Source organism: Crotalus tigris, unplaced genomic scaffold (genome assembly GCF_016545835.1).
Source record: "Crotalus tigris isolate CLP2741 ecotype Arizona unplaced genomic scaffold, ASM1654583v1 scf7180000019050.494769, whole genome shotgun sequence".
Lineage (NCBI taxonomy): Eukaryota > Metazoa > Chordata > Lepidosauria > Squamata > Viperidae > Crotalus > Crotalus tigris.
The window spans coordinates 45,569-167,464 of NW_024097344.1; the positions used below are offsets into that span (position 1 = coordinate 45,569).

At 42.3% G+C, this 121,896-nt stretch overlaps 1 protein-coding gene across 2 annotated transcripts; it reads right to left on the reverse strand.

Annotated features, from left to right (window-relative positions):
• Window positions 1-7,615: 7,615 nt before the first annotated feature.
• WIF1 (WNT inhibitory factor 1) lies at window positions 7,616-115,089 on the reverse strand. Of its 2 annotated transcripts, XM_039358648.1 has the most exons (10): window positions 114,917-115,089; window positions 112,774-112,913; window positions 27,542-27,650; window positions 16,006-16,146; window positions 13,289-13,384; window positions 12,224-12,319; window positions 10,637-10,732; window positions 9,771-9,866; window positions 9,018-9,113; window positions 7,616-8,336 (listed from the first exon to the last, which is right to left on the reverse strand). In XM_039358648.1, exons 1-10 carry the CDS (start codon window positions 115,065-115,067, stop codon window positions 8,215-8,217), a joined length of 1,143 nt encoding a protein of 380 aa, XP_039214582.1. In that variant the 5' UTR covers window positions 115,068-115,089; the 3' UTR covers window positions 7,616-8,214. The 2 variants fall into 2 exon arrangements, with proteins under 2 accessions (XP_039214582.1, XP_039214583.1); XM_039358649.1 differs by lacking the exon at window positions 9,018-9,113.
• Window positions 115,090-121,896: the final 6,807 nt, after the last annotated feature.

Here is a 121,896-nt window from a genome sequence, read left to right on the forward strand (position 1 = left end):
ATGGATAAATTTTAAATAATATAAGTATGACATTAGAAAATGTTCAGAGTATTTTATAATGTGTCTAATGATTGTAATTATATTTTTTTTTGCTTTTTATATATTGGTCTTAAAGTATTTTATAATTTGTTTAATTATTGTAATTAATTGTTTATGGTATACAGTGTTTAAAAAATTTCTTCTTTTAAGTTGTAACTAAGCCTGTATTCAGCTCTGGGAAGGTTGGGGGAGGGTTGGGGTGGGTTGGGAGGGTTTGGGGAGGGGAATCTCTTTTTTTAGTAAAATTTTAAAAAAAATTCAATAAAAAAAAGCCATGTTGGCAGTGTATCAGTTACAAAAAGTGTTAGAGAATTTTAATTTCTCTAATTCAGTGGTTCTCAACCTTTTTATACGGTGACCCCGGTCATAAGGACGCGGCGTGCATGTGCGGCGGTGCCCCCATACGCGGCGGTGCCCCCATGCGCGGTGCGCATGAGCGGTGCCGCCCCCTGAGGGAAAAAATGGCGGATCGCGTTGTTGGCGACCCCCGTAAAATGGTCGTTCGACCCCAAATGGGGTCGCGACCCAAAGGTTGAGAACCGATGCTCTAATTGGTGAAAAATAAATCAGAAGCTCTTACAGTTGACTGCATTTAGCTGATTCAAATAACTTTATATTTATATAAAATATTTACAATACCATTCTTCTTTACAGCAACATAGCTTAATTGAAGACTTCTTACAGAGACAGACCAGATACAGACATGAAACTGGAAAACCAGCTCCTAACTCAATACTCTTTTGCACAGACTCAGTAGCACTTTCTTCCCATTGGCTGACTGAGTTACCACATGACTCTTCCTGTTCATGAATATTCCAACACTCCTCCTTTCATGACAGGAAGAGACATCAGACCTATTGACTTTACACATTTTCCATAGTGAACATTACCCAGTGGTTTAGTCATCACGTCTGCCAAATTATCCTCAGAAGAACAATGATGTAAACTAATCAATTTTCCTTTTACAGCTTCCCTGACATTACAATACTTAATGTCTACATATTTACTTCTCTTCTTCACCCTGTCACCAGTTGCCATTTTTATACAGGCAGCATTGTCTTCAAATACCTTTACAGATTCTTTTACATTAATATTTAAATCTTGCAATAACTGTACATACCATGTAACTTCAGAACACAATTCAGATAAAGCAATAAACTCTGCTTCCGCTGTTGAAATAGCAACAGTTGTTTGTTTTCTGGGCTTCCATCCAATCAGAGTCCCTCCAAACAATATTATAATTCCAGAATTTGATTTCCTTGTGTTTATGTCATTTGCATAGTCACTATCGACATAACACTTTAATTTCAATTCCTCAGTAATCTGTATTTGAAGACCCAAATTTATAGTTCCCTTTAAATATCTGAGAACCCTTTTTACACCCATCCAATGTAAATTTGTAGGTGCAGCAGTAAAACGACTCAAAATGCTTACTGCGCAAGCTATGTCTGGTCTGGACCACTGTGATAGATATAACAAACTCCCTATTGCTGAGTGATATATCTCTTGATCACAGGTTTCACCTTTGTCTGCACTTAAACTATTATAAAAATCCGCACTCATGGATGTGTGAGCAGTATTGCAATCCTTCATATTATATTTCTCCAATAACTGCTCAATTTTTCTCCTTTGACTGAGAATATAACCACCTTTTTCATTTTTCTGTATCTCTACACCAAGATAACTTTTTATTTCTCCCAAATTCTTTAATTCAAATTTCTTTCCTAATTTATCAGCAAATTCTTTGACTTGTGATGCATCCTTTGCGATGAAGCAAAGATCATCCACAAATGATAACAGTAGACAATTCCCTCCTTGTAACTGTCCAGTATATATACAATTATCAGCTTTGCAACTTTTAAATCCAAGATCCTTTAAAGCAGTATCTAAACAGATATTCCAGTTTCTGGCTGACTGTTTCAGCCCATAAATAGCCTTGTTTAATTTATATACATGTTAGGTTTTGCAATTTCATATCCTGGTGCTTGGATCATATAAATTTCTTCCTCTAACTCAGCATTGAGGAATGCAGTTGTGATATCAAAGTGCCAGATTTTATGCTTATATGCCGCTGCCAACGCCAGTGCTAATCTTATACTCTCACTTTTCACAGTTGGCGCAAATACTTCATCATAGTGCACATTCTTTAATTGTGAAAAACCTTGTGCCACTAACCTGGCCTTATACTGTATATCATTATTTGGCAATACCTTTTTCTTATATACTCACTTACAACCCACAATTCCCTGTGGCAAAGTCACTGATTTAAATACTTCATGGTCTCCCATGGATTTCATCTCTTTATCCATGGCCTCCTTCCATTTTTCTTGTTCAGCTTTTGGTAATGCCAACACCGCTTTATAACTTCTTGGCTCATACCACACATTGCAAACCTTTACCTTGCTGGCAGAATACCTGTCAGGCGGAATTCCTTTATTACATCGCTCTGACCTACGTGGTATTAACTGCTTCTGTGTCTCAATTCTTTCTGGCTTCATGTCTTGTTCAGCCTCTCCTCCCTGAACATGGACATCTTCAATCATCATTTTTTTATCATTAGATGCGTTATTGTCACTAAACAGATCACTGTCGTTAAGTGAGACATACCCAGAATTTGCATTAATTCTGTCCCAATTTTGTTCTGCAAAATTAGCAGACCTTGAAATTATAATTCTTTTACTTCCATCGGTAAAATGATATCCTTTTGACCCTGGTTCATAGCCCACAAACCTGAGCTTTCTTGCCTTTTGCTGTCCCTTTCTTCTGATTGCTTTTGGAATATGTACCCATACAGTACTTCCCAAAATTCTCAAATGTGCCAGTGATGGCTTTCTCCCATATAGAATGGCATATGGAGTATTATTAATGAAGAAACTCCACAGCCTGTTAACTATATAATTAGCAGTCAATATGGCTTCTCCCCAATATGACCTGCTCAAACCAGAATCCTCCAATAATGAATCTTTCATTGTTTGCAAAACACCATTCCTTCTTTCAGCTACACCATTCTCTGCTGCTGTGTAAGGATTTGTATGTCTGTGTCTTATCCCCAACTGCCCCAACTGTTGTTGGAATTTAGTTGACATAAATTCAGTACCTCTGTCAGTTTGCAACTGACACACTTGTTGTTTGTACCTTCTCTCTACAAAACTTACCCACTGTTTGAATTGTTGTAGCACCTCTGTCTTTGCTCTAAGCAAATAGCAAAATGAATACCTGCTAAAATCATCAACAATTACCAGTGCATATTTTGCTCCTTCCAAACTGGCTTGCATAGGTCCCACCAGATCTGCATGGACCAGCTCTAGAGCTCTTTTTGTTTGTCTTGTGCTACATTTACTAACTGGGAATGCCTTTGACTTCGATGCTTTGTATACTGCACAGTCCAAATATGTTTTGCATCCCTTCAAATTTAGCCCTTCTGCAAAATCTTGTATTTGCTGCAAAACTTTAAAGCTTGCATGGCCAAGTCTTCTATGCAGAAGATGAACACATGAATCATGCTCTGCAACATTCTTAAATATATGGGAACACTGAGCCTTTTGTCCCTGCAATACATATAGATTATGCCTTCTGCACAAATATTCCCATTCATTTTGATGAGACATTTCCCATTTACAAAAATGACCTCAAAACCTTGTTTGTCTAAATTAGACACACTTAACAAATTATGTTCCATCTCAGGTACACAAAGCACATTGGTAAACTTTGATTCCAAATATGGATTTTTTACATCGCCTCTTCCAATGACTTTTGCTTTCTGGCCATTTGCCAAAGCCACAGCTTCTTGTGCTACTGGAACAAACCTGCAAACTAATTCAGAGTCATTAACAATTGTTTGACTTGCTCCACTATCAATTAGCCACTTGTCTCTGTTGTTGCTATTGCAAACTTTTGCAACACCAAAATGTTCCTCTTGCAAAGCAGTCCTTTTTACATGCACAAATGTCCTTTGCTGCAAATTGTTCCTTTGCAAACAGTTCCTTTTCAAATGTGTGCTGGCTCCACAAATGTAGCAATTCTTTACTGGTAAAGCTCTCTTGCAAAATCTCTCCTTTGTTGCAATTTGGTCCAGGTCCCATCTGCTTGTTTCTTCTTCTCTGGAGACTTGCAGTCTGGACCACCTCCTCAGGAATTTCTCCTCCTGGTGGCTGCATCTAAAATGGCATTTTTTTCTTCATTAAGCAAACATGCCTTTAAAGCCTCAAACTTTAAGTCTTGTTCTTCTTTGCATTCAAATATTTCAGAAACTGTGTCCCAGGTTTTATCTAAACTGTTCAACACCAATAAAACCTTCTGGGACTCAGGGAATTTAATCCCACATTGTTCTAAGTCCAAAAATAAACTTTGCATTTTATTTAAATGCTGTTCCACAGATTCACCTGGTTGCAAACAGGCCCTGTAAAGTTTTCTTGACAATTGCACTATGTTGCAAGCAGAAACATTCACGTGCACAGCTCTCAATTTCAACCATATCTCCTTTGCAGTCTTTAAATTTGCAACATTTAAAAATTGATCATCATCTAAATTCAAGATAAGATAAGCTAGGGCTCTATCATGGCTTTTCTGATCTGCAGCTGCAAACACTTGTGGTGGATTTTCAACAATATACCACAGCTCTTTTGCTTTCAGCAAACATTCCATTTTTGCAGCCCACACAATGTAATTCTTCTGGCCCAAACGGGGCACACAGCTTTCCTTAAATTCCATTGCAGCCATTCTGCTAATTCTGCCTTGTTCTTATACTTTCTAAACACAGGCAATTTCTTCCAGCTTTAAATTACAATGCAGTCCTTAGTAAGCTCTGGGTCCATAACCTGTTAGAGAATTTTAATTTCTCTAATTGGTGAAAAATAAATCAGAAGCTCTTACAGTTGACTGCATTTAGCTGATTTAAATAACTTTATATTTATATAAAATATTTACAATACCATTCTTCTTTACAGCAACATAGCTTAATTGAAGACTTCTTACAGAGACAGACCAGATACATACATGAGACTGGAAAACCAGCTCCTAACTCAATACTCTTTTGCACAGACTCAGTAGCACTTTCTTCCCATTGGCTGACTGAGTTACCACATGACTCTTCCTGTTCATGAATATTCCAACAAAAAGGAACAAAACACAAAATAAATGTCACTGACAACCCTGATTCAGAGCATAATAAAGCACAAAATATAAAGCACTGGCATAGGAATTAAGATTTTTCTCTAAGATGTCTCAGCCAATTCTATGGGAATAGAGCAATATTCATACTTGATTTCATTAGTGTTAAATATTAAACTATTAATAAAGCCTCCTATGTTACATGATGTATTAAATGCATACAATTAATTTTGGCAAAATTATAATATACCACTGAAACTCAGTTCAAATATGCATAGTCGGAGCTTGAAGGAATACTATTTAGTAGAATGACCAGATCTGGGTTGTTAAAATATAGGTAACCACTAGATAGGAGCAAAGAGTTACAACTTTCTATACCTCCTGTCTAATAGGCATCTGAATTCTTGCAACCAGATCTAATAGCTCTATATCTAATTACCTTCTCCTGCATAAAAAGTCATAAGCATCTTGGCGGACATTAAGCTATTTTTAAAAATTTCTGACAATACTCCTATCACAACATTGTTTCAGTGAATCATGGGAACTTCAATTAGTGTCTCTCAGGCGAAAAAGTATTAAAAGAGGAGACATTTGTTATAATCCTTCCCAATGCACTGGGCCCCAAAATAGCTGTGTATTGAATCTATTTTTTTCTGGCATGCCTGTTATATTGAGAATGCTTTTCATTTGTTTCTAATTTAAATACAAACTTGTTTGTCTATACAAAATGCATGCAATAGTACTTCTAAACAAATGAACTGTAATATAATTCTATATTCAATCTTTTTATTTCTAACATATTTTTGAGCAATTGACATATAGTAGACTGCATTAACAAAAACACATGTGCAGGAAGATGATAATAAATTAATAGCTTTTAAATTGAAAATGGGCTATATTGAAGGTTATGATTCATTTGTATTTAAACTGGCTACCAAAGATAAAATAGGATAGAAATTGATATCCTTACTATTACTCTAACATTTCAATATTACAGTAAGTGCTTTATCGCTTTACTTGGATAGATTCAAAGCAAGTTAGTTACATAGTGACCTAATTCATATTTTGTGCTCTCAATTTAGCTGTGATTTATTGAATAAACTTTATATAGTTCAAAGAAAAAAAGACAGTATGGTGGCAGGGCACTCAATATGTTAACCAAATCCAGGTGAACTACATTATTGTGATCCAATGAAAAAACTAAACCTTAGATCCCTTTGAAAGCTTTGACTATTAGCTAAAGTTCTAAGCAGCAGACATTTAAATACTCGTAATGCACTCCAAGGACAGCTGTGGAGACAATCTGAAATTGCAGTTGTCTAGAAAGCAGCAGCTAGGCTGTTCAAAGGTCAACTGTGCCACTGTGGAGCAATATTACTGAGTTCAATAACCCTTACTACTAAATAAGTACACAGAGGATTGCTGCCTTATTATGCAAATAATTTCTCTCTCAAGGACAGCCCTCTATCTTTTCCCAAAGAAAGTACAATAGATTTAAAACATATACTAGCTCTTTAGAGAGTCAGGCCCTTACGTAGGCCTTTACATTCTTGCAGACTATCTCAATAAAGTTTCTATTGATGTTTTTGGTTCCCAAACAATTCAAGAGATAGATGATAGGAAGAAAGGATAACAATAATATTGTGATAACATAAAAGGGGCCATTGGATCATTGCCTTGGAGTTGTCTCAGTCATAGCGCAGTTAAGTAAAGCTTTAGGAAAACAGAGGGGGTCTTGAATTCTAGGGTGGTCAATCTGTAGACCATTGAGAATCTTTTTGCATCACTCCACCAAGATTTAATGATTTAATTAATGTTCAGGATGTCTTATGAAGTCATAACAGTTAAGGTGTGGGTTCTGATTATACATAATGTCTCTCTAGTACAAACATGTCAAACACAAGGCCTGGGGCCGATGTGGCCCGTAAAGCCATCCTGGAAATAGTGAGGGAACGGCCCCCTCTGCCTGGGCCCTGGCCCTGGCCCAGGCCAGCCGGGAGCCAATGTACAATTTTGTGGTGGCCATCTATGCTGAAACGTATTCATTCTTAGCTCCATAAGCCCCCCCCCCCCACATGGCCTGAGAGGAATAGTGAGGCTCCTCCAGTGGCCCATGCCTTGGCACTTGCCTTGGTCCCACCCCCTTCTGCCAGAGACCCTCAGATCTATCCCACTCCTGCCCAGGCCCCCACAGGCACCCTTGACGCGAACAATGTAGAGCTGGCCACACCCACCCAGTAGGCTGCACCCACCCTGGCCACACCCACCCGGCTTCCTGAGGGCAACCGCAATGCTGATGTGGCCCTCAATGAAATTGAGTTTGACACCCCTGCTCTAGTAGTAAATTGTTTTCTTAGTTTTATGTGACTTCTAAAAAATATTTGTTATAAAGTTCTGCTCCTTTTCAAAATATACTGTAGGAAATGTCTGCCCAGAGTTTTATGAATTATTACAGCTCAACATAGACAAAATAAAGCAGCATCTTTATTTAATATATAACCATAAGTACAAACATGTTTATTATTTAAGACCTATTTTGTTTATGATATATATTATATAGTTTCAATACCACAGCCCTGTTGCATTTCATATAGAGCACACTATATGAAACAGAAACTGATTTTAAGTTAAAAAATATTAAACAAAGTACAAGAAGCCCTTCAATCTGAAATAGAAATCAAACTTACGTTTCTATTTCTTCTACTTGCTTAAGCTAGGTTGATTAAAGAAAAACTACATTCCAGACTGCCATTTTAAAACTCACCCTTATGAATTCTGAGGAGTTTCTGAGCATGTGTATGCGCACCCCCCCTCCATTATTTCAATAAAGTACTGAAATATAATACAAAAAGAAAACAAAGCACTGAAAACAAGCCTATATAAATGTGTTAGAGAAACAAAAGTTTCAAAGAATAATAAGTATTAGCTCTGGGATTTATAATGAAGCTAATAAAATTCAGACCAATAATCTTAAAACATAACGAACAGCATTTTTAATATTGAACACATGAGAGGTTAATGAAGGCCAGAACGTTGTGTAATGTAAAGCATTTCAGACGTTGCAGTTCACCAGACGTAATTGGATTCAGGGCCTCCTTGGCTCTTTTCAGCCTGTTTAGGTGAAGGGGTCTGCTGCCTGTGCTTGATGCCTGTTGGCCTCATGGCATTAAGAAGATTGGCCCCATACCCTAAAAAAACAAGCCAGTTCAAAACTGAAGAACTACCAAAGGAGACCTGTGGTTGTCACTCTTAGCATTTTACATGCAAAAGTATTCTACATTTGAAAGAGAGAGAGAGAGAGAGGGAGGGAGGGAGGGAGGGAGGGAGGGAGAGGAAATGTACTAGTTCAACAGTTAGAGAGCAAATTTAGGTAGCTGTGTGGTAATGGATAAGGCAGGAACCCAGAAGCATGTGAGTTCTAGTCCCGCCTTGGGCACAAAGCCAGTTGGGTGACCTTGTTCAGGTCACTTTTTCTCAGCCTTAAGAAGGGAATTGCAAACTATTCTGGGGGGGAAAAATCATGCCACAAAAACTAAAGGGACTTGTCCAGACAGCCTCCAAGAATCAGATATGATGGAATGGAAAAAAAAAACGTATGCTGTAAAGCAACAGTCATTATTTTAAAATGTGGCACTGTGACATTACTAAAAACTGTTGCTTGGAACCCAGTTGTTTAGAAAACAGTAACTGATAACTTATCACCATCAGTTATTCTAGACTCACATATTTAATGGTCAATAGTTGTATGCTAGGATTTCAGCTGAAGATTACATCCTTCAGATAAGATTACATTGTCACTATATCACCCAAAATCATTATAACACTCTTACATACAGACATATCTAAAACTTAAATTTCTTGGGACTTACTTTTATTGCAATTCCTTCCATGCCATCCATCTTGACATTGACATACATTTGGCTCAATACAGATTCCATATAATCCACAGCTAGGTTCACAGACAGCTATAATGGTTTATATGAATATCAAACTCAATGTCTTTCTACAGATGAACCTTATATTATACAATTCTTATTAGTATGATGTGAAGACAATGACCCTCTGAATCTGCCACCCTCTCCTTTTCTTTCAGCTATCAAGATATCTAAACCAAGTAACAATTCCCAAAGCAAATAAAACTGAAGTAAGATCATAAGTATAGTCATGGTTTCATTTCATAACTTCTTCACTTAATGACCAAGTTGCTGATTCCAATTGTAGTTGCTAAACAAAGACTACCTGTATTCCATTCAAAGGCTTTGCCATTATGTTGAAGGAGTTAATGAAATACTAATTTATGTTTTAGTATATTGCCCTGGTTACAAATATGCCCTATTACTGGTAATGTCTCCCCAGTTGGTCACTTTTCCAGATCACCTGGATTCATTATAGTTATGATTGCCCAATCAGTATAATTTGATTTCTATGAATGTAACTACTTTTTGTTTTACTGTTTACTGTTTACTGTAAGATATATTGTACTTGGATCACATTAATTTTATAATTATTTAGTTTTATTATTATTTTTATTTGCTGACTCAGAATTTGTTGTCTTATGTTTTTATTGATTGACTGATTAACTAAATCTTCTATTAATCTTCTTAAAAAGGCATCCTACTTACGTTTTGAACAAAGGTCTCCCTGGTAACCTTTGGAGCACTTACATTTATTTTTACCAGTACATTTACCTCCATTTCGACATGGCTGATGGCATTTGCCTAGGAATACAAAATGTGACACTAGTGCCTTGTTTTATTGAAATCAAAGCTAATCTAACACCACCAGTTGTCATGTCTTCGGTCAGTTGAGACTTTCACATAACACTTTTTGTAATGTAATCTAGGTTGCTCTGGATACATATGAAAATAGGAATTCAGAGATTGCTCCTAAAGGTAGTCCTTGACTTATGATCACAATTGGAACTGGAATCTCAGTGGTAGAATGAAGCAGTGATTAAGCAAGATGCCCATGTTATCAGTCATAAATATGAGTCAGTTGCCATGCATCTGAATTTGTTCACATGACAGTGGGGATGATGCAATGGTCATGTGAAAAACGATCATAAGCCACTTTTTTCAGTGCCATTGTAACTTGGAACAGTCATTCAATGAACTGTTTAAGTTAAGGACTACCCATACATCCATTGTAGGCTGGCTGGGGAATTCTGGGAATTGAAGTCCAAATCTTAAAGTTGCCAAGTTTGGAGACCTAGAATATTAATAACTTATTATAATCATTCCTTATTATAATCAGGAATGCTTATGTATCTGGGATTTTTCATATTGAGTAATAACATAAATATAGTATCTAATTGTCATTTATTGTATTCTTAGTATATAAAGGACAAAAAGAATCAGCCCCACAGAAGGACTGCACTATGATAGATAAATTACACTTGGACTCTGTTGTATGTACCATCATGTGATATTTTGGAAATTTCAAGCAAAATATTTCAAATTTAATTAAAAGAAATAAAAACAAGACTCACTAATTTCACACTGATTCCCCTCCAATCCTGCAGGACAAATACATTTTTCTGGATAAAAGCATATTCCTCCATTGAAACAGATGTTTGTACAGTTTGCTGTGGGATATAGTATTAGACTATTACATATAATATAACAGATAATTTACATAAAGTTTTAGTGAAGTTCAATAAAATTTTCAGTCTTTTTAAAAGCCAAAGAGCTCAACAAAACTTAACATCCTGATCTATTGTACCATGTTTATATATGCAGAATAACCAACATACTTTCCCTAAAGGAGGCATCTTAGTATCCTCTAAATCAGTGATTCTCAACCTTTCTAATGCCGCGACCCCATAATACAGTTCCCCATGTTGTGGTGACCCCCAACCACTTATATATCACCGGGTGCCAGGGGCATGGCCAAAGAAAAGGGGGAGAAATGGCAGACAGCCTTGTTTGGCGACCCCTGTGAAATGGTCATTCAACCCCAAATGGGGTCCCGACCCACAGGTTGAGAACCAATGCTCTAAATGTTGTGGACTACAACCTCTGTAAGGTTTTAATATTGACCATGCTGGCTGATTCTGATTGAAACTGAAATTAAAAACATCTGAAGTAATACAGTTTGTGTTCATCAGACCTGCAAGTTAGAAAGTACAGTAGTGGCCAAAATTGTGGAAAATTTTTGGGAAAAGTGTACAGTAGAAATGCCATCTTTGGTTAAGTTTCCACCAACTTTTCTTCTAATTTCTCTATAACTGTAGCCTTGTTCACTTAATAATACTATCTTACATCGCTTTCTGGGCAACCAGTCAACTCTTTGCACCATTGTTTTAATTTTATTACGTTTTACAAGCTCACTAAATGATAGAACACAAAAAACCCCAACCACCTTGATAGCAATCACATAACACACTGACAAATGTCCTCCTCTCAGCTTCAATACAGGACATCAATAACTGAATCCTACTGTGATCTGATTGGCTCATGGCCAAAACAAGATGACACCTGATTGGCTCTGTAAACACTCATGCTCATTGGCTACAATCAGATGAAGGAAAGCTACTTGAGATCAACCTAAGCAAGTTGTGGTTCCTTTTTCTGGTTATTTGGCTATACCTTTTCATAGAATACAGTACAGATAATTGAGCAAATGTTGTTGCATTACATTCTTGATTAAATTATCTTTCCATTGATATATAATTTTATGGTACTACTCCAAAAAAGTGGTGTTATTAGCCATCAAACCTCAAAAATACACTTTCCCCAAAAGTTTTCCACAATTTTGGCCACTACTGTTATGATGCTTGGGACCGATTTATCTATTTGTATAATGAATGATATTAAGCTTCTATCATCCTAAAAAAAATCCTAATTCAATGAAAATGAAATTGTTCAAGAATTCTCCAGCTCATCCCACACTTAATTTTCTGAGAGTCAGCTAGGTCATGCTTTTTTTATTTGATGTTTGTGATCAAAAGGAAAGTGCATCCAAGAATAAACACAGAGAATGCAGGAATATAATCTTGTGCAAACTTTAAGTCAACCACATGCTAATAGATGGCAATATATGTTTCTTTCTAGGTATCTATTTCTATCCGCCATACCTTTGTTACAGTTGATGCCATAGAAACCAGGTGGGCAGATACATAAATCCGGAATGATGCAGAGTCCGCCGTTCATGCAATGTGGTGTACACAGAGCTGATTTAAAGAGTTAAGAAACAGTATTAAACTGAACAATTATCATTAACATATTGAGAGGATAGACCTTAAAATATAAAGCATTTTTATCTCACAACAAAAATAACTTTCTCCCCTGAAAGGAAAAGTGTTGATTCACTGGTAGATATTCTAATGATACAAATAAGACTCGAGCTTGATTTTCAAGTAAGATTTTTCTATAACTAGCTTGTATGAATACCAAACTGCAGCTAGTGGAAGTAAATTGAAATTTTACTTAACAACATTTTTGATGGGCTGTACATATATATTTCTTGCGTGCATGAAATACAAATAGATTATGCTTATTGGACTTGCTATAGGCCACAGTCAGTGCCAGTCCGTGTTCCTAATCCCAGGGAGCCAGGAAAGAATGATTTCATCTTTCAGTTCCTATAATTAACTGCATCCAAATGAAGGGCAGGAAAATGACACAGCTGAAGTCAATGTATCTAGAAGATACCAGTTCCAAAAGACTGTGCAAGTGTGCACAAGTTAGGAACATTTTAGAAAGAGATTCCATAATATACCCTTCTCTCTTCTAAGGTAAAGAGGAACTTTAGTCCTGACAAATAGGGCCCAACTAAAAGTATTATTGGAGGTCTGTCTTTTTGGACATTCTCTTGAGAAATGATAGAATAAAACAATATATTTTCAAATTAATGTTCATTCTACTTAATGTTTTGCCAAAGTTCTCATTAAATTGTTGGCCTGTTCTTTTTTGCCTTTCAGATCTTTTAGTGGAAACTTCTTTATCTTTTCTATAAACAAACAATGCTTTCTTAAGAGCTGCAATTCATTAAATACTTTTCTTATTAGATTAGATTAAATTTTAGAAAGCCTCCTAGCCATATCCAAAACAATATTTTGGAAAGAAGTGACTGCTTAGCTTCTTTTTTTTTTTTGTATAAACAAAGTACAGAATAGAACTGAAGAACTCTTTTTGATTACCTTTTTCACAGTGAGGACCATAAAATCCATCTGGACATTCACAGACATGCCTTTCATTACAAAATCCCCCATTTCTGCATCCTCCAGGACATTCAGCTTCAAAAAAGATGATGTAGACATAGATTAAATTAATTTACTTATTTTTTGCTTAAGTACACCAGCTTCTATTGATGATGTAATAGGGATTCCCAAAAGAATATCTCTCTGTCAGAATCTCTGATATTTTTGTAGCACACACAGACCAAGATGTGTAAGAAAACTATAATCAAAGGCATGCATGTCAAAATATAATTTAAAGGAATATTAAGAGAAAGATGTAATGAAGGAAAATTTACAATTTTATTGTCCCACTTGCAAGTCAAAGAAAGTTCTATAAATAGTTTTTGGAAGGAATAGCCCAATTTAAAACTGTAGGATTTAACTGTGAAACCTCAATTTAATGGAGGACAAACTGGCAACTGGGTCTTCTCTCACTGGTAAACCTTTGATCTTCCTTCATCTTTGACCTCCAACAGACGCATCTGCATTTAGTAAAAACAGTTTCCATAGTATTTCTTCCTCTTAAGGTTTTTCTTTGGATTTCTTTAGCAATGTTCTCCAGGTTTGCCCTGAGCTACCAAGCCTTCAGCAGTGTAAATATGGTCCAGACTAACTGAGATTTGCCTGACTGCACAGATCTTCAATCACCAGAGCTATCTAGGTCCATCTTAATTGCCAGCTATTACCTCCATTTCAGTTCTCTGGTCATTTAAGACAGTTTCTACTGCTTCATAGTCCCCTTTGTCCTCTTATACAAAAAGTTTTATGAGAAACAATACTATGCTATAATCCCAGCTTCTCCCTATCAGCAAAAGTGCCAAGTGTTGTTTGGGCTTTTGCATGGGTATGCAACTACAGGTAGTCCTCGAGTTACAAATGTAATGGAGCTTACTCATTCCATTTGTAGGAGTGAATCTTGTACTTTGAACGTGATTCACTCCCAGCTTTAGCCCATGCATTCGTTAATTTAATGCGTGGGCAAATGCGCTGCTTGTTAAGTGAACATGAGATATCTTAGGGTTGGGGGGCCTAGTGATGGAATAGGCCATCTGCTTCAGATCACCCAAGCCCCCTGCCACTGAGATGCCTCAATTAGTCCCCAGCCCAATCATGCCTTGCCGGGTCACTTACCTTGTGAAGATCTATCTCCTATCCAGCTTGTTTCTTTCTCAGCTCCTGGCAAGAGAGCAGAGGCTTCTGGAGGCTTCCGAGGCCCAGAACGGACCTCCGGATGCACACAAAAGCCTCTCCTGGCCTCCATTCTGGGCCTCAGAGGTCTGAAAGAGATCTCTGAGGTCCAGAACGGATTCCAGAGGCCTTTCTGGATGGCAGAGGCCTGGAAAAGGCCTTCAACGGCTGGATCGGGCTTCATAGATGTTTGCGGAAGCCTCCCCCGGCCTCCTTTCTGGGCAGCAACAGCCCGGAAAAGGCCTCCGACACCCAGATTTGGCCTCTGGAGGTCCGCAGAAGCATCCCCCGGCCTCCTTTCCTGGCGGTAGCAGCCCAGAAAAGGCCTCTGACACCTGGATTGGGTCTCCGAAGGCACATGGAAGCCTCCCCCGGCTTCAGTTCTGTTCTCTGTTGCAAAGAACAGAGGCCTAAAGTCCAGTGAGATCATGCGAGATCAGTAGCGTGAAATTTTGCACCACTGATCTTGCATGATCTTGCGTTACTTTAGGCCTCCATTCTCTGTGAATGCATCGAAGCCCTAGAGCAGCCAAGAAAGTGAAGGATTTCAATCTTCACAAGATGAGTATCCAAGACTTACTGCCTAAGCTAGGGAGACCAGGGAGGGGGAGAAGGGAGGGAATAGCCAGGGTGAAGGTTGCAGCGTCACTGTGGTCGTTCGTAAGGGTGAATGACTGCTGTGGTGCGGCAACATTCATAATTTTGAGACTTTTTCATAAACACTAGGGGGCGCTTACCGCATAACTTTGAACATTCGCTAAGAGAACGCTCATAACTTGGGGATACCTTTAGCCAGCAGGAACATGTAGCTGAATGATAAGCTACCTATTTTCTTCATTATTTATCTTATGTTAATTATCTGCTTTTTCTGAAATCTGCCTGCCTCCCTGCTTTTTCTGAAATCAGCCTTTCTTTCTTTCTTTCTTTCTTTCTTTCTTTCTTTCTTTCTTTCTTTCTTTCTTTCTTTCTTTCTTTCTTTCTTTCCTTCCTTCCTTCCTTCCTTCCTTCCTTCCTTCCTTTCCTTCCTTCCTTCCTTTCTTTTTTTCTTTCTTTTCTTTCCTCTCTCTCTCTCTCTCTTTCTTTATTTGTATCCTGCCTTTATTATTTTTACAAATAACTCAGGGTGGCAAACATACCCAACACAGCTTCCTGCTCCTATTTTTCCCATAACAACAACCCTGTGAGGTGGGTTGGGCTGAAAGAGTGACTAGCCCAATGTCACCCAGTTAGCTTTCACAGCTAAGGTGGGACTTGAATTCATAGTCTCCTGCTTTCTAGACTGGTGCCTTAACCTCTAGATCAGGAATGGGTGAGGAATTCTGTGTACTACACTACTAATAATGTTTGGATTATTAGGATCTTTTATTACTATGCCAGATATTTCCCACTCTCTTGATTCAGGATTAGGAAATAGGATCAAATGTTGATATTCCCCAAATAATGAAAATTCTGAAAACAGACAAATCTTTATTCAGCCCACTTCCAGTTACCTTGCTGACATGTTTTAAAGAAGATGGCATTCTGTGGTGTTTGCAGTATGATAGTGCCTTCTGAATTCATTACAATTACTGTAACTTCAAATGCTGCCACTCCATCTTGTTTTCCAAGACAAGGAAATCCAACTTGAACAACTAAAAACAAAAGGGAAAAAGGTACACATTTTTAGTGGCATGTTAATTTCATTAAGAACAATATTTTATTATATGAGAAATCTGGATTTGAAAAATAGACATGATATATGGTTTTCTTCCTAATAGCATTTAGATAAGAAGTGAAACCGAACTCTTTCACATATCTTATACGTTATTTGGATAGTGGATGATGGAGGAGGGTTGACAAATATTTTTTTTATATGCTTGTATTATTGATATTATATTGAGATATATAACTCCATATTTATCTCTGGTAGTGGTGGTGCAGTGATTAGAATGCAGTATTGCAGGGTAATTATGCTGAGTGCCCACTGCTAGCAGTTCAGCAGTTCAGTTCTCACCGGCTCAAAATTGACTCAGCCTTCCTGTAAGGAACCACTTCAATCCACATCTTAAGAAAGCAGAACTTTTGGAAACGGTCTCTTCCAACAGGAACTTTTATTAAGAGAAATTGATAGCAGGCATAATAGACAGGATCTGAGGGATTTCCTTACCAATCGATGTTTTAAAGTGTCCCTAAGCAACCCCCACCCTGCAGTTCTTCCAGGCGATTCAGACCGGCAGATTTCTAGGTGTTAAATCCAGGAAAGATAACATTAATCCGGCTGTTGGGCACGATCATTCAACAGCTCCTCACACCTTATTTTGATGACGGATAAATAAACCAGATCCCAGAGGCTACATCTTTTCATTCCCCTCCCCTTTTCCTAACTGGCCGGTAAGGAGAAGTTCAGAGGAGCATAGGATGAAAGGCAAATGGTTACATTGTGATGGTTAGCTGACCCGAAAGCAAATAAACAAAAGGTTATTTTGTAGTGAATAGAGGAAGTGAAAGTAATAAAACCCGCATGCATACCCCCCTCCTCCTTAGGAGTATGGCAGGATCCAGGAGAGGGTAAGAATTGGTTTTATATCAGAGAAGATAGAAAAGAAATATAACTGGATTCTGACATCCTGCCCCCGTTAAAATAAGAGAGATCCACCTGTAGAGAAAACAAAACAGGTATAAAAGTTAGTTTGGCTTGTTAGGATACTCTGTATGAAACTTCTTTAACAGCTTCGGGGCTCTGACATGACGTTTATGGACCCACTCATTTTGTGAGGAGGGGAGTGTTTCCATGCTACTAGGTATTGAGTTGTCCCATGATATCTCCTAGAGTCTAGGATTTCCTTTATCTCAAAGTGTTGTTCTCCTTCCAATATGACTGGAGGTGGTGGTGGGGGGAATTTTTGGCCATAAGGTTTACTGTTGTCCCTTTTTAGCAAACTGCAGTGAAAAATTGGGTGTATTTACCTGAGATTTTGGGGTAATTCTAATTCTACTGTTACTGGGTTTATGATTCTTTTAATTGGAAAAGGTCCTATATATTTTGGTCCAAGTTTTTTACAGGGTTGTAGGGATTTTAGGTATTTTGTAGACAAGTATACCATTTCTCCTACAATGAATGGTGTGGGTTCAACTCTTTTTTATTTGTTTGTGCTTTGTATGCTTGCCTAGCTTCATCTAAGGCTTTTCTAACTATTGGCCAGGTGTTTTGTAATTGTTCTATCCATTCTTTCAGTGATGGGATTGCCGGTTCATTTGGGATTAGTTCTGGTATGGGGTTGAAACTTTGACTGGTGGCTATTTGAAAAGGAGTGTAGCCTGTGCTGGAGTGGACTGCATTATTGTAGGCAACTTCTGCGAAAGGAAGTAGGTCCATCCAATTTGTTTGCTGGAAATTAATAAAGCATCTTAAGTATTGCTCACGTACTGAGTTCAAGCATTCTGATTGGCTGTTCCCTTGAGGATGATGACTAGATAACAGTCTCTGGATGGTTCCTAAGAGGGATAAAAATTCCTTCCAAAATGCTGACATAAATTGCACTCCCCTATCAGATATGATGTGTTGGGGTGCCCCATGCAATCTGTAAATGTGCTGCATGAAAAGTTTTGTCAAGGCTTTTGTGGTGGGGATCAATTGGCAAGGGATAAAGTGTTTGGAAAACAAGTTCGTAACCATCCAGATGACAGTGTTTCCATTGCTTTCTGGTAGTTCCACTATAAAATCCATGGCTATTTTCCTCCAGGAGGCTGAGGGATTTGCCACGGGTTGTAACAGTCCAGGAGATTTCCCTTGCAACCTCTTGGCAGTTGCACACGTTGGGCAGCTGGCCACGTAACTTTCTATGTCCTTTTTCATGGATGGCCAGCAAAATTGCCCTTTAATTAAGTGTAATATTTTTACAAATCCAAAATACCCTGCTGATTTTGTATCATGTGACCCTGGGTGGTTGGTATACATAACTTTTCCCCCACCCAAGGCAGCCCGTCCTTGATTGTGCACACGTGTTTATTTTTCTGGAACCATTCATCTGTTTCCAAAGTTTTCCGGAGTTCAATTCCGGTTTGGCTACCCAGCTGCGGTTTTAATTTAGCTTGAGCTCTGGTAGTTATTGGCGTTGCCAGTTATGGTTCCGCCATAAGTGGTTTAAAATCATTGGCTCATGTGCTGTTATATTGGGGCATGCGAGATAGTGCATCTGTCAAGAGGTTCTTCCCCCCCCCCCCAGCAAGTGCTTGAGCGTAAAGTGGAATTGGTGAAAATGCTGGGACCAGCGGGCTTGCTTGTGGTTGAGCTTCCTGGGTGTTTTCAATGCTTCCAGGTTTTTGTGGTCTGTCCACACCTGAAAAGGGATTTTATTCCCTTCAAGGAACTGATGCCACGTGAGGAATGACCAACGTATCCTGTATGCCTCTTTCTCCCACATAGGCCAGTGCTGTTCCATTTTGGTGAGTTTCTTGAACTTATACATGGTAGCAATACCCCTTCATCATTTTTTTGTAATAGTACAGCCCCCACTCCCACTGCATCTGCCTGTATTATGAAGGGCTTATCCATGTCTGGATGCCTCAATATGGGTTCGGCAGAAAAGAGTCTCTTTAATCTCTCAAACGCCGCTTGGCATTCCATTGTCCATTTTAGTGGCTGGCTAGGTTTCACTGAGGATTCTCCCTTTGTTTTTTGTTGGAATATTCATGAGCAGGAAGAGTCATGTGGTAACTCAGTCAGCCAATGAGAAGAAAGTGCTACTGAGTCTGTGCAAAAAGGTATTGAGTTAGGAGCTGGATTTCCAGTCTCAGGTCTGTCTCTGTATCTCTCTGTAAGAAGTCTTCATTTGTGCTATGTTGCTGTAAAGAAGAATGTATGGTATTGTAAATATTTTTATATAAATATAAAGAAGTTATATTTTGAATCAGCTAAATGCAGTCAACTGTGAGAGCTTCTGATTTATTTTTTCACCAATAGAGAAATTAAAATTCTCTAACATTTTTAGTAAGTTCGTGGGGGGCAGAGCTATCTGGGCAAATGAGGGAATGAACTTGTGGTAAAAGTTTGCAAACCCCAGGAAACTTTGCAGCTGCTTCCTTATGCGAGGTGGTGCCCCTTCTAATACTGCTCTGACCTTTTCTGGGTCCATTTCAATGCCCTGTGGGGATATTTGATTACCCAGGTAGTCTATTCTTTCCTGGTGGAATTCTCATTTCAATAATTTGGCATATAGGTGGGCGGCTCACAATTTCTTTAAAACCGCTCTGACTAGGTTGACATGTTCTTCTTTGGATTCGGTGAGGATAAGGATGTCGTCTAAATAAACCAGGACCCCCTTAAATAGGTGCTCCCTTAGTACCTCGTTGATTAATTGCATAAATACTGTGGGGCCCCCTTGTAGTCCAAATGGCAAAACTTTGAACTGGTAGCACCCCATTGGGCAATTAAAAGCGGTTTTCTATTCATCCCCTTCCTTAATTGTAATGCGGTAATATGCTTCCCTTAGATCTAGTTTAGTGAAAATTCTTCCTTTCGAGAGGTGGGATAACATGTCCTTCATGAGGGGTACAGGGTATAGGTTGCTTTCACTGATTGCGTTCAATAGGCGGTAGTCCACGGACAAGCGTAAAGTGCTGTCCTTCTTCTCTCTAAAGAGGACCGGGGTGGCTACTTTAGGCTTGGCAAGTTTGATGAACTCCCTTTCTAGGTTTTTATTTATGAATCTTTCCATTTCCTCCTTCTCCTTTGGGCTCATGGAGTATAGTCTGGGCTTCGGGAGTTTTGCCCCGAGCTTGAATTCTATGGCACAATCCGTGGGTTGGTGAGGGGGGAGCTCATCCGCCCTCTCCTCACTGAAAACTTCAGCAAGGTCTCGTTATTCCTCTGGTATTTCAGGTAGCCCCTTTTCTTCTCCCATGGATGCTTTTTCCGTTCTTAATTTTGGTAGGACTCCTTGGGGGTTTAAGTCTGTAGGGTCCCCCTTCGGGAAATTGATTTTTGGAAATTGATTTCTGCTGTCCTCCAATTTACTCAGGGAGTTCCATTTCTTTAACCATTCCAGCCCTAGGATCACTGGGCATTCCATGCCTGGGGTCACTACAAACATTATGTCTTCCTCGTGGTTTCCCAGGGATAGGTGGACTGGTAAAGTGGCTAGGGTAGCTGGCACTCCCCCGCTATGGACCCATCTAACTGGCCAAATGAGATTGGTTGTTTTAGCCTAATCACCTGAATGCCCAAATTCCCTACTAGCATTGGGTTAATGAGGCAGTAGGTGCAGCCAGAGTCTATCAATGCTTTCACTTTGACAGCTTCGGGCACGGAGGGAGCTAATATAGTCACTGTCTTGAGGAGGGGTAGTTCCACTTACCAGGGGTTCGCCCTCTGAGCTGCCCTCTGAGCTGTCCACCGGCCCTGCAGTGTAGGTTGGAGTTCCCTTCCCATGTTGGGCAGAGTTTAGGGGATCCACAGCCTCTATCGCCCTCATGGCGGGTTCTTTTGGCTTGGCTGGGGACTTCCCGGATTTCCTGGTCGGTGATCGGTCTGGGTTGTGCTGAGGGGCTTTTGAGTGGCATTCTATGGCCTGGTGCCCCTCTCTCCCGCATTTGAAGCAACCTGTTGGCTTCTTGGCCATAACCGGTGGCTTCGCTGGCTCGCGCATTGGCTCAGGAGTGAGCGGCCCCATTGTTTTCCTTGATGGTCCTCTTTGGTAGGTCGATCTCTGCTTCCTCAGCCAGGACGTACCATTCATAGAGTTGGTGTGGGTCCCCCCAGGGCAGGCAAGCGTCATACAGGTCATAATTTAGGCCGTCTTTGAAATGGCTAAGGAGGATGTCTTTTGGCCAGTTCAACTTGCTGGCTATGGTCCGGAATTCTTGCATATATTCAGCTACCGGGCGTCTGCCTTGTCTCACTGTTTTGATTCTTTCGCAGGCTTTGCAATCGCCTTCTCAGAGAGGACATGAAACGGTTGAAGTCGTTGAGCTCTGGGGCATCGGAAGCGTGCAAGTTTACCACCCAATCTGTGGCTGGTCCATCCAGAGCGGATTGCATGATACGGTTACGGACTTTGTCACTAGGGATGTGCTGTCCATATTCTTCCATGTAGCTGAGGACTTGGGTTAGGAAAAACCCCAAGCGTGTCGGCTCCCCCTTGAATTTCGCGTCCAGCGGCAGGAGTCTTTGAATGGATCGATGCCTTCACCGTCGGTGGTATTGTCTTCCATCCTGATCGCCATTTGCGAGTCGGCGGGGAGTAGAGGCTGCTGAAGTGGTCACTACTGGATCAGCAGACATCCCCGGGCTACAGGTTCCAATTCCGCCTCAGTGTCTCTCTAGTTGCAGCTCCAGGTGCTGGTGCGGCCGTGGGGCTCAGAATTCTCCTTCCCTAGAGAGCTGAGGGTTCTTTTCATCATGTCAATAGCTTTCTCTAGGAACCAGTTCAAGTGTTGTGCCCAACTTCCTTCCTCTTCGCTAACGTGCAGGGATTTCTCCATCTCCTGCTTCCATTCTGATTGGTGGGCCCCCTGTCTCAGGGTCACCTTTCTTGATCTCTTTTCCCACTCACCTTTCTTTCCAACGCCCATTGACCACCGAGGTTTGTGGTTACGTGTCACCACCACCTCTTCTCCTGAAGAGTATGACATTTCAGATCCTGACAGCTGGCAGGTTTTCGGTCGGGGGGAAGGCTCCCTCTTCATGGGGTTTTCTCCCTTCCCTGCCTCGTCGTCTGACATTGTATTTTCTGCAAAGTCCCCCAGCAAGGTTCTTCCTTCCAGGTTGACTATTACTGCAGATCCTGTCTAATGTAAGGAACCACATCACACACATCACATTATTAAGAGAAATTGATAGCAGGCATGATAGACAGGATCTGAGGGATTTCCTTACCAATCAATGTTTTAAAGTGTCCCTAAGCAACCCCCATCCTGCAGTTCTTCCAGGCGATTCAGACTGGCAGATTTCTAGGTGTTAAATCCAGGAAAGATAACATTAATCCGGCTGTTGGGCACAATCATTCAACAACTCCTCACACCTTATTTTCATGATGGATAAATAAACCAGATCCGGAGGCTGCATCTTTTCACTCCCCCTTTTCTTAGCCTGCCGGTAAGGAGAAGTTCAGAGGTGCATAGGATGAAAGGCAAATAGTTACATTGTGATGGTTAGCAGACCCGAAAGCAAATAAACAAAAGATTACTTTGTAGTGAATCAAGGAAGTGAAAGTAACAAAATCCGCATGCATACCCCCCTCCCCCTTAGGAGTATGGCAGGATCTAGGAGAGGGTAAGAATTGGTTTTATATCAGAGAAGATAGATAGAAAGGAAATATAACTGGATTCTGACACTTTCATCCTTCCGAGGTTGGTAAAATGAAGACACAGATTGTTGGGAGCAATACGCTGACTCTGTAAACTGCTTAGAGAGGGCTGTGAAGCGGTATATAAGTTTAAGTGCTAGTGCTATATACTGTGAGCTACTGAGGTATTTGCAGAATCAGCAATATAATAAATATTGTAATAAATGTTAAAATAAGTAGTTGATTAGTGTATCTATTGGGAATTAGATTAAATCTATTTAATCTATTAGATTAAAATATACAGTACAAATAAGTTATAGGAGAAAATGCTACATACATTCTTGTAGAAAAAGTCATATCTAATTAAAAATCAATTATAAGATCATCCTCTTGAATGTGTGCTCCCCAGATGTGTTGGGACTCAGCTTTCTTAATTTTCAGCCAATACCCATGATAGGTCAATATTTTGGGAGCACATCATGAGAAAGGCAGGGCTAGATGAATCAAAAGTTGGAATTAAGATTGCCGGGAGAAATATCAACAACCTAAAATATGCAGATGATACCACTCTAATGGCAGAAAGTGAAGAGGAACTAAAGAGCCTCTTGATGCGGGTGAAGAAGGAGAGTGCAAAAGTTGGCTTGAAACTCAACATTAAGAAAACCAAAATCATGGCATCCGGCCCTCTCAATTCCTGGCAAATAGATGGGGAAGAAATGGAGGTAGTGACAGATTTTATTTTTCTGGGCTCCAAGATCACCTCAGATGGGGACTGCAGCCAAGAAATTAAAAGACGCTTGCTCCTGGGGAGGAAAGCTATGGCAAATCTAAACAGCATTCTAAAAAGCAGAGACATCACCCTGCCAACAAAAGTGCGTATAGTCCAGGCCGTGGTTTTCCCAGTTGCAATGTATGGCTGTGAAAGTTGGACCATAAGAAAGGCTGAGCACAAAAGAATTGAGGCATTTGAATTATGGTGCTGGAGAAGACTCCTGCGAGTCCCTTGGACTGCAAGGCGTTCAAACCGGTCAGTCCTAGAAGAGATCAACCCTGACTGCTCTTTAGAAGGCCAGATCCTGAAGTTGAAACTCAAGTACTTTGGCCACCTAATGAGAAGGAAGGATTCACTGGAGAAGAGCCTAATGCTGGGAAAGATTGAGGGCAATAGAAGAAGGGGACGACAGAGAATGAGATGGCTGGATGGAGTCACTGAAGCAGTAGGTGTGAATTTAAATGGACTCCAGAAGATGGTAGAGGACAGGAAGACTTGGAGGAACATTGTCCATGGGGTCGCGACGGGTCGGACATGACTTCGCAATTAACAACAACAAGCTTTTCTCATAATTCTGGGAGGGATCAGGGTGGAAAGGTTCCTTTAGGTTGGTATGAATAACCTCTGCTGTCATCCCAAATCCAAGGCAAATATACCTGTTCTAAGAAGCATAGCCTAGACACTAGCACAATAACTCTTGACAGCAGGGGCTGCATGCATCCAATTCAGTTCCTTAATGAAAATATATTAATGTATTTGCTCTTCAGCACTGCAATGGCACCACTGCAAATCATCTTTTAATCCAACCTATTCCATGAAGTTACCGTCCAACCAGAGAGTTGATCATCATCTGAAAAAACACTCCTATTTCATGTTCTTTACTTCAACCTCTGAAACAACAGCAATGTCCTGTATCCATCTCTGTTCCCTCTAGCCCAGAGGTCACCAACCATTGTCAGTTGGCAGACCAGAGGAATAGGGAGGGAGACGCATTTTACATGTGTGCGTGCACATGTGCATGCAGGGCCGCAAGCATGTGCGTGCTGCAAATGGGGCAGGGCTAGTGTCCATGTGATACTCACTAGCCTTGCCCCATTCTTGCATGGCACAGTGCCTTGTTTCTGCACCTTGCAGTGCAGCAATGGGCATTTTTGCACCCCACAGCACAGCGGTGGCCTGTTTCTGCGCCCTGTGGCATGGCAGCGTCCATTTTTGTGCTCTAAGGCACGATGGCAGCATCCCATTTTTGCACCCCAGGGCACGGCGGTGGTATTCCATTTTTGTACCTTGCAGTGCAGCAGCCCATTTTTGCAGCACGGTGGCAACCTGTTTTTGCACAAGGCGCGGCCTACAAGCTGGGGACCCCTGCTCTAGCCAACCAAAAGCTTTTATGCTGTTCAAAAATGCCAAAGGTGATTTGACCCACCACCAGTGCAGCTACATGTATAAAGGGTGCCTCCAATATCTGTATTGCATTTGATCAAGGCCATTATTTCTACGCTAGTGCCTTAAAGGATTGTTTTAATTTAATTGCAAACCTTGCCTTTGTGTCCAGAATGAAAGGAAGAGAGAGGTCTTCACTATTCTCATTTTTGCCTGGCTAGTCATTTAACCTCTGCAGCCAAGAACTGAGCTCCAGATTGATGCATGTGCATCTTTTGGACACCAGGGACCAGTTCTGTGGAGAGAGGTTTTTCCACGGCCCGGAAGGTGCGTGGTTTTGTGTACTGCCTGCATCCTGTGGATGGGGCTTTGCTTGTTTGTGCGGACTAGTTGCTGGCATTCCACAGCCCGGTATTGGTCCATGGACCAGGGGCTGGGGACCCCTGTTTTATATTATTTGGATTCCTTTTTCATCCTTGGCTACTCTTACATTTTCATTCACAACAAAATAAAATCTTACTTACTTAGCTACTTAGTTCTACTAAGTTAAAGTTTATATGTTCATTTTGATGTACAGAGATGGTTTTCCAACTACCGTGCTGAATGTAGTTGCTTTGTATATGATTTTGAAAAAGATATAAGATATTACTACTCCAGAAGCCATCTGGACTGCTAGCTGCATATTATTGCAACATTGACAAGGCAACAGTCAGTATCCTCCTTTTCATCTGAGGATAGCAGGCTAGGTTAGAAGTGAAGACACAATTTTGCCTTTTAGCATCAAAAGGCCACTTATAGACCCTCAGCATCTATAGACTGAGGCCACAATTGCCTCTGCCAAATGGAAGGGCTGATTTTGTTGGTATCAAAACTGGATGTTTCTGTATCTTTTGCTTGACTAATATGAGCACATTTTCATTGTGCAAGAATTTTAGTGATGCAGACCCAATATTTGGCATTCCTCCTCTCAGTCTTTTCAGAGTGGAACATAAGATGCATAGATAATAAAAGTTCCAAAGACTTTCATTGTTACCAAATTATTAATTTGATTCAGAGAAGTTATAATAATAATAATAGTAGTAAAGTTGGAAGGGACGTTGGAGGTCATCTAGTCAAACCCCCTGCTCAGGCAGGAAACCCTACACCATTTCGGACAAATGGCTGTCCAGTCTCTTCTTAAAAACTTCCAGTGTTGGAGCATTTACTGCTTCTGGAGGCAGGCTGTTCCACTGATTAATTGTTCTCACTGTCAGGAAGTTTCTCCTTAGTTCTAGGTTGCTTCTCTCCTTGATTAGTTTCCACCCGTTGCTTCTTGTCCTGCCTTCAGGTGCTTTGGAAAATAGCTTAATTCCCTCTTCTTTATGGCAGCCCCTGAGATATTGGAATACTGCTATCATGTCCCCCCTTGTCCTTCTCTTCGTTAAACTAGACATACCCAATTCTAGCAACCGTTCCTTATATGTTTTAGCCTCCAGTCCCCTAATCATCTTTGTTGCTCTTCTCTGTACTCTTTCTAGAGTCTCAACATCTTTTTTACATCGTGGTGACCAAAACTGGATGCAGTATTCCAAGTGTGGCCTTACCAAGACATTGTAGAGTGGTATTAATACTTCACGTGATCTTGATTCTATCCCTCTGTTAATGCAGCCTAGCATTGTGTTGGCCTTTTTTGCAGCTGCAGCACACTGCTGGCTCATATTTAGGTGATTGTCTACTAGGACTCCGTGGTCCCTCTCACAGTTACTACTATTGAGCATGGTGCCACCTATGCTGTACTTGTGCATTTGGTTTTTCTTGCCTAAATGTAGAACCTTGCTTTTTTCACCATTGAATTTCATTTTGTTAGTTAGTGCCCAGTGTTCAAGTCTGTCCAGATCCTTCTGTATCTTAAGCCTGTCTTAAGATTGCAGATACATTTAATAACATTTGCAAACAGATTCTATTCTATTCTATTCTATTCTATTCTATTCTATTCTATTCTATTCTATTCTATTCTATTCTATTCTATTCTATTCTATTCATTATTGTATTACTCTACTTTTTATCCTACTTTATTTTATATAAGCAAAGGAATAAACTGTAGGAGATGATCAGGCTCAGCCTGAGAGAGTAGTCAAACACATCATCAGTCATGAGTCCCTTAGCACCCACAAGAGATCTAAGTCCAGCCCACCTTGAATTCCTGTGACTCTTTTCTACCACCAGCTTGCTTGGGCTGATACCCAGTTCAGATTTTTGTAGAAAGCTTAAGCTTGCAATAAATCTTTATACCCATTTGAACTGCCTGGATCTCCTGATTTCCATGGTGCTTGACATAAATCTACCTACTACTCCTGCCTGCTATATTCCCCATAATACCACCTGGTGAGATGGGTTGTGTTGCAAGAGAATGACTGGCTTAAAGTCATCAACAAATCAGTATTTTTTAAAATCCTCACAGTTAACGTAGCATTTTTTATCTTTAATGGCACACACACACACACACACACACACACACACACACGCACACACACACACACCCCAACAACATGTGGGTTCAATACTTTGCTTCACTCTTCCTTTACTTGAACAACACTGGATGCATAAATAAAGATGGACGCTACAGACCTGAGACTTGGTGAGGTATCATTCCAAGTAGAGGGATGTTTACCGTTGGGTCAGCCATTATGCCTTTATCCAGAGAGTGCAAAGAGAGGAATTCATAAAAAAATTCAGCCTGCATGAAAATAAAATGTATAAAAATATATAATAAATATGTTTATTCTAATAATGTTTCTCTATTTTTTTACTTCAGAGTCTTATTTTGATGAGAAAAATACAACTAGAAGTTCAGTTCTGTGTACTTAACATTGTGTCATTTACTTCTGAACAAATAGAGAGAAGGTAGAAAAATCATGTCCACTTTGTCCATATTTTACATGATTTTATATACTTTGATAATGTGTTCCTTCAGTTGCCTTTCTTCTAGACAACTTGTAGAGAGAAATTAAAAATAATGGCAAGCCCCAAAGAAATGGTTGGTGTCCCAATCAGCTGTTTGATGGTTAATGGTGAGACTGCAGTGATGGACTGGCAGTGTCAGTGGAGCCTGGAGGCATTGGAGATACTCCATTGGTGATTGGCAGGGTATCTTAGGATGGCAACATGGCAGATCCTTCCTGATGATGGAAGCATTTGATGGCAGTGGATTTATTTTTTGAGTTGAGCAGGCCCATATGTTGTACAGACTTATTCTAGACTAAAGAATTCCAAACATTTGAGCTGTTTCTTGAGAAGGAAATGTTTAAGGCCCCTAATCATTTCATTTCCTCTCTTCCACATTTTTTCTATTATATACTTTTTAAAATATGGCTAACAAATTGTATCTATATCCCACAAATTGACCTACCAGAGATTTGCATAAGACTATTACAGTGTTGATGGTTTTATTATCAATCCTTTTTTTAATGTACCCTAACATGGAATTTGTCTCTTTATTCACCCTATGTGTCTTTATACATCACAACATATATTTCTTTTATTGTGCAATAACAAATAGATGAGGAATTGCACCAATGTATATATGAGAAGCAGGAGATTGTTGCCCCAATGGGTATCATTGATACTTACTTAAAATTGAATCTCGTGTATTATTTGGTTGACTATCCAGTTCAAAAGGGGCCCTATGAAATTCTCTTTAATTAATTTGATTTTTATCATTCTGAATAGTTTAGGGTCAGCTGCAAATTTGACCCTCAGTATTTAACACCTAGATCAGGGGTCCCCAACCCCCGGTCCGTGGACCAGTACTGGGCTGTGGCATGCCAGCAACTGGTCCGCACAAACAAGCAAAGCCCCATCTGTGGAATGCAAGCAGCACACAAAATCATGTACCCTCCGGTCTGTGGAAAAACCTCTCTCCACAGAACCGATCCCTGGTGCCCAAAAGATTGGGGACCTCTGCCTTAGATTAAGATAATTTATAAAAAAAAGCATTGGTTCCAACATGGTAATCTATTATTTTTTAAAGAACATTATTGATTCCTTTTATTTTTTAACAAGTTGTAGTCTGTAAAATAATAACTTATCCCATAAATACTAAGTTTATTAATGAGTCCTCAATGAGTAGTTTCATCAAAAGCTTTTTGAAAATCCAAATATACAATGTCAACAGAGTGACCCTCATCCACATGCCTGTTAGCTATCTCAAAAAACTCCCCAAAATTGTGAAAATTATTAATTGTTACTTTTTAATGATGTCTTGCTCCAAGAGAGAAAGAAAACATGACATTTTTCATCCTGTAAGTATAATTAACGAGAATGCTGGATGTTGGAGAAAGAAAAAAAAAACAATCTTTGAAATCATTTGTAACACATTTTTTCAAATACCATCACTGTTAATTAAAGATTACACTCAAACATTTTACTGTGTCAATAATAAGGCTTTCCTGATGTGATGAGAGAAGAGTTCACAACCTATGGTTAAAATAACTGACCTCTTTGAATTTTAGAAAACATCTATAGAATCTACAAGCAGTTTTTGGCTATATTTGAAAAGTAATGAGACGTTCTCTTTATAGCTTAGAAAATGGCCTTGAAATTTGGGACATAATTCCTCTAGCACATCATTACCAAGAACTATCTTTTGATTATGACTTATGAAAGTATAAATATTTTTTTTAATTTACACTGTGATGAGAAATAAAGATTTTGGTTTTAGACCATTAACTATTTTTCACTTTCTTTACTTGCTGGCTTCAGTTTGCACAGAATATATAATATTCAATTCAATTCAGCCTTTATTACAGTTACAGGCCAGCACAAATATATAATATAGCATTTTCCAAAAAATAAGCTTTCTGTAAAAGAAATATGAAATTTCAGGAACTACTGTAAATAGCAAATACATTTAGCCATAAAGGGTTTTTTTCTATATAATGAGTCTTTGAGTTATGATGGCACTTGGAACCAGAATTTCCACTGTTAAGTAATACAGTCATAAAACATGACATCATGTGATCTCATTGCTTAGCAATGGCAATTCCTGCAGCCTGATTGCCAATGTTAAGTGAGGATTGTGGGTCTTTAAACAAGCACCTCTTTGCAACTTCCTGCTGGTTTCCAATAAGCAAAATCAGGGGAGAAGTGAACAGAAAATTATCCCAGATGGCTTGCAAGAAGACTGGCAGGCAGAAGACTGGCTGCTACGGGGTGGGGGAGGCAGTGAGGGGCTGCGCAAATGGCCAACATAATGTGGTGCAAGCCCAGTGGGGCTTGGGATAGTGACTGCTGAGTGGAAAAGGGTGTGTGAGGCAGCAAAAATGGCAGAAAGGCATGGTGTGAGCATGATGGGGCTTGGGATGGCTACTGCCAGGTGACAGAAGCAAATAAGGGAGGGCTTAGGGTGATTGCTTTTGCTGAGGGAAGGTGCCCAAAGGTCTGTGAGTGGCCAGAGATGGTGGGTGAGTGGCTAGGGATGTGTAGTGTGAGTGCCAGCATGGCTCTGAGAGGGTGTGTGAGTGGGGAAGACATACTGGCACAACTTGTGACCTTCCCTGCCAGCAGGGAAGGCAGCAATCACAATCATGTGACTACAGGATGCTGCATATTGGTTACCAAGTAGCCAGATCATAATCATGAGGGAGCTGGGATGGCCAATAAATTATTCATTCACCAGTCACTCAGTGCTGAAACTTCAAAATAGGAGAATCATCTGTACTTTTTAACAATGAAATGTATACAATGAATTTTAATTTGTTGTTAGAATTGTCATTTTGACAATTGATTAAAATCCTTAGAAAAGGAACAATGAGAGAAACACAACAAAAATCTGTTTGATATTACATTCTGTGAATTTTATGCTGCTATCTGACATTTGGAATATTGGGAAACGTAATTGCACATACTTAAAAAGACAAATAGCAAAACATTTTTATTAAATGATCAAGCAATACTGCCTGAAGAGAAATACGTTTTTGCTCCATTGGATACAATTTCTATCTGTTCAGTTTATCTCACATTTCTCCCACTTAATCAAATTACTGAGAATTATTGAGAAAAGAGATATTATTTGTTGTGTATTGACCCAATTTCTAAGGGCAGTTACAAGCTGTTAGCTGAATATGTTTAAATCAAGTCTCTAACTGTTTGTATGTTAGCTACAAGCCTTCACTTTGGGCGGCATATGGTGCTTTAAATTCATTGGCTGCCGCTTAGTGGCAGTCCGGTATAAATAGAAGCCGAGTGGCTGTTCGACTTACTTCTGTGTTCATTCAATAAAGAGCTGTTGCTTTCCTCTGATCACTGCCTCATCGAACACAGTATTTAACAGTGCCGACGAAGGTGGGATGCTGTTAAGGAAAGAGAGAGCTGAAGCACTTGAACCAGAAGTCACTTGGGTGTGAGACCAGGCATAAGAGCCCTGGTAGGGACCACGTCCCCACCCTGCCTGCCAGTAAGCCACACTGGAGGCACAGTTATCCTGAGGGATCTGTCCCCAGGATTCACACAGCAGCTCCTTAGCAGTATAAGGCATTCAATCAAGACCTTGTGATTGTCAGCTATGACCAAAGTGGGCAAGCTGAACAAATTTGATGTTTCTCACCCTGAACAATGGAGCTCCTACGTCTCCAGGGTGGAGAATTACCTGCGGGTCAACCAGGTGAGAGAAGATGGACTGAAGGCTGCTACCCTGCTATGCATGTGCGGGCAGGTGACCTTCGAGATCGCGGGGAACCTGATAGCCCCAGCCAGCTTAGAATCAGTCACCTACGCTGATTTGAAGAAGAGGCTAAAAGAACATTTTGAACCCCGGCTGTCTGTCATTGCTTAGCTGCATGCATTCGAACAAAGAGAACAACAGCCTGGGGAGCCAGCAGCTGAATTCATGGCTGCCCTAAGGCAGGCGTCTATGCTCTGTGAATTCCCAGATTTAGAGGATCGGCTCAGGGACCGACTCGTATGTGGCCCGAGAAACAGAGACTTACAGCAGATGCTGTTTGCAAAGGAAGCCTTGATGTTCCAGGATGCATTAAAAGAGGTCATGCCAGAAGAGGCCACTGATGGAGCAATAAAGGCTTTACGACCTCCAAAGACTCCCCCCAGCCAGACAGCTGTTCACCACGAAGACAGAACAGACAACCCGGATGAAGATGATGAGATTGACTGGGTGCAGAAGTTACCAAGAAGAAGACAGTGGCCATCTGACAAGGCAGTCTTCTTCCCTAGCTGTGCTGGCTGCGGAGAACGGCACCAGTGATTGGAGTGCAGGTTCCGCACGGCAGTGTGTCGAGCCTGTAGCAAACAGGGGCACATTGCCATCATCTGTAAATGTCGCCAGAGGGAAGCTCAACCCGAGGACATTCCCAGAAGAGGGAAATGGGCCCCGGGGCAAAACAGGGTCAGATACTGCTCTGGGAGAAGGAACATTTTTAGAACAGGAGCCCATTGCCCTCTCAAAGAAAAGCTAAGACTCAGGGTCAGGCTACAAGGGGTTCCGTGTTCGATGGAACTGGACAATGGGTCAGCCCTGTCCATAATCTCCTACAAAACTTTTAATTACATCCACAGACAAGGTGGGAAACGAGTCAAACTTAAGCCATCAAACCTGGTGCTGACAGACTTTCAAAATTCCTGCATAGCAGTTAAAGGCGAAACTACAATGAAAGTCAGCTTCAAAGAGTTTGAGGGTTCCCTCAACATCATGGTAGTCGAAGGCCAGTGCACCAGTTTAAATGGGCTGGACTAGTTTGATGCCCTGGGCATCCATGTGACTGGCATCAACAGCACTCAAACAGCTGACCTGGCAGCTGTGTGCCAGGAATTTGCTGACTTATTCAGCCCCAGCTTAGGCAAATACAAAGGAGCACCAATCACCCTCCACCTTGATCCAGCAGTAACGCCAATCAGGATCAAGCCTCGCAGAGTGCCTTTTGCCTTAAAACCAAACACAGATGCAGGGTTAAATAAGCTAGTGCAGCAGAGATGTTGCAACCTGTAGATAGCAGTGTGTTGGAAATCCTCATAATCACACCAGTTAAACCAAATGGAGATGTGCGCATCTGCACTGATTATAAGTGCACCATTAATAAGGCACTTCAGCAGCATGCGTAGCTAGTCCCCGTAGTTAGCCACATCCTGGCATCACTACAGGGATGTCGCTTATTCACTAAGCTGGACCTTGCACAGGCATATCAGCAACTGTCTGTGGATGATGCCACTGCAGAGGCACAAACTATAGTTACGCACAGAGGGGCATTCAGGATTCGCCGCCTGCAGTTTGTGGTGTCGCCCCAGGACTGTTTCAGAGTGTAATGGAACGTACACTCAAGAATATTCCAGGGGTGTGCCCTTACTTTGATGACATTCTAATCGCTGGAGAGTCAGCAGAAATGTTAGCAGAACGTCTCAGAGCAGTTCTTCAAAGCTTCCGTGAAGCAGGGTTGAAGCTTAAAAGAGATAAATGCCAGATAGGAGTGAACTCTACTGAGTTCCTGGGATTCCGGATAGATGCTGCTGGAATCCACACCGCTGACTCAAAGCTCAAAGCTATACAGCAGACTCCCAGACCTAAATCAAAGGGGGAGCTGCAGGCATTTTTAGGGTTACTTAACTTCTACCATGCATTCCTTCCTCATAAGGTAGCATTGGCAGAGCCTCTGCATAGGCTTCTGGATAAAAGGGCACCATGGCTGTGGACTATCATCTACGAAAAAAATTTCAAAGCAGTTAAATCACTGCTGTCATCAGACTCAGTGTTAACGCACTTCAACAAGAAACTGACCGTCAGAATCCAATTATATTTCATCTCTATCAACTATAGAAAATACCATTTTTGCCTTCTCTGGATTCTGTCATACGATGAAAGGAAGGGGGTGAACAAAGGGGCTTTATGGCCCTCACTTCCTTGGGTACACTTCAAAGAAACTGGACGTGTATATCACCAAAAGGACTAACCATAACAATGGGGCTATTACCTTCATGTAGTTCTCTCTGAAGTCTCCATCCAGCCGGCAGTAAGGAAAAGGGGGTGAGAGTGTAATGCCTGAGACTGTCGCTGGAAGAAGGGGGTGATTGGGTGGAGCTACTGGGGAACCCATTAAAACCTTGAATGGGAGAGCTTGGACTCCAAGTCCTGTCTAGAATGCCTGCAACCATTTTCTCTTAATAAAGGATGCCTGTTGGAAGAATTATTCCAAGAGTTCTGTCTTCTTAAGATGCAAAGTGGGGTGGGTCCTTGCATGTGATGCTTCATCGTATATAACATAGGAGAAGTTTTGAGTCGTTTAATGGCTGATGGGCGGCAAGCGCCCATAGTGTATTATTCAAGAACACTTTCCCCTGCAGAATGAAATTACGCACAGATTGACAAGGAGGCATTAGCAAGAGTAGCTGGAATAAAGAAATTCCACAATTTCCTTTATGGTTGCAGATTCACCGTTTTCACGGATCATAAGCCTCTTCTAGGTCTGTTTACTGCAGACAAGCAAACCCCTCAGATCCTTTCCCCAAGGATGCTGAGATGGTCAATCTTCATGGCAGCCTACAATTATAGGCTAGTACATAAGCCAGGAAAGGAAATGGGCCACGCTGACGCGCTCAGTAGACTGTTCCTGCCTCAAACAGATCACGACCCTGCACCTGCTGCACGTATCCTGGCAATCCAGGATCTTCCTGAGTTTCCTCTTTATGCAGGGGATGTGGCTGCTGAAACAGCCACTAATAAAACACTCAGTCGTGTCCTGAGCTGGGTGTTGAGGGGGTGGCCTGAAATCAGTCCAGGCCCAGAATTTCACAGTTTTATCAGATCACAGTATGAGCTGTCAGCTCACAAGGGCTGCATATTATGGGGAAGTTGGGTTATACTCCCACACACATTGAGAGCAAGGGTCTTAGAATCTCTGCACGAGGGACATTCTGGAATAGTCAGGATGAAGGCACTCGCGAGAAGCTATCTGTGGAGACCAGGGTTAGATAAGGACATAGAGCAAGGGTAGGCAACCCAAAACACTCAAAGAGCCACTTGGACACATTTCCCACCGAAAACAAAACACTGGGAGCCGCAAAACCCTTTTGATATCTAAAATGAAGATAACGCTGCATATATCCTTTTTTACCTTTAATGTGTGTGTTTGTTTGTGCATGTGTGTGTGTGTGTTTGTGTGTGTATATATAAAATAAAGGTAAAAAAAGGATATATGCAGTGTTATCTTCATTTTAGATTCAAAAGGGTCTTTCTCTGTCACTTTCCTCTCTTTCCTTTCTTTCCTCTTTCTCTCTTTCCTCTAACTTTCTCTCTCTCTTTCTCTATCTCTCTTTCCTCTTTCTCTTCTTTTTCTCTCTTTTCTCAATCTTTTTCTCTTTCCTCTCCTCATTTCTTTCTTCTTTCTCTCTTTCCTCTCCCTCTTTCTCTCTCCCTTTCCTCTTTCTTTCTTTCCTCTCTCTTTCTCTCTCTCTTTCCTCTCTCTCTTCTCTTTTTCTCTTTTCTCTTTCCTCTCTTTTTCCTCTTTCCTCTAAATTTCTCTCTCTTTCCTCTCTTTCTCTTCTCTTTCTCTGTCCTCTTTTTTCCTCTCTCTTTCTTTCCTTTCTCTTATTTCTCTTTCTCTTTTTCTCTTTCTTCTAACTTTCTCTCTTTCCTCTCTCTTTCCTCTTTCTCTTTTCTCAATCCTTTTTCTCTTTCTTCTTTTTCACTTTCCTCTCCCCCTCTCTTTTTCTTTCTCTCTTTCCTCTCCCTTTCTCTCTCTCCCTCTTTCCTCTTTCTCTCTTTCCTCTTTCTCTCTTTCCCCTTTCTCTCTCTTTCCTCTCTCTCTTCTCTCTCTTTCTCTTTTCTCTTTCTCTTTCCTCTCTTTCTCTTTCCTCTAACTTTCTCTCTCTCTTTCCTCTCTTTCTCTTCTCTTTCTCTTTCCTCTCTTTTTTCCTCTCTCTTTCTCTTTCCTCTTTCTCTTTCCTGTCTCTTATTTCTCTTTCTCTCTTTCTTCTTTCTCTTTCCTCTTTCTCTTTTCTCAATCTTTTTTCTTTCCTCTTTTTTTTCCTCTCCCCCTCTTTCTTTCTCTCTTTCCTCTCCCTCTTTCTCTCTCTCTCCCTCTTTCCTCTTTCTCTTTCTCTCTCTCTTTCCTCTCTTTTTCTCTCTCTCCTTCCCCTTTCTCTCTTTCCTCTCTCTCTTCTCTCTCTTTCTCTTTTCTCTCTTTCCTCTTTCTCTTCTTTTTCTTTCCTCTTTTTTCCCTCTCTTTCTTTCCTCTTTCCTTTCTCTTATTTCTTTCTCTTTCTCTTTCTTCTAACTTTCTCTCTTTCTTCTCTCTTTCTCTTTTCTCAATCTTTTTTCTCTTTCCTCTCCCCCTCTTTCTTTCTCTCTTTCCTCTTCCTCTTTCTCTCTCTCTCTCCCTCTTTCCTCTTTTTCTCTTTCCTCTCCCCCCTCTCTTTCCTCTCTCTTTTTCTCTTTCTCTCTCCTCTTTCTCTTTCCTCTCTCTCTCTCTTTCTTTCTTTCTTTCCTCTTTCTCTTTCCTTTCTCTTTCCCCTCTCTCTCTCTTTCCTCTCTTTCTCTTTCCTCTTTCTTTCCTCTAACTTTCTCTCTCTTTCTCTTCTCTTCTTTTCCTCTGTCTCTATTTTCTCTCTCTCTCTCTCTCTCTCTCCTTCTCCCTCCAGGCAAAGAGAGAGAGAGCAAAAGGCAGACGGCGCCAAACAGACGGGGAGGAGGAGCAGGACAGGAGGCAGCAGCTCCCAGCTGCCCCCCCTGCTGCATCCTCAGCCAAACGGGTGGGGAGGGGGAGCAGGATGGGAGGCAGCAGCTCCCAGCCACCACCCCCCGCATCCTCAGCCAAATGGGCAGGGAGGGGGAGGATGGGAGGCAGCAGCTCCCAGACCCCCCTGCATCCTCAGCTGAACAGGCGGGGAGGGGGAGCAGGACGGGAGGCAGCGGCTCCCAGCGCCCCCCCCCCACGTCCTCAGCTGAACAGGTGGGGAGGACGGGAAGCAGCAGCTATAGTGGCAGTGGTGGCGGCAGCTCCGGCAGTGGCCACGGCAGCATGGTCGGAGTCCCCGCCACCCCCGGCCCGGCCCCCGCCGCATCCTCAGCCACTTCGCTGTTGCAAGAGGACACCAAGGCCGGGTGCACCATGGGCAGCTGCGCCAGCAGTGGGGAGTGCAGCCGCAGGGATGGGGGGGGTCCCGATTGCCGCCGGCACCGCTGGCCTCACAGCCCAAGTTCTCCTCCTGCAGCACTGAGGGCTGCGATGGCGGCAGCTCCCCGAAAACGGCCAAGGAAGGCGTCACCAATGGGGCCGAGGTGGGGCCGGGAGGTGGAGAACCCTGCAGGAGCCAGGCGAGCTTCATGCCTGACTGCTGTCCGGCCTGGCCTGGGGAGACATGTGGCCGGCTCGGCTTCATGGGGAGTGATGCCCGCGCCGGCCGCTGCCCCAGCAATGACTGCTGCCCAGCCCAGGGAGACATGTGGCCAGCTTGGCTTCCCAGGGAGCAATGCCTGCATCAGCTGCCGGGGAGTGATGCTCGCGTTGCCTGCTGCCCCAGCAATGACTGCCACCGGGCCTGGGGAGACATGTGGCCGGCTCGGCTTCCCGGGGAGCGATGCCCGCGTCGGCCGCTACCCCAGCAATGACTGCCGCCTGGCCCGGGGAGACATGTGGCTGGCTTGGCTTCCCAGGGAGTGATGCCCGCACTGGCCGCTGCCCCAGCAATGACTGCCGCCCGGCCTGGGGCAACATGTGGCTGGCTCGGCTGCCCAGGGAACGGCCCAGGGATGGCCCAGGAAGTGATGCCCCAGCTGAGACTGCTGCCTGGAACAAGTAAGCCGGGGGGGGTGCCACCTGCCCTGCGGCCGCTTCGCAGCAGTGCTCCATGGACTCAGAGCCCTTCTCCCTCCCCCCACCACTGACCGTCTATCTCTGGCTCTGCTGCTGCTTGGCCAATGGTCGCGCTGGCTGGGCATCGGAGGGGCTGCTCTCCCTGGGGCTGCGGTTTGTGGAAGGGCTGGCTCGCTCAGCGGAGGCTCGGGCGGGCCGCTCCTAGAGGGGATCTTGGGGCTTCCCCGCACGGCTCTCCAGCCACGTGCGCCTCAGATGGGGCGAGCCTGGGAAAGGGACTTACTTGCTGCCCTTCTCCCAGGGGGTGGGGCACCCAGGCGCAGGGCCAATTAGGAGCCCTGCGAGGGGGCAAGTCCACATGAGAGAGAGAAGAGAGAGAGAGAAAGTGCCTCTCTCTCTCCTTGTCTCTCTCCGAAAATGGCGGGGGGAGGCTCTGGAGCCGCAGGGGATGGCTCAAAGAGCTGCACGCTGCTCTGGAGCCGTGGGTTGCCGACCCTTGACATAGAGGCTCAAGTAAGAAGATGCCAGATCTGCCAGAAGACCAGACCTGAAAGGCCTCAAGCTCCAGTACATCACTGGGAGACCACGCTGACTCCCTAGTCTCGAGTTCATATAAATTATGCAAGACCCTTCCAAGGACAGCTGTTCCTTATTGTGGTGGACAGTTACTCTAAGTGGCTAGAGGTAGCACCTGTCCCAACTAAGGCTACTGCCAGGACCATCCAGGAACTGCACAGAATCTTTGCCACGCATGGCCTGCCTGATGTGATTGTATCCGACAATGGGGCGCAATTTACTGCAGCTGAGTTCCAGTCCTTCTTATGGACCAACATGATCAGATATGCTACTTCAGCCCCCTTTCATCCTGCTTCAAATGGTCAAGCAGAACGTATGGTCAGGATGACCAAGGAGTCGTTAAAGAGACTAATGACTGGTGATTGGCATCATCAGCTGGCAGACTTTTTGCTCTGCCAGCATACAACGCCATGCACCTCAACGGACCACACCCCAGCGGAACTGAGATGGGGATGTTGGCTGATCACAAAGCTGGACCGCCTCTATCCTGACCAGGCAGCCGCAGAAACAGCACAACCCAAGCCCCCACGGAATCTGCAACTTGGTGAGAAAGTTTGGGTGAGAAACTACAGACAGGGGGCACCATGGGTGGTAGCTGTGGTTTGTAAGGTGTCAGGGCCACTGTCATACGAAGTGGCCCTGGAAGACAGTCGTGTGGTTTGGCGTCACATAGACCAACTGCGATAGCGGCAGGCTAATCAAAACCAGGCCGCTGACAGAGAGGAGAGCCGGGAGCTGCCTGGTAACCTTTACACGCCTGAGTCTCCTAAGTCTTGTGAGACTCGCAGGGAGATGCATGGTGACTTAACCACGTCTGAGTCACCACAGACTCTTGAGACTATGTCCCCAGAATGGGAATTATTAGCAGACTTGTTCCCCAGACAGTCAGAATGTGCTATGTTCAAAGAACATAGTGGCAGTCCAGTATAAATAGAAGCCGAGTGGCTGTTAGACTCACTTCTGTGTTCATTCAATAAAGAGCTGTTGCTTTAACCTTTGGTCTGATCAATGCCTCATTGAACTCAGTATTTAACATTGTTTGCTTGCAATAAATTCATGCACTATACTATAGTTTGCTAGGATTTTTTTCTCTAACATTTAAGTGTCTTATTAGTGCAGTATAAAAACTAGAAGATATGATGAACTCTAATCAAAAATATATTACTGCTAATACCATGTTTCTCCAAAATTAAGACCTACCCAAAAATAAGCCCTAGCTTGGTTTTTGGAGGTAGGCCTAATATAAGCCCTGCCCCAAAATAAGCCCTAGTTTGGGGACGAGGCACACACCTAAAAATCAAACTAGGGTGAGGGTGGGGAGGTGAGATGCCCCATGTTCTCCACATTCACTTACTTTGCAGCCAGGCCTCTCCTTGCCAGCCCACTGTGGTATCCCTAGGCCTGCATTTCAGCTACTGCAGCCGAGAACCGAGCTATGGATTCAAGCTATAGTTTGGTTCTTGGCTGCAGTGGCCTTCCAGAAAAGTCTTTGACTATGAAATGCAGGCCAGAGTTCCATTCTCAGTTGCAGAATGAAGCTGCTCTTTAGGCTGCAGAAGTGGGCCAGCTGGGTGGGGCTGTCAGTGCTGGAGGTGAGTGGAAAAGACATTCCGCCCTGAAAATAAGACTTGGTGCCTCTTTTGGAAGCAAAAAAAATAAAATAAAAAATAAGACCGGGTCTTATTTTCGGGGAAACATGGTATATTGGAAAAGAATATATAAAATAGTAATTAAATGGGTGACAGTTGAAGAATCTTAAGATATATCCATAAAATATTATTAAATTAATTAACCAGCTTTTAGGATATTATATCCATTGTACCATCTTCTCAGTTTTAATGCAGAAACACTGTATGATTGGTGGTTTCTCAATATGTTAATAAATATGTTATTTCAGGTCAATGATATCCTTACATTCTTAATACTTTATGAATATAGATAAAAAAGAAAAAATAGATATTCTACAAATATGGTTTCTTATAATATATTATACTATCTACATGGAAAGATATATCCCATAGAAACTTTGGACTGTCCCTCATTAAGTCAAATTTCGGCATGCCATGCAATCTCTATGCACACCACTTGGTCCATTTTTGTCAAGCTTACTTTATCAATAAGTACTGCCTTTAAAATTTCAAAGTAAAGCCCCGGCTGGTTCCCTTTCATGTGATTTGCTTTCTCTGCCAAGTGTTTAAAAATAAAAGAAGTGTACTAAGTAATTCAGTAGGCCGAAAAGGAAAATAAGCTCAATGTAACAAGATGCTAAAATCACTGTAGCCCAGAAAGTTTTGTTTCCCTGTGGCTCAGATGTGTGGGGAAGAATTCTGAGTTACAGTCCAACAGGATCTTACTTTAGAGCCATCAGCAGAAAATAAACATTGACTCAACACCAGATTCAGGAATCTCTCCATGTGCAAAGAAAAAACTGCTTTCTTTCTTTAAGGTACTGCTGATTTATGGGCAAAATTGCACCAGCACTTGACTATAACTTATGTTTAATTTACTCCTACAATCATGCCTTATCTTCTACAACCCATTAGATCTTTACATATGTAGCACTATCCCTTAAAGGGCCACAAAAGTCTAGGTCCCTCTGTCCCTTTCTCCTAGATAACTTGGGGTCTTTTGGCTCACAAACGCAGATCTCAGGATCTCTCATTCTGATCGTTCACCCGGTCGCCTCTACTCGCTCGGCTAAGTTCACCTCCGCAGTCCTCCTGGTGTGGCTGGTGTCCCCTCTACTCTCTGGATCACTCTCAAACTGTTCTCTCTCTGGGTTAGCTTTGCTCTCTCCCTCTCTGTGGGTCAGCATTGCTCCCTTTCTCTCTCTTTGGATCAGCTTCGCTCTTGCTCCTTCTTTCTCCCTCTTTTTCTCTGTCAGGCCCCTACTGTCTCCCATGCAGCCCTGCTCAGCAGGAACCCAACGGTAGGGTGCGGACAGTGTAAGCTGACAAACGCTTACCCCTCTCTTCCTTCTCTCCTCACTTCCTCCTCCTCCATTTGCTTTTCCCCATCTCCTCTATCTCTTTCCCCTCATGCTGCTTCTCTCTCTTCTTCGCTCTCTCTCCATCGCTCCTTCTTCCCTTCTTTGTTCTCCCCCTCCTTCCAAGCATCTCCTTCCCTTTTTATCCCCCTTTTCTCCTGGGCCACCTTTTCCCCCTTAATTTCTGGTGGGTCTCTGTGGGGTGCTATGAGGAGATTGGGAGCCCCGGGTCACCTGCACCACTCAGCAGGAGCTGTGGGACTCCCTCTGCCGCCCAGTTGATCACACCTGTTGGCACGACCATGCAATCAACGCCACTCAGCCGGAGCTCCAAGGCCTCTGCTGCCCAGCTGATCACGCTGCTCTCCCTGCTACACAGTCCCACCCAAATTTCTTTGGTCCCCCAAAGAGTGAGAGGCAGTATACTAACAGCCTGTGCATACATTAGATGCCTCTTGCTGGTGAGATGACGCTAATCCTATAGCAATTCGTATCAATGGGGTCTAGCATGCCCTTCTCTATAGGTTCATTGGGCTGCAATTGTGCTTCTGAGGTCCTCCTGACAATGAACTCTTCCATACTGTTGTCCAAAGAGTTATATGCTAGTCACTGCAGGAGATGAATTGCCCTTTTTGGTCTCGATTCTCTAAGGCAGACATGTCAAACTTGCGACATCACATGACGTCGCCCAACGTATTGGAGCTTTTCCCCCATTGCCAGCAATGGGGTGGGCGTGGTTTCGTTGTGATGCCGCTGGCTGGCAGTTTGATACCCCTGCTCTAGGGTCTGCTGGGACTCTCTCGGGGTGTGGCAGGCTTAGGTATCTCTGGGGATGGTTACTTGTTCTGTGGTTCTGGCTGTTGTGTGGAATGCTGACTAGCCTTGCTTACTGCTTCCCCGTGGATGTCTTCCTGTTCCTGCATATGAGGCACAAATTCAGGTACTTCTGGCCTGGTGCTCCTGGTCCAGTACTTCTATCTGATGTGGGTGGGTCCACTTCAAAGGGCTTGAGTGGCAATACCAGTTCATACAGCTCTCCTCCTGATCACTGTCCCCTTCTTTCTCCAGTACAGAAGAAAGCAGATATTTATGGGTCATTGGACCTCTCCTCTCTGGGCAGGGTTCCACGGGTGGTAATGTATGCTGCTGGGGGGCTTGTACTGCCTCATTCAGAGATAGGAGATGGTTTCAGTGCCACATCTTCCTTTGTCCCATGGCCCCCTCTGGGAGGATCCGGTACAGTGGTAGCCCAGCCAGTTTCTCACAGACAATGTAGGGTTGGGAGCTCCACCGATCAGCTAGTTTATACTTCCCTGGGATACCCAGATTTCTTTCTTTTTTTAAAATAATATTTTATTGATTTTCTCATTTTACAATTGGATATTTAAAAAGCAATGTGATGACTGGGTTAATCAATCATTCAATAGTGTACATAAATCTTTAGTATAAATCTCGTGTTACAACATCAGATAGTTCCTTTATTTTTCCATTAATATCTGTTATCTCATATTAGGCTGGTACGATTCTTATTGTTTTCAACTGAATAAAAACATCTTTGTTACAGTTATCAATAATTTTTAGCTTATACATATCTTCATTGCGTTTACACTTAATCCTTGTATACAATCAATGTCTTGTTATTACTTTTTTTTTCAGGCTTTAATTTCCCATCAATGTTCAAAGTAACACTAATTATTTATGATTTCCAAGTATTTTATGTTTAGGTGACCAAAACACGTCTCATTTATTTAATTATAATGTTACTCTATTTTCTAAAAGTTATCTATTTTCCACCATATTCAACCATCTAATTGGTAATATAATATCCCTCTAATAAGTCAACACCCTTATTTTCTTCAGCCTTACTCTGGCTTACTTCCTTTGCCAGCTAACCTTTCATGTCAGTGCCTTTGAATCATCAAATAGTTATATATATATTATTATTATTTATATTATTTGAAATAAGAAAGACCATTTGGTTGAAGTTTTTTTGGAAGAACAAGCCCATTGGTATTCATTAAGCCTCCTCCCTATTACTCCAATTTCCCACAGTTGTCCTGATAACTTTATCTTCCATTCAATCTGTTCTTCTTCCTTTTCTTCAAATATATTCTGATTTCTTGATTTGTGAAAATTCTTTTCCATTTTCAATGTTGTCACTCTATTTTCTGATTTTTCAGTTGGCTGGGTCTGTTGGTCAGTTGGATCCACTGTCTTAGCATTTAGTTGTTCCAATTTTCCTTTTATTTTCTGCATTGTTACTTCTTTGCTTGTAATCAAGATCTGGGTTTGTATATTTAAGCTAGAACAGTGGTGGAGAACATATGGCATGGGTGCCAGAGGCGACACTCAGAGCCCTCTCTTTGGGCACGCGCGCCATCGTCCCAGTCCTAGGCCTTTAGCTGGATTTTACAAAATTTTTTCACTTTAGGCCTCCGCTGCCATGTGTAAAAAAAAAAAAAAGGTTCAATCAGTCAATTTCAATCTCGCAGGAAAAAAAAGGTCTTGCAAAGTTGGAATTGATTGACTGAACTTTTTAGTCCCGCCCAGTCTGCTGTTACTACCGCAGCCATGTCCACCCAATGGGCCACACCCAGCCAATGGGCCACACTCACCCGGCACTTGATGATGCATAAGTGGGTTTGGGGGTTGCAGTTTGGGCACTCAGTCTCTAAAAGGTTCGCCATCACTGAGCTAGAACATTGTTCCTTTGTGTTGCTTCTTATTTTATCACAAGCTGAAAGGATAGTTTTGTGTATAGATTTCAACATGGAAAGGATTTTTTCCTGATCTTCATCTGTATTTTCTTAATAATATGTTAAATTGAAGACTTTAGAATCAAACATTAAAAATAATTTTTGTCTTTTGTAGCTGGGTATGGGATATCTATTCACATTTTATAGGTGGTTTTATAGGTAGAAATTGTTTATTAAGTAAGAGTTTATAATCCAAGGTGTTCCATCATCTTGTGTAATAATATATGCTTCTCATTCAGGGAAATAGGAAAGCAGTTCCCCAGATATAGCTCTGAGAGTCAGTAAAAGTTTACATTCATAGTTCAGGCAGGCCAGCTTCCAAAACAGTACATCATCCCTGTCACATAGATAAGCGGCCCAGAAATTCCTTCTTTGAAACTGGGTTTTTCAAAGTTAGTAACTGTCAAGGCCAAACAAATTTTATCTGAAGTCTGGGTTTCAAGCCAGGTTTCTTTTAGGCAATAAGAAATTGTAATACCATAATTCAACATAAGATGTCATTTTATAGCTTTTTAAGTCCAAAACTTACATGGTGGTTTTTCAAGTCTTATTTTTTTAAAGAAAAAAAAACAGTCTCCAATAAGAAAAAAGAACACTTTTAGTCCCCAAGTTTCAAAAGAATATATATCCAATTAGATTAAAATTAATCTTATGGTTGCTCTGTTTTCCTTGGGTAGTTAGTCGCCGCTTTTCTTAGAGGGTGGAGTAAAAATTCCCTTCCCTCTCTCCTCAGAAGGAGAAAAATGCTTTGGGCACCTTTTTCAGGAAATAAAACTTAGAATCTTAAAGAGAGGATCAGGTCTCACCAAGTTTCATCCGCATTGCTTAAAAGTTGCTTGGTGCTTTTGACTTCAGCTGTCAGCAGTTTTGTGACCGGCCATATTAGTATGGCCAGTCTTTCCCCCGCCGGTTTGGAGGGCTTCGGCGAATCAAATGGAAGGGCTGCCACCCTCCTGTGTTCAAACGGGGGTCCTCTTCTTGCTTTTCGCTTCTATGGGGTGACTTTTGATCCTTTCCAGGGTCCCCCAGTGGAGTGCATTCAGGCGAGAAAGATGGAGCCCTGTCTTCCTGTGTCCGCAGGACCACAATGTCAAATTGGAAGTCGGATGCCCAGATTTTCAATAGTACTTGATCTCCTGGCTGAAAGTCCTGGGTTCTTACCTTCAGGTCATAGTTCCGTTTGTTCCTGCACTCTCGGGTCTCTGAGATAAACTGGGCCCTCTCGTATGCAGTTTTCAGATTCCTTCTCAACCTGTCCACATAATTTCGATGCAAGGTCAATGAGGTCTATTCTAATAATACTCCAAATGCTAAGTCTACTGGCAGTCAGGCTTCCCTCCCAAACATCAGCCAGTAGGGAGAGTATCCAGTAGCATCATTTTCTGTACTGTTTATGCATGCACCACGGCAGAAATGTATTGAGTACAGTGCTGCTTTTGCTCTGCAGTCAGTGTTCCTAACATATCAAGGAAAATGCAGTTAAATCTCTCAGGCTGCAGATCCCCTTTGGGATGGTAGGGAGTGATGTGTGACTTCTCAATGCCCAGCAAGTTAAATAATTGTTTGATGAGTTGACCCTCAAAATCTCTGCCTTGATCAGAGTGTATTCGCTGTGGCAGCCCATAATGAACAAAGAATTTCTCCATCAGAACCTTGGCTACCATGTCTTTCATTGGGAATGCTTGTGCGTAATGGGAGAAATGGTCTGTCACCACTAATAGATTCCCCTGCCCACTGGTATTGGGTTCTAGGCACAAAAACTCAATGCAGACTAGCTCAATGAGTCTTTGACTGTGTAGGTGACCCATTGGAGCAGCCCTCGAAGGTAGGGTCTTTTGTTGAATGCAGCATATGCAGAACCTTCAGTAGTCCTCGACTTCCATTCTCAATCATGGCCAATAGAACTGATCCCTCAATAGTTTGAAGGTCCTCTCTGACCCTAAATGTCAATGGTCATGTGTAATGCTGTTAATACTGCTTCTCTATGTTTCTCTGGGAGGAACAGCTGCCACTTTTCCTTGAGGCCATCGGAGGGGCCCCTCCAATAAACTACCCCACTCTGAAGCTGGAGCCAGTCCCATTCTTTAAGCAGCATCCAGGCTGTCTTCGAGGAATTGGTCAGCAAGACCTCCCAATGACCACTCTGCAGTGCCCTCAAGGTCAGCACACAGAGTGGATCTTCCACCTGATCCCTTGTCAAATCCTTCTTGGTTAATATTGGCAGTCCCCCTCCTCTCATCTGGGAGGGATAGCAGTATAACTTGGAGACACTTGCAGTCATGACCCCAATGACCTCCGCTCCCACTGCTTCGCTAACCCGGTGCTTGATCCCTTGATATAAGAATACCATCTGAGGATAGCCTAGTCCACTCTTCGCCAGTAGCCTTAGTGCCATGAAGTCTTCTTTATAAGGCATCTGCATCTCGGTTCCCTACTCCGGGCTGGTAGTTTAGGCTGAAACAGAATCTGGACAAAGTGGCTAACCATCGATGTCCTGTGGCATTGAGCTTGAACATTGTGAGGAGGTATGTCAGTGGGTTGTTGTCGATCTTGACCTCAAACTCTGCCCCATACAAGTAATCTTTCAGCTTATCCACCACTGCCCATTTCAATGCCAGGAACTCTAGTTTATGGGTAGGATAGTTCTTCTCAGCTGGGGTAAGGCCTCTGCTGACATAGGCAACCAGCCTCCACTGTCCATACCCTCCAAAGCCGTCCCAGATAGCATCAACATGTAATTCATGGGGTCGATTTGGGTCTGCGTAGCCAAGATGGGGTGTTGGTCAGGCTCCTCTTCAGTTGGTCAAAGGCCTGTGCACACTGCTCTGTTCACTCTGCTTGAATTGACTCCTGGGACTCCCTGGGTCTCATATCCTTGTGGAGCTCACCCAAACTGTTAGACACATCCACTGCTTCCTCATTTCTCAACAGATCATTGAGGGGGCGGGTTATCTTCACAAACCCTTTGACAAACCCTTCGATGAACAGAACTCTAGAAATGATCTTAGGTCAGCCACATTTTGAAGTCTGGGCCAGGAGATAATGGTCTCAAGCTTCGAGGAGTCGGTTGATATCCCTTCTGAGGAGACAATATGATCAAGGTATGTGACAGATGGTTGGTAGAATTGGCTTTTCTCTAGGGACAGGTTCAACCCTTCTTCATGGAATCTGGTCAAAACCTTCTCCAGGCGCTTATGTTGTTCAAGAGTTTCACCAAAGACAATGATATTGTCTAGATACACTAGCACCTCTACCAGATTCATGTCTTCCACCATCCCTCCATAAGTCGCTGAAAATTTGCTGGGGCCTTTCATAACCTTTGAGGCATCCAATTAAATTGATAGAAGCCCAAGGGGCAGATGAAAGAAGTTTTCTCTCTATTATCTGGATGCATGGAGATCTGGTGGTAGCCACTTCTCAGATGTAGCACACTAAACCACTTTGCCCTCAATAAGCAATGTAGGGCATCTTCAATCTGAGGGGTAGTGTACTGATCTGGAATGGTCCTCTAATTGAGGGTATACTAATCTATGCATATTCTCAGGGACCCATTCTTCTTCCGGACTACCACTATGGGGGAAGCATAGGGCTCCAAGATCCTTTGATGATCCCGGTACTCTTTAGTTCTGCTAGATGCTCTCTGAGGTCATCTATGTCACTTAAAGGAATCTGCCAAGATCTTTCTCAGAATGGCTTATCTTCCTGTAGATGGATTCAATATTGAGCATTTCTAGAGTCAAATTCATCTTTCGATAACAGGCGTTGCCACCTCCAAGTTGGTCTCTAGCTCTCTCTAGCCATTCTGGAGCAAGCTGTGCATTCTTTGGGTAGAATCGATCTGTTGAAACCTCACCTTCAGCCCCTTCCATTATCTACAGCAGTACAATAGTGGTGGCCAAGCTCACTTGTCCCAACAACATCCAGTCTTTCAACACCACAGGGAAGTTGATAATATTCCTGACTCCAACCAAGATCCACCTTCTAACCTGACACAAAACCTTTGTGGAAACCACCTCTGGAATTACCTCCATTCTGACATTCTGCCTTTTGGGGTCAGATTCAAGGATGAGGTATGGCCCAGGTTGCTCACAGTCTGTCATGCCCCCATTGGAGCCTGAATCTGCTGGGAAAATGAGCTGGAACTGGAGCTGATGGAGGTTGGCTTCAAAGGAATGTGGAGAAGAGCAGACTGAGGCAGGTCAAGGCCTTTCAGGATTGCAACAGGATGAACATGAGAGACAGAGCTCAGGTGATGAGCAAGGGCCACTCCCTCCTGATCCTAGAGCACAGAGAGTGGAGAGAAGGAACAAAGCAGGCAGGCTCAACTACTCGGGAGGAGTGTGCCCCACCCCTCTCCACAAGGCACACCTGGAGACTGAGACTTAAGGAGACGCTTTGCGGAGGGGCATTTGTCAGGAACAAATGCTGAAAGCTTGGAGTTTTGTGTGCCATTGCTAATCTTGGAAACAACTCTCTGATCTCTTGTTCTGTGTTGTGATTTCTGCTTGGAAACTCTGAAACTCTGACCATTGGACTGGCTGACAAACTCGATTTGGTGTTCAAAGACCTCAGATTGAATTTTGGCTTCTCTTCTGAAACTGCTCAGGCAAGCTTGTATTTCCAGATTTGTTTTGGATGCATATTTTTTTCCTTGTTATCTACGTGGCCTTGAGTAAATTAGTCTTCTAATCTGTATGTGAGTCGAAACCTGAAGGAAGATGGCTTGTTTCATACACACACTTTCCCTGCCTAAAGAGTTAAAAAATTGTGAAACTACTTGCAGCCAAAGGCTGCTGAAGGTGTGCGTGTCTTACTTTGTTCTGCGGCTTGCCAGAAACATGGGAGCATTCGGGGAAAACTGGAGCAAATAAAGGGTGGTTTGAACCGCCAGTTGACTGTTTTGCCTCTGTGCAGTGTCCAGTCCAATCTGACAGATGCCCACAGACATGCTACCTGTCATGGTTGTAGTATTCTCCCTGGATGGTCCATTTTCTACAGTCATCCCACACCTTCTGGGGGAGCCTGTTGCTCTCACACCAAGTGTCAGTATACCATCTGAGTGCAGGATGAACGTTCACCCACCACTGATTCTTTGTCTGCTAGGACAGGGATTCCCAACTTCTGGTCCGTGGACCAGTGCTGGGCCGCAGCATGCCAACAACCAGGCCACACAAACAAGTAAAGCCCCATCCATGGGATGCAGGCAGCACACAAAACTGGTCTGCGGAAAAACCTCTCGCCACGGAACCAGTCCTGGTGCCCAAAAGTTTGGGGACCTCTGTGCTAGGACAATTGGAGCAAGCAACCATCTGACTAAGTTAGTCTTTGTCCCTACAATCAGGGAGCCCTGGCTAGCTCCTGGGGAGGGGGGCACAGGTTTCAGAGTTTCCAATGGGGGAGGGGACTGTTAGCTGGATAGATACCCAACATATGGGAATCTCTCAGTTCCAATGCCCCAAATTTCCAAATAGCCCAACTTTTGTATGGGCAGGTACTTCAGATGCCTATCATAGAAATCCCAGTACAATGTCATTTGTGCAACTGAGTCCAAGAGGGCCCTCATGTAAATGCCCTCCACTTGTACTGGTACCATTGGGGAAGGGCCCACCAGCTGTTCAGGGATCTCAACAGTGAGAGACACAGGATCTGGTCTGACAGTCCATATTTGGATGCTCCTGTGAGACTCCGAAGGCTGTTGCCAGACCCTCGTCACTTTGTCCTTGGCTAGCCCCTTGCTAAAGGAAGTGCTCTCATCCCTCCTGTCACTGAGGGGGAAGTTGGTGAAACTCCACTTGTGAGAGGTGATGCCCGAGGCTGTAGTTGACCACCCTTTTGGCTGGAGCTAGCTGGCGTCATTGGGTACCCAGTTGACTACCTAACTGGGGCCCTTTATTTTCCCGACTGGACCTGGTTTCATGGTTTGGGTGGCTTCATTAAAGTATGCCTGTAGTGCCCTGCACCCACACAGTTGTAGCAGATCACCTGTCTCACTGACTTCTTAGCTGGGGTAGAAGAGTCTATCACTCCATTGGACAGTCTCTTCATAGGCGAACGCCCCTTCTCATCCATGAGGCCATCATCTTTGTTAAATGGGATATTTGTACTTCAATAGCGGTGAGCCAGGCATCATCGTCTGCAGTTCTCCTCATTCCCGCACTTGGGGCCCATTCTGGGGGCGAGTCGACTGTGGTCTCTTTGGCTTCCTCCACAACTTTGTTTGTTTAACTCCCCTAATGAGCTCATGATAGCCCCATGCGTTCCCTTCAGCCAGGGCTGATTCCAGACTGAGTCTGAAATTAAAGCGCCCTGTGAAAATTGTTCCATCCTGGCTTGTTCCACTTTGGCTAAATCATCTTTCTTTCCACAATCTGACATCTTGTGTTTCTCCCAAAATAAGACCAGGTCTTTAGGCTCTCTCTAACCTTCAGCTTCTTTTGGGCATCTGATACATCCCACTCTTCCACTGCCTGCATGGCCTGCTCCATCCAAACTTTGTATTCCTCTTCTCCCTCTGTCACTAGTTGTATCTCTGAAAAGATACACAGCTCCTTATAAGAACAAGTACCAGCCCCCACACAGTGGCTGCCAATCTGGGTTTGGATGGGTGTCTGGCTTCCCATATTCTAGGCAAACTCTGTGCCTGATGCCCCTGCAGTGACCAAGGTGCGTGTCTCCTCTTGTGGGACCAGTCTTCGCAGAAGCATGGTCCGTAATGTACATTAGCCTTGCCCTGACATCCTCAATCAATTGAAGACTCTCGATCCCAAAGCATTCTGGGATCTTTCTCTTCCTCAATTTATTTATTTATTTATTTATGAGACTTATATACCGCTTTAAGTGCAAGCACTCTCTAAGCGATGTACACCAGTAAGCAATGTATATATATATTTACATTGCCCCCAACAATCTGGGTCCTCATTTTACCTACCCCGGAAGGATGGAAGGCTGAGTCAACCTTGAGCTTGTGAGATTTGAACCGCTGACCTGCAGAACACAGTCAGCTAAAGTGGCCTGCAGTACTGCACTCTAACTGCTGCGCCACCTCAGCTCACTATACAATAGCACATAAGAGTAAGAAAAGTCCCGGTCCACCTTTGTATCTACCACACAAACCTTCTGATCTGGGCCCTCACTGTCTGTAGGATTCGCTCTTCTGACCAGGCATCCCCAGAGAGGTCAATAGCTACATTTGTCTCTATCTCACTGTTCTGTTCCTCACACCACTTAGTGATGGCGGTGGAGTTCATTTTGCTCCCTTGGCGTATGTCTCTGGATGGAGCCACCCCCTCTTTGGAGAAAGGGATAAAAGGAAATCCTGGATGAGCTCCCACTTGTAGCACTACCCCCAAAAGGGTCACAAAAGTCCAGCTCCCTCGGTTTCTTTCTCCCAGATAACTTAGGGTCTTTCAACTCACAGACACTCATCTAACATCTCAGGATCTCTCGTTCTGATCTTTTGCCCAGTTGCCTCTACTTGCCTGCCTCAGTTCACCTCTGCAGTCCTCCTGTGTGTCTGACCCACCCACCCCTCTGGTAACTGGCTCGTTCTTTCACACCACTCTCTCTCTCTGGGTTAACTTTGCTTTCTCCCTCTCTCTGGATCAGCATTGCTCCCTTTCTCTCTCTTTGAATTGGCTTTGTTCTTGCTCTCTCTCCCCCTCCCTCTCCCTGGGTCGGTGTTGTTCCTTTTCTCTTTCTTTGGGTCAGCTTTGCTCTTGCGTGCTCTCTCTCTTTCTCTCTTCTCTGTCGACCTCTCTATTGCCTCCCATGCAAGCCTACTCAGTGGCGGGGCGCTGACAGGGTAAGCTGATAAATGTTTACCCCTCTCTCCCTTCTCTCACCTCCTCCTCTGTTTGCTTTTTCCCATCTCTGCTGTCTCTTTTTCTCCTCACGCTGCTTCTCTCTCTTTTTCATTCTGTCTCACTCTGTCTCCATCTCTCCTTCTTCCCTTCTTTGTTCTCCCCACCACCATGCATCTCCTTCCTTTTCTATCCCTCTTTTCTTCCTGGGCTGCCTCTTCCCCCCCCCTAATTTCTGGTGGGTCTCTATGGGGTGCCATGTGGTGATTGGGAGCTCCAGGGCTTCTTTCACCATCTAGCTGATTACACCCATCAGCACTGCTCGCCCCGCCCCATCCCGCCCAGCTGATCACGCGAAACGGTGCTGCTCTCCCTACCTCTGCTATACATAAAATAAAATCTCTGACTGGTTAAAAATTTGTCAGTTTAAATATTCACTAGTCATTTGTCACAGTTCATGTGATACTGTAGTTGTAAGGAGTTGTTCCATCAGGATAAGACTTAGGAGCACAAATTTTGGATCCTCTAGGAAGAGAACCCCAAAGCACAGTCATACAATACTTAGAAGTAAACTGAATATTATGCTTGACTATTCAAATAGCTAAGATCATTAAGTTAATTAACTAAACTTCAACTTATGACAGACCACTTAATGATTGTTTGCATTTACAATGGCCATAGAACAGGAGTTTTAGGGCCTGTAAAGCAAACCCAGCTATTGTAAATGTTTACACCTCCTATGGTCATGTGACTGCATGCTAGGTGCTTGGCAACTGGTTACTTTTATGAATGATTGCAGCATTCTGGAGTCATATGACCATGATTCATAACGTTTTTTGCCAGTCATGTGGACGCCTCAACTTACGATTATAATGACTATGACTGGATTTCTAGTCCTAATTGTGATTATAAGTTGATGACTACCTCTAAGCTTTCAAGTAAACAAAAATTGGCATAGAGCAAGAAAATATATTATATGGATGCAAACCAAGTTTAACAAATAATTGATATATTGTGACATTTTAATGTGACAATAACCTCTGCATAATTATAATATATAAATAATACTGGCTAGTGAGAAGTGATAATTTTATTATTGGAGAATATGACTAATAACATCTGTTTCCAGATCTTATTCTTCTGGTAAGTTAAGTCTTCAGAATTCTTCAGACAACACTAAGGTAGCAAATCCCTGTGATGTTTTATGCCAACAATTGAAATGAAACAAGGCCTAACTCTCAAGTAAATATTTTTAAAAAGTATCCATTGGTTTGGATATTATAGGAACTATAAAATGTTTAGTGTGTGTTCTGATTTTAGCATATATTATAGTAAATATAAACTATCAGCTTTTGTTAACTTATCAGCCATTTTTATTCTGCAGTCTTTCAAATGTTGTAAACTTGCTCTACAATGGAACTGGAATAAAAATATTAAAAGTGAATGAAATCCTACCAAAAGCTATTTTAAGGAGATTCTATAAACAAATTTCACTTGAGTGTCAATACTGTAAAGTTTTTTTATTTTTATTTTCAGTGTTGAACTATGAGAAAAAGAAATAAGATTCAAAATTTTGAAACAAGTTCCAAAATTTCCACTACACTCATAGGGAAAGTAAGAACTATTATTTTCAATGGAGGGCACCAGATAATTTTTTAAGTTATCAGGCTTATTACACTTTCTATAACTATTTGATTCCTGAGAATTTTGGAGCTGAAGTCCATAGGTCATAGCCTGAGAGGGGACCACCAAAAAAGGTCTTCTGCAACATGCCCAGAAAAAAAGAGAGAAAATGGTAGCTCATCAGGGCAGCAGTAGAACCTCATCAGGGAAGATTGTAAAGACCTGCCTCCCTTCTCCTAACAAGAAAGCAAAACTCTTGAAACAGGCATCATTTCAACAGGAACTTTTATTGGCAGGTACAGACAGCAGGAAAGCTAGGCAGGATCTGAGAGTTTCCCACCCAAATCAATAGGTTAAAGGAGCAATCGAAACCCCGCCCAACTGTCCATCTGGTCGGTTCAAACAGGCCAATCCATAGGTGTCACTTCACTGTGGGAACAAACCAATAAGTCGCCTCTTCTCAAGGTTGTCAGGTCTCCACAGCTTCCTCCTTCCACCTAGAGATAAGGCAGATGGCCTGGAGGCACATTCCATTCATACCCCGAAACAGATACATCAAAGCAGATAGAGCAAAGCAGAGGAAGTATCCCCACCCTCAATACTGCAAGGGTCCCTGTGACTCCCTCTCCAAGAGAATGGCAAAAGGACAGTATATGACTATGGAAAAAAATTCTCGTGAACAAAGGTTTTTTTAAATTATTATTTTGAACTAAGCCATAATAAGAGAGGTTTTACTTCTTGCTGATTTATGGGGGGGGGGGAAGCCCTTGCCCGGCCTGGGTGCATCCACTTGAAGATCTGATGGGGGTGGCTTCTGCTGCTGCTCTGACCAGTCAGCCCTGCAGGGAAGCAGAAGGGACAGCTGGTGCACGAATCCGCTGCCTCGTCGGGCTGCTAGTTAGCAGTCGAGGCAGCTCCAGACCCCTGGTTGCCCCTCCACCTCCTTCTGCTTCCCTGCATGGTTGACTGGTCAGAGCAGCAGCAGAAGCCACCCCCATCAGATCCATCGAGTAGATCCGCCCAGGCTGGGCAAAGGCTTCCTTCTGGCTATCCCGGAACAATTTCCGCCCACGCCAATGGGGCTCTGTGGCCAGTCCACCATTATGCTGTGCTGTGGACAGACACCATCGGCCCTCATGCGCTCGCTGGCCTCTGTGTGTAGGGCAGCAGATCTGGAAGCGAAGCTCTACCGACCATTCTCATGCTGGCGGCGGTGGTGGAGGAAGGCAGGATCTGACATGCGGGCACCCTTTGCCACTGCACATTATCCCACATGCACCTCTGGGTGGGGAGGGGAGGGTGTGTGCCACAGCTCACCTTCCCCCGCCACTGCCCCCACCAGCGCAAGGATGGTTGGCACAGCTTTGCTTCCAGATCTGCGGCCGGCTGGGCTTGGCAATACAGAAATCACTGCTGCCGCCTCCTGCTTCTGTGTGGTTGGCCAGTCAAGGGGCTCAGAACAGCAGCAGCCGCCCCCGTCACAGCCACCCTGTAGACAGGACCCGCACCAGGTGAGGGCTCCTTCTCGGCTGTCTCTGCTCACGCTGATGGGGCTACCATGATGTAGGAGGCTGTGGCTGCTGACGGACACCGACGGCCCCCATGCACTCGCTGGCCTGTGTGTGTGTGGGGGGGGGCTGATGGTGTCAGGCAGCAGCTGCTCCAGCCCACCTTGCCTTGTGGCAATTGGCACACCCGCCCTGCCTCACTTTGCCTCACCCCACAGGACGAGCCTCTGCTCCACCACCCCACCTGCCAGAGACCCCTGGATCTCCCCCAACCCTGCCCGGCCCCCACAAACATCCCTTCCCACAAGCATCATCGAGGTGGCCACACCCATTGTGGCCACCCCACTCAGTCGGCTGTGACCACCGAGGCCACACCCACCCAGTTAGCCATGCCCACCCAGAACCCAGCGATAAATAAATGGGTTTTGGGTTGCGGTTTGGGCACTCAGTCTCTAAAAGGTTCGACACCACTGGTATATGATATATAAGGTTCTGACATGCCCTAGAAAAAGGAGAGATCCACCTGAAGAAAGAGAAAATAACAACAGGGGAAAAGTGAAATGTGAGGATTAGTCAGGTTTATCAGGGTTACTGGCATGAAACTTACATCCCTTACATTTATTTATATTTATTTACATTACTTCTCATATTTTTTGTTCCTCAATTCTAACCAGTGATAATACATGTCCCATATCTCATAGAATTTTGTTATTTCCTGTAACCATCTCCTAATCTGCTCCCAATAGGTCTTTGCTTTGGGGCATTGCCACCACATATGATAAAATGTTCCTTCTTTGCTTTTACATTTCCAACATTCCAGATTCATATTTTTGTACATTTTAGCCAATCTCACCGGTGCTAAATGCCATCTGTAGAACATTTTATATTGGTTTTCTTTGTATGCAGTTGACAACGTTAATTTGCAATTTCTGTTCCATATTCTTTCCCATTCATCTAATCCTATATTTCTGCCTATGTTTCGGGCCCATGTTATCACTGGGCCCTTTACTATTTCTTCTTCCAATTCAATTTCTAATAGGAGTTTATAGGTTTTTGTTAAAAAAATTTCTCCCTTATTTGTCAATATTTTATCCAATTGTTGTGATGTCCGATTTATCCCATACTCTTCTATATCTTTATTATATTTTGATTTTATCTGTGTATATGGCCACCAATCAATAGTTATTCACTGTTCTTTTAATTCATCTCTTGATCTTAGCTTCCCTTGGTTGTCTAATAGTTCTTTATACCTTATCATCTTTGTTTTGTCTAATGTGTTTGGGTGAATTATCACCTCCATTGGTGAGATCCAAATTGGAATTTTTGTGTAGTATTTTTTTTAGCTTTTTCCCATATCCAAATTAAAATGCATCCCTTATCTGATGTCGTAAGAAATATGTGTGAGTTTTCTTATCTTTCCCCCATAGAAAGATCCTTTTATTTTCTGAATTTATCCAGTCACTGATCAAAGCAATCCTGCTGCTTGGTAGTAAATTTCCCATTTTGGGAGCCCAAGGCCACCTCTACTTCTACTATCCTGTAACGCTTTAACATTTATTCGTGCTTTTTTACCTAACCATATACATTTATTAATTATTTTATTTAATTCATCAAAAACAATTTCCCCAATTTTACTGGAACTGTTTGAAAGAGGTATAATAATTTTGGTAAAACATTCATTTTAATTGCTGAAATCCTTCCTAACAATGATAATTGTAGTTTCCCCAAAATCTCTAAATCTTTTTGTATTTGTAGTGTAGCGTTATCTCCTCAGAGGCCGCCAAAAACCAGACCCTCCCAGTCCCAGCCCCCTTTGTCAAGCCCTGCAGTAGTGTTCTCTAGGGGTTGATAAGATGTCTCTTCCAGCCGGAGCTCATGCAGAATTAGTAGGTAGCATGCTCTTGTTGTCAAGGAGGGGCTTCCAGGAACGAAAATAACCAGTCATGATAGTGAATGCTATGATGATATCCAACAGCCCAAGGCTGGTATAGCAGCAGGAATAAAAGATTCCTCAGCGATTGTTCAGAGTCAAGAGTGATGGAGGAAAACCCCGGCTCTAGACGGTAGTAGAAACAACAACCGTCAGTGTGCTGTAGCAATAGCTCGTCCCCCAGGGCAACTCCTGAATGTCTAAAACCTGTACCAGTAGCAATAGTCACAGTCCAAATAGCCTCCAGGCTTCGCAGCAACAATAGCCACCACCAGTCTCTCCTCTCCTTCTGTTGTTTTTTCTTCAGTCAGGTTTCAGCATCAAAGCCCTCCCCCCTTTATCTTTATTGTTAAAATATGAGGCTAGGAGCCTCAGCCAACTCCTTTCTACACACACTCTCTCTCTTGCCTCTGTTTGAGATATCCTCCTTATGAAGGAAGTAATAAAACTCCACTCTCTCCCTCCCTCTAGCCTCTGTTTAAAATATCCTCATTATGAAGAAAAGCAAATAAAACTTCCAGTCCCTTTACCTTCAACTGACGAACTGCAACAGCAACAGCCCCCGGCCCTTTCCTTTCCTTTTCTATCTTTTCTTCCACCCACGCCGGCACACCCAAAGCCAGCAGCAGCTGTCCCAATTTCTCCCTTCCCAACCAAGCTCCTGCAAACTCTCAGACAGCCCCGCTACACACTCCCCCCACCTAACAGTTTCTTTGGTGCCCCAAAGAATAGGGAGCTTTTCTGCTCAGTGTCTATATTATCAGGGATGGGCGTCACTCTCTACACTGTGTCCTAGGGCATCATATGTTAACCTCTTCATCGGGCTTATCACCTGCTTTGGTCTCTGCACCTTAGGCTCAACAGTTTCATGGGCGCCATCCTCTGGTGACCCCCCCCACCCCCGGAGGTACCCGGCACTGGCAACTCCACCTCTGACACTGGCGATTGCCACCCCCGTGAAGTAGTCGGATCCACCTCCAACCATTTCCCAGGCTCTACAATGTCTGGGGGCAACAATCCATCCTGTTCTGGCCATTCCCCAGACTGATCCCTGGCCTCAACTCTCTGGGGGATCCCCTCCTGTTTGCAAATTCTAGGCGCGGATTCCAAGCTGTTAGGCCCTGGCTGTTCTAACTCCACCTCGCCACCCACAGCCTGCGGCACGCTCCCTATATCCCCTGATAACCATAACCAATCTATGCCTCCCTCTTCTTCTTCAGAATCTTCTGCTTCCTTCTCTAGAGACGAGGCGGGTTTCGCCCTGGTTCCCACTCCCCTTCCCACTACACAGGGCTCATCTACGGGAACTGGCTGGGTAGCTCGTGCAAGGGCAATAGATGGTTCCGATGCCATGCTTTCGGAGGTCCTGTGCTTCCCTCCCGTCGTATTCGGTATACTGGCAACCCCGGTAGTTTTTCGCTAACCACATACAACTGAGAGCCCCACCGATCGGCCAATTTGTGCCTCCCAGCGGGGCCCAAGTTTCTTAACAGCACTCGGTCCTCAAACTGTAAATCCTGGACTCTTACTCTCAGATCATAATTTCTCTTGTTCCGCCGCTCCCTGACCCCTGCAGCCTCTGTGGCTTTTTCATAAGCCCCCTTTAAGCTCCTCCTCAACCTGTCCACATAATTACGGTGAGACTTAAAAGAGGTCTCGTCCATTGAGATACCAAAAACCAGGTCCACCAGCAGGCGGGCTTCCCTGCCAAACATTAGCCGGTACGGGGAATACCCAGTGATGTCACTCCTTGTGCTGTTATAGGAGTGCACGACGGTGGATATATGTTGGGTCCAATACTGTTTCTGCACTTCGGTGAGTGCAGAGGTCCAAGAGAGTGCGGTTAAATCGCTCAGGCTGCGAATCGCCTTGCGGATGGTAAGGGGTGGTGCGGGACTTCCGAATACCCAACAAGCCCAGCAGTTACTTGACCAGCCTACTTTCAAAATCCCTCCCTTGGTCAGAATGTATGTGCTGAGGTAGCCCATAGTGTACAAAAAATTTCTCCATTAATACTTTGGCCACCGTAACAGCACACTGGTCTTTCATTGGGAAGGCCTGGGCATAACGGGTAAAGTGATTAGTCATGACCAACACATATCTTGTCCACTGGCATCCGGTTCTAAGGAAAGGAAATCGATGCAGACCAAGTCCAAGGGCCCATGACTCTGTAAATGGCCCATTGGCGCAGTTCTAGATGGCAGAGTTTTTCTCTGAATGCAATGCAGGCAAGATCTACAGTAGTCCCCGATTTCCTTCTTCATGCCGGGCCAGTAGAATCGATCCACTACTAAATTAAAAGTCTTTTCTAGCCCCAAATGCCCATGATCTTCGTGGAGCACCGTCAGTACTGCTCCTCTATGTTTCTCTGGAAGCAAGAGTTGCCACCTTTCTTCAAGCCCATCTGAGAAGCCCCTCCGATAGATTACTCCATCTCTAAACTGCAGGCAGTCCCACTCCTTGTGCAACACTCATGCTCCTCTGGGCACATCAGTGAGTAGAACCTCCCACTGGCCACTTCTTAGAGATCTTCTGACCAAACCACAGAGGGGATCTTCCACCTGGTCTCTCCACAGAACTTTCTTAATCAGGGCAAACCTACTCTCCCTCCTGATCTGAATAGGATTGCAGTATAATTTGGAGACACCTGCGATGGTAACCCCCACTGATTCAGCCCCAGTTGCTTCCCTAGCTTGATGCTCAATCCCTCAATACAGCACTTGGATACCATCAGGGGGCAATTGTACCCACTCTCTAGTGCCTGCTCCTGGACCCCGGGGCCTCCTTGACAAAGCATCTGCATCAATGTTTCCCACACCTGGACGATATCTTAAACCAAACCTAAACCCAGATAGGGCAGCTAGCCACCGGTGCCCCATGGCATCAAGTTTAGCAGTGGTGAGCAAATACGTAAGTGGATTATTGTCCGTTTTAACTTCAAACTCTGCCCCATACAAATAATCCCTCAACTTATCCACAACCGCCCACTTGAGTGCCAAAAATTCCAGCTTATGGGTGGGATAATTCTTTTCCCTGGGGGTTAAACCCCTACTGATATATGCAATGGGCTTTAAACGTTGATCATGCTCCTGATATAACACCACCCCAAGACCATCCCGACTGGCATCTACATGTAATTCATATGGCCGATTGGGGTCGGCATAAGCTAAGACTGGGGTGTTTGTAAGCCTTCGCTTCAGCTGATCAAAAGCCTGTTCATAACGCCCAGTCCATTCTGCCTGAATAGATTCTCATGACTTCCTGGGCCCCCTAGTTTTATGGATTGGATTCGAACGACCCACTGTGTTCTCTACCTCCTCATTTTTTAACAACTCATTAAGTGGGTGAGCTACCTTAGCAAACCCTTCCACAAATCTCTGATAGTATGAAAAAAGCCCCAGAAACAACCGCAGTTCAGCAACACTCTGGGGCCTAGGCCAAGAAACCACGACCTCAAGCTTGGCAGGGTCCGTTGCCACTCCCTCGGCCGAGATGACATGCCCTAAATAGGTGACAGTTGGCTGATAAAATTGGCATTTTTCTAATGACAATTTCAGCCCCTCCTCCTGGAGCCTTGTCAATAACTTCTCTAAACACTCCTCATGCTGCTCAAGTGTCTCCCCAAAGACAATGATGTCATCTAAATAGACCAACACCTCTATCAGGTTCATGTCCCCCACTGTCCGTTCCATAAGCCTTTGAAAGGTTGCTGGAGCCCCTGACAACCCTTGTGGCATTCGATTGAATTCATAAAATCCCAATGGGCAGATGAACGCAGTTTTCTCCCTTTCCTCTGGGTGCATGGGGATCTGATGGTAACCACTCCTTAAATCTAACTCTGCAAAGCATCCTCTATCCGAGGAGTTGTATACTGGTCAGGGATAGTCCTCCGGTTAAGGGTACAATAATCTATACACATCCTTAGGGTCCCGTTCTTCTTTCGGACCACCACTATAGGGGAAGCATAAGGACTTCGAGACTCCCTAATGACCCCAGTCCTTTTTAACTCCGCTAGGTGCTCCCGAAGATCATCTAAGTCACTCAAAGGGATCCGCCGGGACCTTTCCCTAAAGGGTTTATCCTCCCTCAGTCGGATTTCATGTTTGGCACTCCTAGCGCAGCCTACATCAAAATTGTTTCTCGAGAATAAATGCCTCCACCTCCAAAGCTGGTCCCGCGCTCTCTCTCGCCACTCAGGAGGAAGTTGGGTATTCCTAGGATAAAACTGATCCATCGAGACCTCTCCCTCCATCTCTCCCTTACCATCCAGAGACTCAACTGGAGTAGCTGGGCTCACCTGCCCCAACAACATCCGATCCTTCAGCCGTACCGGGAGGCCTGTGATATTCCGAACTCCAACCGAGATCTGCCCCTTTTCCTGCTTCAATACCCGCGTGGAGATTACCTCTGGAATCAATTCCACTCCACCATTCTGTCCCCTCGGGCCAGGCTCAAGAATGAGATACGGCCCAGGCTGCTCCCAATCTAACTTAACGGAAGCCCTCAGGCACACTACTTCCCCAGGTTGTATTAACCTCTTTCTCTTATTCAATTTCCATAACCGCCCCACTCCCTCTGCAGGGCCTGCTGCTCCCGCACCAAACCCTGACATACTGTCTGCAGCACAGGATGAACGTTCCTCACTATTGGGTCCTTCCCTAATGGAACGACTGGGGTAAGTAACTGCCTAACTAAACTGGTGTTAGTCCCCACAATCAATGAACCCTGGCTAACTCCCGGGGGGCGAGCACATACGATAGCCAAGGTATCCAAGGTGTCCTTATGCCCAGCAACAGGGGGCCCAAACGTCAGCTGTATAAGCAAACATCCATCATAGGGGAATTTTTCAGTACCAATACCACAGATCTTCAAATCACCCAACTCCTGTATGGGCATATGCATCAAATACTTATCATAAAAATGCCTATATAATAACGTCACCTGCACACCTGAATCCAAAAGAGCTTTAGTATAAATACCCTCCACCTGCACTGGCACCACTGGGGAGGGGCCCACCAACTGCTGAGGAGCCATGGCTTTAGCCTCTGCCAGTTCAAAGGGATGGGGGTTTCTTATCGGAGAGATACCCCCATTACTCTCATTTCTGCTGAGGATTCCCAAAAAAACCCTCTCTCGCCGGGGCTGACTGATATCACCGGGGGCCCAGCTAGCTCCTTCACCCGGGGCCCTTGACAATTTCCCGAATGCACTGTGTTCCCTGATCTTCTATACAATTTTCGACATGCACGCTTATAATGCTCCACGCCTCCACAATTATAACAGGCCACTGATCTCATTGGATTATTATCCCAGGCGGGAGGGCCCATCCTCCCATCGGTTATTCCAACCCAACCTCCATTCAGGGGTGGGCCACCCGCTGTTGACCAGGAGGCTATTATCTTGGTTAGCTCCTATATCTGGGTTTGCATCGTAGTTATCCGGTTATCCTTCTCCCTTACCTCTCTCACTCCTGGGCCTAAAGGCTGTCCTACCGGCAATTCAGCTGTCACCTCCTTAGCCTCCTCCACAACCTCGGTTGCCCATACCCTCCTTATAAGCTCATGATATCCCCAGGCATTCCCTCTAGTTTCGACCTTTATTTGGCTCCAAACAGGGTCCGAAGCCAAAGCACCCCGGGAGAGTTGTTCTATCCTGGCCTGTTCCACCCAGCTGGATCCAATCCCCCCTTCTCCACTACCTGATATAATAATCTATTCAGGCGCCTTATATATTCGGACAGCTTCTCGCCCCTCTTCTGATACATATGTTCCAACCTGAACAGTAAACTAGATACTGTCTCAACTGGCCCAAACTCATCATGCAACAAAGAGATAATCACACACAGTAAACTGTCCCTGACCCAATGTTAAACTTCTAATGGCTTCTGCAGCAGGGCCCTTTAAACTCTCAGGCCCTCCCAGCCCCAGCTCCCTTTGTCAAGCCCTGCAGTAGTGTTCTCTAGGGGTTGATAAGATGTCTCTTCCAGCTGGAGCTCATGCAGAATTAGTAGGTAGCAGGCTCTTGTCGTCAAGGAGGGGCTTCCAGGAATGAAAATAACCAGTCACAATAGTCAATGCTATGATGATATCCAACAGTCCAAGGCCGGTATAGCAGCAGGAATAAAAGATTCCTCAGCGATCGTTCAAAGTCAAGAGGGATGGAGGAAAACCCTGGCTCCAGATGGTAGTAGAAACAACAACAGTCAGTGTGCTCTACAATGTCTGGGGGCAACAATCCATCCTGTTCTGGCCATTCCCCAGACTGATCCCTGGCCTCAACTCTCTGGGGGATCCCCTCCTGTTTGCAAATTCTAGGTGCGGATTCCAAGCTGTTAGGCCCTGGCTGTTCTAACTGCACCTCGCCACCCACAGCCTGCGGCACGCTCCCTATATCCCCTGATAACCATAACCAATCTATGCCCCCCTCTTCTTCAGAATCTTCTGCTTCCTTCTCAGCGTCAAAGCCCTCCCCCCCTTTATCTTTATTGTTAAAATATGAGGCTAGAAGCCTCAGCCAACTCCTTTCTACACACTCTCTCTCTTGCCTCCATTTGAGATATGCTCCTTACGAAGGAAGCAATAAAACTCCACTCTCTCCCTCCCTCTAGCCTCTGTTTAAAATATCCTCGTTACGAAGAAAAGCAAATAAAATTTCCAGTCCCTTTACCTTCACCTGACGAACTGCAATAGCAACAGCCCCTGGCCCTTTCCTTCTCTTTTCTATCTTTTCTTCCGCCCATGCTGGCCACACCCAAAGCCAGCAGCAGCTGTCCCAATCTCTCCCTTCCCAACCAAGCTCCTGCAAACACTCTCAGACAGCCCCGCTACAGTAGTATCAATTTTTTATAATTATCTTCTTTTATTGAGGAACATCTTATGGTTAGCCAAATTCATAAATATTTAATCTTTTTTACAATTTGCAACCCCAAATTTTATTCTAATCCCTTTTTTTGTTTTTCAGTTAAAATTTTAACTAATATTTTAGTCTTTTCTTTATTTATTTTTAGTCCCGCCACCATTCCATATTTTTCTATTTCATTCATTAAAATATTGACTTCCAGTGATGACATTGAGATGGTGCAGGGGGAAGAGGACAGTCTCCATCATCTAACTCTGATTTTTTCAAGTTTGGAGACCCTTTGGGGGCACAGAAAGTCTGGAGGACTACATGCAAAAAGGGTGAAACCTTGGGGAGTAGTGAGGTGAAAGGCAGGCACCCACTATGATGGAGGAAAACCCTTAAATCCAACTTGAAAACTTCTGCTTTCAAATGATGGCAGATCCAAGGCCTCAACTAACCACAAAGGATACGGAAGCAAGATATTCTTAATGGACTATGTCATAGAGTGAGTTAAAAGTTTATAAAAATATTCCAAAATATTAGAAAGGTCTAAAAGATTTACCTATCTGTTGGTTCTGGTGTTGTAAGGAAGCTCAATAGAAGAGGGAATCCTCAGCATAAGCAGCGACCCAGCGGGAAGAGCTGTGATTTAGCATTAGAATAGTTAGAGGATTAACAGGAATGAGATAAAAGAAAGGAAAGTTTTGTGGTGCTCTAGCACAGAATGAAGAAGGTGGAAGAGTGTGGAAGGAGAGGCCGAGAGACAGGGGTGGAGTGACTGTGAAGAGAGAAGACGATTGGCAAGTTAACGGTGAAAATGGCAATCTGAGAAGGACGGAAGAGCAGTGAGCTGTAGAAGATTGCAGAAAGTGAGGTTAGAGGAGAAAGGAGGAAAGAAACTGCGAGAAGACATGCTGCGGTGGTGAAAGTGAGAAGAACGTTTAGAAGGAGAGAAGATCGATAGAGAGGCTGCGTACCAAACGCGGAGAAGCAGTACATTGGAGAGGATTGGAGGCTGGTGAAGTTGGAGCAGAGAGGAGGGGAAGGTCCGAAAAATGAAGGAATTGGCGTGAGGAAGCAATACAGAGGTAAAAGTGACGGGAATAGGTCGAAATTTGGAACTAGAGAGATCGGAGAAATGGCACGTTATAAGGAGAAATCGAGGTTGGAAGAGAACGGAGGTGAACCAGGAAGTGTGAAGAGTTTGGAAAGTGAAGGAGATGGTGAGAGGACGTGATCGGGCGGTGAGAGACAGGAAGGGATGCATGGACTAATGGACTAAAGATTGATGAGATAAGTTGGGTGAAAAATTTTTTGGGGGAGTTTTAGAGAGATTGGGAGTTAAATAATAAAAAGAAAATGAAGAGGATTAGGGAAGGAGAAGAGAGGACTAAAGTTAGAAAGGTTGCTGACTAAACAAAGGGTTATAAAGAATAAAAAAGTATTGGATAAATAAGATATTAAGATGGCAACACTGAGAACGGGGAAAAAACAATGTCAAGCTTAGTATTGACACCTTCATCTCCCCCTGGACAGAGAACATAGAGGGAATGTTGGGGACAGAGAAGCAAAATGTACTATTAAATATGCAAAGCATCCAGACAACACTATTAACTATACAAGAAACAATGTTAAAGATGCAGGAGACAATGTCAAAAAATCATATTGAAATGAGAGGGAATATGAATAAATTAGATAATAAGATTGAAACAATACAACAAACAATTGAGAAAAATGAGGAAAGAATATTGACAGTAGAGGTAGGATTGGATAAAATAGGGAAAAAAGTCGACACTGATGGAAAAACTGATGGAAACTAATAAAAACTGATGGAAACTAATAAAAAATTGGAAGAATCGATTACACATCTGGAGATGCATAGGGCGGCATTTTATTTAAGGTTTCAAAACGTGGTGGAGGATAAGGAAGAAGATTTGGGCACCATTATGCTAGAGCAGAGGCTCTACAAAGAGATAAACAAGAAATATTGCCAGAAATAGATGAGGTGTACCGAATCCACACAAATTATGATAGAAGGAATAAATTATCACGTGAGATACACATAAGATTCACCAGAAAAAAAATTAGAGACCTAATATACAGGATTACAAGGGAAGATCCAATCATTTACAAAGGTATAGAAATTCAAACACTAAAATAAATTCCAAGGAAAGTGAGGGAACAGAGAAGAGACTACAGATTTCTTAGTGCACATCTTATTTAAAAAAAAACATTCCATTTAGATGGTTAATCCCTAAGGGGATGCTGATAACATGGCAGGAGAGAAGGGTTAAAATTGACAGCTTGGATAAGGCAAGAGAATTTTATGAACAATTAGAAGGGGAAGAAGAAGAGAACAGTAGTAGGGAAGAACTAGAATTAGAATCCAAAAGTCAGAAAGATCAGCAACTAGAATTAAAAGAGAGAGAGAAGGAGAGAGAAAGTAAGGAGGTAAGAAGACAAAGGAAAGAAAGAGGAACAGGTTCGAGAGCAAGACAGACCCAGAAGTAAAATAATGGACAGGAAGATTAGATTAGTATCAATCAATGTTAATGGCCTAAATTCACTAGTTAAAAGAAAACAAATATTAACTAAATTAGTTAAACAAGGCGTAGACATAGTATGTTTATAAGAAGTACATACAAAAAAATTACACAGAAAATATTTGGAATTTCCGAAACTAGGAGAATTATATACATCGCTAATGGAACAAAACCAGAGAGGAATAGCAGTCTATATCAGAAAAGGAATTAGAGCCAATTTAAAATATCAAGATACAGAGGGAAGGGTATTAATACTAGAATAACAAATGGAACAGAAATCATGGTTACTGGTGACAATTTATGCTCCAAATGAAAATCAAAAAGAATTTTATAAAGCTCTGCATGAAAAACTTATTGAAATTGGACAAAGAAATATTTGTATAATAGGATATTATAATGCAATAGTGGATGTAAAAATGGACCATATTAGCAATATGAAAAATAAAAAGAAGCGAAAAACACTACCAAAAACATTTTTTGAGATGGCGCAGGAATTCAACTTATTCGACCCATGGAGGAAACAGAATCCTATGAAACAGGAATATACCTTTTTTTTCAAATCCACACAAATTGTGGTCTAGGTTGGATATGGCATGGATGAATGGGGAAATAGGGCAAGAAGTGGGGACAATAGAAATAATGCCAAACATATGGGCAGATGATAACCCCCTGAAGATAGTGTGGACAGGTCAGAAAAAAAACAAAGAGAAGGTGGACACTTAATACCCAAATCTTAAAGGAAAGAGAATTCACTGCAAGGACTAAAAAAGAGATGGAATTATTTTTTAAAGAGAACACTAAACAACAAACATCATGTCCAAGTTTTTTTATTAATTTTCCAATATTGCATTTACATATTTGAAAAGTAGCATGCGGTTGAGCATTGTAATTCCATTACATTTAAATATCATCAGTACAAATCTCAAAGTATTACAACAACAAATTCTCTCTCTTTCCCCCATAAGATCTGCTATCATATTCAGATCAATACAGTTCTTATTCTACCAATCAAACAAAAAATATCTTTCTAATATTCATCAATAATCTTCTGTCTATACATATCTTAATTAATTTGACATTCCATCTTTTAGACAATAACCTAATAAGTTTTTCTTAACTTTAATTTTGCATTAATATTTGAATTTAATGTTTAATCTTTTATCATTTCCAGATTTTAAATGATCCCAATTTCTCAGTCTCCTATCTCATATTTAGGGCTAATAATTTTTCTTTTCTTTTCCTTTTTCTACTTCTTTCCTTTCTTCCTTTCCAGTAAAATAAATAAATAAATAAACCATCAGCATTTATACTACAAGCTAATATATGAATTTAATTGTTAGTATTTATACTTCTAAGTTTTATTTAATCTGTGTCTCAACTCATGACAATATCTTAAATTCAAGTCTTAATTATCTATAAACATTCAAACTTTTAGCAAATCAGTAACCTGGTAATTGATTTTCCCTTAATATTTTAATTTAACATTTAATATTTATCTTTTTTCCAAATTTTAATTAAACACAATTTCTTTATCACAATTCCTCATATGATCTAATATTTAAAATACAGACCTTATACGTAAATTCTATCATATATCATAACAAAGTAATAAGACAATATAATATTCTTATTTCGATATTTATATTTCTAGATTTTATAAAACCAATTTTTATCTCAAATCATTACAATAACTTATGTTCAAAATACTGTACATATTCTATCCATTTAGATATATTCTATTTTAGATCTCATATATAGATCAAAACCCCAATCCCTTTCAGTCTAATTCTAGCTTTTTTCCTCTGCCAAATCATCTTTCGTATCTTCGCTTTTAAATCATCAAAAAGATCTCCTTGTATTGTTGTAACTATTGTTTGATATTGATAAAGGCGTTCAGTTGCTGTTTTCTTAGGAGGGCTAGCTGGTTTAACAGGTCTCTTTATTTTTCCAGTTCGATGCAGTTGTACCAAAGTATTTATCTTGTCTTTCATCTGTTTTTCTTTTTTGTCTTCAAATTCCTTCTGGTTTATAAGAAAAGTTCTTTCCTTGTTCTCTATTATCAGTTTCCTCTCCGTGTTTTCCAGTTTGTATTTGTTGAGTATCTAAGTCTTCTGTCATAACATTTGGTTGTTTCCCCTTCTCTATAGAATTCTGTATAGATGATTCTTTAGATGAAGTCATAGTTTGAGCTTGCATACGGAGAGTTTAGATAATTGCTTTTAACATATAAAGAATTTGTTCCTGTACTTCCTCTGTGGGAGAAATCCATTCCTGTTCTTCTTCCATTGTCGTGTATTAAACTAAACAAAAAACTTACAATCAGAAAGTCCACCAAGTAAAAAGCTGAGCTGAGTTTCTTGCTGATGGTGCTTCAAGGTTACTTTGTATCTTATCTGTTTTCAAAGCAATCAACAAGTCTCTCTTAAAGAATAGCAGGTTACAATCTCAAATTTAGCCATCAAATGTCATCTCAGAATTAATTAGATCTTTTCAGTTTTCTCCCCCCCCCCCCGTCTATTTTAAGGGGGAGAAAAAGAACCCAAATCTTCAATAATAGTTAGAGTAAAAATCAGAGAAGAAAAAAAAATAGAGAACATAAAGTTACAAGTCTTACAATCCACCAGCTTTAAAAAATAGAATTCCAATTAGGATCCCAGTATTTTTCCCAACGTTTTAGACTCCCAAGTGGTTGATAGCCGCTGTTTCTGGAGAGAGGGCTAAAATCCCCCTTCCCTCACCACGGGGGGGGGAAGTACTTTAGCAGCTTATGCAGGTAATTAAGTAATTAGGATATAAGAGAGGCTAGATCTCACCTAATCCTTTCCACACTGCTTTGAAGTTGCCAGATGTTAATGTGACTTCGGCTGTTAGCAGCCTAGGGACGAGCCGTATTTCTATGACCAGTCCTTTTGTCCACTGGTTTGCAGGGATTGCCAGGTCTAAACAGGAAAGTTGCTGCTCTCCTCCGATCCAGCAAAAGCCCCTCCTTGCTGGTCGCCTCTCCGGGGTGATTTTTAGCACTTTTCAGGGCCCCCTCAGTGGTGCAAAACTGAACGGGGGAGAGAGAGCAGATCTCCCAGCCATCCATGGCGGCTGTGTGACGAAACCAGAAGCCAACAAACATCACTACAAATTATATGGGACACTGCCAAAGCATATCTCAGAGGTATAGCAATAGCATAGATAGCTAGGAAAAATAAGGAGAAAAGGCAGACACAAAATATATTTTTGGAAGAGATTAAAAAATTAGAATTCAAATTACAGCGGGAGCCAGAAGATGAAAGGATTAAAGAGGAAATTACTCTGGCCAAACATAAATTAAATATAGTAGAACAAGAGGAATTGGCAAGAGAACTGAAAACAACCAAACAAAATTTTTTCGAACATGCAAACAGACCTGGGAGGTGGCTTGCCTATAAATTAAAAAAAGAAAAGGTAAAAAGATTTATTCAGGAATTACAGGACAAAAATGGAGAGGTGCAATATAAAATAGATGAAAAGAAAAAAATAATTCAGAATTACTTTGAGTCTCTATATAAAAAAAGAGGAAACAGAGGAGGAGAATATAAAACAATATTTAAAGGCCAATGGTCTCCCGGAATTAAAAGAAGGACAAAGAGAACTATTGAATAAAAAAATAACAGCAATGGAACTAAGAATGGCAGTACAAAAGCAAAAAAATAATAAATCTCCAGGGCCAGATGGTCTACCTGGGGAAGTGTATAAGAGTTTGTATGAAGACCTGGAAATGACATTACTAAATGTATATAATGATGTCTTTTGGAGAGAGCCAAATTACCAGACTCCTGGACAGAAGCCAACATAACTCTTATTCCAAAAGAAGATATGGATCCTAAACAAATAAAAAATTATAGACCACTCTCGCTGTTGAATTCGGACTATAAAATTTTTACTTCTATAATAGCGGAACGATTAAAATTAATATTAAATCAAACAATATATTCGGATCAAAACGGCTTTCTACCTACCAGACAAATTAGGAACAATACGAGAACTGTGCTAAATGTCCTGGAATATTACGAAGCACACCCCGAAAAACAGGCTGCATTAGTATTTTTAGATGCTCAAAAGGCATTTGACAACCTTAATTGGCAATTTATGTTCCAACAAATAGAAAACATGAAATTTGGGGAGAGGTTTGAACAAATGATAAAGTCAATATATAGAACACAAAAGGCTAGAGTAATAATAAATGGGGAAAATACAGAGAAGATAGAAATCAACAAAGGAGTAAGACAGGGATGTCCAATGTCACCTCTACTTTTTATTCTAACGTTAGAAGTGCTACTAACTCAAATCAGAAATAACAAAGAGATAAAAGGATTAAAGATTAAAACAGAAGAATACAAGATACAGGCATTTGCAGACAACCTGGTGTTCTTTATAGAGGAACCATTAGATAGATAGAATTTCAATTTCTAAATGTTGTTGGCCTTCTACCATAATGGGTTGAGGAGGGGAGCTTTGGCTGACCTTAAGGGTGAATATGACTCCCGTTTTAGTAAACTACAATGAAATACTGGGTGAACCTTTTTTTTTTAGTATTTTAGGGAGTTCCAATTCCACTGTTATCAGGTTAATGATGCATCTTATGGAAAATGGTCCCACAAACTTGGGGCCTAGTTTCTTTCATGGTTGTGGGGACTTTAGGAACTTGGTGAAGAGGTATACCTTTCCCCACACTTTAAATGGTTTTGGTTCCATTCATTTTTTATCCACTTGTGCTTTATAAGCCTCCCTAGCCTCATCTAGGGCTTTTCTAACCACTGGCCAAGTGTTCTGTAGTTGTTTGATCCATTCCTTCAGGGAAGGGATCATCGATTCATTGACTGGTAGCTCAGGCATTGGGTTGAAACTCTGTCCTGTAATGACTTGGAATGGAGTATAGCCAGTGCTGGAATGTCCTGTGTTGTTGTAAGCCACCTCTGCGAAAGATAGTAGTTCAGTCCATTTGTCTTGTTGATAGTTTATAAAACACCTCAGGAATTGTTCTAGAACTGAGTTCGACCATTCTGTCCCCCCATTCATTTGCGGATGATGACTAGATGACCTAGATTGGTACTTAATAGATCCAAAAACACTCTCCAAAACTCTGAAATTAACTGGACCCCCCCCATCTGAAATTATGCACCATGCAGTTAGTAGATGTGTGGCATGAATAACTTAGCCAAGGCCTTGGCTGTTGGAATTTTTTTTGCAGGGAATAAAATAGACTTGTTTGGAGAATAACCAAATGACCCAAATGACTGTGTTCCCTGCACTCTCCAGCAGCTCCACTATAAAATCCATAGAAATCTCTCTCCAGGGTGCTGAAGGACTCACAACTGCCTGTAACAGACCAGGTGTTTTCCCCTTCCAGCGCTTTGCTGCCACGCAGACAGGGCAGCTAGCTACATAGCTTTCAATGTCCTCTTTAATGGAGGGCCACCAGAACTCATTTGATTAGGTGGAGGGTCTTTACGAATCCAAGGTGCCTAACCACCTTTGAGTTATGGCAAAGCTGCATGAATTTTACTCTTTGGGTTTTTGGCACATACAGTTTCACCCCACCAGGGTAGTCCGTCTTTCATTGAGCAAAGGTTCTTGTGGTTCAGGAACCAGGCATCTTTTTCTAATGCTTCTCTGAACTCTGCTCCCACTGTGCTGTCTAAGGTGGCTGGCTTCTTTGCCTGTGTCCTCATGGTGACTGGGGCCACTAGTTGTTTAGGGGTCATCAAGGACTTAACCACTTCAGTGCTGTTATACTGTGGCATCCTCGATAAAGCATCAGCTAGGAAGTTCTCCCCCCAGGGATATATTTGATAGTAAAATCAAATTGGTGGAAAAGTTGGGACCACTGGACTTGCTTGGGAGATAGTCCTTGGGGTCTTTAGTGCTTCAAGATTTTTGTGGTCAGTCCATACTTGGAAAGGGATTTTGCTCCCTTCTAAAAAATGTCTCCAAGTTAAGAGAGCCCAGTGCTCAGCATATGCTTCCTTCTCCCAAACTGCTCCCCTCTGCTCAGTCTTGGTAAGCTTCCTGGAAGTGTAAGCGCAAGGTTACAACTGGCCCTCTTGATTCTCTTGGAGCAGTACTGCTCCCACTGCTACATTGCTGGCATCAGCCTGGATGACAGTTTTCCTGGGTCCGGGTGCTTAAGCACAGGCTCAGCTGAAAAAAGCCTTTTTAGTTTTTCAAAAGCTGCCTGGCACTCCATAGTCAATTTCAATAGTTGGCTGGGCTTTGGTTTACTCTCCCTCCTCGTTTTCAGTAAGTTAGTAATGGGGAGAGCAATCTATGCGAAAGAGGGAATGAACTGCCGGTAAAAATTTGCAAACCCAATTGTAATTGTCTTCTTGTGCGTGGTGGTGCCCACTCTAACACAACCCTCACTTTCTCTGGGTCCATTTCTATCCCCTGGTATCAGATACGATATTCTAAATAGTCAATCTTTTCCTTGTGAAACTTGCACTTCAAGAGTTTAGCATAGAGGTGGGCGGAGCGGAGCTTGTTCAGGACAGCTCGGACTAGCCAGACATGCTCCTCCTTCATCATAGTGAATATTAGGATGTCATCCAAATAGACCAAAACCCCCTTATATAGGTGCTCATGGAGGACCTCATTGATCAGCTGTATGAATATGGCTGGCGCCCCTTGCTGTCCAAAAGGAAGTACTCGGAACTGGAAACACCCTAGGGAGAAGTTAAATGCCGTTTTCCACTCATCTCCTTCTTTAATCCTAACCCTGTAAGAAGCTTCTCTCAAGTCCAGCTTGGAGAAAATTTTCCCCTTGGAAAAGTGGGCCAACATGTCCTTCATCAGTGGCAAGGGATAAACATTGTTTTCGCACATTGCGTTCAAAGACCTATAATCCACACACAGGCAAAGTGACCCATCTTTCTTTTTGCAAAACAGCACAGGGGCGGCCATTTTTGGCCTCACCGGTTGGATAAAACTCTACGCCAAATTCTTTTCAATGAACTTCTGCAACTCCTCAAGTTCTCTGGGAGTCATTGAATAGAGTCTGGGCTTAGGCAATTTAGCTCCAGGGAGAATTTCAATGGCACAGTCAGTCGGTCAATTGGGGGGGGGGAATTCATCGGACCATTCTTTGCTGAAAACCTCAGCCAGGTCCTGATATTCTTTAGATATGCCTTCCAGTTTCTGTTCACTGGCGGCTGCCATTACCTCTGATTTTTTTTCCTCCCTTTGGCTTTAGGCTCTCTGCCCTGCATGGTTGCCTTCCCTTTCGGAAATCTTAGTTCTCCCATCCTCCAATTCACTCTCGGGTTCCAGATCTTTAGCCATGCCATTCCCAAAATCAGCGGCCACTCCATGCCAGGGGCTATAATAAAAGTCAAAGTCTCTGTGAGTTCAACTGGTTTTGTGGCAAGAGTGGTTGGAACTCCCCCCGCAATGGACCCATCTAGCTGGCCAAAGGAGATTGGCTTCTTCAGTCTCCTCACTGGAATCCCCAAATTCCCCACCAGGGTTGGGCTGATTAAGCACCAGGTACAGCCTGAGTCTATTAGAGCCTTCAGGGTTACTTTCTCCTCCATCTTTGGGCTGAACAGTTCTATGAGGGGTGAGGGGCGCAATGGATGCATTTACCAGGGGCTCGTTGTCGGAATCACTGCCGGAAGTCTCTGGCGGCTTCCCTGATGGGATCAGAGTTCTCCCTGCTAGATTTTCAAAGAATTGGACCTCGACGACCTTGGTGCCTTTCATGGCGGTCTCCCGGGGACACTGCAGGGTCTTTCTGGCCTTCCCTACCCCGGACGGGTCCAGTTTGTGCCACACTTGAAACATGCAGTTGAGTGCAGAAACAAGGTTGGAGTCTTAATTGCCTCTCTCTTCCCATCTGGGGGGGAGCACCTTCAGGTTCAACCACCCCATTGTTGACTATGGGCCAGGTCGATCTCTGCTTCTTCAGCCATGACAGTCATGGAGACAGGCTGGATCTCCTTGAGCGATGCATGCTTGGTAGAGGTCGTCATTCAGCCCGTCCTTGAAATAGCCCCTAGTTCCTCTGGCCAGTTGAGGCAGCTGGCCAGATGTTGGAACTCCTTGGTATATATCTGCCACCGGTCATCAACCTTGTCTCTAGGAAGGGCCAGGGTTGATGAATTCACTCTTCTTCTTCCTCGTCCAGTCTCATTGCTACCGAATCATGGCAGAGATCTGTTTCCTCCTCCTTGAGGTTTTTGAAAGCTTCCACTATCAAGTTGATGGCCTGCTTAAGGAAGTGATCAGATCGGGTTGGCTTTTCATTCTCTTCCTCGCTGAGGTTGAGTGATCTCTCCATCTCATGCTTCCACCTGGGTTGTGATTGCCTCAGTGGAGGGTCACCCTCCTGGCTTTTGCTTCCCAATCATCTTTCTTCCCCACTCTGATCGATCATCTCAGTTTCTCTCGGGTCTTGGCCTCATCAAATGAGCCGGCGGAGTCTGAGCTGCTGTTGCTCAAGCAAGCTTTCGGGAGGGCCTTCACCCAGCGCTCTCTTTCTCCTTTCTCATTGCCGTGTTTAGACATTATCTTGCACAGTCCCCGTGGTAGGAAGTTCTCCTCCGTGTTGACCACTTTGCAAATTCTGCCTAATGTAAGAACCTACCTCCCTTCTACTACCAAGAAAGCAGAACTCTTGAAACAGGCATCATTTCAACAGGAACTTTTATTGGCAGGTACAGACAGCAGGAAAGCTAGGCAGGATCACCCGCCCGAATCACTATGTTAAAGGAGCAATTGAAACCTCCCAATTGTCCATCCGATCAGTTCAAACAGGTCAATCCATAGGTGTCACTTTGCTGTGGAAATGAACTGATAAGGTGCCTCTTCTCAAGGTTGTCAGGTCTTCACAGCTTCCTCTCTCCACCTGAAGATAAGGCAGGTGGTCTGGAGGCACATTCCAATCTCACCCTGAAACAGATACATCAAAGCGGATAGAGCAAAGCAGAGGAAGTATCTTCTCCCCAGTACTGCAAGGATCCACGTGACTTCCCCTCCCTCCCAGGAGAATGGCAGAACCCCAAAAGGACAGTATATGATATATAGGTTTCTGACAAAGATGTTGTTTTAGGTTTCCCCTTTCGTGGCTATAGGAAGAAATAATTGTTGATTATTGTAAATTGTCAAGAAGCTGGAAGAGTATTTTCTCCCCTGGGGAATGTGCAAAGAAAACAAACCCAGAAGCCTATAAAAAAAGTTAAGGAGATGTACATCTTTCTTTCAAAGCCATCTACGGTTCTATGGTGGTAGTAACTAATGAGAACCAACCAAGCTGAAGTCTCTGGTTTTATTTAAAATTTACTTAATAATCTACTTTTTAAATTGGATTGCTGTATACCATCCAGAGTCATCTTTTATGAGATGGACAGCCATATAAATTTAATAAATAAATAAATAATATCTCTTTGAATTCTTGAAACTCCACTTCTTTTATTTAGGAATTTACAAATTTACGTTTTTATGATTAGGGAAGACAGCCTAATTTACTTCTCAACTAACTCTATTTTTCCTTTTGATTGCTTAATAGCATTTTTTCCAAATTTAGAAAGACAAGCAAACTTATTTATTTATTAAATCCATTAATATAAGTGCCTGTCTCACAATCAGCAGCTCTGGAAGGCATACAACAGAGATAAAACAGTTAATAAATACATTAAAAATATAAAAACTAAAGAATATATTCCTTTTAAGAGGAATATGGGCAATTATAAATTATATTTGGTTAATATAGCAAGAATTTCTGAGTAAAGATAGCACTTTGATTTTATTTTACTATTACTATTTTTTTTGAAATGACCACAATTAATAAAACTACCAATAATAATTTTATCAATCTGCAAATAATTGATATTGATCTGTATACTTCCTACCAGGTTCCATTCTAAGTGTTATATTTTTAGATTTTTCTTATTTTTATGGAATTTTTATTTTCTGTAACCACGTGAGAAAGCTCCAACATAAGGAATGTCTAATCAAGCTTTTCAAATTTAAAACAAATATTAAGACATTTAGACTGAAGAAATCTTTGGAATTGTAGTATACAGTAGTGGCCAAAATTGTGGAAACCTTTTCGGAAAACTATACTTTTGAGGTTTGATGGCTAATACACCACTTTTTTTTAGAGTAGTACCATAAAATTATATATCAATGGAAAGATAATTTAATCAAGAATGTAATGCAACAAAGTTTATTCAATTATCTGTACTGTATTCTATGAAAAGTTATAGCCAAATAACCAGAAAAAGGAAGCACAACTTGCTTAGGCTGATTACAGGTAGCTTTCCTTCATCTGATTGTAGTCAATGAGCATGAGTGTTTAGAGAGCCAATCAGGTGTCATCTTGTTTTGGCAATGAGCCAATCAGATTACAGTGGGATTCAGTTATTGATGTCATGTATTGAAGCTGAGAGGAGGACATTTGTCAGTGTGTTATGTGATTGCTATCAAGTTGGTGGAGTTTTTTGTGTTCTTTCATTTAGTGAGCTTGTAAAATGTAATAAAATTAAAATAATGGTGCAAAGAGTTGACTGGTTGCCCACAAAGCAATATAAAATAGTATTATTAAGTGAACAAAGCTATAGTTATAAAGAAATTAGAAGAAAAATTGGTGGAAACTTAACCAAAGATGACATTTCTACTGTACACTTTTCCCAAAAGGTTTCCACAATTTTGGCCACTACTGTAAAGGATAGAATATTATGAGTTTAATATATATTATTAGAATGTAGCTTTAATATCTGTTTTTCTTTTAAAGGGTTTCTGTATGTTTTTTTAAATCTCATATAGCATTATATGGACATTTTATATTATGATATCTAGTTATCATTGGCTTTTTTCTCACCTAATATCTTTTAACTATGTGCTTTTTTCTGGTCCTGTTCAATAAGAGGAAATTTTGAGTGTAAAATCATTTTTAATCTATCAAAAATAAATGAAAAATGACAAACATTTTTATTATATGGAGAAACGAGACAAATCTGAGGAGACCTTCCCTAAAATAACCTAAAATAACAGAAGAAGCAGTTGATAGTGATAAATGGGAGGGAAGTTACCGCAATCAACTGATTCTTCAGTTTTTATCACAAGTTAAAGATCTTATCACAGGTGAACTGTTAGGTCGGGTTCTTTTAAGACTAAATTTAATGATAATTATGACAGATTAAATTGCATTAGAACATCAGGAAAAAGAAATTAAAGATTTGTAGACAAGATAATAGTAATTGTTCAGTTCAAAGAATCCAAAAGATATACAGTAGCTAAAGAAGTTGGAAGCTAAATTAAAAATAGCTGAAACAGAACTTCATATAAATAAGTTGAAATTTAGGGATATGCCTGAAGATTTTTGGGAAAAAATATTCAGAAACAGAAATGGAAAAGTTATTTTTTTCATTTGGATATAGATGAGACTTTGAAAATTCAAAAAGTCTATACAACAAATTCAAATAAAACACAAAGAAGAAAATTGCTTTGAAATAATAGAAAATACTTGTAGCTTGGGTTTTAGATTTTGGCTGTGGTTGTTTTAATATAATTTCTGAATGTTTTGTTACCAAACTAGATAACATCACCAGAAGGATTTTCTTGTCCTATTCTCCTTATCTCATAAATGTCTTGTGTGCCAGTCTGGTCAGCTGATCGTGTGGTTGTATGTTTGGAGCTATATTTTAATTCTGGGCAGCTGATTGTTTCTCTTGTTTCTTGGCACTTCGAATGGTCTGGTTTCTTACATATTGATATGTTGGATCTAGATCAATATGCCTGTTTATTGTTCCTTTGGTAGAATACCAGGCCTTAGTAAACTTACGTGTGTGGCAGATGTTGACATGCCCAATACCCTTTGTTCCTTCCTAATCAAATTGGTGTTATGATCAATGTGGTTTGAGATCAGGGATTTTTGGTCATGTTGTTTAATTGCTAGTTGATGTTCATGAACCCTTGTTTTCAATTGCCTTCCTGTTTGTCCCACATAGAATTGGTTACAATTGTTGCAATTGTTGTATACTATGTTGTTGTTGTTTTCCTTCTGTATTTTATCTTTGACTTTAGATAGCTCTTTTCTGATTGTAAATGGGTTTGTGAGCTACCATTCATTATTCTTAGAAGTTGTAGTATTTTAGCAGCCATTTTGGATGTTCCTTTAATGTATGGCAGGACTTGTTGTGTTGTGATTGGCTGTGTGTTTTGTCAGGGTTTGGCTGATAAGCATCATATTATGAAATTTTTGGGATAGCTATTGCAGAGAAAAACATCAAAAATGTGTGTTTTGGCTCTTTTGAAAAGGATCTGGATGCAGCTCCTCTTGTATGCAGCGGGGTGGTTGCTTGCAAAATTTAGAATTTGGTCTGTGTGTGTGGATTTTCGGTATACACAGGTTGTTAATTTGCCATTATCTTGTCTCCTTATGTCAATATCTAGGAAGGGGAATTGTTGCTCTTTTTCTTCTTTGTTTATTTTGACATTTTTAATTAATTGGAGGAATTGTTCAGGTGAGTTTATAGAATAAGTCGACTTATTGATGAGATGGTGAAGTCTTTTTCTTAAAATTTTTACCAATTTGTAGGTTGGTGGTCCGGGTAGCACCACTATGGAGCTGAGAGGAATTTCATTTTTGTATATTTTGGGAAGTCAATAGAAGGAGGCACAGCCAAAAATCCGTGCCTAAATAGCCTAACCCTAGAGAAAGAAGTCACATTTCCTTAAAATGGAGCATTATTCCATTCTGTCTAAAATGGGATGTGAAATTAATTTTCCCAAGGAAGGAGCACATGAGAAACTGGGGCTGATATGGACAGCTGAACCAATAGGTTTCCTGTTGCCCTTTGCAGAGATATCATTGGCCCTGTCATGGTTGGCATTGAGCTCCTTTTGGTGACTTTGGCCACCAGTACCAACATGTTGAGGGAGGAGGAGCATGGAGCTTCATCTCGCCTCACTTCAGACCGGCCTGGCCTACCCACCATTCTTCTGCTGCCACCATTACACTTCCACTCACTCACTATCTTTGGGATGCGCTCCACCCACTTGGCTGCAAGGCTGTGCTTTTACTGTGGAGGTAGTGGGTGGCCAATCCTACATCCCCTCATGCTATGACTGCTGCCATCTCCTCAGGATGCTCCAGGTGAGGGGCAAGCATCATGCTGGTGCAGAAAAGCTCTTTTTCTCCTTGCCCTCTCATGGCTTCCCAGCTGACTGAAGGAGCTCATAGTGACTACCCAGAGCTTCTTCTCCTGCTCCTTTCGTTGCACTTATTTGCATTTGATTTTTAATTTCCACCTGACCTCATGAGGGCTACAGAGAATAGCCAAAGGGCCAGGTGATGCCCAGGAAGGGTATAAAATGCCAAGGTCTAGTCTAGAGGTTTTTATGAATAGTGGCAAAACTTTTCTATATTTTATCGATAATGCCAATAGAATGCTTAAGTCATTGGCTCTGATAGAGTAAGGAATAAAGTCCAACATTTGAACCAAGCAACTATTTCTTCATAAATTAATTTGATATCTGAGATCATGGATCAAATTAAAATATTCTCAACTAATATTAATGGCTTGAAGAGCCCATTTAAAAGAGAAAAAAATTGAAACTGAAAAAGAAAAATGCATATATTATATATCTTCAGGAGACACAATTAACAAAGCTAGCATAAGCCTGTTAGAATGCTAAAAGCTCAGCTAAAATTTTGCAGTTGTGAAAAATGTAATATACATGACAAATGAACTATGGAATTTAGAAAAAACTGTTGGAATATTCATGAGCAGGAAGAATCATGTGGTAACTCAGTCAGCCAATGTGAGAAAAGTGCTACTGAGTCTGTGCAAAAAAGGTATTGAGTTAAAAGCTGGATTTTATTCAGTCTCAGGTCTGTCTCTGTATCTCTATGTAAGTCTTCATTGTGCTATGTTGCTGTAAAGAAGAATGTACGGTATTGTAAATATTTTGATATGAATATAAAGAGGTTATTTGAATCAGCTAAATGGAATCAACTGTGAGAGCTTCTGATTTATTTTTACCAACAGAGAAATTAAAATTCTCTAACAGCTTATGGGCACAGAGCTTACTAAGGACTGCATTGTAATTTAAAGCTGGAAGAAATTGCCTGTGTTTAGAAAGTATGAAAACAAGGCAGAATTAGCAGAATGGCTGCAATGGAATTTAAGGAAAGCTGTGTGCCTCGTTCGGGCCAGAAGAATTACATTGTGTGGGCTGCTAAAATGGAATGTTTGCTCAAAGCTAAAGAGCTGTGGTATATTGTAGAAAATCCACCACAAGTGTTTGCAGCAGTTGATCAAAAAAGTCATGATCAAGCAATGGCTTATCTCATCTTGAATTTAGATGATGAACAATTTCTAAATGTTGCAAATTTAAAGACTGCAAAGGAGATTTGGTTGAAGTTGAGAGCTGTGCGCGTGAATGTTTCTGCATGCAACATAGTGCAATTGTCAAGAAAATTTTATAGGGCGTGTTTGCAACCAGGCGAATCTGTAGAACAGCATTTAAATAAAATGCAAAGTTTATTTTTGGACTTCCCTGAGTTCCAGAAGGTTTTATTGGTGTTGAACAGTTTAGATAAAACCTGGGACACAGGTTCTGTGATATTTGAGTGTAAAGAAGAGCAAGACTTAAATTTTGAGAAGGTGAAATCACGAGAAGGTGAAATTCCTGAGGAAGGGGTCCAGACTGCAAGTCTCCAGGGAAGGAACAAGCAGCAGATGGGACCAAGTTGCAACAAAGGAAAGATTGTGCAAGCAGAGGGCTCAGCAAGAGAAAAATTTGCTACATTTGCGGTGCAAGCACACATCTGAAAAGGAACTGTTTGCAGAGGAACAATTTGCAATGAAAGACATTTGTGCAAGCAAAGAAGACTGATTTGCAAAAGGAAGATTTTGGTGTTGCAAAAGTTTGCTATAGCAACAACAAAGACAAGTGGCTAATAGATAGTGGTGCAAGTCAAACAATTGTTAATGACTCTGAATTATTTTGCAGGTTTGTTCCAGTAGCACAAGAAGCTGTGGCTTTGGCAAATGGCCAGAAAGGAAAAGTCATCAGAAAAGGCGATGTAAAAATTCCATATTTGGAATCAAAGTTTACCAATGTGCTTTGTGTACCTGAGATGGAACATAATTTGTTAAGTGTGTCTAATTTAGACAAACAAGGTTTTAAGACCATTTTTGTAAATGGGAAGTGTCTCATCAAAAGGAATGGGAATATTTGTTCAGAAGGCATAAAGGAAGATAATCTATATGTATTGCAGGGACAAAAAGTTCAATGTTCCCATATATTTAAGAATGTTGCAGAGCACAATTCGTGCGTTCATCTTCTACATAGAAGACTTGGCCACGCAAGCTTTAAGGTTTTGCAGCAAATGCAAGAGTTTGCAGAAGGGCTAAATTTGAAGGGATGCAAAACATATTTGGACTGTGCAGTATGCAAAGCATCGAAGTCAAAGGCATTCCCAGTTAGTAAATATAGCACAAGACAAACAAAAAGAGCTCTAGAGCTGGTCCATGCAGATCTGGTGGGACCTATACAAGCCAGTTTGGGAGGAGCAAAGTATTGTTGATGATTACAGCAGGTATGGTTTTTGTTACCTGCTTAGAGGAAAGACAGAGGTGCTACAACAATTCAAACAGTGGGTAAGTTTTGTAGAGAGAAGGTACAGACAACAGTGTGTCAGTTGCAAACTGACAGAGGTACTGAATTTATGTCAACTAAATTCCAACAATGGTTGGGGCAGTTGGGGATAAGACACAGACGTACAAATCCTTAACAGTAGCAGAGAACGGTGTAGCTGAAAGAAGGAATGGTGTTTTGCAAACAATGAAAGATTCATTATTAGAGGATTCTGGTATGAGCAGGTCATATTGGGGAGAAGCCATATTGACTGCCAATTATATAGTTAACAGACTGTGGAGTCCCTCCATTAATAATACTCCATATGCCATTCTATATGGGAGAAAGCAATCACTGGCACATTTGAGAATTTTTGGAAGTATTGCATGGGTACGTATTCCGAAGGCAATCAGAAGAAAGGGACAGCAAAAAGCAAGAAATCTCAGGTTTGTGGGCTATGAACCAGGGTCAAAAGGATATTGCTTTAGCGATGGAAGTAAAAGAATTGTAATTTCAAGATCTGCTAATTTTGCAGAACAAAATTGGGACAGAATTAATGCAAATTCTGGGTATGTCTCACTTAATGACTGTGAACTATTTAATGACAATAACTCATCTAATGATGGAAAAATGATTATTGAAGATGTTCATGTTCAGGGAGGAGAGGCTGAACAAGACATAAAGCCAGAAAGACTTGAGACACAGGAGCAGTTAATAGCACGTAGGTCAGAACAATGTAACAAAGGAATTCTGCCTGACAGGTATTCTGCCAGCAAGGTAAAGGTTTGCAATGTGTGGTATGAGCCAAGAAGTTATAAAGAGGTGTTGGCATTACCAAAAGCTGAACAAGAAAGATGGAAGGAGGCCATGGATAAAAAGATGAAATCCACGGGACACCATGAAGTATTTAAATCAGTGACTTTGCCACAGAGAACCAAAGCTGTGGGTTGTAAGTGGATATATAAGAAAAAGGTATTGCCAAATAATGACATACAGTATAAGGCCAGGTTAGTGGCACAAGGTTTTTCACAATTAAAGAATGTGCACTACGATGAAGTATTTGCGCCAACTGTGAAAAGTGAGAGTATAAGATTAGCACTGGCATTGGCAGTGGCATATAAGCTTAAAATCTGGCACTTTGATATCACAACTGCACTCCCCAATGCTGAGTTAGAGGAAGAAATATATGATCCAAGCACCAGGGTATGAAATTGCAAAGCCTAACATGGTGTATAAATTAAACGAGGCTATTCATAGGCTGAAGAAGTCAGCCAGAAATTGGAATATCTGTTTAGATACTGCTTTAAAGGGTCTTGGATTTAAAAGTTGCAAAGCTGATAATTGTATATATACTGGACAGTTACAAGGAGGGAATTGTCTACTGTTATCATTTGTGGATGATCTTTGCTTCATTGCAAAGGATGCAACGCAAGTCAAGGAATTTGCTGATAAATTAGGAAAGAAATTTGAATTAAAGAATTTGGGAGAAATAAAAAATTATCTCGGTGTAAAGATATAGAAAAATGAAAAAGGTGGTTATATTCTCAGTCAAAGGAGAAAAATTGAGCAGTTATTGGAAAAATATAATATGAAAGATAGCAATGCTGCTCCCACACCTATGAGTACGGATTTTTATAATAGTTTAAGTGCGGACAAAGGTGAAACCTGTGATCAAGAGATATATCACTCAGCAATAGGGAGTTTGTCATTTCTATCACAGTGGTCCAGACCAGACATAGCTTGCGCAGTAAGCATTTTGAGTCATTTTACTGCTGCATCTACAAAATTACATTGGATGGGTGTAAAAAGGGTTCTCAGATATTTAAAGGGAACTATAAATTTGGGTCCCCTTTATGGATTACTGCCTTGTCGTGGCAAAGGGGCTTGCATAACTCAATGAAGCTATAAAAGCTATGCCATGCAGGGCCACCCAAGACGGACAGGTTATAGCAGAGAGTTCTGACAAAATGTGATCCACTGGAGAAGGAAATGGCAAACCACTCCAGTATCTTTGCCATGAAAACCCCATGGACAGTACTAAAAGGCAAAAAGATATGAAGCTGGAAGATGAGCCCCTCAGGTCGGAAGGTGTCCAATATGCTACTGGGGAAGAGCAGAGGGCTAGTACTAGTAGCGCCAGAAAGAATGAAGCGACTGGGCCAAAGCCGAAAGGACGCTCAGCTGTGGATATATCTGGTGGTGAAAGGAAAGTCCGATGCTGTAAAGATTTTTTCTCCATAGGAACCTGGAATGTAAGATCCATGAATCAAGGCAAGCTAGACGTAGTCAAAAAAGAGATGACAAGACTGAACATCGACATCTTAGGAATCAGCGAACTAAAATGGACAGGAATGGGTGAATTTAACTCAGATGACCATCAGGTATACTACTGTGGGCAAGAATCCCTCAGAAGAAATGGAGTAGCCTTCATAGTCAATAAAAGAATAGGAAAAGCAACACTGGGATACAATCCCCCAAATGACAGAATGATCTCAATTTGAATCCAAGGCAAACCATTCAATATCACAATAGTCCAAATCTATGCCCCAACCACTGGTGCTGAAGAGGATGAAATTGACCGGTTCTATGAAGCCCTACAGCATCTTATAGAATTAACACCAAAAAATGATGTCCTTATCATCATGGGGGATTGGAATGCTAAGGTAGGAAGCCAAAAGATAACTGGAATAACAGGCAAGTTTGGCCTTGGAGTACAAAATGAAGCAGGGCACAGGCTGATAGAATTTTGTCAAGAGAATACGATGGTCATAACAAACACTCTTTTCCAACAACCCAAGAGATGGACATCACCAGACGGTCAACATAGAAATCAGATTGACTATGTACTCTGCAGCCAAAGATAGAGAAGCTCTATACAGTCAGTAAAAACAAGACCAGGAAATGACTGTGGCTCAGATCATGAGCTTCTCGTTGCAAAATTTAGGCTTAAATTGAAAAAAGTAGGGAAAAGCACTAGGCCACTCAGGTATGAACTAAATCATATTCCTGATGAATATACAGTAGAGGTGACAAATGGATTTAAGGAATTAGATCTGATAGACAGAGTGCCTGAAGAACTATGGATGGAAGTTCGCAACATTGTACAAGAGGTAGCAACTAAAACCATCCCAAAGAAAAAGAAATGCAAGAAAGCAAAATGGCTGTCTGAGGAAGCTTTGCAAATAGCTGAGGAAAGAAGGGAAGCGAAAGGCAAAGGAGAAAGAGAAAGATACACCCAATTGAATGCAGAATTCCAGAGAGTAGCTAGAAGAGATAAGAATGCCTTCTTAAATGAACAGTGCAAAGAAATAGAAGAAAACAACAGAATAGGGAGGACCAGAGATCTCTTCAAGAAAATTGGAGCTATGAAGGGAACGTTTCATGCAAAGATGGGCATGATAAAGGACCAAAATGGCAGAGACCTAACAGAGGCAGAAAAGATTAAGAAGAGATGGCAAAACTACACAGAAGAACTATACAAGAATGAGCTTAACATCCCAGATAACCACAATGAGATGGTCACTGACCTCGAACCAGACATCCTAGAATGTGAAGTGAAATGGGCCTTAGAAAATCTGAGCAACAACAAAGCTAGTGGAGGTGACAGTATTCCAGCTGAGCTATTCAAAATCTTAAAAGACGATGCAGTAAAAGTGCTACACTCAATTTGCCAGCAAATTTGGAAAACTCAACAGTGGCCACAGGATTGGAAAAGGTCAGTTTACATTCCAATTCCAAAGAAAGGCAATGCCAAAGAATGTTCAAACTATCGCACCATTGCACTCATTTCACATGCTAGTAAAGTTATGCTTAAAATCCTACAAGCTAGACTCCAGCAGTATATGGATCGAGAACTACCAGAAGTACAGGCAGGATTTCGAAGAGGCAGAGGAACTAGAGATCAAATTGCCAACATACGCTGGATCATGGAGAAAGCTAGGGAGTTCCAGAAAAACATCTACTTCTGCTTCATTGACTATGCAAAAGCCTTTGATTGTGTGGATCACAACAAATTGTGGCAAGTTCTTAAAGAGATGGGAGTACCAGACCATCTCATTTGTCTCTTGAGAAACCTATATGCGGGTCAAGAAGCAACAGTGAGAACTGGACACGGAACCACTGATTGGTTCAAAATTGGAAAAGGAGTCCGGCAAGGCTGTATACTGTCGCCCTGCCTATTTAACTTATATGCAGAGCACATCATGAGAAAGGCAGGGCTAGATGAATCAAAAGTTGGAATTAAGATTGCCGGGAGAAATATCAACAACCTAAGATATGCAGATGATACCACTCTAATGGCAGAAAGTGAAGAGGAACTAAAGAGCCTCTTGATGCGGGTGAAGAAGGAGAGTGCAAAAGTTGGCTTGAAACTCAACATTAAGAAAACCAAAATCATGGCATCCGGCCCTCTCAATTCCTGGCAAATAGATGGGGAAGAAATGGAGGTAGTGACAGATTTTATTTTTCTGGGCTCCAAGATCACCTCAGATGGGGACTGCAGCCAAGAAATTAAAAGACGCTTGCTCCTGGGGAGGAAAGCTATGGCAAATCTAGACAGCATACTAAAAAGCAGAGACATCACCCTGCCAACAAAAGTGCGTATAGTCCAGGCCATGGTTTTCCCAGTTGCAATGTATGGCTGTGAAAGTTGGACCATAAGAAAGGCTGAGCGCCAAAGAATTGAGGCCTTTGAACTATGGTGCTGGAGAAGACTCCTGCGAGTCCCTTGGACTGCAAGGCGTTCAAACCGGTCAGTCCTAGAAGAGATCAACCCCGACTGCTCTTTAGAAGGCCAGATCCTGAAGTTGAAACTCAAATACTTTGGCCACCTAATGAGAAGGAAGGACTCACTGGAGAAGGGCCTAATGCTGGGAAAGATTGAGGGAAATAGAAGAATGGGACGACAGAGAATGAGATGGCTGGATGGAGTCACTGAAGCAGTAGGTGTGAACTTAAATGGACTCCAGAAGATGGTAGAGGACAGGAAGACCTGGAGGAATGTTGTCCATGGGGTCGCAATGGGTCGGACACGACTTCACAATTAATAACAACATAAATTTGGGTCTTCAAATACAGATTACTGAGGAATTGAAATTAAAGTGTTATGTCGATAGTGACTATGCAAATGACATAAACACAAGGAAATCAAATTCTGGAATTATAATATTGTTTGGAGGGACTCTGATTGGATGGAAGTCCAGAAAACAAACAACTGTTGCTATTTCAATAGCGGAAGCAGTGTTATTGCTTTATCTGAATTGTGTTCTGAAGTAACATGGTATGAACAGTTGTTGCAAGATTTAAATATTAATGTAAAAGAATCTGTAAAGGTATTTGAAGACAATGCTGCCTGTATAAAAATGGCAACTGGTGACAGGGTGAAGAACAGAAGTAAACGTGTAGACATTAAGTATTGTAATGTCAGGGAAGCTGTAAAAGAAAAATTGATTAGTTTACACCATTGTTCTTCTGATAATAATTTGGCAGACATGATGACTAAACCATTGGGTAATGTTCACTATGGAGAATGTATTAAGTCAATAGGTCTGATGTCTCTTCCTGTCATGAAGGGAGGAGTGTTGGAATATTCATGAGCAGGAAGAGTCATGTGGTAACTCAGTCAGCCAATGTGAGGAAAGTGCTACTGAGTCTGTGCAAAAAAGGTATTGAGTTAAAAGCTGGATTTTATTCAGTCTCAGGTCTGTCTCTGTATCTCTATGTAAGTCTTCATTGTGCTATGTTGCTGTAAAGAAGAATGTATGGTATTGTAAATATTTTGATATGAATATATAAAGAGGTTATTTGAATCAGCTAAATGCAATCAACTATGAGAGCTTCTGATTTATTTTTACCAACAGAGAAATTAAAATTCTCTAACAAAAACAAATCAAGGAGGAAGAAGGGATACTTATAATAGTACTTTTTTCAGACTGGATTTGGGAAAATAACCATTGGTTAAATTTATGCTACAAATGACAACAAAATAAAGTTCTATAAAAGATTTTTTAATCACTTCTTGAAACTGCAGAGTAAGATATTCTGATTCTTGTAAATATGGTTTCTCTTCTAAATATGGACAAATTTCCTTTATCTAAAAGGACTAATCATCTTCCAGAATTTAAGTATCTTAGACCAGGGCTTTTCAACCTTTTTACAGATTATACCACTTTTAGGACATGACAACATCTGAGTACCACCAAGTGCTTAGCAAAGTATCAAAAACCTGATGACTTAAAAAAGGGGGGATTTTGGGTTTTACTGATTAGATTTATTTGTTGTTATAGAAATGGCTAATTTATAATATTATGGAAAAGTAAAAAGTTGAGGTTCAGTGTTAATGCTTCCTTCTACTGCAGGGCTTTTCAACCAGGGGTACAGGTACCACATTTGGAGCTGGAGCTCGGCGCTGATCCTGGTGCTTATGTTGAGCCCTGAAGAAGCACCAATCAGCTGGAATGTTGCAGCATCTCCAGGGTCTTATGATTTACATTCAGATGCTTGGCAACTGATTCATATTTATGATGGTCACAGTGTCCCAGGGTCATGTGGTGACCAAAACCTGCTGCAATCACCAAACCAAACACACCACCCCACCCCTGCTGCCAATCCTCAACAGAAATACTCACAACAATGAAAACCTCAGACAGGAGGAAGAGCGCTGCTGGGTGGGCAGGCAGGTGTCTTGCTTGGCTGTGGCTTGGGGGGCACTTTTTCAGTGCCATTGTAACTTCAAACAGTCACTAAGCAAACTGTTGTAAGTCAAGGACTACCTGTACTTTATCACTTTTTTCCTTTTTTTTGGTCATTAAGTTTTTGACACCTTGCTAGGCGACTGGTGGTACTTGGATATTGCCATATCCTAAAAATGGTACAATGGATGAAAAGGTTGAAAAGCCCTGTTCTACTGCACCAGCGGAAGTATGTTCTTTTTCCCTTCTCCCCCTCACTTTCCACCCCCCACTGTGTCCTACTATTTGCTTTTGTATTTTTGTATTTTATTCTATAATCTAATAAAATATTAGAAACTGTAGAAAAAAAGAAAGAAAAGTACCAGTTTTAATTTCTACGGTGGCTGTTCCTTTGCTGAATCACTTTCCCTTTGCACTGACAAATGTATGATGAATTTATCCATATTTATTAATATGCACCACTACCAGCTAGTTCAGGGGTCTTCAAACTTGGTACTTTTAAGACTTGTGGACTTCAACTCCCAGAATTCCTCAGCCCTCATGGCTGGTTGAGGAATTCTGGGAGTTGAAGTCCGCAGGTCTTAAAGTTGTTAAGTTTGTAGACTCCTGAGCTAGCTGGTTGGCCCTTCTGAGCTCTTCCACAGTGTAGTAAGAATGCACCCCTCCAGTCCCTTCTCTGTACCCTTAAAGACACAGGAATCAAGTGCAAAGCAAGAAAATAAAGAAACATAAACTTTTTTTTCTCTTTAAGCTGCCTCAGGCGTGTCACGTTGCAATTCTAGACTGAAAGGCTCCGGCAATTGCAAAAAGCTTTAGCTTTAAATCAGTGGTTCTCAACCTGTGGGTCGGGACCCCATTTGGGGTCGAATGACCATTTCACGGGGGTCGCCAAACAACGCAGTCCACCATTTTACCCCCCTTTTCCTTAGCTGTGCTACTCCCTTTTATTCTACTGCTTTTGAAAGCCAATAGAATAGACTCTCTTGAATAGAGTCTAATTCTATTGGCTTTCAAAAGCCAATAGGAATTGTCCAGGCTGTCTCTGCCCTGCTGAGCCCGTCAAAAGTCCCATTCTGCAAATGGTGCTGCAGCAGTTGAGTAGTCCTCGACTTACGACCGGTTGAGTAGTCCTCGACTTATGACCGGTTGAGGGGTCGCGGCATTAAAAAGGTTGAGAACCACTGCTTTAAATTAAGCCTGTTTACCTTCAAAGAAAACTTTCTAAAAGCCACAGACTCAGTTAAAGGGGGTAAAACTAATTACATTTGTTTAAAGGGTTTAAACCTTTCCTGTTGTCTTTTTTCCCCTTCCCCCACCCAAACCACATTCTTTTATAGCCTCTCCTCTCTTCCCCCCCTTTTTCTTCAATTCACCTCCAGCTCCGAGCTGCTTCTGGAAGCGCCAATCAGCTGGAGCCCTGCTGATTCCTGGGGCTTCTGCCGAGCCCAGACAGTCCTGCAGCTGCAGCTGCCTCTCCCTCAGGCTTAGCTTGCTTCGGCTCATTCCCCTCCCGCTACACTTGGCTAGCAATCTCGTTTCACCTGCCATGTGGCAAAGTACCACAAGTACTTTGAAGCGGGGAGGGCCTGTTCGCTCCCAAGGGACGCGGTGCCCATTAATTCCCCGCCCACCCCCCTCAAGGGCTGAATCATCTCTGCAGGCTCCCTTGGTGAGTTACAGCGCCGAGGGGGGCGTTTTGCCAAGGTTGAGCCCAGAGCAACTCATCATGGCAGAGAAAATCAGCGAGCCGGCCGGTTCACCGCTGTAGTCTCGAAGCCTCTGTCACCGGTGATGAACACTACCTTCAGGAGAAACTCCAGGCAGTCTGGGCCTCAGTCACACACAAAATGGCCACCGTGAGTCAATTCAAAATGGCGGCCGCAGAGTTTGCGCCAAAAAAACGGCAATTAGAAGAAGGCCTTGAGACCTGAGGCCTAAGCTGCGATGAGCCCTCGTTCCGAGGAATCGCTTGGGCTCCTAACGCAGCGAATGGGTTCCAAAAAAAAAGATCATTAGAAGAAGAAGGCCTTGAGGCCTGTGGTCTAAGCTACAATGAGCCCTCGTTCCGAGGAATCGCTTGGGCTCCGAACGCAGCGAATGGATTACAATTAGGTGAGCTGAGTGAGGCTGAGGCAGGTCGAGGCCTAGTAAGGCCTCCAGGCTCTGAAAATTGGATCGGTGCCAAAAACTTTCTCCTGCTGCTGGGGCGGTCTGCTGAGGCCAAGGGACCTAGAAAAGACTCCCTCCAGGCCTGATGAGCCGCGTCGTCCCTTGCGGAGCCCCCCAGTCAATTGGCAAGCTTACCCCTGCCTCTAAGGCCTCCAGGCTCTGGTTAGAAGAATGGAGCCTCTGATGCAGAGGAACGGCCCCTGGTAGGAGATTTCTCTTGCTTCTGGGAATCCAATTTTCAAGCTGATTGTGAAGCTGAAAGGCTCTCAAAGGGAGAAAGGGAAAGTCCCCCCCCCAAAGGGAGGTTTTGTCAGCCTGTCAGCCTGCTAGGCTACAGGTTGGGATGAAATAAAATAGGAATACACAGTCTTCTGCTCCAGGAGCGAAGAAAAAACGCATCTTAGAGCAAAGAGACTAAGTCTAAAACTGGGGTGCAGTTGGCACAGAGGGGGCGGTACATACATACATACACACACACATATATACACATACAGTATATTATTCTTCAGTTGATAAAACTTATTTGAGAGTAGATGTGCTAGATTTCTAGCACACTGTTAACTGTTTATAGACATAGAAATTGCAGCTTCTACAAATGCAGAACATAATACCATAATTCTAAGATTAATGAAAAGAACCTTTAGACTGAAGATATGGAGACTGAATGAGCTTTTACTACAAGGGGACATAAAATTGAACTGCCACAGTAATTAAGAAGTTTTCTTAAGTTAATTTAATATCTTATTTTTCTTTATTTACGGTATGGAATTCTATCAAAGCATTTATGAGATGATTATCTTTCTGGCATCAAATAGCTAGAAAGCTATGCAAAAGCAGTAAGATATACTGATGAACTGAAGCAGTTAGAATTAATTGCTTAAGCTTGTGAACTTAGAACAAGTGATTCATAATCAGCTAGATGCAAGGGATCTAGGTGAGACTTGTAAAAATTGAATTTTGTCAAACAGAAACATTTTGAAAAAGGCAACAGGGTTTAGTTAAATTACAAGTTTTCCAACTGCAAAAAGAACAAGACAAAGAATGCATTATTTCTATTTGGGATGAAACTAGACGTGTCTACAAAGGACATCAAGGAGCAATTGTTAAATAGTATTCAAGGTTATATAGTACACAGATATCTGAATTGGAAGAAATTGAAGAACATTTGAATATAATACCACTTACAAAATGTACAGATCCCAATGCCTTTGCCCTGATTTTTCTCCAGGGCAAACCTAGACGCTGCCTCCATATCTGCGCTTAAAATGAATTTGTGAGTAAAATTTAAAGCAGACAGAGCTGACCAGAAGAGATTAAAATGGTGATTACTTTGAGACTTTAACTCTGGAAAAGAATTTATCTTCTCCTTTTTTTCAATTAAGAGTGGTGAAAAATGGTGCTGAGATGTTGATTCTTTGAGTGAAAGGACCGGAACTTCATTTGGAACAATGTAACAAATGTTGTATTTATATAAAATGCAAGAATCTTTTTTTTTCTTTTAAGGGGGCTTTTGTCTTTTTTTCCTCCCCTCTTTTTTCGGTATTTGTCGATTTTATAAGATTTTAGCAGACTTTTTAACAAGTGGTTTTAAAAATAAAATGGCTTCAAAGCATCTCAGAGCTTCTGCTGTTTCTAAAGCCTCGATTTTCCCAGTAATGCAGACAGCTCAGCAAGCTAAGTTTAAGTTACCACCACCTTCTCCATCGTCATCAGCATGTACACTTAAAGATCTACAGGATGCCTTGGGAAATAGGGCACGACAGATTAAAGAAGAGATGGAGGAATTTTTTGAAAATAAAATCAGGGAAATGAGAGAGGACATAGTGTTTGCGTTTCAAAAGTTCGTTGGTCATATAGATCGTCTGGATGATCGTATTGATGATGCCGTGGAAAATTTTGAAAAACTGGAAGATCGAATTGACAAAGTAGAAAATAAGATGGAAATAATACGGGATGAAATTACTATGTTACAATATAGAGACATGGAATTTGCTTTAAGAATAAGGGGAAATGAAGGAAAATACACAAGAGGGTTTGAGACAAGTGGTGGTAAAAGATATAGCTTTCATTTTGGGGGCTGAGCCTGAAGAAATACTGAGAGAGACGGAAAAAGTTTTTAGGGTTAATTAAAGGGTTGCGAGGCAGAGGAATTTGTCACAAGATGTGGTTATTTATTTTTCTAGGAGATCACTTCGTAATGAAATTTTACAGGCTTTTTATAAGCAGAGATTTCAAATTGCAGCTCAAGATGCTGGGGATATTGTTAAAAACTTGTATAATTTTAAAAGAAATCCCTTCAAAAATTCTTAGAAAAAGAAAGGATTTTGCTTTTTTGGCTGACAAGCTCAAAAAATGACAGGTCCGGTTCAGATGGGAGATACCGGCTGGAATAGTGGTGAATTATGCGGGGATATATTATAAACTTAATACAATTTCAAAGGAGAAAGATTTTTACACTTCTGTTTTGAAGGCGGGCTTTCCATCATCTTTACGACCTGAGATAATAGAAGAAAAGTTGGAAGAGCAGCCGGTTGAAGGTGCTATGTTATTGGATGTAGGAGACATACAGCCTGAACCTCTGCAGCAGTCTCTTGTGATAGAAGATTTTTTAAAGAAACCGAGAATGACTCGTGCAGCCTATAGACGTAAAGAAAAAGAACAGCAGAAGGTGGATGTTGGAATAAAGAAAAGGAAATGATGAACTTTTGTAGTAGTTTTTTGAGATAGAAGATGTTTTAAAGGAATAGTGAATGATTCGTGTATAATGTAGATGTAAAGAAAAAGAACAATAAATGTTAGTTTAACTGGTAGTTTGATTTAGTATGTTTTAAAGGAATAGTGAATGACTTGTGTAATATGTAGATGTAAAGAAAAAGAATAATAGAAGGTATTGATTTAGTGGAAAAAGTTTAAATATTTGGGAGTATATATTATAAATTTTTAATTTAAAGTGTATAAAATAATTATGAGATATTATGGGTAAAGGTGTAAAAGAATTTAAATTCTAATGATTTCTGTTGGTGAGAATTTTAGTGATTAAGATGAATGGTTTGCTAAAACTTCTTAAGTAGGAGGGTATTAATAAATTTACCTAGGGGTGGGAAAAAAGCAAAGAGACAAGTTTATTGAATGTAAGTTTGTTAGTTGGGATATATTGGAGGGAAAATTTTGTGTTCATTATGGATGAATGGTTGTTTAAAAGAAATATACACCTCGGCGTGGGGAAGATGGATAAATTACATGCAGAGTAAATATGAGTTTTAATGGATAAATTATGATTAGAGTTGATATGGGATTAAAAAGTGTTATTTAGATTATGAATAATTTTTAGTTCTCAATTTGGAATTGCTTATATTGTTATTATTATTTTTAATTTGCTTAAATTTGTTTTGTATTCGAGTTAAAGCACATTACTGATTTTGTTATTTGTATAATTGGATAAGTTTATTTAAAATTTGCTTGTTTATTTGTAACTCTGTAACCAGCTCTGGGAAGTGAGGGGGGAGGGAGGGAGGGGGTTATTTTAGGGGGGGATATTGTTAAAAACTTGTATAAAACTTTTCAATAAAAAAAATGTACAGATCCCAATAACAGGAAGTTTTTAATAAACTCATACAAGATGAAACTAAAGCTATCAAAAATGAAACTGAGCAAAGTTCGAAAAGCTAAGGGCATCTCTGAAATACACTCCAAGACTGTTCAAGAAATTTTGGTGAAACCACTAACTCAGGTAATGAATGAGATTCAATAACATCAAGAATTTTGTTATATAAAAAAACCCTTTCAATGCTCTAATCTGGGGTTCCTAAACCTATGGGCCCACTACTAGGCTGCAGTCTCTTGGCCAGTGGACCACAGAAATGGCTGGCCAGTGTATGCACGTGTGCATACTCCCTCATTTGCACTAGTGGCCACGGCTCTGTTTGTGCATGCGCACAGGCACAAATGGGGCTGCTAGCACTGGGCGGATGTGTGTGGCCTGTTTGCGCATGCATGAACAGGCTTCTAGCATCCGGCGGGTGTGCGCAGCCCATTTGAACATGCACGAATGGGGCCGCTAGCGCCGGGTGGGTATGTGTGGCCCATCCGCACATGCGTGAAAGAGGGCCGCTAGTGCCATGCCGGCGCATGTGGTGCCATTTGCATTTGCATGTGCACATGCACCAATTTGGAAGCTACTCTCCTTCCCTCCAGGCCACGAGCCTGGAAAGGTTAGAGACCTCTGTTCTAATCTACAAGGAAATAAACAACCCAACCTATCCAGAATCCTAGCGACCAATTTTTTCCTTGAATGTAACCACAAACTTTTAAAGATGATAATTACAAAGAGAATAAATATTGTTTAATTATATTAATACATCTGACCAGACTGAATTTGTCCCAAAGATACATAAAGGACAACATCAGAAATTTCTTGAATGTTGTTTAACAAACAGGTGATTGTGGTCTTTTTTGGTGTAGAGAAAGCTTTTGATAGTTTGGATTGGACTTTTCATATGTATGACTTGAACAATGTTAAGGGGCTTTAACTTTTTCACATGGATACTGTAGGAGATGAGTAGTCTGAGCCCAACACATCAGCACTTTGGAGTTACTGCATTCCCACAAGAGACCCAAGTCCAGCTCCATGAATTCCACTGACCTTCGTCTAGTACCAATTTGGCTTGACTGTTAGTAGATCAGATTTTTGTCTATAGGTTGCATGTAATAAACATTTAGTGCATTGTGCTCAACTCCTGTTACTGGTTACTTATGCCTGACAGATACAGAGCATTTATAACAGTGGTACCCAATCTTTGCAGCTTGACAGTGAGGGAGGGGAAATGGGCAGTGTGGGTGAGCAAGTTGAGCTGAGAGCACATGCATTCCAGCCAGCCACTCATGTGGCCCAGTTGCAAATAGGCCGCAGCCTGGGGATTGGGGACCCCTGATTTATAAAATTCAACCTTGAGCTAATATATTCTCTTCCATTTATAAAAAACATGAAACAAATGTAACTAGCACATATCACAGAAACATACCATAATGAAGGGGACAAGAAAAGTATAGTTTGTTCCTTTTGTTCTTCCTTATTCTTATTAGCACAAGAGTCAGTAGTAAAGAAAATATGTCAATAGCAATAACACTTAGACATATATACAGCTTCACAGTGCTTTACAGCCCTCTCTAAGTGGTTTACAGAGTCAGCATATTGTCCCCAACAATCTGGATCCTCATTTTACCAACCTTGCAAGGATGGAAGGCTGAGTCAATCCTGAACTGATGAGAATTTGAACTGCCAAACTGCAGGCAGCTGGCTGTCAGAAGAAGTAGCCTGCAGTTTGGCAGTTCGATTCTCATCAGTTCAAGGTTGACTGAGTTACCATGGTTCAAGATAATAAAATATTGGGAATTAAATTAACAAATTACTCAGATCAATGACTCCTTAGAATTGATGAGGGACTACATATAGTAGCATGGTCCAGGGTCAGAATATCAGATCAATAAGGATAAAATTCAGATACTGACAAACTAAACTGAAGAGGAAAAGCAATCTTTCTTCTGAATAACAGGATTTATTATCACTGCCAAAAAAGATTGTACCTGGGAATTTACTATATAGTAAACAATAAAGACAAAAGGTTAAATATAAATATAAAGAAAAATGAAAAATCTTAATTTTTTAAAGATTAAAAATAATCACAGATTTGGAAAAATACAATGACAAATATTTCAAAATGGAGAAAGATAAAATAGTTTTGGCTAAGAAGATTGCAGCTGTTAAAGTAACAATTGCCAAGACTGAAATTTCTCTTCCAAATTATTCCAGTGAAAATTGAAAACAAGGCAGAGACAAGTAACAAATTTTATATGGTCTAATAAAAGACTGAGAGTTAAATGTAAGATATTACATGATTCAAAAAAGTTTGGAAGCCTTGAGTGTTCCATTGTATTATTGATAGCTATCTAACCTGGATTTTATTTGACCTATGGGTCACCTTCAAAGAGGAAGCAATATGGTCTTCACAAATATATTTGGACAGATATTTATTTGTTTGTTTGTTTGTTAAATTCTATGCCACTCAATTCCCCTACATCTGGGCAGCTAACAAATTATAGGTGAAAAATAATTAAAAAAAATAAAAGATCAAAAACAACCAACATAAAAATATTATTAAAAACTGTGCTGAAACCACAGCTACAAGAGCCAAGAGATGGATGGGACAGGGATAAGATCTTCTACCCTGTGAGCCACCTCCAGCAGAGAGCGCCCCACCTCAGTACCCCAAGCCAATGAACAAAACCAGGTTCTGATACCCTTCCAGAAGGCCAAAAGGGAGGAAGGAGTTCTCATCTCTGGTGGACGAAGGTTCCACAGGGATGGGGTCATAGCAGAAAAGGCTCTTCTTCTTGATCACTGCTTCAATATTTTAGCAAATAGGATCTGTAGCAGGCCTCTTCCATTGGCACGAATGAGGCAGGCATGTCCCATCGAGGAGAGATGGCTCCTCTGATACCCTGGAACCATGCCATGTAGGGCTTTAAATGTAATGACCAATACTTTGAATTGGACCTGGAAGCAAACTGGCAACCAATGCAGCTCACGTAGTAATTATATGTGCAGCCCTAGGATATTCCAGGACTGTGAATGCTGCAGTATTCTGCATCAGCAGCAGCTTCTGAATTCTCTTCAAGGGTAGCCCAATGAAGAACGTGTTGCAGTAATCCAGCCAAAAGATGACTAGGGCATGAATTACCATATGCATAAACACAAATGACTTATACAGTACAACATTAAGGTACAGAACTATACACACTTATGATCAGAAAAAAAAAATTGAAAAAGTGCTCTTGAAAATGAACAAATGTTTTTAACAAACAAATTCCAAGGAATCAATAGCAATTTGTTTCAAAAGTAATACAGATGTAAAAAATTCACATCAAATTAAATTGTTACAGCAACTATGTTAACAGTTCAAGAAATAGAAATAAAAATGAAGTATGTGAAACAAAGACATTTTGAATTTTCATATAAACCAGGGAGATGGTTGGCATATAAATTAAGGAAGGAAAGGGAAAAATGAATGATTGAGAACATTAGTGAAGGGGATAAGGTAATAACTGATAATGAACATTAAAAAGACTTTTCATAATTTTTATTCTAACTTGTATAAAAAAACAGGAGTTAGAGAGGTCTAAAATAAATGAATATCTTTTAAGACAAAGGTTACCTAAGTTATCACAATCCCAGAGGCAACTTATGAATGACCCAATAACAGTCTTCAAAATATCACAAGCTATTTAAAAAAATGAAACCAAGTAAAGCTCCAGGACCAGATGGCCTTACAAGTCAACACTATAAGTGCTTCGAGGAGGAACTTCTACAGCCACTAAAGGACATAATGAATTGAGGAGGGAAGGATATCCCAAACATGGAAGGAAGCCAATATTGTATTATTACCAAAGGAGGGTCAAGATCCTACAAAGACAAAGAATTATAGACCAATTTCACTACTGAATAATGACTATAAACTCTTTGCTGCAATTCTGGCAGAAAGACAGTTAAGGGATAATGTGAGGACTGTTCTGAATATCATTGAATAATTACAATACGACAGTGAGAAACAAGAAGCTTTAATACTCCTAGATGCAGAGAAGGCCTTTGACATTCTAAATTGGACTTTTATGTTTAAAGTCCTGGAAGAAATGGACTTTGGAGAGAGCTTTATTCAAGGAGTTAAAGCTATTTATGTTGAGGAAATTAAATGAGTTTGGGGTTCTAGCAGGTTTTAAAATAAATAAACAGAAAACAACAATGTTGATCAAGAATATGTCCTCCCAGGATGGTGATATTAATGTGGAATAATAATAATAACAGATCCTGAAGTTGAAACTCAAGTACTTTGGCCACCTAATGAGAAGGAAGGATTCACTGGAGAAGAACCTAATGCTGGGAAAGATTGAGGGCAATAGAAGAAGGGGACGACAGAGAATGAGATGGCTGGATGGAGTCACTGAAGTAGTAGATGTGAATTTGAATGGACTCCAGAAGATGGTAGAGGACAGGAAGACCTGGAGGAACGTTGTCCATGGGGTCGCGATGGGTCGGACACGACTTCGCAATTAACAACAACAATAATAATAATGAAAAATCACATCACTAGAATAATGATTTGTCTGCATAATTACTAGAATAATGCTGTGTTAGCAATATGTGACTAACCAAATATGCATTGCACTTGGAAACAATGTATGTAGCAAAACTCTCCATTGTATGCCTGTGAGAAACTAACCTAATGTAATACAATGTGTATCAGAATGTGTAATCTTTTCTTCCTGAGAAAAAGAAAGTATAAAACTGAAGCCTGAACCCGCCCTCAGGGTTCAGAATTGCTTGTCTCTATTGCTTCTGAACCTGTGCAATAAATCTCTCTGCTAAACCCTCTGGAATTCATAAGAGTCCCTTTTGTTTTCCACAAGAAAATATTGAGTAAAAGGTCTGGTTTCAAGGTGGAGAAAAAGGTGAGATATTTGGGAGTTATGTTGATAAACACAAGCACAAAACTGTTTCAAAATAATTATGTACCTCTTTGGAATGATATAAAAAAGGATCTACAAAGATGGAACAAACTACATTTATCATTACTGGGCAGGATTTCAGTAATTAAAATGAATGTTTTACCAGAGATGCTCTTTCTGTTCCAGACAATGCCAATACTTGCAATGGATATTCCATTTAAACAGTGGCAAGGGATATCTCTAAATTTATATGGCAAGGAAAGAAACCAAGAATCAAATACAAGTTATTGCAAGATGCTAAGGTAAGAGGGGATCTGGGTTTACCAGATTTGAAATTATATTTTGATGCATGCTGTTTGGCTTGGTTAAAAGAGTAGGTGAGCCTCCAGAATGGGAGGCTGCTCGATTTGGAAGGCCATGAATTAAGGTTTGGATGGCATGAGTATTTACGGTACGATAAAGTTAAAATAAATGTTAATTTTAATAATCATTTTATTAGACACGCCATATTAAGAGTTTGGAATAAATATAAAACAAGGTTTTTTTTAATGAAATAGCCCCTATGGTGTCTCCCCATGAAACTTTTTAAAGAAAAGAAATGGTGGTGAAGCCAGACTGCTGGACATACGGTAAAATAGTATCTTTCAATTCTGGAGACCCCATCCTCAAGTCTAGGGAAGAATTACAATTAGAAGGTCATGCTTGTCATTGGTTTACATATCAACAAATGAAGGAAAGATTTAAACTAGACAAAAAAGGCCATGGTTTTGGATTTGCTAAAAATGAACTGTAAATCCTGCTATGTGGCAGTGATGATCATATAATTGCCAAAGTCTATAAAACGTTATTAAAATTGAATTTGGAAAATGAACATGTAAAACAGTGTATAATCCAGTGGGCAAGGAATTTTGGGCATAATGTGATGTTTGAACAATGGGAGAATATGTGGATAAAAGGCTTAAAATTCAGATTAAATTATAACCTAATAGAAACATTTTACAAATGATGTATTGCTGGTATTTAACACCAGATAAGTTATCTAGAATGTATAAAGGTATTTCAAATGAATGTTGGAAATGTAAATGTAAAGAAGGGACTTTTTATCATTTATGGTGGACATGTGATAAGGCAAAGGAATATTGGAGTAGGATTCATATATTAATGCAGAAAATTCTTAAAGTGAACATAAAGATTAAACCAGAAACTTTCCTTCTGGGCCTAATGGAAAGAGAACTGGAAAAAAAGTTTGGAACTCTTATTTTATATATGGTGACAGCAGCAAGATTGCTCTCCGCACAAAAGTGGAAGGATTCCACTTGTTTCCTACCATGGATGAATGGTTACAAAAGTTGATGGACTTAGCAGAGATAGCCAAATTGACTGTGTTGATAAAAGAAAAGAGCGCTTTTGTTTCTACTTGGAAACCGCTTCTGGACTTCGTGCTTGAGGTGGAAAAAAATGATATTATGTTTTTGGGTTTTACTGATTAGCCTGATTTGCAGATACAGAAATGGATAGTGCATACTACTATAGAAATGTAAAAAGTTGAGATTTGATTATAATGTCTTGATTTTACTGCAACAGAGAGAGTCAGAAGTCAATGCCTTTTGTTTCTTTCCCCTCTCTTTCTTCACACCTTTTTTGTTTTATTTTTCTACTGTTGTTCCCTACTATTTGCATTTGTATTTTCATATTTTATGTTATAAATCAGTGGTTCTCAACCTTTTTAATGCCGTGACCCCCAACCTGTCGTAAGTCGAGGACTATTCAACCGGTCGTAAGTCGAGGACTACTCAACTGGTGCAGCACCGTTTGCAGAATGGGACTTTTGGCGGGCTCAGCAGGGCAGAGACAGCCTGGACAATTCCTATTGGATTTTGAAAGCCAATAGAATTAGACTCTATTCAAGAGAATCTATTCTATTGGCTTTCAAAAGCCAATAGAATAAAAGGGAGTAGCACAGCTAAGGAAAAGGGGGAAAAAAATGGCGGACTGTGTTGTTTGGCGACCCCCGTGAAATGGTCGTTCGACCCCAAATGGGGTCCCGGCCCACAGGTTGAGAACCACTGTTATAAATGAATAAAACTAATAAAAAAGTAATATAGTAATGGTAACTAGTGTAATAAGTGTATAGGTAATCCTTGACGTATGACCACAATTGAGCCCAAAATTTCCCTTTCTAAGCAAGGCGTTAAGTGAGTTTTGCCCTATTTTACAACATTTTTGCCACAGTTGTTAAGTGAATTGTGTGGTCATTAAATGAATATGGCTTCCCCCATTGACTTAGCTTGTTGGAAGCCAGCTGGGAAGGTTACAAATGGTGTTCGCATGACCCCTGGAAAGTGCAAACTGTTATAAATACATGCAAAGCAAAGCAGCTGAATTTTGATCATATGACTATGGGGATGCTGCAATGGTCGTAAGTGTGAAAAACAATAAATCATTTTTTTCAGTGCAATTGTAACTTTGAAAGGTCACTAAATGAATAGTCATAAGTCTATTACTACTTGTAATTATTCAGTACATGTACTGTATATTAAAATGAGAAAAAGATGTGCCTGACTTTACTCCAACATCCTTAACAAATCTATGTTACAGTGAAAAGCTTTAGGTGTTGGCACTTCAGGATAGCCCAGGTCAAGAAACAATTTGGCTACAATAATCATATTTTCTTAGAAAATATAAAGGTCAAACGTGAAAAAGAGGCATGTTTTCTAAGGATAAAAAAATGAATTGTGTACATTTATAATTTTGTTTCACAAAAGAAAATTCAAGAGCAAAACAAGAAAATAATTAAATTTTAAAAATCTAAAGGACAGCTTACTGAAATACTGTAAAGGACTGTCCTTTATAATAAAGAACATGTGGTCACTATAAGCATGACAAGGATTCCAGCAATGTTCTTTATTGTGGTAAAGTAGAATAGCAGAATCTTGAAAACATGTCCAAGTTTCTCTGTGTGCCATCTTACGTTAAACAAAACCAAGACAGAATTATCTCAATTTCTTTCTTATATTTTCCTCTTTTTGGGGACTGTGTAATGTTCTACTAGTCCATCTTAAAAATTTGCTCCTTCCTTCCCCAAGGTCAATTCTACAATTCTTCAGAAGGCTTATACAGTGTTTTCCACAGCCACATTCTTAGAGAAAGAGTGAAAGAGGTAATACATCCTTATTTAGAGGTCCTGCTGCATTCAGTCTGCCTTTCTTCCAAAGGAAGATTTATAAAATTTCAATTGTGCATACACTCTTGGCCTCTGTGCTATATTAGCCCATGGATTTTAATTATTAGTCCTTTTCAGCATGTGGTTCCAAACCCCCTTCACAACTAAAATATTTATTAGAATAGAAATGTTTGTGACTACCACAGCTATAAAATGGAATAACAAATACCATATTGTAGTGGAAAATGGAATGCTGCCTGTTATGTCCCGAGCCTTGCAAACGGCTCGGGCATTTGCAGGCAGTCCCGGGCAGGTGCAAAGCTGCCCGGGACCAGACAGGCTGTCGCCAGCGCCGTGCGCATGCGTGGGTGCTGGCGCGGGAAAAGTATCGCATTTACCCGGAAATGTCTATATAAAAAGTTGGGAGGTTTTGGGAGCTGCTGAAGCCATCTACTTGTAAGCTGAACGCAGAATAAAGAAAACTGAGAACTTCAACTGCTTCTCATGTCTGCTTCCCGCCACGGACTCAACACTGGCGACGAAGGTGGGATTGCCTTACACCGCCTGGAAAGGAAGAAGTGTAAGCTTACCCAAGTGAGTCTTGAGCGGCGGAACGGCGTCGACTCGGCAGCTACCCGCCAATCCAGTGCGCATTCGGGGGTAGGCTGGCTGATAGACCCGTCTCCTGAAGATGGCAAAAATCGGAAGGCTTTCGGAATTCGACGTCTCACATCCAGAGCGGTGGGAGTCATACGTAGCCAGGGTGGAGAACTACTTCAAGGCAAACCAAGTGAGGGAAGAGAGCTTGAAGGCTGCCACCCTGCTTTGTGTTTGCGGCCAAGACGCCTTCGACATCGCAGAAAACCTTGCAGCACCTGTTCCAGTAGAGTCTGTAAGCTACGCAGATCTGAAGAAGCTACTGAAGGAGCACTTCCACCCCAAGATGTCCGTCATCGCATGGCGCCACACCTTCGAGCAGAGGGATCAACGGCCCGGTGAGTCGGCCAAAGAATTCATCGCCGCATTACGGAAGGCCGCCAAGCACTGCGAGTTCAAAGACCTCGAAGAACGACTGAGGGACCGATTCGTGTGCGGGTTAAGGCATCGAGATCTACAACAGAGACTTTTCGCTAAAGAAGAATTGTCCTACCAAGATGCCTTAAGGGAAGTCACCGCAGAAGAAGCAGCAGGCGGCGCTGTCAAGAACATGCGGCCGATCAGAAACAGTCCAGAGGTTGCATCCGTGCACCAGGAAGACGTCCAAAGAAACTCCGAGGAGGATCCGGACGAGGAAGTCGACCGTCTCCACCCCACGAAGGAAGAAAAACAGAAGGGAAGCTCTTCAGCTCCGCTCAAGTGCATCGGCTGTGGAGGTCGCCACAGGAGAACCGACTGCAAGTTCCGCTCCGCTACCTGCCGGGCATGCGGCAAACAAGGACACATTGCAGCTGTGTGTCTGGGCCGACGAAAGGTACAACCTCAGGAAGAACTGCGCCTGAAAGGTATCAGATTCCCCAGCCAGAATAGGGTAGGGTTTTGCGCTTCGCGAAGAAGCATCCTTAGGACAGGCACACACAAGCCCATTAAGAAAAAGCTGTCACTCAAGGTGAAGCTACAAGGGGTTCCATTATCTATGGAACTAGACACAGGGTCTGCCTTTTCAATTATCTCCTTGCATACATTTAGGAAGATTTGTTCCGGTAGTGGAACTCAGGCCAAGTTAAGGCCTTCTGACATTGTGTTAACAGATTTTCAAAATTCAAGAGTGTGTGTTAAGGGGGAGGCCACCCTTAACGTGCAATACAAGAGTTTTGAAGGTCCACTAGACTTATTAGTAGTAGGGGGTGAACGAACAAGTCTCATAGGACTCGATTGGTTTGAGGCCCTGGGGATACACGTCACAGGACTCAACAGTTTACAAACACTCGACCTACAGGAAGTCTGCAAAGAATTTGCAGATGTTTTCAGCCCCCAGCTGGGCACATTCAAAGGACCCCCTGTGTCCTTAAAGCTAGACCCCACTGTCACTCCCATTAGAATTAAAGCAAGAAGGGTCCCTTTTGCTTTAAAGAGTAAAATTGACACTGAGTTAGACAAACTGATCCAACAGGGAATCCTAGAACCTGTTGATTCCAGTCCTTGGGAGACCCCCATTGTCACGCCTCTAAAGGCAAATGGGGACATTCGCATTTGTGCTGACTACAAATGCACTCTGAATAAGGCATTGCAGCAACATGCCTATCCTGTTCCTGTGGTCAGTCATATTCTGGCCTCCCTCAAGGGGGGGCGCGTTTTTGCAAAGCTTGACCTAGCTCAAGCGTATCAACAGCTGCCTGTTGATGATGATGCTGCTATAGCTCAGACTATTGTGACCCACAGGGGAGCCTTTAAGGTAAAAAGGCTGCAGTTTGGAGTGAATGTCGCTCCTGGGATTTTCCAAAGCGTAATGGAAAACACACTGCGGGGCATACCGGGGGTTTGCCCCTACTTTGATGATGTCTTAATTGCAGGAGACTCCACACACATTCTAGCTGAAAGGCTAAGAGCTGTTCTGTTAAGATTCAGGAAATCAGGCCTCAAGCTCAAAAAAGACAAATGCATGATTGGGGTGCCTTCTACTGAATTTCTGGGGTTCAAAATTGATGCTGCTGGGATTCACCCTGCTGAATCCAAACTGACTGCTATTTTAGAAGCACCTAGGCCAAAGTCCAAGGCCGAACTTCAGGCCTTCCTGGGCCTCCTGAATTTCTACAATTCTTTTCTTCCACAAAAAGCTAGTGTAGCTGAGCCTCTTCACAGGCTACTAGACAAGCAAGCAGTGTGGCAGTGGTCACAAACGCATGAGGGTTGTTTTAACAAAGTCAAGGCTTTGCTCACTTCTAACAGTGTACTTGCACATTTCAACGAGTCTCTTCCTGTGTGCATCGCTTGTGATGCGTCCCCTTACGGGGTTGGAGCTGTCCTGAGCCACCTCAGGTCTGATGGAACTCAGGTTCCTGTTGCATATTACTCCAGAACATTGTCTTCTGCTGAGCGCAACTACGCTCAGATAGACAGGGAGGCTCTGGCTGTTGTTGCTGGAATTAAAAAATTCCATGACTTTCTATATGGCAGGCACTTCACGGTCTTCACTGACCATAAGCCTCTGCTGGGACTGTTTACCACACGTAAGCAGACTCCCCAAATCATTTCCCCTAGAATGCTTAGGTGGTCTATCTTTTTGTCTGCATATGATTTTTCCTTACTCCACAAGCCTGGAAAAGAAATGGGCCATGCTGATGGCCTCAGTAGATTGCCTCTGCCAGTAGTAGAAGCTGACCCTGCGCCAGCTGTCAACATTCTATCAATCCAAGCCTTGCCCGAGCTCCCTCTTAGTGCCAGGGATGTTGCCGCTGAATCAGGTACAGATCACACACTTTCACGTGTCCGTTCCTGGGTTTTGTCTGGTTGGCCTGAGCACTGCCCTAGTCCTGAGTTTCAGAGTTTCTGGTCCAAAAGGAACGAGCTGTCCCTTTCTCAGGGTTGTCTGCTTTGGGGAAACAGAGTTGTCATTCCCACCTCAATGAGGACTAGGGTCTTAGAATCCCTCCACGAGGGTCATCCTGGCATTGTTCGTATGAAGGCTCTTGCGCGCAGCCACTTGTGGTGGCCTGGTTTAGATAAAGATATTGAGGCTAAGGTGCATGCATGCCACCTGTGCCAACGATCTCGCCCAGAGATGCCCCAAGCTCCCGTGCATAGATGGGAGGAAACACAGTCCCCATGGTCTAGGGTGCACATTGACTACGCTGGACCCTTTCAGGGCCAGTTCTTCTTGGTCCTTGTTGACAGCCATTCGAAATGGCTTGAGGTTGTACCTGTCTCATCCACCACCACTGCAAAGACTATTCAGGTACTGAGGGGGATTTTTGCTGCACACGGGCTGCCAGATGTCATTGTGTCCGACAACGGCCCTCAATTCACTTCCTCCGAATTCCAAGCTTTCTTACAGGCAAACATGATTCGTCATGCCACGTCTGCACCCTTCCACCCGTCCACCAACGGTATGGCTGAACGTATGGTGCGCATCACAAAGGACGCATTGAAAAGACTCACCTACGGGGACTGGCATCACAGGTTGGCTGACTTTCTCCTTTCTTATCGCACCACACCGTCCACTTCTACAGGGAGAAGCCCAGCTGAACTTCGTTGGGGGCGTCAACTTACTACTAAACTTGACCGGTTGCATCCGGACAGACTGCCTTCATCTACCTCACATCCTAGGGCACCTAGACAACTACTTGTGGGTGCCCCGGTTTGGGCTCGCAATTACGGGCCTGGTCATACATGGGTCCCCGCTTCTATTTCCAGGGTCACAGGTCCTCTCTCCTACGAGGTAGCCCTGGACAACGGTCGTGTCCTGCGTCGGCACATCGACCAACTCCGCCCTCGGCGGGACTTTTCAGATGAGACTCCTGGGTCTTTTCCAGGGGGGGAGGGGGACCCTTTGGAGCAAAGGGAAGGGCACGAGCTGCTGCCCATCTCCACTGATGGAGCCACAAACGGCCCATCCCAGGGTTCCGCGAGAGCTCCGAACAAGAATTCTATGAGCCTACCTAATTACCAGGCATCCACGCCTACTCCAGCCAGGGAGTCACCCCGGGGGCATACTCACTTTCCACACACATCACACAGCACTCCAGTCACGGAGGATACCCGGGGGCATCCCAACAAATCATTCCCCGCAAGAGAGCTGGCACACAATTCCCAAGGTTGGCCTGACCTTACCCCAAATCCTACAGGGGGTCAAACATACAGGGAGGTGGTCGAGGAACCAAGTCCCGACTACAACACCTCTAGCCCAAATCAGGGAGTAACTGAGTTTTGGGAAAGTACAGAAACCCACACAAGCCCGGACACAGAACGGGGTTCAGGGAATGGACAGCCTCCTGACAGGTCTTGGACGGACCTAGGAGGTTCAACAGAGACGCCCAGCAGTGGCTATCACTTCAAGGGGCCCGAGGGTCTACAGCTAGGCAGGTCAACCAGGTCACAAAGTGACAGAAGCCCTGGCCTGACGAGCCCGGTGGGCGAGCAAGCAGGCCAGGCAGCGGGGCACAGTCCTTGGAAGGCACCAAGGCAAAATAAGGAGAACAGGCTCACATCTCCCTCCAGTCAGGGAACTCATGCTAGTAACCCAGAGCTGAGAAGGTCACAGAGAGCAAAGAAGTCTCCTAAATACTTAGAGGATTACATAACATTGCTGGCTAAACAAAAGCCAGGTAACGATAGGAGCACTGAGAAGCAGAACACTGCATAAATAAATGATTATATGTTGGTAGTAGTTTTAGCCCGGGGGAAAGGGGTGTTATGTCCCGAGCCTTGCAAACGGCTCGGGCGTTTGCAGGCAGTCCCGGGCAGGTGCAAAGCTGCCCGGGACCAGACAGGCTGTCGCCAGCGCCGTGCGCATGCGCGGGTGCTGGCGCGGGAAAAGTATCGCATTTACCCGGGAAATGTCTATATAAGAAGCTGGGAGGTTTTGGGAGCTGCTGAAGCCATCTACTTGTAAGCTGAACGCAGAATAAAGAAAACTGAGAACTTCAACTGCTTCTTGTGTCTGCTTCCCGCCACGGACTCAACACTGCCATTTATTGATCCATAAAGTTCTATTTAATAGCATTTATAAAATGTCTGGTATGAAGCCCTTTATTCAATAAAGGTACCTTATGTGGTGAACCTGCATCAAAGCTGCAAGGCATTAAGAGAATGTCTAAAAATAAATTTCTTTTCATTTTCAAGTTTTTTTTAAAAGAGGTTTTTTAAAACTTACAGGCAGCAGTATTAATGATATTAATAGCACATTGAATGCAGAGTAATTTAATCTTAATTTAATACCAATGATCACAAGGATATGTATTTCAGCCTTCTTCTATCTCTGTAAAATTTAAGATCCTTTGATTTTAATGGAACATATTCCCAGATAAGTAGGTAGATAATCATTTACCTGAGAGCCAGTCCGGAGTAGTGATTTAAGGGTTAGGGTTCCAGAAAACCAAGCACATCAGAGAACGTATGTGTCTGTCATTCAGAGATGGTTGCATAGCTGCTGCATTTATACATCTGCAAATGTTCATTCTGGGTTCTCAAACATCAAAGCACAGAACAGGAAGTCACATCAACTAACCACCATGCAAGACCCACACCTCCGCACAATGATCAGTTGGGATTTGGGAGATGTGCCCATTGGCCTCTCTGCAGCCATCAACTCTTCACAGCCTAGGTATACAGCAATGGCAACACGCAGTTGGGGGTAACTCTAAATCAAACTTTAGGTACTAAGCCAGCTAGCTGAATTTAAGCCAGTCTTAGCTCCAGAAAGAAAGAAATGGCAAATCACTTTCAAACTCTTGCCAAGAAAATTGCAGAGGTCTGTCCAGGCAGTTGCCAGGAATCATGACTGACTCAAAGGCATTCGCGCACATACACAAACACAAAACCTAAGAAGTATTAGATGAAACATGTGTTATACCATGAGCATTAAAAAATAAGCCATCATGCTGTTTTCATTTTTTAATTTTGCTTTGTTTTCCTATTTTCTCTGAAATAATTTTTAGGGGCTCATTCATTCATTTTATGGAAATTGTTGCATCATGGTTTGAATACCATTTTAGGTCTGTTTTATGTCCTTGTATGCTCTCTCTCTCTCTCTGTCTGTCTATCACAACCTTTGTTAAACTGGTCTTCAGCTATGGTATATTACTATCATTCCCAGGAGCCATGTTGACTGGATATGATAGTTGTAGTCCTACACACTTAGACTGCACCAAATTAGAGAAGGTCACTTTATTCATTCTGGAAAGCCATTTTAGAATGATCTGTCAGCACTTATCCAAGCCTTGGTTATATCCATATCAGATTTTTGCAAAAATCTCTTCTCTTTGAAAAACATAAATAATCCCAGTTAAGAGTAAAATGAAATAATTTGCTATGTTCCAACAGGAATACAGTCTCATGATCACATCATCCTATTTTAAGGAATGCACTACTTGTCTGTTGTTTTTCCAGGTTCAGTTCAAGATTTTAATCTTTAAATCCCCTCAAATGGCTTAGGATCTGGTTATCTGATAAAATTTGTAAGGAGACTTTTAATGTATTTATCCACAGAAACTCAGAAAAGCTTTTCTCCTAGAATCTAAACAGACTGCTTTGGGAATTACAAATGGTAACTCTTTTTCTCTGATTTAGGGCATCAAGATGTAACTTTTAAATTTGTTTTAATAATTATAATTATTTTTGAATTATTGGATGTTTTGCTACTGGGATATTTTAATCTTCATTTTTCAAAAATGTTTAAAAATTACAATATATAAGTAATATATGGGTTGATTGGGGAAGTCCTCCATTTTGTTGTGACTTTACACACATTTTATTTTCTTTTTACAAGATATGGAAGTAGTTAACTATGTGTGTCTCCAGAAATATGTTATGGATAGAATAAAAAAAATAACCAAGTGACAAAAGTGTAACAATAGACAGATTATGGATATTTTAAAAAAAATCTTCTTGAAAGGTTTGGCTTGACAGAGCCCTGTATAATCTTTTTAGGGTATTGAAGGTGCAGTCAGTAGGATAATGATGCAAAGTGGATAGATCCTGGATTTTTTTTTCTTGGATCCTGGAGGAAATTTATAGATTTTATTTCCTTTTTAAATTGTATTAGGTCCATTGCAGGGCTTATCTACTATTTTTTAGAACATAAAAATATAAACATCCAATGGCAGATGTTTGTATCATCCGTTTTTAGCTTTAGTAATCAGATGTGATTTGGGGACAAGAAGGAATTCAGGGGCTACTTAGAGTCCTGAGACTTATGTTGTACACTATACAGTAGTCTAGGCTCCCCATTTATTCATTTAAATGTGATAGCATTTAAACAAAAGTATGGCAGTGCATTTTGGTTAAAACCACATTACAGAAAAACTAATGAATGTACATCAAATATCGTTGTAGAACAAAAGCTTATATGGAGGGATCTGGTTTTCATCTTTTTCTCTTAACATTTAAAACAATGCAGAGTTCAGTCATTCTTCCTATTTATGTCTCAGGTTTATATTCCACATTTTGGACAACAGCTGCTGAAGGTTGCTCAATGTATAACAAATGCAAACGCCTATAACCTGGCACCCCAGACAACATATTCACTGTGCTTCCCTATCATCAGATATATATTTTGAGCTCCATGCTTCAGATGAAAACATGTAATGCAAAAAAGCTTATGGATAATATTTAAAAGAAAATAAAACCAAGGATCCATATATCAAAAGCAAAGCTCTGAACCTTTAATATTTAGCTTCTGACCTTCTGTGGTATTTTGCATCTTAGTGTTATGGATGTGCCACCAGAGATCAAAGTATCATGTTGTAGAGATCCCACTTCATTTACCAAGAGAGTCATGTGCCAGCCATCTGTTGTAGCTGCTGACAGAAAACAGCAGCACATTTCTCAAACTTTTGCCAGAAAAAAAGGCTTTATTGCTCAGCAAAAATGAATTACAAGGTAGCTTGTAAACTATATCTGGACTCCACAGTCATTTACATGGTATATACTACGCTACAAAATTGTGTCTTGCCCTATTCTTTCTTCACAGATGCATAACATATGGTAAATAGAGTTTTCAGTGGAATTTATTATTTTCTATAAATGCTTTTCAAAAACAAAACCCTTTTGCACATTGAAACAGTGAATTGCTATTTTATTTTTGGCAAAATTTGAACTTCAGAGCTTGGGTATGGGAGGAATAGCATAACTGAGTCACAGTAGCTACACTTGTAAGTTGTGATACTACTTTGGAAGTCTGTGTTTCACAAAGGTTTGTCCACCATTGATCAATCATCTCCTTCAAATACTTACTATTAACTAGGAGAACCAGTTTGGTGTAGTGTTTAAGGCAGGGGTCTTCAAACTTGGCCCTTTTATGACTTATGGACTTCAACTCCCAGAATTCCTAAGCCAGCATGCCTTGAAGTTGAAGTCCACAAGTCATAAAAGGGCCATGTTTGAAGACCCCGGTTTAAGGCACCAGGCTAGAAACCAGGAGACTGAGTTTTAATCCTGCTTTAGGCATGAAAACCAGGTGGATGACTTTGGGCTGGTCTCTTTCTCTCAGCCCAACTCACCTCACAAGATTGTTGTTGGGAAAATAGGATGAGGAAGCAGTGTTAGGTACGTTTGTCACCAATAAAGGTGGGATATTAATTAATTAATTAATACCATCAACAGCACAATTGTATTAACATAAGCAGTTCTCAAATTCACTTAAAAGTGACTTCAGTCAATTTACCTATATTTAAATATGGATACAAAATGTCAGGCTGCTGGCCCTATATGGTCTGTAAAAACTTTGGATGCTAAATTAAGTGATAATGTTTAATATATAGTTAAATATTAAAGCAGTCATATTAACTATATTTAATTTGAATTAAATATAAATGTCAATGATATGAAATCATATTTAGCTTTTCGTTTGGTTCCACTCTCTATGGCAGGGGTGTCAAACTTGCAACGTCGCGTGACGCGACATATCGCAACTTTTTTTCCATTGCCGGTAATGGGGTGGGCGCAGTTTCTGCATGATGCTTCCGGCCCATGGGCCGATAGTTTGACACTCCTACCCTATGGAATACGTGGTCTCCAACATGCTATCTAAAGGTTAAGCATTGTTCTTAGTTTTGAACAGCATTCCCAGAGTACTCTTGGTACTCCCAGAGTAGAGGCTAAGAAAGAGCTGTATGCAGCCCCCTACCCTGTTTGGGCTGCCCTCAAAACTCCCCAAGACTGTGCCATAAAAATTAATCAGCAAGATGATGACCTTAGGTTGGACAATATTTTGTCTTTCAAAATACTTATTTAAGGCTTTAAAAAAGATGTATTGAAGTATTGGCTATTTTTTTAAAAAAAAAAATCAACATAAAAAAACTCAAAACATTTTGACCTTGCTTACACCATTGATTTCAGTGCTCATCAGTCATGTTCCCTGGAGTCCTTGGATAACAAAATATGTGCCCCCCAAAAAGATTAAAATTGCCCTGGCACAAAATACTCATTTTGAGGGACTGCCATATACTGCTTCTATCTGGAACTGAGTTTCATTAGAGAGACACATACAGAAAAAGTACACTGTATACCTTTGCCTATCATAGACATGATTGATTCATACTTCATCTGGCAGATAATTAAAAATTTAATTTTGTATTGCCTTTTTGGTGTAATTCTAAAATACTTGCTAATCGATCCACTTCAAAATATTTCTCTTCTTTCCCTGCCACTACCACCCCAACAGTGCCAAGTTGTACCAATCTATACCTTCTACCTACCTTTCCTGTTGCTTGCCAGGTGAAATTTATAGACTGAATGTTGATAGGGATAGCTGGCATTCTTTGTTGAGCTTTTCTGAAATCGTGAGTGAATGGGGCCATCTTTCCTTCGGAAACAATCAGAATATCCTCTTCAAAGCCTGTAAAATAAAACCACTTAAGTTGAAACAGGCAGAAAATTAAATACTAACATGGGATGAAAATCAAACATTCAGTCTGAAGGGTTTTCATAGAAAAACATGCAGGCTTTCTCAGAGAACTACTCTAGCAGAACTATGGCAGAAATACATATTCTGAGAAACATGCCTATTCAGTCACTTACGGGGGTAAAGAATGTATAACGTATAAAAAAGGATCACCATCGTGCATTACTCAAGTATATGTTTTTTGGATTTAACTTCATAATGCCTGGAAATAGTTGTTTCACATCATTTCTCCAGATTACTCATAGAGTAGTAATTTAAACATTAAAAAATTGTATAAGAAATCACTTGATTGACTGTTTATGTTATCAAGTTCTTTTTGACTCTTAGCAACCACGTTGATAAGAAGTCAGTACCCTTCCGCAAAACCTTGTAGGAAAGAACTACTAATCTATTATTTGGACAGACTTGAACATTTGGGCGCTGTCTAACAAAATGAAATTCAATGGTGAAAAAAATAAGGTTCGACATTTAGGCAAGAAAAACCAAATGTATAGGTATAGTATAGGGGGTACCTTGCTCAATAGTAGTAACTGTGAGAGTGATCTCAGAGTCCTAGTGGACAATCACTTAAATATGAGCCAGCAGTGTGTTGCAGCTGCCAAAAAAGCCAACACCATGCTAGGCTGCATTAGCAGGGGGATAGAATCAAGATCATGTGAAGTATTAATACCACTTTACAATGCCTTGGTAAGCCCATACTTGGAATACTGCATCCAGTTTTGGTCACCACGATGTAAAAAAGATGTTGAGACTCTAGAAAGAGTTCAGAGAAGAGCAACAAAGTTGATTAGGGGACTGAAGGCTAAAATATATAAGGTACGGTTGCTGGAATTGGGTATGTCTAGTTTAATGAAGAGAAGGACAAGGGGGGACATGATAGCAGTGTTCTAATATCTCAGGGGCTGCCACAAAGAAGAGGGAGTCAAGCTATTCTCTAAAGCACCTGAAGGCAGGACAAGAAGCACCAGATGGAAACTAATCAAGGAGAGAAGCAACCTAGAACTAAGGAGAAACTTCCTGACAGTTAGAACAATTAACCAGTGGAACAACCTGCCTCCAGAAGCTGTGAATGCTGCAACACTGGAAGTTTTTAAGAAGAAACTGGACAGCCATTTGTCCGAAATGGTATAGGGTTTCCTGCCTGAGAAGGGGGTTGGGCTAGATGACCTCCAAGGTCCCTTCCAACTTTATTATTATTATTATTATTATTATTATTATTATTATTATTATTATTATTATTATGGTTTACAGTTGCCATTCCTTCACGCCAACATGAAAGTAAATGTTCAGTGCTAGAATTATAATCTCTTTCAAACTTTGCAATTTTGTTTGGGGAAGCCAAATACCTCAAGGGACTTTTCATTTTCTTTCCATAATTGCCTTATATATGTACTCATGTGGAGGCACAAGGAAAGAAGAACCAGCAGACCAAATCCATCATCCATTATTTAATCCATCATTTGGTAGCTTTGCACCCTTCCACTATTTTTTTCCTAATAACTATCCAGGGGCTTACGCCAAAGATATTTCAGGCAATGCATAGCCATTCTCAATGACCAGTAACCATTGGTAGCCTTATCCTTTATGAAACTGTTGCCTAGCTGTCCAAGTTGGCAGCCATAAGTACATCTGGTGGCAATGGATTCCAAAGTTCTATTCCAGCGCTGTATCCTCTATTGCTTAAGAGTTAAGCTTACCTTGTGGAGAATCCACGCGCTAAAGAGGACTCGGTGGGGATGGGGAAAGATAAAAACCCGGTGCCCTTCCCACGTTTGAGGACAAATCTCATATTCCCCACCAACAGACTAGATGACTAGGAACGGAGCTGCGATACATATCCGGACAAAGCCCCAGATTAGAGAACTCTAAACGAGAGCGCGCGCAGACGGCGGAGCAAAGAGAGGAAAGAGATCCACGCGAACCCCAGCCTCACCTACCGATCAGCACGCGGGCTTGATGAGCGTCAATCCACATGTAGAGGGTGTCTTCCTGGCGCTGTGCGCCGCGCAAAAGCGGCAGGCTGGCGAGGCACAGAGTGCCGCAAAGCCAGAGCGCCGCTGAAGAGAAGGCGCTGATTCCACGGGCCATGCCGCGCTTGATTTATCTGTTCCACGGGGCGGGGGGGGGGGAAGCAAGAAAGGACGTCCTTCCTCGAGGGAGACCTTTCACGCCTGCCGCTGCTTCCCGCTCGCTCTTCTACTCCGTCCCGGGTGGCGTCTCACTTCTGCACCGAGGAGGCGGGCTGGAGGCGTCTGTTGTCTTGCTCTGCGGCGGCTGGAGGTAGGCTTGCCTTTTGGCAGCCGCAACGGATGTGAGAGCTGGGCTAGGAATAGGGAACGAGTGCTTCGTAGAAGGGAGCGAGCGCGGCGAGCCAGTCCCGCTAGGCGGCAGCAGCGATTATCTGCCAAGAAGCGGCTCTCGAGATGGAGGAATCGCGGGGAAGGGGGAGGGGGGGGGGAGAAAATTTGTAGACCTCGGGTTGGGTAACTGGTTTCTATTTGCACTAGTTTTATCCTACCGTGCTTCCCCTCTACCATCTTCTTATTGCGGTTGTACTAATTCTTATTTCGCCATTTATAATATGCAGCTTTTTTCTTGTTTCTTGTTTCTCATTGTGGAAACGGAAGGCAAGAATGGATATTTTTAAAATAAAAATGATGTCACAAACTGTGGGATATAGAAGAACATAAATAGAATACCAGTGTATTGTAGTTAAAGACAGTACTTTTTATATCCTTCGTTGATGCCTTAACACCCCTCGTTGAAGTCTAGACAAAGAAAAACTTGTTTTCACAGCCAAACTCACTACGCATATAGGACCTGAAAGTATTGATGAAAACATCCCTGAAAACAGGCAAAACGTTCTTTCTGGAAACAGCCTAGAATGCTGCTTACCTACTGTTGTGTCCTGAGCCTGCAAAAGCAGGCTCGGGAAGTTGCATTGGTCCCGGGCATTCCAAAAGCTGCCCTGGACCAGACTGAGTGGCACTCTGCTACTTGTTGCCATTGTGTCCTGGTCTCTGGGCAGATAAAGAGAGGCCTGCGTGTCGATTGTGTTGTTGGGGTGTTGCTGTTAAACGAATAAAGAGCTGTTAACTGCACAATGAGTCTTCATCATTTGCCCACAATCAAAGGACTTAACACTGGCGACGAAGGTGGGGTGATTTACAAGCTGAAGAAAAGAAAGCTTTAAAGACTTACCCAAGAAGTCCTGAAGAGGGGAAGACGGTGTTGGAATCAGTGTCCCAGCCTGCCAGTATAGCGTTGCTAGAGGGTGAGCTCAGCTGAAAGACCCTTTCCCCAACAGAAGTTGCAGAGGAGCGAGTGGAGAAGGTTGTAAATTACAGGATGGCGAATATTGGTCGTTTATCCGAATTTGATGTCTCACACCCAGAGAGATGGGAATCCTACGTTGCAAGGGTGGAGAATTACTTCAGGGTAAACCAGATTAGAGAAGATGGCTTGAAGGCTGCAACCCTGTTGTGTGTCTGTGGACAGGAAGCTTTTGAAATTGCAGAGACCCTGGTGGCCCCTGCACCTCTGGAGTCAGTAATGTATACTGACTTGAAGAAACTGCTAAAGAAACATTTCCAGCCCAAATTGTCTGTTATTGCATGGAGGCACATGTTTGAGCAAAGGGACCAGAGGGCAGGTGAATCTGCTAAGGATTTTATTGCGGCTTTAAGGCGAGCAGCCAGACCATGTGAGTTCAAGGATCTGGAAGAGAGGCTGCGAGATCGCTTTGTATGTGGTTTAAGGAACAGAGACTTACAGCAGAAGATTTTTGCAAAAGAACATGTCTCATTCCAAGATGCTCTACGAGAGGTGACAGCTGAGGAAGCAGCAGGTGGGGCAGTAAAGATTTTGCGGCCCACCAGGAGCTCTCCAGAGGCAGCCACCATCCATCAAGAGGATGCTCGAGAACGTTCGGAAGCAAATTCTGAAGAAGAGGTGGATAGGCTTCACCAGACAATTGAAAGGAGGCAGAAGGAACGTCCAGACAAGGCCCCAGCAGCTCTTCAATGCTTCGGGTGTGGAGGACGCCACAAACGAGCTGACTGCAGGTTCCGCTCCGCCATTTGCAGAGCGTGTGGCAGGCAAGACCACATTGCATCCGTCTGTTTAAGTCATCAGAAAGTCCAACCTCATGAAGAATTGTGTCTGAAAGATACCAGGGTCCCCAGCCAACATAGGGTGGGTTTCTGCGCATCGCGCAGGAGTATTTTGAGGACAGGCACACATAAACCCCTAAAGAAGAAACTGTACATTAAAGTTAGGTTGCAAGGGGTTCCTTTATCCATGGAGTTGGACACTGGGTCTGCTCTCTCCATTATTTCCATTAACACATTCAAAAGGATTTGCAACAGCAGTGGCCTTCGAGCCAAACTCAGGCCATCCAATATAATACTCACAGATTTTCAGAATTCTAGGGTGTGTGTTAGGGGGGAGGCCACCCTTAAGATACAGCACAGAGATTTTGAAGGTCCCCTAGATGTGGTGGTTGTTGGGGGTGAATGTACAAGTCTTATTGGACTCGATTGGTTCGAGGCTTTGGGAATCCAGGTCACTGGGCTGCACCATTTGCAAATGTTGAGCCCGGCAGAAGTCTGCAAGGAGTTTGCAGATCTATTTAGTTCAGAGCTTGGATCCTATAAGGGGCCTCCAGTTTCGCTACGGTTAGACCCAACCATCACGCCCATTAGGATTAAGCCTAGGAGGGTACTGTTATGTCCCGAGCCTTGCAAACGGCTCGGGCGTTTGCAGGCAGTCCCGGGCAGGTGCAAAGCTGCCCGGGACCAGACAGGCTGTCGCCAGCGCCGTGCGCATGCGCGGGTGCTGGCGCGGGAAAAGTATCGCATTTACCCGGGAAATGTCTATATAAGAAGTTGGGAGGTTTTTGGGAGCTGCTGAAGCCATCTACTTGTAAGCTGAACGCAGAATAAAGAAAACTGAGAACTTCAACTGCTTCTCGTGTCTGCTTCCCGCCAAGGACTCAACACTGGCGACGAAGGTGGGATCGCCTTACACCGCCTGGAAAGGAAGAAGTATAAGCTTACCCAAGTGAGTCCTGAGCGGCGGAACGGCGTCGACTCGGCAGCTACCGCCAATCCAGTGCGCATTCGGGGGTAGGCTGGCTGATAGACCCGTCTCCTGAAGATGGCGAAAATCGGAAGGCTTTCGGAATTCGACGTCTCACATCCAGAGCGGTGGGAGTCATACATAGCCAGGGTGGAGAACTACTTCAAGGCAAACCAAGTGAGGGAAGAGAGCTTGAAGGCTGCCACCCTGCTTTGTGTTTGCGGCCAAGACGCCTTCGACATCGCAGAAAACCTTGCAGCACCTGTTCCAGTAGAGTCTGTAAGCTACGCAGATCTGAAGAAGCTACTGAAGGAGCACTTCCACCCCAAGATGTCCGTCATCGCATGGCGCCACACCTTCGAGCAGAGGGATCAACGGCCCGGTGAGTCGGCCAAAGAATTCATCGCTGCATTACGGAAGGCCGCCAAGCACTGCGAGTTCAAAGACCTCGAAGAACGACTGAGGGACCGATTCGTGTGCGGGTTAAGGCATCGAGATCTACAACAGAGACTTTTCGCTAAAGAAGAATTGTCCTACCAAGATGCCTTAAGGGAAGTCACCGCAGAAGAAGCAGCAGGCGGCGCTGTCAAGAACATGCGGCCGATCAGAAACAGTCCAGAGGTTGCATCCGTGCACCAGGAAGACGTCCAAAGAAACTCCGAGGAGGATCCGGACGAGGAAGTCAACCGTCTCCACCCCACGAAGGAAGAAAAACAGAAGGGAAGCTCTTCAGCTCCGCTCAAGTGCATCGGCTGTGGAGGTCGCCACAGGAGAACCGACTGCAAGTTCCGCTCCGCTACCTGCCGGGCATGCGGCAAACAAGGACACATTGCAGCTGTGTGTCTGGGCCGACGAAAGGTACAACCTCAGGAAGAACCGCGCCTGAAAGGTACCAGATTCCCCAGCCAGAATAGGGTAGGGTTTTGCGCTTCGCGAAGAAGCATCCTTAGGACAGGCACACACAAGCCCATTAAGAAAAAGCTGTCACTCAAGGTGAAGCTACAAGGGGTTCCATTATCTATGGAACTAGACACAGGGTCTGCCTTTTCAATTATCTCCTTGCATACATTTAGGAAGATTTGTTCCGGTAGTGGAACTCAGGCCAAGTTAAGGCCTTCTGACATTGTGTTAACAGATTTTCAAAATTCAAGAGTGTGTGTTAAGGGGGAGGCCACCCTTAACGTGCAATACAAGAGTTTTGAAGGTCCACTAGACTTATTAGTAGTAGGGGGTGAACGAACGAGTCTCATAGGACTCGATTGGTTTGAGGCCCTGGGGATACACGTCACAGGACTCAACAGCTTACAAACACTCGACCTACAGGAAGTCTGCAAAGAATTTGCAGATGTTTTCAGCCCCCAGCTGGGCACATTCAAAGGACCCCCTGTGTCCTTAAAGCTAGACCCCACTGTCACTCCCATTAGAATTAAAGCAAGAAGGGTCCCTTTTGCTTTAAAGAGTAAAATTGACACTGAGTTAGACAAACTGATTCAACAGGGAATCCTAGAACCTGTTGATTCCAGTCCTTGGGAGACCCCCATTGTCACGCCTCTAAAGGCAAATGGGGACATTCGCATTTGTGCTGACTACAAATGCACTCTGAATAAGGCATTGCAGCAACATGCCTATCCTGTTCCTGTGGTCAGTCATATTCTGGCCTCCCTCAAGGGGGGGCGCGTTTTTGCAAAGCTTGACCTAGCTCAAGCGTATCAACAGCTGCCTGTTGATGATGCTGCTGCTATAGCTCAGACTATTGTGACCCACAGGGGAGCCTTTAAGGTAAAAAGGCTGCAGTTTGGAGTGAATGTCGCTCCTGGGATTTTCCAAAGCGTAATGGAAAACACACTGCGGGGCATACCGGGGGTTTGCCCCTACTTTGATGATGTCTTAATTGCAGGAGACTCCACACACATTCTAGCTGAAAGGCTAAGAGCTGTTCTGTTAAGATTCAGGAAATCAGGCCTCAAGCTCAAAAAAGACAAATGCAAGATTGGGGTGCCTTCTACTGAATTTCTGGGGTTCAAAATTGATGCTGCTGGGATTCACCCTGCTGAATCCAAACTGACTGCTATTTTAGAAGCACCTAGGCCAAAGTCCAAGGCCGAACTTCAGGCCTTCCTGGGCCTCCTGAATTTCTACAATTCTTTTCTTCCACAAAAAGCTAGTGTAGCTGAGCCTCTTCACAGGCTACTAGACAAGCAAGCAGTGTGGCAGTGGTCACAAACGCATGAGGGTTGTTTTAACAAAGTCAAGGCTTTGCTCACTTCTAACAGTGTACTTGCACATTTCAACGAGTCCCTTCCTGTGTGCATCGCTTGTGATGCGTCCCCTTACGGGGTTGGAGCTGTCCTGAGCCACCTCAGGTCTGATGGAACTCAGGTTCCTGTTGCATATTACTCCAGAACATTGTCTTCTGCTGAGCGCAACTACGCTCAGATAGACAGGGAGGCTTGGCTGTTGTTGCTGGAATTAAAAAATTCCATGATTTTTCTATATGGCAGGCATTTCACGGTCTTCACTGACCATAAGCCTCTGCTGGGACTGTTTACCACACGTAAGCAGACTCCCCAAATCATTTCCCCTAGAATGCTTAGGTGGTCTATTTTTTTGTCTGCATATGATTTTTCTTTACTCCACAAGCCTGGGAAAGAAATGGGCCATGCTGATGGCCTCAGTAGATTGCCTCTGCCAGTAGTAGAAGCTGACCCTGCGCCAGCTGTCAACATTCTATCAATCCAAGCCTTGCCCGAGCTCCCTCTTAGTGCCAGGGATGTTGCCGCTGAAACAGGTACAGATCACACACTTTCACGTGTCCGTTCCTGGGTTTTGTCTGGTTGGCCTGAGCACTGCCCTAGTCCTGAGTTTCAGAGTTTCTGGTCCAAAAGGAACGAGCTGTCCCTTTCTCAGGGTTGTCTGCTTTGGGGAAACAGAGTTGTCATTCCCACCTCAATGAGGACTAGGGTCTTAGAATCCCTCCACGAGGGTCATCCTGGCATTGTTCGTATGAAGGCTCTTGCGCGCAGCCACTTGTGGTGGCCTGGTTTAGATAAAGATATTGAGGCTAAGGTGCATGCATGCCACCTGTGCCAACGATCTCGCCCAGAGATGCCCCAAGCTCCCGTGCATAGATGAGAGGAAACACAGTACCCATGGTCTAGGGTACCCATTGACTACGCTGGACCCTTTCAGGGCCAGTTCTTCTTGGTCCTTGTTGACAGCCATTCGAAATGGCTTGAGGTTGTACCTGTCTCATCCACCACCACTGCAAAGACTATTCAGGTACTGAGGGGGATTTTTGCTGCACACGGGCTGCAAGATGTCATTGTGTCCGACAACAGCCCTCAATTCACTTCCTCTGAATTCCAAGCTTTCTTACAGGCAAACATGATTCGTCATGCCACGTCTGCACCCTTCCACCCGTCCACCAATGGTATGGCGGAACGTATGGTGCGCATCACAAAGGACGCATTGAAAAGACTCACCTACGGGGACTGGCATCACAGGTTGGCTGACTTTCTCCTTTCTTATCGCACCACACCGTCCACTTCTACAGGGAGAAGCCCAGCTGAACTTCGTTGGGGGCGTCAACTTACTACTAAACTTGACCGGTTGCATCCGGACAGACTGCCTTCATCTACCTCACATCCTAGGGCACCTAGACAACTACTTGTGGGTGCCCCGGTTTGGGCTCGCAATTACGGGCCTGGTCATACATGGGTCCCCGCTTCTATTTCCAGGGTCACAGGTCCTCTCTCCTACGAGGTAGCCCTGGACAACGGTCGTGTCCTGCGTCGGCACATCGACCAACTCCGCCCTAGGCGGGACTTTTCAGATGAGA

What these genes read in the sequence shown, in the direction of transcription:
- WIF1 (XM_039358648.1), bottom strand. Translation starts at nt 115,067, where the DNA reads ATGGCCCGTGGAATCAGCGCCTTCTCTTCAGCGGCGCTCTGGCTTTGC. An exon ending in CCTGGCAAGCAACAGGAAAG is followed by an intron (nt 27,651 to 112,773) that starts GTAGGTAGAAGG and finishes ATTTTCATGCAG; the next exon opens with GCTGAATTTTTTTATGAATT. An exon ending in TGGAAGGAATTGCAATAAAA is followed by an intron (nt 8,337 to 9,017) that starts GTAAGTCCCAAG and finishes TTGTTTTTTTAG; the next exon opens with GGTATGGGGCCAATCTTCTT.